The sequence below is a fragment of the Telmatherina bonti genome, assembly GCF_933228915.1.
Source record: "Telmatherina bonti genome assembly, chromosome: 20".
Lineage (NCBI taxonomy): Eukaryota > Metazoa > Chordata > Actinopteri > Atheriniformes > Telmatherinidae > Telmatherina > Telmatherina bonti.
In genome coordinates, this window is record NC_136618.1 from 15,094,280 (window position 1) to 15,238,458 (window position 144,179).

Below are 144,179 nucleotides of genomic sequence, written 5' to 3' on the forward strand. Positions count from 1 at the left end.
TCTGGATCCGCTCTGGATGAGACGCACCAAATCCTTCTACTTGAAGGGATCTTGTCCCTCTTGTCACTCGACTGACTGATCTAAAAGGACGTAAAAATGTGTGTTATGGTATTTGCATAAAATTTAAATCAATTAAAAACATTTCTGTGGTCCAAAAAAATCCGGTTTAGATCAAATTTTCAAAAGGGCTGATAACAGAGCCATAAACACATGTAAAAGACCCAAGACAAGCCCGCACAGAACTGGGAACAAGGGCCTTTGTCTACTCCGCTCCGTCTACGTGGAACTCTTTGCAGAGAGACTGGAAATTGTCCCAACTTATTTCTTTGAATAGTTTTAAGTCTAGAGTGAGAGATTTTGAGATGTCCTGCTTTAGTTGTAATTGCTTTTATTTATTTGTTCTGTTTAGGTGGTAACATGTAAATTGCCTATAACTCTTGCTGCCTCTTGGCTAGGACTCCCTTGAGAAAGAGGTTCTTAATCTCAATGGGACTTTCCTGGTGAAATAATGGTTAAATAAATAAAAATAAATAAATAAAAAATAAACTACCTGAATTACAGTTGAATATGAAATATTCCCTGATTGATGTCAAAACTACCCTGGCTGTAGCAAATTTAATTTCTTTAAAGAGTAGCATGAATATAATTTAAGGGGACAAAAAAAAAAGAGTTTAAGTATGTGTGTGTATGTATATATATATATATATATATATATATATATATATATATATATATATATAATCTTTTGCCTTTGATGTCCTTGAGACAAGCTTTATTGACTCAACTGATCCCGTCTCCTCATTCACCAAAACTTGTAAGAAGTTGGAAAATGGCATGAAGGTATGATTTTTTACCGCAAGCCCTGAACCATTAATAGTGAAATGTCAAAAACTTAAGTTTAAATTAGTTAGAAATGAAACTTTCTTACAAAAGGAGCTGACAGTCTAACGTCTCCATTTCCACTATGCTTCTTCAATACAAAAGTTCATGACCAAATTAATGCTGCTGAATATTAAAATTTTTAAGCTTTTCTTGAAGTCGATAGATTTTGGGAAAGGACTTAAAAGGACTGTGTAAAATAAGATGCACTGATGGCAAAGTCTTTATTTACTGGCCTTGCTTAGCCATCAGCATATGAGAAATCGCATATGAAATATAAAAACAGCTTATAAGAAGGTGATAGTAGAGATGTAAATAAGACCTTCTTTTAAAAAAAAGACTTATATCATTTTAGAAAGTAATAAACTGACAATTATAAATGAATGACCATTCAATGTAAATAAAAAAATATACAGCATGTGAAACCAAGTATTTTTCATCACTATTTACTTAGGAGGAACCTTTTTTTATATGACTTTAATCACTGCTGCACAAACAGATATTATTTTTATCATTGAAGTATAACTTAGACTAGACTTTATTGATCCCTTTGGGATGACTCCCTCTGGGAAATTAAAATTGAACTTTCTTTAAGCTAAAGGTTTTATCAGTGTTTTTTCAGCATTACTGACTGTTTAACTATGCACAGACATCACATCTGGTGGTTTTACATCCTCTCCATGAAATAGAAACAGTTTGGAAAAATAAATACCCAGGTAGGCAAGATGCACAAATTCTGCATTATGATGAAAACCTCAGTTGTGCTGAAACAGAATAACATATAGAGGTATGCATCTGGACATCTGAAGTTTACCCCATAAAGTCTCCTTACACTAAACACTTGTTGTAGTTTGATTGGCTATTCTTTGGGTGCCAATGGGACGGCCATTTAGATTTTGGTGATAGCCAGCCCTTGTGATGATCACATTAATAAAGAAGTTCTAATCATGCACGTTTTCTCATCCAAACTTAACACAACCAGAAAGTGACATTTTAAAAGATAAGTGGTATAAAATAATTGAGCTTTAGTTGCTGTGAATGACTCCAGTACTCTGCAGCTGAAAACTGAAAAGATGGATGAGCAAAGGTAGTATGGACTTTTTAATCCTGATTACTTTTTAACTTTTGCAAATCTGCAGCTTGTACTTTCAAGACACTATCATGGATCAAACTCAAGGGTGTAAAGGGATTAGCCTACCGCCATGCTTTCTTTAATTGGAGGATTTGCAGGGAGTGTTATAAACTCTCAGCTCAGGTCAGCTTTAGGGATCTATTGGTTTATAGCCAATAACAGTAAAAAGTATGATATTCAACCTGACCTACTACATGGTTAACATTACTGCTAGCCTTATCAGCATCCCATTACTGTTTTGAGTTTAAAAGAACTTCTAATCTCTGAAGATTTTTTTTGGTGTGTACACATGCTATGTATATCAGGAAGTACACAGTATGCAGTACATACCGTGTACTGTGTTCATTACTTGTACGGGTTAGCATGCTACCTCTGGCTGCAGCTAGCTAGCATGCTATTGCATTGCTAGCCAGTTTCTGCTACACTGAAGTAAATGATGGCCAAACTGTATTGCTGTTTGATTTACAAATGGGCATGCCTATGATACAACTGTTAGATTGGAGGAGGGTAGACGTCCACCTTAATGTGTCAAAGAAGAAGAGTATTTGAAAAACAGACTGTATATAAAAAGATGGACGGAGCCTCCGTGACGTCACCCATAGGTTTCTGAAGAGCTGAATTGAAGCTCGGTGGGCGGTTCTTACCATCGCCATCTTGACAGAGACATGTGTGTCGTCTCACCCGGAAAATACGGCAAATGGGCAAAGAGGTAGAGCTGAGAGGGGGGCTGTGAGCATCATAGTGAATGACTGACATTGAGCGAACTAGGTATAAAACTAAGTCACTTTGTTAACCATCTAAAAACCGCGGTTGTTCTATGTTCTTCTGACTTGAAGTGGGAGATTGGGTACCTGTCAATCAAAAGGACACACCCCTAAATATGCTGAACTTCGAGATTAAATTACTTTTAAAGGGGCTTAGAATAAAATTCACTCCCACCACAGTTGTCATGAAGATAAACCTGACCTATAACTGAAACTGGATTTATGAACCAGGCTGTAAACATGTTTTTTTCTGCTGTGAAGTTGGTCTTTTTAACATGGGAGTCTATGGGGAATTTGCTTTGTTTTGCAGCCAGCCCCTAGTTTTATGCACTTCCATATAGGCTTCACTATGAACCACAGGAAGCTCCGTCCATCTTTCATATACAGTCTATGTTGAAAAATAGCAAAGCAAAACAAACCAATAGGTGTGATATGTGTCATCAGATACACACTGGAAATGTCTTAGAGGTCAGTACACCACCTGGGTACTTTTTCCATGCTTTTAGCTTGCCTACTAAATACTATTTGTCACAGTTTAGCAAATCAGTAAATACTGTTACTGCAGTACAAAGTTTCAAAATCAACTTTTGTTTAGTTGCAGAAAAAATGTTGCTCAATCACTGAGTCCATCCTCTACAAAGCTTATGTCACATTAGTTAAAGTTCAATGGGATTTTTTCCATTTTGCAAAATCAGCTACAGGCCCATCGCCTGCACCCACATACTGTCCAAAGTAATATTCCAAATAGATGCAAAAGGTCGACCAAACAAAGATGTGCTGACGAATCATATTGTTTTATCTCAGAACTTATTAGACAGAAACTCCCACCTCAGCGGTTGGCTAACATGCCACATCAAAGAGAGTGGAGGAGTTGATGTGTCCATCTATGTTAGTATGCTGATCGGTGTGTGATCTGAAAACACAGATGACACAGGCGTGCATGAACACACAAGTAAACACACACACTGAGCCAAACTGCTCTTCCCTGCTGATTTTACTAACACATTCCAAGTATATCCCTGCCTGGCGATGAGGCAGGAAAAAAAAAAAAAAAAAAAAATTTCTTGGCAAATTCAAGTTCATTAAAATACATGCAAGCTGATGCTCAAATAAACACCAACAAAGCCCAGCTGTAGCTTTGTGATATTTCTACGCACATGATCCAAGCATATTCCTGGAGATTGCAGACGGAGCAATCTTGGCACATGAAGTTGGATTCTGCATAGTCAATGTGAGCAGCCCTGACTGCTTGTCATCTTCACTGGACTCCTACTTCAAGCCTGTAAGCCATTTCTCTGAAGGGGGCTCCAGTTACTCAGCAAGTACAGTTTGGCTCAAACATCAGAATTCAATTAAAATGTAAATTTACACTAAGCTGATAAATGAAAACAACAGTTTCTTTGGCACCATGCAGGAGGCGTCATTTTAACAGGGAAGCTGGTATCTTGTCTGGGACAGCAGGTGAGCATCAGGGCCCACCGGGCAAATGACAAATGCAACAACAGGATGAAGAATGACAGATTTAAGACCATTTAAAAGGATTTACAGACTGGTCCTGTTTCTGCTGTAACCTTCGCAGAATCTTTTCCAACACATATCTTCTGTGTATTCCAAGACTTTGTCTGGTCTACTGACAGCTCCCCTGAAAAACTCCAGTCAGGTCTGCGCCTGCCCCTTTCAAGTTTCTGCAAAAGCTGCACAGGTTTGCAAGTAGCTGACACATTTCCTCGACTTACTGTAGCTTCAAAACAGCAACAACAAAAAAAAAAATGTCAGCAACACACTTCATGTCAGTTTCAGTACCCCAAAGGCAATTGCAGCACTTTGGAATACTGAACACCAGCATGAATTACAACATTTTTACAAGTCGGATTCTGTTTCTGAATTCTTTTGATCAAAGTCTCATCTGATTTCCGATAGTTCTGAAAGCAGCGGGGGAAGTGATTGAATGGTTTCTCTAAAAGGTAATGCTGCTAAGCACAGAGAACGACAAATTTCTACCTTTCTTCAAATAAATCCAGTGGTTTGTAAAAGAAATCCCAAAGTAACTCACCTTAATGACTAGTTTCCATTAAGAAAAAAGCTTTCTGCTGTTAAAAAATACAGAACTTTCAGAAGAATTGGTCTACAGAAGTCAAAGAGAGAACGTCCTGAAGGGATTCATCTAACGAGTATAATCCATCCATTCAGTGTCTATACCTGCTTATTCCACTACCAGGTCCAAAGGGGGATGGAGCCCACCTGCTCCAACAGGTATAATAAAATTTTAAAATTAAACGACTACTATCTTGACAGCTACATCATTATACCAGACACATGTCTTCACCAGCTGCTCATCCTTCCTTCCTGACATTCAGACATCCTCACTTATCTTGTCATCACACAGAGACAGGAACAGGCATGTCCCTGCCCTCAAGATTATATCTATTGTGGCAGGCCAAGGAGAAATGATCAACCTGCTTATCATGTTTTCGACACTAGATGAAGATTAAAGTGGGAAGAGACAGCAGGGCTTTCGTATGGTGCAAACAAACAGTTCATTTAATGAGGACAATGTACTCACAATGTCTGTTTTTACATTATACTGGCCTTGGACAGCTGTCTTGAGATGCCCTCTTGACCCAGTGCAGGTGGTGAGAAGTTAGCATCCCTCCGAGACGATGGCTGTCACTGCCGCATGACACTGTAGAAAGCTCCTTCAGGGAGAGGCTGCTGCATGCCAAATCAGAAATATTAATAATAGATCATGTAAACAAAACATTCATTGCATTGAAAAATTAAGGAACTTTCGAACACTACATGCAGAGTAGATATGTTGCTCCTAAAACCTACTTCAAATGCTTTGGTTGAAGGTAAAAATCCAACTCTTGTATGCTGATAAATGCATAAATCACTTGACAATTATACACGCCACATAAATAGGTTTTAAAATATGTTGATCTATGTAAAATTGTCAGGAAACTGGAAATGGATGCAGCCAGTGGTTTAGTGCCCCTAAAGAAGTGGGTATATTCTCAATTTTACGCCCTTGTTTTTTTTAAAAAAAAGAAAAAGTAGCCCAGAAAAACCCTGTTTCAGAAAAGGTGACATTTAAGACTACTCTATTTAGTTTATCCCAAAAATCCATCTTTATATTTGCTCGTTGTCACATAATTTCTGCTCTTTGGTTTCAGGGCAGAAGAGTTATGAAATAACTAAACCAATAATGGCACACAGACTTATGAGAGGCAAGCTCATAGACATATATACAAATACCTTTATAATGTCTACGTTCAGGCTCAAGTTAACGTATCTGATGCCTAACTGCACCAGTGTAGCATCGGTAACCTCAGCTGAGCTGCTGGGAGACGCAGGTACATGTGTTGGGATGTTTGTAATTGTAAAAGCAGCATCACAGGAGGTTTAGAAGTGGGTATACTCGATGTTGACTGAATAAGAAGTGGGTATACTGTGTATACCCACATATACCCTGGACTACGCCACTGGGTGCGGCCATAACATGGAAATGAAGTACATAAGACAGATGCAGAGTTTGGGAAATTCATGCCACATTGCTTCAACAACGTTGAGGTCCAAGATGAGGGACCATGTTCATCACTCCGAACCTGCCGCTGATGAGTTTCAGTCCAGTTCTTGAGTCATTTGGAGTACCTCAGCCCTTACTGTCCCTTCTTGTCGATAGCCAATCTTCCATGAATTCCATTTCTGATGAGGCTTCTTTGAACATTAGATTGATCACCCAAAGCTTCTCTTATGTACTGTTTCATTACATTTCCTTGCAGATATTGATACATGTTTCTTCTTGATACTTGACTTTTAAATTATTCAACAATTTACATAATAATGCTGTTTCTGACAAGTGGGGGTAAACCCCTATTCTCCCCTATTATGTGCTTTTGCAACGGGTTGCAGGTAACAGTGCATAAAGATACTATAAAAACAAGACTGGTGCATTAGATAAGGTGTCATTTTTATGCTTGAATAGGTCGATGTTAAGTGGCTTCATAAAATAAATTAAACACATTCCTCTGAAAATGGTCAGGTATAAGCACTAGAATAAAAAAAAAAAAAAAAGACTGAAAAAGCTGCTTATGTTGCAAAGACCTTCAGGTGGCTTGGAGAGCTATTCGAGATCATTTTGAAAGATTACGAGATAAGTCTGACGCACAGAAGGAAAATAAGTAAAAAGCAAGAAAGAAGGATGGAACAAGTCCTGTATGTCCTGTAAATAAGGGTCAGTCATATTAGGTGTTGCAGAAGCCATTAAGCCAGATTTCCATAAATAACGAATGAATATTCATCAATTCTGCAAAACTGTAATTAACATATTACAAAAAGACATTGCAAGAAAAAGTAATGAAGGCGCTCAGACTGAGAAAGAAAGCAATCTGTTAACAGCTAAATGAACTGGAAAAGTCACTTACAAGCATTGTGTTGTGGATGGTGATGATACAAACTCGTTGAACAAGGACGAAATAGGAATTTAAAGCAGGAAAAATAACAGCTCAAGTTAATGAAATGAGCTTACGGGGGAAATCAAAAGCAGAAATGTTTGACATCTCATGCGTTCCAATTTATTTTCAAAAGGTGCAGTTTTTACTGTTGTCACTTCATGCTTACAACCCTCAAAAATACTTGTAATTTAAAAAAAAAAAAAAAAAAGAAAAAGGCTGCACTTGTTTGCAAAGCTCGGAAGCACAATTTATCTTTGACAGACAACAGGAGGTAATTGAGTCATCTATTCTGCTCCTCAAATGGCCTTCAGACCTCAATAATCTCAAAAAGGGTTCTGAGAATATCCTTGAGGATATCGTTTTGGGTTGTATCCATTATGCGGTTGTTTATACCAAGATGTAATGATTATTAAAGTGGTGTGCGTGATGGATTGTTGACCATTTCCAAAAAATGCTAATATTTCCCCTGAAAGCATCAATTACTCAAAGCAGAACCACGGCTTGGCTAACGCAGGCTGCTTATCTAACTATATTTACTACTGGCAGCACAGACTCTCATGAATGAATACATAAATCCAGAATAAAGTGTCCTTGATAACATTTTTGAAAAGCAAAAACTTGCATAAACTTCTTAGAAATGCAGCCATATGCACATTCCAACTCATTTCTGCTTCTTTGAATTAGATTCCTAATCTTATCTCACCTATATAGGTAACTTTTAGAATACATTGCCTAGACTAGGTGAAAAATCCCACCTTAGCTTATCTGTATGCAGAGCTGAGAGCCACCAAATAAAAAAAAAAATAAAATCCTAGAGCACATATTCCACAAGAGGGCCTGATGATTGATCTTCATTGGTTTCAATTATTTTTTTCCATCAAAAGTATGAAACTTTTGAACAAAAGTCAATTCCATTTTTTTCTCACTTTAATGTGTGATGAAGAGACATCAATCTGCACGGAGTTGACTTCAACCCATAGACTGTATATGCTTCAACCAGGCATATTGCTTATTTGGTGCTCAGCAACAAGTGCAGGCTGCTTTAAAACACGTGGCTGTAAACATCAGCTGTGCAAGACTGCCCCCTAGTGGCGCGATAGGGAATCACACGCTCAGTCTTGACTGGACATGACACATTTGTATACTTCAAGCTTTTGGTCATTTTTCCTGCTATTTTTCACAGCTTTGGAGTTGGAGGAGTTAATACACATAAAAACAAAAGATGGATATGATTTTTGTATAAAAGTGTGACATTTTGGGGTCTAAAGAATTTGAATACATCGAGTTGGGTGGTTATTCAGCGCAGACTCCACTCTAAAAAGTTGCCTGTTGTGAATGAAGCAGCTGACCACAATTGTACATCGTCTCAAAACTACAAACAGTCCAAAAGTTCATATCAGACCTAAATTATTCAGGAAACTCAGTTTTTTAGTTGTACATTACGCAAGGGGATTTTTCTCATGTGTTGGGAGGTGTTCTGTATCCTGTTCTTCTATTCAACAGCATTTGAAAGATGCAGCTTAGTGCTTAGAGTGATCAATTAACTTAACCCTTTCTCGTTTTTTTGGCTAATAATTTTGTCCAAAAGAAGAATTTTCTCCAACTTATGTTTGTTTTGCTGATGGAAAAATGAGGTTTCAGGGTATTTTAAAAACCAATCTTTATACTGAATATGCTTTTTTCAAGATGATGGGCAAGCTGAGATTCTGAAGTGTACCTGGCCCATAGAGGTAGTGTTATGCAGTTGGAGGAGGAGGAGGAGGAGGAATGATCTCTTAACATTTCTTTACTCTATCAGTGAGGGAGTCTTGGCAGTTTTTTTTCAGTGCATTATCAGAGTTTCAGGATTGTATGCACTGCAAACAGCATGATAAAGGGTCTTTTAAAATAGAAATCAGATCTCTTGGACTTTGTATTGCTCCAATGTGTATGCTGTAAAGCCTTACATAAAGAGGTGTTTGCCTTTCTAAATATAGTCCAATCAATTGAACGCAGCCTGACTCTGTAGGTGTGGAAGGAAAATGGACAGTACCTCAGTTTTATACTTAGACATGACATTTCAGTTTTTCTTTTTGAATAAAGTTGCGCTGATTTCTTGAACTGATTTTTCCTGATTGATTAGAAAACATTCTTCTGTTGTTTTAAACATTAGGCTGCAGCATATATGCTGAAAAAAGGGAGCAATTTTGAACTGTTGCACGTACGTCTAAAGATATCCTGATCATGCATGATGGTGCGGCTGTTCCTCTGCTTTCCACTACTGTATGAAAAGAGCTGAGGAAGCATTTTGTGTAAAAAGAGAAAAAGAATGTATGAATGAAACTTGAAACACTGTATATACACATATATATATATATATACACATATATATATATATATATATATATACACATATAACAACATTTTTTTTTATTTCCCCTGACTCAGAAAAAGTTAATTCCCCCCCTCAACTCACACAGCTACAAAGTGGAGAGATTTGATATGTCAAACACCACGGGAATGAACATGAAGTTGTCAAATAGGACGTACAAGACAGAAGAAGCCTGCAACACTACAGTTAAGGTAGTCATTCATCATCATGTGGCTGCCAGGTTAGTGATGTTATACATTCAGATTTGTACCTTACAGCTTCTCCGTTGCATCCATCCCATCATTATCCACACATTTTAAAAAAAAAAAAAAATCTGGTAAAAGGCATCAGTGACAGCTCATCACAATATAAAGGATAACCATTAAAAGATCACATTTGTTTCAAAATCTCATTTCATGTCATCCCTCAGTCCACTCACACACCCATTAGCTACACAGCATTCATTTTCTGTCTTTTTTATGCTAAGAAACTTTATAAAATATACCTGCAAGCGAGCAATGAGGCCAAAGCAGTGGAGTTGCAATGGAAACTTTATCTATGTGTGGTGAAAGTAAATAATAAAAAAAAAAAAAGTGTGAAAGTGGTCACTAAGCTTCAACAAGAAGACAGCGTTTTTGTCTTTTGACAACTCTCACTAAGATCGCAAACCGCAGATTTGATGACAAAGCAGCAAACGGTTCCTGAGACATGATCTCATTTCCTGATTGGCCAGTGATTATTCTATGTAACAATGAAAACTATTTCAGATAAAACGTAAGCAAAGATAACTTCTGCGAGGCTTGAGGAGAAGATAATCTGTGGAGCACTGATTAGAAAACTCTGACATACAATGATGTTTAGATCAGAGAAAAAGTTCCATAACGATGCGACGCTGAAACGTCGGTCCAACAAATAAAGGAATGAATGAATAAGTAGGAAAGCAAGAATGAACCCGAGCTTTGATCCCAGTCGTTATCTGAGAAGACTAACTAGTAGCGATGTTTTTGAGCGATACTGAAATATCTATTCCTCCTATACCAACATTTACATAACTAAACTTAGAGGATAGGCAGGAACTACTTTTTCTTCCGCCTGCCATAGGCATTATGCAAAACAAGGCACTGGGTAGCGTCGCAGCTGTGCGCCGTGTCACTCAGTCTGACGAGCAGTGCTGGCTCGATGCATTTCAGCTTCACCAACAGTGAATATTTAGTTAGATGTGTGTGAAGATGACACACCTCCTTAAACACCTGAGAAACCACCATAACACAGAAGCAGAGGTGATGAAGTAATCAAACAGAGGAGAGGAAGAGGACAGGGGCTGCTTGGACAAAGTCAGATGTTACTCAGTCCTGTTGATGTCTGACTGCTGCTATGTTTAGGTTTTTGCACTGATGTTTAAAAATAAGGCAACGTTTGTTCAATAAATATCAGAATTTGAACTGAATGAACCCAAAAAAGCATCAGAGAAGGATCTTTATGGTTAATGGCCTGCATGTGATCAATGAACATCCCCAGAGTCATCTCAAAGTGATTTACAGTTAGATGTGTGTGAATTGGACAACTTATCTTATGCCAGGTTGTGCAAGAGCTTGTAAAGAAGCTGCAATGCAAAGGTCCAGCTCACCCAGTTAAAACAGGGTGTTTTTAGCCTCATGCTACCACAAAGCTTCACCACACCGACAAAATGTAGCGTTGCTTAAAGCATTACTGGAAGTGGATTACTTGTCGTTACACTTATTTCTGCTTTCTTGTGAGAGTAAGAAAAAAAAAACCAAACACAAAAGTTGGCCGATCTGAGATGGTTTAACAGAGAAATTACAAAAAGAAGCAGCTTTTTTTTTCTTTTTGGTTAGTATTCATTTTGCAGCAATTGTCATGAAAAGAAACAGTAACAGAGTTGTCCAGCTTTTTTTTTTTTTTTTTTGCTTTTTTTTTTTTGTTGCTTTTTTGAGTTTCTTCTTTTAAGAAACCGGAACTAACATAGGTCCGACACCATGTGGTGTTTCTCTGTTAACTCTACAAGTAATTTTCCTGGATTGTTTCACACTTTTTAAAATCAGTCAGCATTAATATCAGCTGATTTTTTCTTTCAGCCGTTTTCTTTCTATGTAAGTAAATGCAGAGCAGTGACGGCCGGAACCCAGCATATATGACCGTAATCAGAGAAAAGTAGTTACCCGTTTCTACTTGTCTGAACTCAATCCCAGTCACAGAACATTGAATGACCAAATGCCCCAGTACAACCACCACAATATATCATATAGATTATGCTAATGGGGTAATCATCTAAAACATTTAGTGTATTCGTTGTCATGTAGTACTGCAGAAATTAACCACAGAGTTTGAAGTTACTATGCATATGTGCATAACCACAGTGTCCTGAAAGAAGAACAGATTGTCCGTGCTAGATGTTTAAATCACACTGTTGCTATCTTAGCAACAGTGTGCAAAAGACACTCGACATGAAGGCATGTAGCATCAGGACAAAAACTGCTCAATAACTCCCCCCCGCCTCCATTTATGCTTTCAGAACAAGCCTGTTCTTTCAGTTCTGCAAGTGGTCGTGGACATACACAGCAGGAATAGAGTGTATACGCACTTTGAAAGTCTCTGTCATAGCTCTCCTTGCTGTAAGGAAGCTTCTGTGGTCCTGAACGAGGCACACAGGCTTGCTGAGGCAGTTATTGCAAAACTTCTCAGATGACCACTTTTTCATACAAAGAGGAAAAGAAAAAAAGAATAAAAAAATACACATTTGCAGACAGGAGCTGCTCTCATGTGACGAGAGTTAGGCTGGCAAAGATCACTGAGGTTGAATGTAGAAAGGCAGTGCATGAGGGAGGGGTAAAAGGCAAACTGGCATCAGCGACTGTTTTTAAGTGAACCTGCTCCTGACACGGATTCACTGTGACCTCATCAGTCTTGCTGACTGACTGGTGTAGGGGGGATCAGTGTGTATGGGGGAGGGGCTTCGTTGATGCTAACGGAGTTCCCTCCCTCAGAAATCAGAAGCATGTCATGGGAGGCACGAGGGGCGTCGGACTCGTCGCCTTGGGCGCACTCGCTGTAGGGAGGAGGCTTCAGATCATCCTCTGAAAGGAAAGGAGAGTAGAGCAGGAGTTTGCCGTTATCAGCCGTCTGAAAATGTTTAAGAAACAAGCTGAACATTAAAGCTGTGTGACTGATAGAATCTTCACGCCACATTAATCCCACCTGCTTTACATCTGCAAGCAGATCCAGTGCACATCAATCATCTCTCAGCATCAATAATAACTGACATTGCACTTTTACACATTGTGGATTGATGTAAATACACAACTACAAATCCTATGAGAGAGATAGTTAGAGGAAAAACAATATCATCCAGTAAATCCTGGTAGTCTTCTAAAAATAAAACACTTTTCAGCTCTTTACTTTCCAGAGAACCATTTCTCTGCATTTCAAGTGGTGACTAAACTTATGCTGATCAGAACAGGATGTTAAACAAGTGGTCCCCACCATTTTTTCCCTGGCTTGGCTTTAACACCTGCCTACACAGTCTACTTTATCTACACGCTTCGATGCAATTAAAATGCTTTGCTTAGAAACCCTAAAACCCCTTCTGGTGTCTGCCAAAGGAAAAAAAAAAGAAAAAAAAGACATGATGCAGTTGCAGTTGTGCTGAGAAGTGACTACTACCACCCTCTGCAACCACATCCTGCAGTCAGGAGATTGTACAAGCGCTGTAGTTCGAATGAGATGTCATTTGTAAAAAGAGGTCGAACTAAAACTTGATTTGAAGATTAAACAACTGGAACAACCAGCTTGAGGGTTTTTAAATGAACTCAGAATCTTATTAAGAGGAAAATCTTAGGCTAGCCATGCGTTCCCCATGTTAATGTGAGGCTACTGAGAGGGCGGTTTACAGCACATTTAAATAGAATCTGAAGTGGGGAAAAGACTCGTGTGGTTACTGGGGTGGAAATTAGCTTTATTATTTAAAAAAAAAAAAAAAAAAAAAAAAAAAAGAAGAAATTTCTAATAAAGGAAATAAGTAGATAAAACTCAACAATGGAAGCCATCTTTGTTTCTCTGCTTGCAGTCAGAACAGCTGAAACATATTTCAGCGTGACTTACCCAACAGACATGAGACTACACTACAAATGCTAAAAAACAACTATTTCTATTTAGATGAAGCTGCAGACTTCACATTAAAGCAAAGCACATTCAAATTAATCCATTTGTCCACATAAGCAAATGAAATAATAATAATAATAATAATAAGAGACCATGGTGCAGTTATTGTTTGTACTGGTTTTCTGACAAATATCGAACTTGTGCGTTAGTTTTACAGCATGAACATGTAAAGAAGATGTCGTCCTTATTAATTAAGTCACATAAATATGAGTCTTTTCAGTCATCTGCAGAACATAAATCAAATCACACCAATAAAAAACTCAGTCATAAAACAAGATGGACAATGAGGCGAACAGACATGTGGATTTGATTTTTATACTTGTTTCACACATCTGTATATGGTAACCTAAGTTACAAAACCTTTTTCATTCTACAGAAAAGCTGCAGCTTACAAGAAATAATAACTGAAAAAGAAAGAGTGGAAAAAAAAAAAAGACAAGCTAACAGGAATTAATTATGTTTGCAATCTCACATCTGAATCATTCGAACACAAAAACAAAAGATAGAAATACCTCCAGAAACCGCTTCATATGGTGGTGGGGGCATGTCCAGGTGGGAGATGGATGCAGTCGGTGGCAGGGCTGGGGAGGGTTCCTCTATCGACAAGTCATCCTGGACTCCATACCAATTAGGCCAGGCGGATGTTTGCTACAAAGGAAATGCAAGTTGGTCACATGCACAAGAAAGCAGAAGCACATTAACATACAGAAGAGCACAATCATGCTCACAGACATGTACTATTAGGTTATGCCAGTGGCCTGGTTTTTCTGAGCTGGAGATTACAGTTAGGATAATCACGCTCCTCTGAGAATAACTCGCCTCGTATTGCTCTTCGCATCAGGCAAAATTGACAAGCACAAGTCCTAAAGACAAAAAAATATAACAAGGGAGACGACTTCTTCCTTTGAAGAAAGCTTCGCTCTGCTTTAACCCATCTTCACTGTGTGGACGTATCAGAGCAGGAAAATCTAATAACAAGAGTAATGACCAAGCTGATTGATGCTTTCATTACTTCGACATGACCATCCTGTTGTAGGTAGGCCTGGGCGATATGATGATATATATCATTTTGACGTTTCATATGAGGCTCTGTCGTGTACGCCGCGATAAGGTGCTTTACTGCAGTATTTTACATCAAGATGCACTTTATGGCATGCACGCTGCAATACATAAACAAACATGGAGAAAGACGGTAGCAGGCGTGTTTCAGAGCAGGATAATTCACTAAAAGGTGACCACCCAACCAAAACGGATGAGTTTGTTCATTACAAAAAAAAAAAAAAAAAAAAGGGGAAGTTTCTGTTGCATAGATGCAGTTTGGACATAAAAAGACCGACAACAGACAGTCCCCGACACAACTAACTCATTTTAGCACCTGCGCAAGAATCAGGATAAAGACGACAGAATAAAGAATAAAGTCAACACGCAAAAGCCGTAAAAGCAGCGTCAAATGGAGGCGAAAGCGCTCATCATTAACTCCAGACGTAAACGTTGCAGCAGGTTTTTACCCGTGAAACGTCATTCTGCGATGGAAGGAGATCACTGCTGCTGTTGCCAACCACATCTGACAAATAACTGATGACTGACACAAAATTACACAAACAATTTTATATTGTTATGTATACTGTTATGGGGATATAAAATGAGCTATATCGTGATATGGGATTTTGGTCATAGTTGTAGGTGTGACAGATAAAAGCTGACGAATGATCCGTCACAGACTGCCCATTACACTGCAAGTGTGGCATGGCTCGTCTAAAACTGGTATATAAACACAGTTACTTGATTTTTGACTCATCACTGTCCTTATACCCCAGTTAACAAGTTTCATTCTCCACAATGAGTCCATGACACAAGTACTTGGTAACACTTTAAAAAAAAAAAAAGTGCTTTCTGTTCTCTTAAAGAACTGAACCAGCTGAATGAGAGAGTAATCCACATCTTTTTTCAAACAGTTTTAATTGATCTTCAGTTTTTCATGTTTTTATTCTTATTATTATTATATTTTTTTTTTTATAAAAACACCAAATAAATAGGAACAATAAAACGTCCGATGCCGTTTGTCCCTCTTATACTTAAAAACAACGCAGAAAAAAATCTAACTCTCAGCTTGGACATGTGACCTGCACGCAGCTATAACTTTACAGATCATGTAGCCCGTAAATCATTTGTTAAAGGAAAGCAGAAGACTACAAAATGCAAACAAAGTAATGTTTGCATTATAGCTGGAAGTTATTTGCTCATGCTAAAAACCAAAAAGAAAAGCAAATGCCAGCGGTGTATTACACACCACAAACAGAAGACAACTTTGTGTGTGAACACAAAGGTGTCAAACCACCAGCAAACGGGCAGGTCTATAAGAGGTACGGGGCCAGTAGCGGCCAGGTGATGCTGATCAAATGTGTTTGATTCACTGATCAGCCTCTGTGTAAGCTCGTCTGTGATGGCAGGATTCAGATGTGTCAGGGAGGAAAGACATCAGCAATGGCTTTTTCACCGACCCTGCAGAACATACAGCTGATTGTTTGCCTGGTGTGTTAGAGCCCCGGGACTGTCAAAGATGTTTGGCAAGTCATACTACATTATTTATACCCAGAGTTTCTTCAGAAAATCTCTGGGTTACCAGGTTATGGATCACCAAGGTGCCTTCTTGCAGCACATTCCATTAAAATCTAAACAGGATATATTACACATCTGAGAAGTCAGAGGAAGCAAAGGGAGCAGGAGGAGTAGCAGAAAAAAAAACAGAAAGCGAAAGTACAGCAGGAGTAAAGTATAAGAGAGGAAGAGTGGACACTAAAGAAAAGCTGAAATATAAAAATAAGAATTCAACAAGGTGAGAGGGATTCAGGAGTGGAAATGTGTCCAACAGATGTCGACGGGCAAGCTGGACAGCATGTCCTCTCATATGAGACAAACAGTTCTGATAACAAAGGGTATCAGAACTGATCTGGGGAAACCTGAGGCTTAAAAGCTCAGGAGTGACGTAGTTTCATTTATTTTCTTTTTTGCAAATGGGGCATTTCCTGCAACACAAATATTCCAAACAAGGCTAAAAATACCAGTTTCTGTGCCTCCTTCATTTAACTACGCAGATGAAAAATAAGACCAAAGCTGGTGTAGAGGAAATGACTTCCTTTTTATGCTGATAGCCTCTTACATGACTCATCTGTGAGAAAGGTACATTCATGAAGCAGCTTTGGCAGTAAAATATGAGCGGATGAGAAGGCCAAGCATTACAAATTAAATAAAATAATAAATAAGATCTTTTGGGCTCTTCCTTTAACACAAAGAATAACTCCAGCAGTTTTAGAGAAGGCACATAGTTTCTTGGGGGGTGTGATGCAGAAGCCACATAAACTAATGTTGAGTGAAGACTGTTTTAGAAAGATCCTTCAAGAAACATTCGATGCAGTTGGTATTTTGAAGCCAATTTCAAAATAAGTGTAAGCACTAGCATTTTTCTGAAGCTCGTGATTACCAGTTTTAACATAAAGATAACCAGGAAGGTCAACCCATTTGCTTTAATACGCAGCTGAACAAAGTAAATAAAACACTAACTCAAGGTGATCATTAAAAAGAGTAGACTTTCCCCCCCCCCCCCTCTCTCTCTCTCTCTCTCCAGTCTCATAACTTGCACTTCACACAAATACAGGAAGGTTGATAAGAAGATTTGTGGGAGGGGACCCCAACAAAGCAGAATCAGCTTTTTCTATTAAACAAATACAGAGAAACCTCAGGAAGGGGAATGCACTGTTGGCAAACCATGGCTTGTTCGCTTCGATATTAACAATACCACACAAAAAGTTCCCAGGAGCATTACTGAAATGTTGTTCTCACACAACCATCAAAACCTCTGACCAGCATTTTTTAGTCCTTAACTTTAAAAGCAGTCTAAACAGAGACACAAACACAACCGAAGAGCTCATCAACACACAACCGCAATCTCCTTCAATAGGTCACTAAAAGCAAAACGCCGTCTATCAATGACTGATGAAAAACCACATGCATTCTCGAAAAAGAGAGCACACTCCTCTGCAAAAATGTCCCACTATGACCTTATTTGACTCCTGCTTATACTCTTCTTCCTCACTGAACCATGCTCAAGTCACACACAGACATCCTTTTATTATGAGAAAACCTTAAAATAGAAGTAGAAACATGTGCTCCAGGCTGAAAAGCATTTCAGCAACTGGCATTTCAGATATAAGACATGTGCGGCTGTACACTTACACTCTGTCTCTCACACATCTGATGAAGGTAGGCTCTTCCTCCGACGATGACTATCTGTGCATTGCGTGTGTTGCTCAGGTATGCTGCCAGCTGCCTCTGTCTTGACCGGTACCAGCACACGTAGAAGAATATCTTTATGATTATGAATATGATCACAACTCTGTAAAAAGAGACAAGGGAGAGCCAGGTTTAAAGTGCACAATTTAGAGACTAAAACTGCATTAATATTAGGGCTGTGACGACATGCTTTAGTCCCGATTCGGTTCGATTCCGATTTTTCGGGTGCCGATTCGATTTAAATTGCGAATCTCACAATTCTACAATATTGGTGATTTTTGTAGATTAAAAACAAAATAAATGTATGAAACTTTCTTTTGCACATCATATTTCTTGATTTCAATTAGGAAAAAAACAACACAGTAACCAGATCATTATTCTGCTGCCAAAATGCCCAAGAAGACAAATGAAAAGATAGATAAAAACAATAAAAATGGCAAAAATTTGATAATGGATTATTTTTTTTATATTGAAAAAAAAAATCGATTTAACAAAAAAAAAAATCGATTTTAAAATTGTGAGGCATAAAATCCCGATTTTTTTATTCGATTTTCCCACCCCTATTTAATATACTGTAAAAGTTAAGGTTATACTCACATGTACCAGTAGAGCTCCATTTTCAACGCGTTTTTTTTTGTTTTTTTTAAATCACCAGATGAGTCTCATAACTGGAAAACCACTTCCTGATTTCTCAACTTGACCTAAGTACAGCAAAGTTTTATTGGTTTTCATCAAATGAATAACATTCACTGATTTTCTTTTACATAATAAAGTTGTATTATGGGTAATAATCACACTAGCATGAACACACTGACATTTAAAAACCTTGCAATTCTTACTGTAACTTAAAACAATCCGCAACTCGAACAGCACAGCTCGGAGCAAGGTTGTAAAGGCTGTAAACTTACTTTTTTAAAACGATAAATGGGCCTCCTGAGTTAGCTGACAAGGCGTGCCATTTCCTTAAGACGACAGCGGAGCTGCTGGAGCCAGATGCAGGCTGCAGCTAGTTCAGCTAAGCAGGCCAAAACAACAGCTCTATTTACCCCCTTCAGGAGCGAAACAACGACCAAACTGAACTGCTTTATAAACAAACCCTCCTGGTGGTTAAGCGATATGATTTTCTTGTTATCCGACGAGAAACTCCTTGACTGAGCAGTAAGGTGACAACTTAATTAGCTCAGAGGAGAGAAGCTAACGCGGAACGACTGAGCACATCCCTCTGTTCACTGCTGCCTTTGGTTTTCTCAGTGGGCGTTCACTGAACTGCTGTTTTCCTGCTTCCTAGGTTAAAGCCTCTCCCCGTTAACATAAACACAAAGTGGTTTGATTTAATTACCCTTTTCCTGCAAGTTTTGTTTTCAGGTCGAAACAGTAATTCAGACAGTTTCTTGTATACATGAGGAGTTCATTTGTGAGTCAAAGCGAACGGAAACGAGAAGATATTTGAAGCGCAGCGGCGTGTATTTACTAGAGGATAATCCTTACAAAAAACACTGCTGGCATAACAACTTAAAATCTGCAGTTACACAACCTGTTAGCCAAGGATCATATCCGAACAGCAGATCATACGAAATAATTATAATTTAAAAAAATAAAATAAAATTGATACTAAAGTAGACACAAATAAAACACATCACAATTCCTATATTTATGAGGGTCTTGAACGTAGCACTACTCATTCATTTCCGAACCGCTTATTCCAATTCAGGGTCGCAGGGAAGCTGGAGCCTATCCCAGCCGGCTTTGGGCGACAGGCAGGGTACACCCTGGACAGCTCGCCAGTCCATCGCAGGGCCACACAGAGAGACGAACAACCACACTCACGCCTAGGGGCAATTTAGAGTGACCAATTAACCTATCATGCATGTCTTTGGATGGTGGGAGGAAGCCGGAGTACCCGGAGAGAACCCACGCAGACACGGGGAGAACATGCAAACTCCACACTGACCAAACCAGCAAAGGCCACTGACCAAACCAGCGACCTTCTTGCTGTGAGGCCACAGTGCTAACCACTGCGCCACCGTGCAGCCCCCGTAGCACTACTCAATCTGTCAAAAGGTTTAAAATATTCACAGATCAGAAAACAAATTAGTGGATTACGATTGGTAAATAATATTGCGAGCCTATCATTTTAATCAGAATACATAAATATATAACTATAATCAGCCCCATTTACAACTAAAGAAAATAATTACACATTGTAAAGGATGGCAAAACTACTTAAATTAACTGGATTAAAACACCAGTAAAAATGCATTAACTATTTATTTCTCTTTTTGACAATTCTAAATGGGAACCATTTTTTTAAAAAAAACATATCATATTATGTTTAAAGTTGTCGCCCTCTGGTTGCATCTTTGGCAGTGTGATATAACTTCAAAACAAGTTACATACAACAAACACTGTCCCACACACTGAAGAATACACACAGCAAACATTACACAAACACACACACACACAGGCCAAATATAGTAAATGCACTTTCTTTATGTTTAAAATACACTGCTCAAAAAAAATCAAACTGTTCACTTAGGAAGCAACACTTATTGACAACCAGTTTCACATGCTGTTGTGCAAATGGAAAAGACAACAGGTGGAAATTATAGGCAATTGGCAAGACACACCCAATAAAGGAGTGGTTCTGCAGGTGGTGACCACAGACCACTTTTCAGTTCTGATGCTTTCTGGCTGATGTTTTGGTCACTTTTGAATGCTGCGGTGCTTTCACTCTAGTGGTAGCATGAGACGGAGTCTACAACCCACGCAAGTGGCTCAGGTAGTGCAGCTCATCCAGGATCGCACATCAATGCAAGAAGGTTTGCTGTGTCTGTCAGCGTATTGTCCAGAGCATGGAGGCGCTACCAGGAGACAGGCCAGTACATCAGGAGACGTGGAGGAGGCTGTAGGAGGGCAACAACCCAGAAGCAGGACCGCTACCTCCTTCTTTGTGCAAGGAGGAACAGGAGGAGCACTGCCAGATCTGTGCTAAATGAGCTCCAGCAGGCCACAAATGTGCATGTGTCTGCTCAAACAGTCAGAAACAGACTCCATGAGGGTGGTATGAGGGCCGACGTCCACAGGTGGGGGTTGTGTTTACAGCCCAACACCATGCAGGACGTTTTGCATTTGCCAGAGAACACCAAGATTGGCAAATTTGCCACTGGCGCCCTGTGGTCTGATGAAACCAGGTTCACACTGAGCACATGTGACAGACGTGACAGAGTCTGGAGACGCCGTGGAGAATGTTCTGCTGCCTGCAACATCCTCCAGGATGACCGGTTTGGCAGTGGGTCAGTCAGTCAGAGGGCCACACAGCCCTCCATGTGCTCACCAGAGGTAGCCTGACTGCCATTAGGTACAGAGAGGAGATCCTCAGACCCTTTGTGGGACCATATGCTGGTGCGGTTGGCCCTGGGTTCCTCCTAATGCAAGACAATGCTAGACTTCATGTGGCTGGAGTGTGTCAGCAGTTCCTGCAACACGAAGGAATTGATGTTACGGACTGGCTCACCCGTTCCCCAGACCTGAATCCAACTGAGCACATCTGGGACATCATGTCTCGCTCCATCCACCAATGCCAAGTTGCACCACAGACTGTCCAGGAGTTGGCGGATGCTTTAGTCCAGGTCTGGGAGATCCCTCAGGAGAACATCCACCACCTCATCAGGAGCATGCCCAGGCGTTGTAGGGAGGTCATACAGGCACGCGGAGGCCACACACACTACTGAGCCTCATTTTGACTTGTTTAAAGGACATTACATCAAAGTTGGATCAGCCTGTAGTGTGTTTTTCCACTTTCATTTTGAGTATAACTCCAAATCCAGACCTCCATGGGTTGATAAATTTGATTTTCATTGATAATTTTTATTTAGTTGTCAGCACTTTCAACTATGGAGAGAAAGTATTTAATAAAAAATATTTCATTCATTCAGATCTACATGTTACTTTTGTGTTCCCATTATTTTTTTGAGTAGTGTATTTAGATATTTAAAGACAAGTACTGACATTTGTAGAGGTCAATTTTTTGTGCACATGTCCAATATTTAATTATAAACAAAACAAAGTTCTTTGACAAAAATCAGAAATTCAAGTTTAATTACACTGAAATATACAACTTTCACTCAATAAAAACACAGACACTTCTGAAGATCTACAAAGTTAGCTCTTGTTTCAATTCGTTGTCTCCATCTGCTGGTCACTATTTTACACAACCCAACCTGTAAAAGGCAAAAACAAAAAGTATTCTGAATGAACATTTGTACAAATATGTGGCAATAATCAACTTGGACAAGACCGCAAATCAAACTCAAAGCAGGGAGTTCAGTTAACACTGGGAATTTTGCATAACTTAGAAAAAGGAGCACATGGGCGTAAAATCTTTTCATCCAGAAACACTTTTAGACAAACATACCAAAATATTTGCCTTTTCATAAGGCTGCATGGGTGAGGAAACACCCCGGAGTGGCAGATGTTTCTCATCTGTTGTCCTCTACAATGATGGTCCGTCTTGGGTAGGTGTCTATATCCACAAATAGATAGCGAAACTCGTATTTTCCAGTTTCAGGATTCTGTTAAATGACAATCATTGAGAAAAAAACATTTAAGTGGTCTACAACACTCATCAAATGAGAAGTCAGTCATTGCTTTCAGCAAATATGTTTGACAGCAGTCATTTTACAGGCTTTTAGTACAGTGTTCTGCATACCTCAGGAGCTGCAGTGCAGATCAGACATCTACTCACCTCTTTTGACTCTGAATGAACAGTTCCTTTCAGACCTGGCTCTGAACCTTCAATGTAAAACTTAAGTCTCAGATGCTTCAGTCCATCTTTTAGATACTCTGTATGGCTGAAGTGGAAACACACACAAAGTAAATGAAAAAAAGAAAGACTCCCAGGATGCTAGGTATAACCAGCACACAACACAATGATCCTCGTGTAGATGGTGTAAGCTTCTAGCTTACAAAAATGAGGATTCTCTAATATACATGGCCATGCCAACATAAAACATTCTTTAGAAAGTATGATGAGAAATGACCAAATCAAAATACTATTTTGGAGAAAAATGCACAGGCTGACACATAAATGTTTATGATCTCTGTAAAGTCACAAGTGATAGTCTTATGAAATTTCAGATAGAAAGTGGGAACTCGTTCACCCTCTGACCTTCCCAAATCCTTCATACATTGTCATAACAGGATTATGTGATGATGCTGCTCAAAACCAGTCTGTTGCACAAATTCTCCTCAACTGTATAATGTTAGAAAACTATGCGTGAAATGATTCCCACCTGACTTGTTGCCTCCTCCCTCGACGTGTGGTCTCCCCATAACACTTTATCGGCTCACCAAATGCACCAATTACCTGCATGTTCAGATTGGGAAAATAGTTTTTAAAGCATGCTGCCATGCATTGAACTGAATAGTACCACTGGGGATCTTTTTTTTTTTTACCTCTGGGTGTGATTTAACTTTGTCAAAAGCTCTCCCGTAGACTTTATTTGGACTTGAGGAAGAGAACAGCTCCTGAAAAACCACATACAACAGCCCACCTGAAACACAAAAGCAAAGCAAAAAAAACTAAAACAGTGCCCATATTTGTTATTTGACTTGTGACTCGCTTGTAATCTTTTTATTGTTCTCACCTGTCACTCCGAGCCCAATGAGAACAACTATCAGGTAGGTGAAGTCTCTGCCAGCCTCTTTTACTGCAAAGTTAGCAACAAGCAGTTATTAAGCAGAGAATCAACAAATAACAGCATTTTTCTTTTCTTTTTTTCTCAAAATGGTGATTGTAGAAAAGAAATCGAAAAAAACACATACTTATATCACATTTATTTTTATCATCCATGAGGGTTATTAGTCAGAGCATACTGGTATCTATTACAATGATGGGTGTTTCATAAAACTTTGTTTTCATTTATATGATGCATACATTAAAATACAGACTCATTAATAGACTATTAGGTTCATTTGCATGTCCTTTTCCCTGCATACCTTTTTGTGCAGTAGAAGGTTTGGGACTCCCACTCTGATATCTGGACACTGACTTGTCTCCGTCTTCAGGCCTGCTTCTGTTTCTGGCTGTAAAGTCCAGGGAAAAGTCCCGCCGGCTCTGGACGGGAGCGAGGCAGCTCAGTCCGGATGAAGGAGCCTTTATTCTGCAGAAGGTTATCGCTGATGTTTTGGACATTGTCCTGCGCCTGTGAACAAGCACGCCGACGTGCGCGAGTTTACATGTCTGCAAGGAGAACTGGGTCGCCGTGTGTTGGAGATTTTGGTGTAGAGCTTTTAGGATTAGCGTGTAAGCCATGGTTACGTGTTGAAAACCTGCTTTGCTGCCAACCTATCGAAATATGTAACTACATAAAAAAAGGCATGAAAACTCGACTTTTAAAGAGACTTGAGCTGCTGTTGGTCCGCATGAGCCTGTTAGGCTTTTTGTTTGGTTTCCGTCACTTCCTGCTTCTTCTTCGGCGGAGTTTAATTGCAGTACATAAACCAGTTTACGGGTGAATTACTGACACCTACAGGATGGTAAGAGCACTACAGACAAAATGAAGACTACTACACTCGCTCTTTTAAAAACATTTATTCAACCAATGCCATTAGTTATCCATTGTGTCTGTTTATAAAGATTCTGTAAGAATTTTGGCTCGAAATATTATTTACCCATTTAGCCTTAGAAGCCCAAATAAAGCAGGTATTCCTGCTTCAAACTTATATTTCATGTTTAAATTGCACAAAATCTTTTCTTGCCTGAGCTAATAATAATAATAATAATAATAATAATAATAATAATAATAATAATAATAATAATAATAATAATAATGATAATAATAATATATTCAATGCAAGTTTTAGCTCAGTAAATTACCTATTACATTAAGGCCTAAACTAGCTTTAAAGTGATAACTTAAGAGGACAAGATACCAATTTAATTTAATTTAATTTAATTTAATTTAATTTAATTTAATTTAATTTAATTTAATTTAATTTAATTTAACATGATGTTCTGTTATCTTTCTTCAGTTAAACAAAAAAACTGAGGTGGTTGTCTTTGTAGCCAGAGAGATATTGAATGAAAAGTCACGGCAGAGCTTCATTTTATACAGCTAAAAATCACCAACCGGGCCAGAAATCCAGGTATATGGATGGACTCAGGACTAAATTTTGAAAAACACATCAGGGAATCACTAGATCAGCCTACTATTACCAAAAGAATATATCAAGGGTAAATGGTCTGATGTCAGAGCAGGACCTGGACAAACTAGTCCATGCTTTCATCGTTGGTTGGCTTGATTATTGTATCTTTATGGGTCTTCCTAAAAAAAAAAAAATTGATTTGACAACCTCCGGCCATGCAGAACGCTGCTGCTTGAGTCCTCACTAAGACCAAGTGGACCATATCAGTCCAGTTCTGAGGCCTCTACTCTGGCTGTCATTCTTCCAGAAGATAGATTTTATAATTCTCTAGCTGGTCTACAAAAGCTCTGAACGGTTCAGGTTCAAAACACCTCAGTGACCTTCTAACCCATATGAACCTACCAGACCTCTCAGGTCATACAGATCTTTTATCAGTTCCTAGAGTCAGAACAAGACCTGGAGAAGCTGCATTGAGCTTCTATGCGCCGCATGTCTGGAACAAACTCTCAGAATGCCTCAGATCAGCTGAAACAAGGCTCACCTGCTCTCAGCACCGTTTCTTTTCTGTCTCTCGGTTTCTTTATATGGTTTAAATGTTTTTATTTTCAAAAGTTCTTTCCTCTTTCTTTCTTCCTTATTTTTAATGTCGAATTATGCTTTTTTAAAAAAATTTTCTAATATTTTGTCTCTGTAAAGCACTTTGAATCACCCTGTAGTTTAATTGTGCCATACAAATAAACTTGCCATGTCTTGCCATAAGTAGTCTACTAACAAGTAGTCTTCTGTATCCTGCAGACAGTCAGCTGTCTCATTTTAGGGAATTAGAGAAGAGTTCTGCTAGGTAAATAGTAGCCAGTCATATGGGGACCTGGGAAGAAAATGTTTCTCTATTAAAACACAATAAAAGCCTCAAACTTCCATAGAAGTCTGAACAAAGGCAATACTGTTGTTTCCCCATTTAAACTTGATTTTACATTTCATCAAATAGTTTTTTACTTATTTGCTTGTCACTATGCTTTTTTGACCAGGCACATCTGTGTTGCATAAGCTCCAAAATCTAACTTTTATCAAGTTATGCTAGCTCTGGTCCCGGAAACGGTCTGATAAATAAATAATGCCCTGTAACAATCCATAATGTGGTCTGATTTTACAAACTGTGCGCTCTGCCTGATGCAATTGACACAGTAAATAGTCATACTGGAAGTGCCTCACACACAATTGCACCTATTAAAAAAAACACAAAAAGACAAATGATAACAAAAACTTAAATATTCCTTTAAATTTCTTTGTACTTCTAGATCAGTTCAGACCAACAAATATTGGCTTATTTAATTTATTTTCTTATTTCAAAAAAACATTCTGAGAGAAAATGTACATTTTTATTCTTTTTATTTGTCTTTTTAAAAAAAAAATTTTTTATTTTGGCATTGATTACACCCCCATGAGCAATATTATATTCTACTCTACATTTATTTGGCAGGCACTTTTATCCACAGCGACTTGCATGTGATAAGCGATCAATTGACGATAGCAATTAACCTAACATGTATGTCTTGTGGGTGAGAAGAAACCAGAGTACCCACTTCCATGCCAAATAACTACACCACCATGCCGTCCATATTTAATATTACTTATTTATCATTAATCATGTCTTAAATAAGATGTATTTTGCATCTTAACCTCATTTGGAATTTTGGAAAAAGGAACAAAATTCAGATTAACTCTGCTTCTCCCTCTGCGCTTCCCTCCAGCTCTCCCATCTATCCCGTCGTGTGCAGCAGGGAGAAAATATTTAGTCATGGCATTCCCAAGTTTATTTCCTAGCAATACTGAACAAAATAATGTACATAAAATAAGGCATCACAATTAATTCAGTAAACATTAGTTTATTGAAAACATTTGATCCAGCATTTTCTTTATGTTATCAAATAAACACCTAAATGGACCATAAAAAAAAAAAAAAAAAAGTGTGATTAAAAAAAAGACAAGGTAACAAAACTATCAGTGGAAGTGCAATAAAATAAAAATGTTAGTTGCAGTGACAGCTGAATCATGTATGTGCCCATTTAAAAAGTTTAAACTGACTTGAATTTTTCTGTCTCGCTCTGTGTAAGTCTTCTAGCTACTGTTTAGATATAAAAACAACCTGATTCCCTACCGTTAAGACACTACATAAAAAAAGTGAAATAAGCAGCTCAAATATGTCCTTTCATATTTTCATGGTTTCTTGAAAATCATACTAAAAACCTGAATCTGTTTTTTTATTATTTTTTTCTATGAACAACTTTACATTAAAGGTACTGTATTCTTCAAAAATCAGCCTTTCAGTCCTTTATCTGAAATGTTCAGTTGCTCCATGGCTCGTCAACCGCGGTGCGGTGCGGAGCAGCACAGGAAGGGGGTAATGCACCTTTTATCGTCCAAGCAAAAAAAAAAAAAAAAAAGAAAGTTTCATCACAAACTTTAAAACTAAATTAAAAGGAAAAGAAAATCTCATCACAACACTCTATTCTAGTAAAGTTACTGCAGGTAACAGTTCACTCAAGATGCACGTTGTAGAGAGACCTTCTCTCTGAATGCTGTCAAACTTGCCAAGATGCAGAGGACTGATGCATCTGTCTGATGTATCTGCAGAGAGATGAAAACAGCATTAGTTTAAGTGTGCGTTGCGCCCCGTACATTTCTCATCTGCTGCCTGAGCTGCTTGTGATTGAATTGATTCAGACTTACTTAAGAACTGGCGTTTCTGCCTCCATCTTTGCGCTGGCAGATGAGTTTGTGAGTGTGTGAGTGCATGTGTGTGTGTTTAAAGGAGAGAAAGTGGAGATGACAAAGACAGAAAACCTTGGCTGAGTAATATGTGTGTATGCATATAATGTATGTAGAAAATATATTATTCAGTGTGTGCAGTTATATGTCTGGGCTTTACTTTGTGTTTATTATTAAAATAAAGAGTTGAAACCATGAATTTGATAAAAAAAATATGTACAACACACAACACAGAAAATGGAAATGTAACAAACATACACAGTAGGTGATAAATGCAACCAACACGGTCACAGTTTGGGTAGAAGACAGAAGTGTGTGAATCGTATGTTGGAGTTGTAATAAATCTACAGTTACAAGAAGTTTGCAAAGACGTTAGAATGGCCAGGATTGTTGCAATGATTGCAGACAAAAAAATCTGGTCTGATCGCCACATTAACGGCAAAGCCTAATTGGGAAAAAAAACAAAAACAAAAAAAAAACACACACAAACAGGTGGACTTTATGAAAGACAAAAACAAATCCTCAAAGTAAGCCATTGCAGTTCAGGCTAGGAAAAAAAAGTACACCCTTTTGTTATTTGGATCAATGTGTTCTGGGTTTGAACGCTTCTTCTGCTGAAATCCCAAATTCTGCCGCAGTAAAATGTTAATTCCATGTGATTTAGGAGCTACGTAGCCGTCAATATGAAGCGACATCACACGCTGATTTAACACAATGTTACACACAGCAGCTTCCTCAACTAATCAACATAAGAAATTTTGGTTGCTAGAACAAAGCGAACATGAATAAATCCCAGTGTTCTATATTTACTTCTTACAAATAATTATCAATGTTCAAATCATTCCTCCTGGTCTGTTGATCCCTTAGTTGATGCATCAGTTTAAGACACCACAGACTCACAGAATCTAAAAACTCCTGTTTAATTTTGCTTTTAACACTTAACTATTCTTAAAAAAAAAAAAATTTTATACTCTGTTTTTAATGTTGCTTTGTTCTTTCATGTGCTTATTGTAATTTTGCCTTGCTTTTAACTTATTATTTATTGTGTAAAGTGTCTTTCGGCTATTGGAAAAGCGCTAATCAAAAACAAAATGCATTATTATTATCATTATTAGTATTCATCCTTATCATTACTGTTATTATTATTATTATTATTATTATTTTCATTATTATTATTATGACTGTAGATAAATGCATCATTAAACTCCTGCTGTTACGTGGAAAAAGGTACTACACAGTATGTTATTACCCAAAAGTTACTGAGAACATTCATTCATTCATTCATTTTCTGAACCGCTTATTCCAATTCAGGGTCGCGGGGAAGCTGGAGCCTATCCCAGCCGGCTTTGGGCGACAGGCAGGGTACACCCTGGACAGCTTGCCAGTCCATCGCAGTTACTGAGAACAATTCATTTTAAATTTAAAGCTGCAGCAAGACACTGGATAACCTCAAGATAACGTCTTAAAGGTGGAGTATGTGAGATTTTCAATATTTTCAAAATAAATTAAATAATAAAAAAAACTACAATCATAATTAGATAGTTTTTCTTTAACTTGTAGGTTCCAGTCTGTTCATATTTGAGGCTTAACAAGTTTAATTAATGACAAATGACAAAAAGCACTTTTTTTTTACTGGTAGGCAAACATTTAAGAAGGGTCTTTCTCATTAATTAAACTTGTAATTTAATAACACATCAAATATGGACAGACTGGAACCTACATGTTTAAAAAAAACGATCTAATTATGATTGTAGTTATTTTCTTAGTTAATTTATTTTGAAAATATTGAAAATCTTACATACTCCACCTTTAACGCAAAGTTATATTTGAAAGCTCTGAGCCAACTGGTATTATGTTGAGACTGGTATTACATATAATATCAGTTTTATATCAATATAAATACCAGTTGGCTTGGCCAGATTCCAATCCAACTGGTGTTATATTGAAGAAGACATTGTATAAAAACGGATAAAGTAGACTTTTGATGGTAAAAATAGTGTGGACTTCCTTTTAACCATTGTTAAAATCTGGTGAGATGACAACCGAAAGCTGATGGAGATCACAGATAAAGGAGGTTCTGCAATATTAAAGAAATTACCTACTTTTTTCAGCCTGGACTGTAAGAGATCATTAAATAAAGGCATAAAAAGACCAATTGTTGTGTGTTATTACTTGTGTTTTTTTTCTGTTTGGAACATTTGACAAGTTTTCCAAGCAGAAATGATGCTCTTTTTTTTCATCTTTGCACATTAAAAACAATTGGCCCATCTGGAGTGTTACAGAGTTCAAAGCTGCTTCTCGATATGTGGGAAAAATCTCAGTTGACAATTACTTTGTTTGTCAGACACTTTAACCCATCTGGGATTGATCTTGTCATCCCACATGGAGACACAAATCTGATTCCTTTGTGTTTTGTCTTCAAACAAAGAAGCGTAAAATACATGACTGGAAGACATGGACGGCATGTCTCAACTACTGATGAAAAGCCAATAAATCAAAGAAAAAAGGTGAAGCTTCATTGTTATTTATTTTAAAAAGCATCAGTAAAATCAGCCCTGAAAGATAAGTTGAGTAACTGTAAAAATGGTCATACTTTCAATGTTCTTTAGTACAAAAGTCTGTTTCATTACAAAGAAATTAGGCTCCTACAGTAAAAGAGAAGTCAAACAGACTTGGGGTAAATGTGTTTGCCAAAAAAAAAAAAAAAAGCTGTAAATAAGTTTGTTGACAAATTAAAATGTTGGAAATTTATTTGCGCAATGCCATGTAATGATTTAACTTAACTAAAGCATGCAATGCAATTAAAGATGCTTCCTAAACCTCATCTTACTCTCATGACTAATGTATTAGTAGACTTGTTTTCTTTTTACTTATTTTAATGTCAGTATGTCAATGCTTTTATGGATTAGATGAAGCATGCATAAGCCAAAAGAACTTGACTTTAAATTGTTATTCAAACTAAACTGCTTCTGGTTATCCAAACAGTGTTTAAATGTAATTAAGTTAGTAGTAAATTCAGACTAATTCCAAATTTCACTGAAACAAATTTGACTTAAAGCAAGAATCCATAATAGAAGAGATAAAATGTATGCCATTAGTTTGAGAACTACATGCTTAAAATGAACTTGAAGATGCTTAGTCACTTTAGCTGTGTTAGCAGTAAGGAATTTATGACAATGAAAGATATGTTTTTACATCCCAAAACATCCAGTTCAGTGACTATTTTCCATGGAGAGGTCCAGATCTTTACAGTCAGACAGAACATCTGGGTTGACTACGGGAGTACATAGAGCTGACTCTTCACAGCACTGCCGACAGAGTGTTTTCATCTAGTCCTTTGCCTTCATTTTTGCACGTGAATACACCTTCAGTATCCATTTCATCAAAGCGTTCCATCATCATCATCATCATCAGCTTCAAGCTGGTGTAAATCTCCGCTCCGCTTTTTCATATGTCAGTGATGCCCGTTCGTACTGATCCAGGATAGCACTATTCTCAAGAAGTCTACATGATGGAGACAATGCAACATAATGTAGAACATAAGCAGACACACAAACATCAGGACAGCACATTCCTCACATTATAAGACAAAGCAATGGGTAGCACTTGATGTGACAACTCCATTACGTGCAGGCATGAAGCTGCACGCAGGATCCTGTATAGATCTGAATCACATATTGCTTTAAATCAGAATTTCAACAATTGGGTGAAATAATATTTGTACGTTTCTTTTTAATGTCACATTGTGCTTTTTGCAACTTCATGAAAGCACCGTGAGGGAGCATATGCACATAAAATGTTACACACAGGCATAAATATGATGCCTAATTTTTAACCAACCATAAAAACAAACACTACAACACTAAAATCATGCAATTCTACTGTACTTTTGTGTAACAGTGTGATAAATAAAGATTAATGGCATTTTAATGTGCTCTCAGTGTGCTTTGTTTAGTGGAAATCTGGGGTTTTGCCTGCTTTTACTTTTGTGCTTTGTTCGGTCTCAGTAACGCTTCTTTACAGGAAGGATGAATAGTTTCTGTAAGACGTTAGTCCACAATAACTCAACAAACCTCCCAGTACATGTCATGGATTTTCTTGTAAAAGTTCAAATAATTTTTAATTTGACATTTTGTTTTGGACCACACACACACACACACACACACACACACACACTGTGTGTGTGTGTGTGTGTGTGTGTGTGTGTGTGTGTGTGTGTACACATCTGTACCAGTATCATGCAACAATAAAAAGCCTTTGTTGTTTATTTATTCTCAACCTTTTGACTTAAATCTCGAAACTGTATTTCTACTTTATTCTTGTCATTTCGACTTTATTCTCTAGTAAAGCAGAGGAAAAAATAATAATCCAACACTATTTTTTTTTCTCATTGTGGCCCTAATACTCCGTTGTACTAAGCAGTTTTGACACAGGAATAAAATATTACTTTACTCCCCTTTTTATTTGCATACAACATATTTAAAAAACTGTCTATTTTCTATTAATTTTACAAGTTGTTTTTCCTGCTAAGAAGCTTTAATTCTATTCATATATATATATATATATATATATATATATATATATATATATATATATATATATATATATATATATATATATATATATATATATATATATAAGGAAGAAGTCAAGGAAAAAGAATAAATAAAAAGACAAAATTAATCATTCCTAACAGTAAAACAGAATGTATATATATATATATAGATATATATATATCTATATATATATAGATAGATATATAGATATATATACACACATACATATGTAAATCTACATTCTGTTTTACTGTTAGGAATGAATATTAGCTCAGGGAGACAAAATTGAAATACCTAAATATATATATATGTATAAAAAAGAAGACAATCAAGTAGAATTTTTAAAATCCCATCAACCAAATTTAAATTTCCTCATCAGTATTTTTAAAGAACTCCATGACACCATGTGAGGGTTTGCTGAGTTGGCATGAAATGACCTGTAGTCCCACAAGGAGAAACATGACGGGGTTAAACATCATAACTGATAACATCAAATAAAGATGGTTGGAAAAGTCCATGCTAATGAATGTCCACAGAGTGATATAATGTATGTCTTCGGAGGAGGACATACAGTAAACTGGAGCATTACAAAGACTCCAAACAAACTCACTGACACGGCAAGATGGCTGCAAGCAAGAAAACCATCTTGATGAAAATGAACAATAAAAACAGAAACAAAAACATACAAAAAAAACCAAATCAATTGAATAAAATATCAGCCCGCACTAAAACCACAGAAGAGGAAAGAAAGAACTTATATAAAAGTGTTTACTGACTAGGCAAATGATGACTACACAACATATAAAGATGTGGATTGTTAGACAAGGAGGCTTACCTTGAGATTGTCTCTTAGACCCTAGTGGTGTTGTACTCTGATTCATGTTTGCTCAAAGAGCCAATGAGGCAGAACCTGAAATGTCATGGCTCTTTCATTTAATATCACACTTGTTTTGCATAGAGAGGTCAGAATGCATAAAGTGCTACATAAAAGCAATACACTTATTAGTGCTCTGATAGCCTTCAAGAGCCTCGCATGCAGACTTGTAGCATATCAATACAATCAGGAACATAGCACATAGAAAGTGCATGCAAAAATATTGCACTTTAATTATTTTCTTAAAAAAACGATACTCTGATAATGTTGTGAATATGTACTTAGCTTCTCAAGCAGACAAGGTGCAAGTACACAATAAAGTACTTCTTTGTGTTATTACACATCTTGCTCATGCCGGAAATTTCAACTACTTCAAGTAGAATATAAGAATCTCAGTGACACAGTTTGAAATAAAAATGCATATTTTACAATTTGCATTCATTTTACTAAAATTTGGTGCCTCTATGAGGCACCGGTTCAAGCCCTTGTGTGAACAGTCAAAACTGGACTATGTCAGAATTTGAAACTTCAATGAGGTCTGCATCTACGTAAGAATCTCTGACTAACCTCAAAGCATAGAGGAGCTGTCATAAAGTCAGTAAACTGTAAAAGACCGTTAATGGAAATCTAGCTGGACAGCTTGACACATTCACGGATGAGCATGCGGGAAGAGAAAAATCTATCTACTGCATGTTAATTTAGCCCTTTGTGAAAAGTTGTAATGGTAGAAAAGGGGAAAAAAAAACAACAAAGGTCAATGGAAAAACAAAGCAAAACAGAAAGGTTAAAAGTCGCAAGGAGAAAAAAGAATGAGAGGAAGAGCAAGAACAAAGCTAAAATAAGAAGAAAACATAAATAAATGTAGATATCCCTTCGCATTTCAAACATCCCCAGAGTTAACTCTACAGTTGCTGTTCTCGTCTCATCAGAAATCTATGGATACTGACCGCTGTACTGCCTTTTCGTGGCGTGAAAGTCGGTGGCTGGTGGTGGGAACTTCTTCCATGTCGTCGTCCAGGTCACATCCATTGTCCGCGGCGTCTTGTGAGTAGCTGTGCTTCATGACTAAGATGCTCCTGCGGTTTCCTGTGGACGGCAGCAGGGGCCGCACTGCCATGGGCGGCTGTGGGAGATCTGTGAGCAGAGTGGCGGCTGCTGTGTCACGGGCACTCAAGTTGCAACGGCTTCCTCGTCCGGTAAGCGACAACTGGGATACGTTTGCAGAGCCGGGGTTGGAGGAGGAGCCACAGTGGTGATCGTGGACGCAGCGTGAGGAGGCACTGCGAAGGGCGTGGTAGTTCTCAAAGTCTTCTGCCAGGTCGACTAAATCGGCCGAGGCGGCTGTGGGTGTGGTGGCACTCCGTAAAGTACACAGCTCATAGTGAGGGGGCTCGAAGACCTCCTGAAACATGGTGGGATCAAAGTCCTCGCGCCGCAAGATGTACTTTTTACGTGGCTGCTTGATTTGAACAATGACGGAGACGATGAGCAGGATGAAGACGATGCAACAGGTTACGCCAATGATGGCCCCATTTGTGGTGTTCAGGTTGTCCAGGAATTTGGTATTTGTTTTCTCTGTTCAGTGTTAGAGACAGAAAAAGAGAGGGAAAATTGTAAGAAACACATAAAAATACTACAGAAGCAGGGAGCAGCCCTCCTGTGATTATTTTAATGCTGTTGTCTCAAAACCACAAAGCTTGTTTCAGGCGATAAGTTCACTCGTTAGTATTTTAGGTAATAATGTTAGTAAAATTTCCAAGCATGGCCTCTCGTAGCTTCTACAAATTACAGCGCAGATAAGCATCTTGTAATTCTCATGATGATGACTTTCAGAGTTGAAAAGACTTTGGATTAACAACTTGTAACAGTTGTAATTGTGAAATGGCCCTTTAAGAAAACTTCGGCTGTCCACTAATAGTGATGTCATCAGACATCACCACCCAGCAGATTGGGATGTGACCTTGTGGAGGACGGATGGACAGTTTAGGAGCATGCTCCGCTCATTTTTGGTTCCCAATCTCCTGGTTACATGTAGGGTTGTGTAGCTTCTCTTTTATTCATGTGGCATGAAGCAGCAGCCGACCAACTGGGTTTTATAAGTTTTATGAGTGTAATAAATGAAGAGTACTGTGGAAACCCCGTATCAGTGTGTTTGTGAGTTACTTATCACTACATTTTGTTATGTAGCTTGTGAGTTAGCTTTTCACCCACACACAACCCGTACCTGCTACAAATTTGATTCACAGTTTATGTAGCAACATTTGGGAGACTTGTAACATCTCCAGATTACTTTAGGACTAAATGAAGATAGATTATTTACAGAATTTAAAAAAAAAAACAGTGGTTGTTTAGACAATTTGAAAAAGAAGAAAGGTTACTGGAGTTAGCATGTCCTGCTTATTAGATGAATGCAGTGGAAGTTGCAGGAAAAACTCACAAAAACAAATAAAAACATTTCTTTTGCATAAATTTTAGTTAGGCTTAAGTTAAAAACCAATTTAATGTATTTAGCAACCAAAGCAACACATTACAGTTCATGACAGAGTTGCTAAGTGTCAGTGCTGTTTTTTCTCTGAACAAAGGAAACAAATACACCTGACTGCTTTTATTTTGTGCAAGTGAAGACAAGATTTCACTACAGTACCTACAAAAAAATGCAATATAAAAGACAGTTGGAAAGTTGGTAACTTATAATAGACAGTGGAAAGTTGGTAACACTTCTCTGTTAAGAAGATGGCCATCTGTAACTTGGAAAGTTTATCTGAACTCAGCTAGCATTGCTAGCCCAGCAATCACCTCCTAGCTTGGCTTGGTACAACATTATTCTCCCATGTCCTGCATTCCCGAGGCTTTCAGACAGGATTACGTAAAGATTTTACCTTCACTTGCATCATATTAAATCAGTCTAGATCTAAGAATCATTTTGTCAGGGTCACATGATGTGCTCTATAGAATAGAGCTAACTCAGAAGTATCCAATAAACTTTCACTCATAGTGGACATTCTAACCCACATAATCACCTGTGATTTGATAGTAATGAGATTCCTTTCCTGTGAATTTCTATCTGTTGGAGGAATTTAGCCAAAAAATAGCTTTCTAAACTTCCTTTATGTAGTAAATCGGTAGAAAACTCAGGTTAATAAATGGTCACAAATCCCCTTTTCAATAAGAGAAAGACTGAAAAACTATACCTCATGAATCAGGAGAACAAATCAGCCTTATCGTGTACAAGATAACTACATGAATTCCCGTGCTCTCTAACGCTTTGATAACAAGGTCAAATGGGTCACAGCTTTAGCCAATTTATCACAAGGAGCTCTACCAAGAGTGGTCCAGACAAACAGTGAGTAGAGACCCAATCTGCAGGCAGGTTTGTGACATTTAAATGGTTCAACTCGTGGCACAGTGCACCAAGCTTCAGTGACAGTAAATGGTTACGTTCAGTCATGTAAAGGAGAAGGGAATAAAACTTGACATTCTAACACTAATGAGGACAAATGTGAGCCTTATGCATTACTAGAGTAGAAAAAAGGAGGAAGACAGTGTAACTGCTGGGAAACGTGGCATTTTTTTGCTGAGTTCCGCACAAATTTCACACTGAAACTGGAGGGTGGATATGTATTGTAGTCGGCATGAAGAATAGGTCATGCAGGATCCATTTAATTGATGCAATTTGTCAGCCTGCCTGAATTGTCAGGGTTACAACTTGCGTACAGAGTATACAACTTTTTCTGTAAAGCGTTGCTCTCTGAAAGGCAAAATACACCTATTTGGAAATACAATTGCAACTGGTACACTGGTATGGGGAGTTTAATGCAAAATGGTGCATGGACGTTACAGCAAGAGTCTTATCTTATGCATCTGAAAATGGTGAGAAAAAGGAAAAGGAAGAAAAAATTAAAACAAGTAAAAGAAAAATGTGAACTTATTCTCCAGCCTACGTACATAACAGCTAATCATTTGATCCGCATCAGGTGTTCCAATGACAAAGTCATAATTCAGAGGTGCAAATGACTGAGCCGTCAGTTGCTTTACACTTTGAAATAAAGCGATGGCCTGTGTTACAGATGGAGCGAAAAGATTGACAGTATCCTAAAATCATGAAAATCTCAGTATCTTCTTTTTAATTAACCCTTTAAAGCCCAACTTTAGAACCACTGGGCAGAAAAGTCCAAATTTTTTTAATCTGAAGTCTTTATTTTGTCCTTTAACAAAATCTGGAAAGAAAAAAAAAATTAACATTAGTTTTTGGTATTTTCACCATTTATTACCATGTGATAGGTCAAAATATTTGTAGCGTAATCTCCTGCTTTCTGGTGTCCACCAGGGGGCAGCGGACCAGTGTTATTCAGTGTACAACAGGATTTTGAGTAAACTTTCTACTATAAAGTGATGCAAAATGTCTCAGAAACTATGTATTAAATATAATACACTGGCCTTTAAAGGGTTAAGGCTTTTAATATAACAGTATAAAGAGGAAGAAAAATACACTTAAGCAAAACAGGCATCGATCTGAGCTAAAAAAGCTGGAACATTATGAAGTTGAATTAGACTGAATAGTTATGATCCTGGCCCTACTTCTAAATGAAATGAGTCATATCCTCAGTAGGGTTACAGAAAATGTCAGACAGTTTGCATCACATTTCAGGATGGTAAAACTGCAAGAAGTATGCACGTCTTTTTTAATATAATGATAAATGTAATCTGCCAAAAGCAGCACAAATCCAGCAATGTGTCAAACAAGAAGACCTGTCGTGTCGATCCTCTGCCTACCAACACAGGTGCAGAACACTGCTGGTAAAATTGTAAAAATTCCAGATTTTCTTCTTGATATACAGTTTTCTCAACATTTCCCAAAATTCAGCACCATGGAAAATATATGCGCAAAATGAGAATTCAGTCCATAACTCCAAAGGGAGTTCAAGCTTTTCATGTGTCTTAAGTGATTGTGACTCTGTAAATGGTGGTCCTAAACATATGACATTTTGGATCAGCTTCCAATGTCATAGCATGTCCAGCAGATTTGCTTGCTATTGTGAATATTTGGGCTACCTTCAGTGGACCACAAGACAATGCAAAACATAAATTACCTTAAAGGTGTTTTATTGAAAAAGACTTAGGGACACCTAAACTTCCCTCATTCAAGCAAATACCACAAAGTTCTTGCTGTGATTGGAGTCGTGTGAGAGAACTTGGTGATTCAGGAGTGATAAATACCTCATAACTTTTTCTATTTATGAGATCAGCATCAGAGAAAGTAAAGCTGAATATACTGACTGTACAATCAGAAGTACAGAAGCCAGAGAGAGTTTAAAGGAACTAAAGGTCAAAGCTGTAACTTTAGTGCTGCAAGAGTTGCAGAATTTCCTTTTTCTTGTCAGCTTTTATTAAAGAAAGTGCTTAAAAAAATTCCTGTTTTCTTTTCTTTTTTCCCTTCAACTCACTCAGAAAGGATATGTTAAAATAATGAAGCACCTTAAAGCAAAGTTAAATTCAGGCACATTAATAGTTGCCAGTGATTGGCAACCTCCTTTTCAAAAACGGTCTCATCGGAAACAGTAAACAGTTAACGTTCGGCCTATTTGGCGCTGTGCAACAGAATCTACCATATATAGCAGAAAATATGTCATGACAAGGCCTCCAAATATCTCTGTGTCCATACATTTTAGTTTATTATATTTAGTAGAGATATCCAATATTATCTGCCTACCAATGTTATCAGCCTACTGATATTATCGGCAGATATTGGCATTTAAATGGAATTCTGGCAATAATCGGTATCAATGGTCACAAAACTTTTACAATACATGCACATATTATTTATATCACGCTCTTCAGCTTCGTCTCCTCTAAGTCAAACTGACTCAAAATGAGAAAGTATAAAACATGTCATGTAAGTTTTCCAGATATCTTTGTCTGTTTTTCGCAAATTGTTGTTTGCTTTCCATACAAAAATATCGGTATCGGTTGATAATGGTATCAGAAATTTACATCAGTATTCTGGATATAAGTAAAAAAATCCAACATCTCTATTATTTAGTAAAGTAGTGTGATTTTCTTGTATGGCTAAAAGCTGATGGCCGACACGTAGCTCTCTCTGTGTCACTCTCCATGGTGCTGAAACCTTTAGGCCTGATTCTAGTCCTGCAACTTTATTTTAAAACAATGCAAATACTTAAACAAGGAGGGAAAGAAGATGTAAGGACTGGACTTTCATTTGATATCTCACCTTTACATTGGCTCTCATCCCAGGGGTAAACGCAGTTCTGCATGCCATTACACACCAGTGTGTAGTTGATGCACATGTTGCTGTGACAAAAGAAGGCATCGGCATCACATGGAGCTGGAAGACAGGAGAGCGGAGTTACGATGCTGTAAGCTTCTTAGAAAAGTGAAGAGATAAATTCCCTGTGCAATCACTTTCCTCTTGCTGAAACCTTCTGATTTCATAGACAGCTTAGTTCATTGTCATTTTTTAAAAAAAATTTCATTTAGTGAGTTTTCCATATTTAACAAAAGCATATATGAAAGAAATTTGTTTGTGCTTCAGCACAAAGTTGCATTTAAAGTACAGCTGAAAGAGAAGCTGCAGCATGACAGGTTCAAAGGGAGTACATTTCCAAGGGCATTTGTTATATCAGACCCGTTTCTCCAAAACACTTTGCTTTCAGTTCGATCTCAAGTTTCCTTTTTAACATTTGGAAAAACAAACACTTGAAGCTATAAAGGGATTTTTTGAAATGTGTCTCCATTTGATTTGTGAATTTGTAGGATGAAAAGCAAACTCAAACTGATGCCATTAGTCCACAGAGCATAACTCATTTACATAAAGCCACCAACCTGACATTGTTCCTCACAAAGACAATATGGATATTTTGTCTATACATTCCTGTGATCGCATCAGTTCCACCTGTCATTCAGACAAGGTTGCAAAATCAGTGTAGTAGTACTACTAGTTCCATTATCACATGTATTTACTGTATAAATGATGCAACTGTATTCAAAGCCAAGGTGCCCTTGCTCCCATCTACCAATCCTACTAATGCATAAGCCAGCTGCATGGTCCATTCATTATCTTTGCCTGTCAGTCCAATGGAGAAACAGTGACACACAAAGCAAAGGCTTGTTGCATTTGACATGCAAATCATCATTTATCATATTGCCTTTTAATTTTCAGGCTACTGATTTCATTTTCCATTTATTATTTAATCCATAAAATAAAAGAAAAAAAATGAGTACAGTGAATACGGTATCCTTGCATCCCCGTATTTTGTTTTGGTTGACAAGCTAAAAATAACCAACTTGCAACATAAAAGATGCATGGAAGTGTCTTGGAAGTCATTGATGAAGACTTTTCTTATCAAGTATGGGTATATTCTGCAACATTTATGTGCGTGATTTGGTCAGTTTTCAGGGCCCTCACGGACTCCTACCACAACGGAGCAAACAGAGTCGTACGAGCAGAAACAGAGGGGGCAGATAAAGAAGCTGCAGCAAAACAGACGAAGAAGCTGCAGCGTATTAAAGGCTGTGCAGACAAAGTACGTATCAGTTTCTTGCTGAAAATGTGCATTATCATGACCTTCTCCACCGTCACTATGTTCACTGTTGAGTAAAACTGACATAGAAGCTTGAAGGTGATGCTCTAAAGTAGATGTGTTTCCAAAAACAACTAATCCGATATAAGAGATGCACTAAAGTATGAGAACAGTGACGCTTAAACTGATATACTTATTTACGTACTTAAAGGTATAGTATGTAAAGTTTCAAGGCGATTCGTTCCACCACCAGGTGGCAAACACCAGGTCGTGAGTAAAACCACAAAACTGTTACCTCCACAAACCACCACAGGTTGGCAGTAATGAGCAAAACTCACCCATCGCCCCTCCTCTTTACCAGTTCCAATGAGGGCAGGAATAGCTTGTGAGCTGTAGCTCAGAGCCACTCAGCAATAAATGGGCTTATACTCCCCATACTGGTGGAAAAAGGTTTTTTTTTTTTTTTTTTTTACCAGTCAGAAAACATTCAAGGAGGGTCTTTGTCATTAATTAAACTTGTAATTTAATAACGCATCAAATACGGACAGACTGGAACCTACATGTTTAAAAACTATTGAATTATGATTGCAGTTATTTTTTTAGTTAATTTATTTTGAAAATATTGAAAATCTTACATACTCTACCTTTAAAGGGAGTATAAAGGTGCCTTTGACATGGTACATGGGATGTCTTTTTTCATGGGAGTACAGAAAACTATCATCATTTGCTTATTTAATTGTTATTTACTATCAAAGTGTATTGTCTGTATCAGCGTATGGAGTAATGCAGATCTTTGTTTCTGCAAAAACAGTATAAATAATGACATTATCAGATCAACAGTGATCGTAGCAGGATATCTTTGAGCAGAAGCAGCAATATCAGGCTGCAGAAGTATCCAATTAATTCAATTCAATTCAGAGGACACTTTACATACACATCATTTCAAGCCAATTCACACATAGCCTATAATAGAAAACAACTGATTGCATCGAATCAAGACTTCGATCCAATCCCCCATCCCCAATTGCAAGTAAAAGTCTGGCATTACTCTGGCAGAACTGGTAAAGTTTTAAAAGTTGCTCCTGATGTGTCACTATAACAGATGACTCTGTTTAGCTGCCGGCCGGCTGTTCCAGAGGAGATGTCCTTCCTCTCTTTGCTGTTGCACATCTCATTGTCTATCTTTATCTTTCACTTTGTCCCCACTCCCACACAGTACTGCCACTGCTGCTGAAGGAGCTTGGCAGTGGTATGGCAGAGCTGGGGACTCTGACAGTGTTACCACTGTGATGTATAGCCGTTTTTATTACAGCTTTCATCCCAAGTGAAAAATAACACACCGAATTAGAGTGACTTATCTCTATCTCTTTCTGTGACCTATCCCACCCGGGCCTTTGCCAGCATTTCCTGAGTACAACCGGCTCTCCTGGTGAAGTAATACCATCCCAATCATTTTCTTTTTCCAGGTACTTATCCATTTCAGTATATTATTAACTGGCATCGGTAGTGTTATTGTTCCACCAGCCACCAGAGGGAGCCCACTCCCTACGGTTGCACTGACTCTTGTTCTACAGTGAAACCAGACATTGTAGAGAGCAATTTGCTCTAATCTCCTGCAAAATTAATTTTCAGCCACTGTGCTATAAAACGGCCCTTTTTCCCACACAGAAATGCTCACAGTCACTGCTGGTAGCATAAATGAACTGCTAAATGAGTGGTGGATGAAAATAGTCTCACCTTAGCTGAGCTCTGCGAATTAAGGGGCTCATCTGATGTGAAATGTTGCAACTGATTATTGAGAATTTATGAAATCAACCCGTTAATATGCATTTCAATATGTTTTGTGTCTTATCCAGGAGTCTAGTTTCCTTTAAAAATTATGGTGTTCTTTCATCAATGTAGTCAAAGTTTCCAGAAGCACTTGGTGTTTTGTAATCTCTCAGGTCTGTCAGAACTTTTCCAGGTTTTGTTTTTAACCTGTACACATCCGTTGCTACAGTTTTTCATGCTATTATAGTTTGACTATATAAAATGCTTTTGATGAATACACTAATGCTGCTCCTAGATTACTGTGCACCTCTTGCTATTTTCTTTCTTTTTTATTTTTTAACACGAAGAACTAGAATCTAGAAAATTGTAATGAACTTGTTGGAGCGTGGGGGAACCTGTTGGAGGATTAGAAAACTAATTTAAAACCATTCAATCTTAGCGAGACTTCAGATTAAGATATTTGATCATCTGAGATTTGGAAATCTGCGATGGACTTGTGATCTGTCCAGGGTGTACCCCGCCTCTCGCCCAAAGACTGCTGAGATAGGTTCCAGCTTCCCTGTGACCCTTAACTGGAAAAAGTAGTTTGGATAATGAATGAATGGATGAATGAGATTTGGAAATTTCTCATGAAGCAGTCGAATAAACAATTTGTGTTTTGCACTCTCTATAAAGGAAATTGTCCTACTAACTACCGAAACATAAAAAATGACCTCTAATGATCATGACAGTAACTGCAATTTAACAGTCTTGTTTGCATCTTTTTAAGTAAAAGTCCATTTATGCAGATTTTACTGCAGTTAATAGGTACATTAATTGTAAACACTGTCAAATATCACTGCCAGGCATTCTTTATGTTGGCATGTTTGGCAATACACCCACTGGAAGGCAGCGAAGAGTACAGTTTACTTCCGAATTCTGCTAAAATTTCAGTGTCAGTCAAGAGGAACAATGGCAACAATAGAAGAGAGCATAATAATCCATATTTTAAGGACGAAACATAAAAAACAGCGCATTAAAGTTGTCAGGCTTTCTTCAAAAAGTTCAGCCATTTCTTTCCTCATTTTTCATCCTTTTGCTGGTTCATATTAAACTTTACTGTGAAAAACCGCCATCATGATGTCCTTCAATGCTGCCCTACTTGGGTAGAGTGTCTGCAAGCTCTTTGACAACTGAGTGACAAATATGTTTGACACATTAACATTAGGCATAAATGGGTCTTTTTTTCTTTTCTTTTTTTTAAGCACAGCTTTTTGCTTGAACTGATACTAAAATATTTACCAGTTATTTAGAAGTTACTATATTACCTCGTTCTTTCGGTCACGACCCACAGCTCATGACCATAGGTGAGGGTAGGAATGTAGATCGAATGGTAAATCAAGAGCTTCGCCTTCTGGCTCAGCTCCTTCTTTACCACAACAGACCGGTGCAGAGTCCGCACCGATCCATCTGTCGATCTCACGCTCCATCCTTCCCTCACTCGTGAACAAGACCCCGAGATATTTAAACCCCTCCACTTGAGGCAGGACCTGACTCCCGACCCGGAGAGGGCAATCCACCCTATTCCAGCTGAGGACCATGGTCTCAGATTTGGAGGTGCTGATTCTCATCCCAGCTGCTTCACACTCGGCCACAAATCGCTTAAGGGAGAGCTGGAGATCACGACCAGATGAAGCCAACAGGACTATATCATTTGCAAAAAGCAGGGACCCAATCCTGAGGCCACCAAGTCGGATCCCCTCAACACCTCATACACAGGCTATACATAGGTATACAGGCGGCTGAAATGAGTTTCCTCCACAGGGTGGCCGGGCTCTCCCTTAGAGATAGGGTGAGGAGCTCGGTCATCCGGGAGGGGCTCAGAGTAGAGCCGCTGCTCCTCCGCATCGAGAGGAACCAGTTGATGTGGCTCGGGCATCTGGTCAGGATGCCTCCTGGACGCCTCCCTGGTGAGGTGTTCCAGGCACGTCCCCCTGGGAGGAGACCCCGGGGAAGACCCAGGACACGCTGGAGGGATTATATCTCTTGGCTGGCCTGGGAACGCCTTGGGATCCCCCCCTGCAGAGTTGGCAAATGTGGCTGGGGAGAGGGAAGATGTTTTTGTCTTGTTCTTTTTTTTTAATGCAGACCAAGTAACTTGGAATTCTAGTTCCAAGCAAGTAACGTCAAAGTCAAAACACAAAGGAAGTGTTGTGTTAGTGGCATAACGTGATCACAAGGAAGGAAATCTGATCAGTTCATCTGAATTTCAGCAAAGAATCATGTCATTTTACCGACTCGCTTACTCTGAAGATGACATTGTGAAATCAGTCGAGTTGCATTTCTCCCATCTCATGTAGGGATGGCAGATAAAATGACTTCCCCCCAGTGTAAAGATGTACACTTGTGGTCCTTGAGGGCCACTATCCTGCAGTTTTTAGACGTTTCTCTGGTCCAACACACCTGGTTAAAATAAAATGGATCCAAAATCTCGCTGTCTAGTTTTGCACAATAACCCTTAATTTGTAGCCCCGCACTTTCTTATGACTTTAATTCCACATTAGCTGTGTGAGAATGGTTGCCATGGTGTTAAACTGACATATGGTCAAGTTTCCTAGTCGACTGGTACATGCTTCAAGTGGCAAGCATACTCTATGGTATTGTCTGAGTAGAACTAATGGATGAAACAGTTTTTCCATTTTTAAATTTTACCAGTTAATAAAACACACATCCTGAATGTAGTGACGCAAACTCTCCATCCACATCTTCTTGATTGCAAAGGAGTGAAAGTAACAAGTGCGTAAAGACAGCATGATCTGATTATGACTGAGGAGAGGTTTCTCCACTAATAGACTTGAGTGTCAGTCTCTGACATCGTCATGAACGCAGGAAAGAAACTCTGCAAGGAACAAGAAGCAAAGCATGTGTTGAAGCCCTAGCAAATTTCCGTCTGCAGCCCCAGGGACGTGTTACAGATGAGGCGTAACAATACTGACAGCTGCGAAGTCACAAAGTCACGTTTATCACCTTGGACATAATTGCTTCTTGGGTAAAGAGGGTTTTTACTTTCTTCTACTTTCCTTTATGCCACATTTGTAATTGTACACTACAGTCCTGCATTGTAGGGCTGAGTGAGTGTGAGTGAAGCTGGAAACAGAGCTAGATCCGGTGCGAATGCTGCACAGATGATAAAAGTGGATGTTTGTGTTTGGGGACATTGCCCTCCATGCAGAAGCAAACTCGCTGGGAGTCAGCAGCTGTGAATGGTCCTCTAACAGCTGCTGGTTCTGCTGGGAGCAAACATGAAAAAGGTTTAGGATCAACAGTGGTTGGGGAACACTTATCGTAAAAACTGCCTTGTAAGCTCCATATCCAGCTGTGCGTGTGTGTGTGTGTGTGTGTGAGTTTACGTCAGACATGCACACTTATAGTGCTTGCAGAGTGAATGTAGATGAGCCCCCACCTGTAATGAAAAAAGGGCTCGGCAGTGCTGGTAACTTTTTGTTTTAATTTTGGCTCTTTAGTCATAATAATTACACCCTTATTGACTGATTATTTCTACTGGAGCAAAAGGGAATACAGAAAAAGGTTGCATCACACACCTGGTATGGACCATTAAGGTTTACAGTCCAGACATATCTTGACAAAAGTTGATGTGTACGGAAAGCTTTAGCTTTCCAGAGGGACGTTCACAGCTGAGAGTTGGTGCAGTGCTGCTGAGTCGTGGTGGATGCTGCTCTAAAGGCTGATCGCCTGAGTGACTTAGACTAAATTGTTGCCCCAGCAACAGCACATCCTGGTTCATCTTGGTAAAAAAAAAAGGTCTTGCAAAAAGGACATTGACTTAACAAACATTGGTTCAAGATTTAGTAAAAATCACTTTAAAAAGAAAACAGAGAAATAAATGTAGGAATTTATAATTTCTTAAATTTACATTTCATGACTAAAACTAAGTTTTTCCATATTTGTTCCAAAATGCTTTTGTTTTTCTATTTTTTTTTTTGCCTTATTACATTTATCAGTAATTTTTGTCTGTTTTTTCTTTATTTTTCCATTGCCTGTTATCACCATTTATGTTTACTTTAAAACTTTTGTCATTTAATTTTTATATTCAGTCTTGCTTTTGTTATTTCTCTCTACATTGTCCTTTTACTTTAGCCTTTTTTTTGTCAATACTTTTCACTTGTTTCTTTCCTGAACTACAATGAATGTGTAAAAACGTAGGTCTGCTGAAGCAATTGCTTTTAAAGACACTTTAAAGCACATTTCCTTGAAGAGTGCTTCTTAAAATGCATGATTAAAGCGCACACGGTGTCTGTCGTTGATGAAGAAATAACAGAGTTATAACTACAAATTTATTTTTACACAGACACTTCGCTTTAAAGGGCTGCAAGATGGTTCTCTGTCCACACTAAAGTCATCTTTATCTACTGTTGATGTAAGCTCGATTACCACTGTAGTATGTTGTATCTCAAATACCACCAGCTGTGTAACCCACAGCTGATTCACAGAGCCCTCCTCCTCCTCTCTAGGCAGCCCATGATGAATAGTTTCCAGTGACTTTGAAACAGCTAACCTGGATAAATGAAAGAATATGGAAACTATGGTTGTTTCTAAATGAAGGTGAGGTGGTTGGAGGTGGTCTTAGAGAGAGTAAGCATGTGCGCATCTGTGTCTAAAGTCATTCAACTTTAAGTTGATAAATGCAACACGTAATCTGACTGCCTTATTCTATAACTTCTGGTACAAAACTGGTTTCAGAGATATTAAAAACTCAAGAAAAATCCTGTTTTGATACATTTAGTAAAACATAAAAGTGTGCAATGAATATTTATTGACTCGCAAGTTAACTTAGGGCACCAATGCATTATATCTATTCTATTCTACAGTCATTTAGCAGACGCTTTTAGCCAAAGCGACTTACATACACACCCGATAGGCTCATTGGGGGCAACATAGGGTTCAGTGTCTTGCCCAAGAACACTTCAGCACATTGTCAGGGGAAGCCTGGAATCTAACTCCCAACTCCCAAGACTGACTGACTGCTCTAATAGAAATAAAAGAAATATAGCAAAAGCTAATAAAAATGTGCAAAAGACTAAGAAATGCAAAGAAATGAAGCCAAGTTATGAAAATAAAATTATATAAATTAAATCTTGTAAGAACCCCCCCCCCCCCCCCCCCCCTCCACACACACACACACACACACACACACACACACACACACACACACACACACACACACACACACACACAAATGTCCATTTATTTATTATGGAGCTTCCCTTTTGGATTTTCACTTTTTTTTCCTCTCTAAATTATCATCATTTATTCCTCCTTGTATTTCTCCGTTCATCTTCTTGTTCTTTTACAAATGAATATTGTATATTCAAAAGATGCTTTTTGATTTCCAGAAACGTTGATGCTAATAATTCTCTGTGCGTAGTTGCCTATTTGAGGATTATTTATTTACACTGACGTGTCGCACATTCAGAATCTCCAGTCCTTTTTATCCACACCGTTGTTACAAGGTCCAACTCGCTGCTCTGTCAATAATAGAAACATTTGCACATGTGTGGGAATCTCTTTGAGGTCTTCGGTTAAAAAGATGTAAACAAACTGCATCTTATCCTGGAATTCTTCTGTCTAGTGTTTTTTGTGGCTGATGTTATAGTGTCTATCCCGGTGCCTGTGTTTGTGCAGCAGAGCTGAGCTGCAATATACTCTGTCATTTATGGTTCCCACTAAACACCATCCCTCGTTCGATTTGCTTTGTCATCACCATGCTGCAGTACATGACGTCGTTATTTGTTTTAAGGGAGTTTCTTACGCTCTTGGTAGGTGGTGAAAAGGATGCGGAAGCGACTTCTGCGGCTCAGCTCGTCTGCCCACATGCGGACGACTCCCAGCGTGGACACTAGCATGATATCATTGGCCACCGTGGAGCAGAACTTGCTCTTCAGGTCTTCCACCGAACTGAAAAAAGATAGGGGGACATAAAAATGCATATTTTATTACAGAGCGAGAGGGGCATCTGCTGTGCATGTTAATAATCCTCACAGTTGAACAGAGCAGTATAGTAGCTCACGATTGCCGTTTCCATCCAGGCCCGGGCTGTGCTCATATTGTTGTTATGGTTATTGTAGATAACGATTCAATTACAACCTTATCTCATTTCATCGAGTACTGCTATCTTTAATGAGTGCTTAATATCTCATCTCATGATGAAAAATGTGTTATTTATATGCAGTCATGTCAGTGATAAGAGAGTTGGAAGGAAACAGGAAATCTGCTTACTAAAGTTTCAAGGACATCAATATCACTCTCATATCAGAGTTTAGGATGAGAAGCTTAGGTCAGCAGTTGTTTGCTATGCAGGCAGGAAATAGAAGACTGCTTGCAGGTAAATGAATCCTCCAAATATGTTAAAATAGGAATTTGATATCTTGAGACTTGTTGATGTCTTTGTGTTTTGAATGAATATGTAAAAAAACATGAGATTTTTACATAGTAAGTAAGTAAGAATATAAATAAACAAATAAAAAAAATACTGTACATTTAGAGCACAATGGTGTAATGGTTAGCACTGCTGGATCACAGTAAAAAGGTCGCTAGTTTGAACTTCAACTGTGGGGAGATTTGAACAGTGGCCTTTCTGTGTGGAGCGACTATAGAATACACACACACATACATATATATTTAATATGTATATATATATATATGTATATATATATATATATATATATATATATATATATATATATATATATATATATATATATATATATATATATATATACATATATATATATATATATATATATATATATATATATATATATATATATATATATATATATATATATATATATATATATATATGTATATGGACACTACACAACTAACTTTTGACTGGAAATATATCCATATATCTATATATACCACTCACAAAAAATTAGGGATATACAAATTCTTTGGTAGAATACATAGAAACTGTAAATAGTTCAGAGCTACACTGTTGTTACATTGTGAATGTAGGACATTTAAGTACAATAATGCAACTGTTTCTTATTTCAGACGATGTATTCAAACAAAAACAGTCAGAAATGTCAACGTCTCAATCACTTGTTGCTTATTAAAATCAGTCTGATAATGTCTGAGGGTGAACAGGATGATGAAAAGGGATGTTTAGATACAACCGAACCAGAATAGTTAGTGGTCAGTCAGGGTTTCAGATGTTTCTTTTTTTGTTTTTCCTGTTTTGTTTTCTTGCTGTGTCACAGCATGTTGTGTAATTATAACTTAAACACTTGTACACTTCCAGTCAAACATCACAGTGAGGAGATTATCATTTGCTAGATAACATAATTACCATCTTATGTCTTGATTTATCAGTGGAAAAAAGTAAAAAATATAATAAGTTGAACTGCTATTCATGTTGTGATTTATTAAATAAATATGAAAGTGAAAACAATTTCTTTAACTTTGATCAAATAAAATGATCCCTAAATGTTTCTATTTAAGGCACCAAAACAACTAAAACATGACAATGTTTATTTAAATTTTTAAAATTAAATCTTGTTTTGATTTTTTTTTCTTTTTAAAGATTAAATCTTGTTTTGATTTATTATTATTTAACTTTCTCAGGCTGTTCTGACCTAAAACATAACATGACAAGAACAGAGCTATCAAGGTCAAACGAGAGAGATTAAAAAGTCCCACCTGCCACCATCGTACACAGCCACAAAGTTGCGCTTGCACTCATTGGAATTTGCCATCTCGTAGTCCAGAAAACGTAGGTAGATCTGTCCAATATGGGGAGGAAGAAAGGGGAACGAAAACAAGGCAAAAACAGTGATCAAGAGAGGAAAATGAAAGGACATCATGCACTTCGACATATCAGAGAAAGGAATGACTACGTAAGAAAAAAAGAGTGAGAGAAAAAGATTTCAGCTCCTTATTATACTGTTCATGTATTTTAGTCACTATCCCAGTGCCTGATATAGCAACTCTTGAATGAAACAAGACTGAAAGGCTGCAGCTAGTACAAAGCCATTACATCCGCATATCGAATGAGGACTCAAAGACGGGTCTATTAGCTTTAGACTCATTATCCATATCTGTTAAGATAAAGCATTGCACAAAACTTACAACCTTATTAAACTTTAAGGAGACCTTGGGCCCTTTGCTTCAAGTTTTGAATGTCAACAGCAAAAATGTCCCCAACCTTTTTTTTTTTTTTTTTTTTTAAAAATAAATTCAGTTTTCACCTTAGAAGTAATTACCTACCCAAAGTATTACTACACTATGTAAACACACTCACCTTAGGTTTATTCTAATGTTTAAGTATGCTGTATGGTTATGATTTCTTCATAATAATCCCTTGTTTAATCAAATATCCACCTTGCTCCCCACCTTGACTCTTCAGAGCAGCTATTGTGCGCTACCCGATTGCCCCCACATCATTGTCTGTCACTCATTCATCAGGATGAGATCGGCCAATCGCAGCCATGGTTTTGGTTGGCTGCGCACAGCGTTTGCCACCATTACGGTTAATGAGTGGACCGCTCCCTAACTGTGACAGAGAAATGTGATGCTTTAAATGCCCAAAGACGGAAGCTACAGATGGAACGGGATAATGGACCTTGCAATGTCAACCTGGATTTGACAACATGACAAGTCAAATTGATCAGAGGGTGAAAACATGCTGAGCTCTTCTTCTATGGTCTCATATAGAAGTGAATTATCTTTTATCTAAAAGATAATATATATATATATATATATATATATATATATATATATATATATATATATATATATATATATATATATATATATATATGTGTGTGTGTGTGTGTGTGTGTGTGTATAATGGTCAGCTTTAGTTGTCTATAGCTAAAAACAAGACTACATAAGATGCAATTTAATATCATAGTAGAGCCAACATATCAACATTCTTCTTCTAATTTACAACTTAAAATACAAAGAATTGAAGGATGCACATTAATTAAGACACTTGGCTAAGTTATTCAACCGAGTAGTGGGCAAATAAAGCATGGAGTTTCCATCCACAGCACAAAGAATGTGCTGAATGCAACTATCTGTAACCAGCTATGGAGTTATTTCAGCGGAAGAAAATTACTTGAGAATGCAAAACACTAAACTGAGCAGAAGGCCTTTTGCATAGACTTTATCTGGTAGCTAAGAGGTCATTAAAACATTGAGTTTGCAGTAATTAAAGAGCATCTGAACCACTACACTGCTGTCTGGAAGGAGTCATGACACTTGCAATACTTAGCAGTTTGATGTCCTGATGACGACTCAATTCACTCATCATGAAGAGTTTTTTTTTTTTTTAATGCATAGTTACAGGATATACTGTGTGGGGGAAAAGTGCATAAAGATGTTTGTTTTTACTCAGGTTTTTATGCAATTTGTTTTCCAAACATTTCCAGAAAGTTGAAATACTGAACACAAATATTTGAAAATCTCAAAAACTAATGTTTTACACATAACAATAATATAGTATAGAATACATACAAGTTAATAGCAAGATATTGAACAACTCCTGATTCCTTGTAAGGGATGCCTTTAACATATAAAAAAAAGCTACAACAACAACAACAACAAAAAAAAACAAAAACAAAAAAAAAAAAAAAAAAAAAAAAAAAAAATATATATATATATATATATATATATATATATATATATATATATATATATATATGTATAGCCTACCTACATTGTTATACCATAGATGGTATAACAGTGTTATACCAAGATGCCAGTTTAATGCTTGCTGATCTCTTTATGAAATGATATTGTGTTAGTTGGTATTTTGTGGGCTGAATTTGTTCCATATCATCCATGCACCTCCTGCTGAAGAAAGATAACTAAATCTCTTTAGATGTAATATCTTTGATCATGCTGCACACTCAAACTCATTGTCTGATAGATACTGTTGCTGTGTGTGCTGACTGGAAGGTGAACTCAAGCGCCTCATTATGTGGCAAATACACAACAGAATCCGAGACATACGGACAGTTTTCTGCTGCTCCATCTGATAAGATCTGACTGGCCGATAATGAAGAAAAACAGCAGACTGCAGACCCAAAAGAACTGCAGTGGATCAGGAATGGTAAAATCACAAATTTTAAATCTAAAAGGTGAGAAAATGGGCTTCTGCTTTATTGATCGCAGTGCCTACTAATGACGAGGATTCCATCACTGACCAGGGGATGAACATCTTCTGTCTGTGGCGTGAACGCGCCTGCATCTGTGGATGCTGCTCATTACAGTCAGAAAGACTGTCTATATTGTGACCATTATCTTTATGAAAACAAGCAGAGGTGTCAGCCAGTGCAGACAGTGGTGGTGGAAAAATAGAAAGGACAAAAATGGTCTGAAAATCTCCCTGCATATGACTAACATCTGTCAGATGGGTCTGAATGGCTGTCAGAGCAGCGGAAACAGAGACATGCATCTGAGAAGTTAAAATGAATTTCACAGTCTTGCTTCTGATTAAACATTGGACTTTGTTACTTTTGACATCAGTAAAGTTAAATTAATTTATTTATATGCAGTCGGTGTCCACTAAATCATTTTAAAGTAAAAGCTGGTGCTAAAATGACACACGCTGGAGCAAAGTAGTAAAACCAATGCATTCAAAGTGCTGCAGTGCTGTCACTTCTGGCAACAACACATGGCCATTACTGCTTACCTGCAGGTATGTCTACCCTCACCATCTCTGCCATCTGCCATCTCACCCCTAAACTCAATCCCCTATACATTTAGACCTTCGATAAAATGCATTATTAAGTATCTTCCCTTTTTCCCCTCCCTTCCCGTTCTTCCTCCTCTGTACCCCTGCTTTCTCTCTGGAGTGCTCCTGTGCAGTCTAATTAGAGCCTCCGGTATAGGATGTCATTATCTCTCTGCTGTTTCTGGCACACTGGCTACAGTGCAGTACTGTAGCAGCATAGAGGAGTGCAATCACATGCATGCACATGTACAGTAATAGGGGTGGGGGGATGTGAAGCTTCGGCTGCATTCGCTCAGCATTTCCTTCACTGCAGTAACATATGAGCATGCACGTGTGACAAAAAGGCTTAAAAGTGAGGTTTTATATGTTTTATGAGTGTTGCAGTGCAGGTGAGCGCTTCACGACTCTCAAGACTAAGTTATACACAAAGTCTTATTAGCTTCCTTGTCTATCAGTGCCAGTAACCGCCTACCTTCGACTGCTGATTTGCCCCATGAGACACCTCTGCAGGTTGAAATTCAACATTCATTTAAATCAATTTAAAGCATTTCCTTCTGAAGGCTCACATACACTAACGCTCTATGCACATAACCCCCATCATAGCCACACACACACACTTCAATGACTGTGGCTATGAATGCGATCATCTTTGGTGCCATGCCTGAAACGCGCCGCCAGAAATTTGCACTTCACAGAGTGGCTGAGTTATCGATAGTGCTTTTTGAAAAATCAGCCATTACATTTATCAGGAGCCACCGTGATGACTCAGAACGTCTGAACATGGATGGCGCAGTCTTATAGTTCATGTGGCCTTGACTTTAAAAGGAAGTGAATAATAAGGACATTTCCACGGGAAACAAGGACATTAGCAGGGAATATGTAACAGGAAGGGTTTGCCAGATAAGAACAGCTGCTGTGGTCATGAATCACAGTCCAACTAATGTTATCAGCCAGTCGTATCAGAAGCCGGTATGTATGAACCGCATACAGCTGCTACATGAAACAGTACGTTTCTTTTCATTTTAAGAAGCAAGAGAACACTCAAAATTTACTCAAAATTTATTAGTAGAATTTTAGATTTGTTGTTTTTCTTTTGAAACAACAAAAATAATAAAAGAGTATTGAAATAGTGATTAAATATTATCTCCACATTTGTGAGCAGTATCGAGGTTCAGAAGTAAGTGCGATCCCTTTTATAAATGCACGTTTTTTTCATGCTAATTAACACATTGATTATAAGTGAAAAAGTCAGAAATGATAAGAAAAAATGCAATGTGATTAATAAACAAATATATCAATAAAAAAAAGTTTATTTAATACATTTAGTGCTCACAACAACAAAGCTTCTATAAACAACCAAAAGAAGTATGTTTCCTCCAGCTGTAGCTAACTGATTTTTGCATGCTATAATACAACACAGTGTAAAATAAATAATGCCCCAGATTTGTTTAGTTGATAACTGATGAGCATGCATTGGGACATTAGTGTACCTTCCCGTAAATGCACCGCACCAAGTCAGAATAACTCTTCGATGGTCATAAAAGCGAAGAAGAACATTATGTAACATTAACATGTACTGCATCAGTGAAACAGATTGTGACACAACTGAGCTGGTCTCACAGCTTCAGTGTCTCACGCATCTGAAATAGCAAAGTTCTTTGTTTCTCTGCATACAGATCCCTCCCTATAAAGCCCAGACAACGTAGATTGGTCAGCCCCAGTGATCTGATCAAACCTCACCAAACCGTCTTCATTAGCTCTTTAATAGAGGCACATACAGTACATGGCTCCCAAAAAACAAGATGAATTAGGACTACTATTAAAGTTGTGGAAACTAAATGACATAAAATGAAATTATTGGTACAATGACGGTTGCACATCCATTTCTGGGCAGGATATTGGTAAATAAGTGACATTTAAACACTAAGGGCCAGATCTACTGAGATCCCAAATTGTGAGTAGAAATTTGCATGTGCAAGCTAAAAATTTTGCACGTAGGGAAGAATGATGCTTTGCGGCTGAATAATTTCATAATATTGCACAAGACTAAGGCCAAATGTAAAAAAATCCATTATGTACCTTAACGGTAGGTCTGACATCGTACTTAAAAAGAGCACCCCTGCTGTGAAAAGCACACACACACACATATATATATATATATATATATATATATATATATATATATATATATATATATATATATATATACACATACATATACATATATGCATATGTATGTAAATTTTTAAGGGTAACAATGAAAATATACCACCTACAGATGAAATGATGTTACTTTGCTCCTTGAGGGGGAGGATGCTTTTCATGGCAGGGGTGCTTTTTCGGCGCGACACCTGTCCTGCAGCCAGCAGTTTTCACCCGAGAGACAGACAACAGTGATGAGAACAGAGGTACTGTTGTGAAGTTTAGACAAAGTGATGGCAGGGAGAGAAACTACATCAAGGTATGTATTATTTCTTTCTGTATTTCTTTTTGTTTTTACATTTGTTTTTAATCTTGTACAATATTATAAATAGATCAGCTGATTTAGCACGATTGGTGTAAGCATAGTCGGAACTTTGATAACGTCGGAGCACTTTTGTTTTGAGAATAAAAATGCAGGGTTTTCCTGTATGCGGTAGGTTTTTGTATATAAAGCGAATTTGCATCTTTCGGCCACCGTAGATTCTGTCCTAAATCTAATTCAATTTCAGATTCACTGTAAAGGAAGTGTTTTTCATCTAAAGTCTGAATATGCTGTCACAGCAACATTAAAAGTACCTGCCCAGGCTTGTGAAGGTCATGCTTTTTCAATTAAAGTCCTGAAATAGTGACTAAATCCTTTAGCCTTTTCAATTACATACCTCAGGATACTTTTAGTCCTTGAAATAGCTTGAAATAGCTGCTCAAGCTATAAAAGGAAAAAAAACAAACAAAAAAAAACGCTCATATTCTATTAAATCAAATTCTGCAAATTCACCAAGATATGAGCCAACACTAATTGAGAAGTAGATTTACTGCAGTCATGAACTGGAATTTAAATATGCGTCTGGGTTCAAGCCCTGGACACATTTGAGAGGTTGTAACGTTCATAAAAACGGCCTTTTCCTCAACTACAGCTTTTAGCCTCAGGAGACTTTTAATCCTTTAGCATTCATGCAGCACAGCAACCGCTTGTAGATAAGGAAGCATGTCCAGTGAGTGTTGGGGGATGAAGTTAAGGTGTGTATTTGCATGTGTGCCCTTCTGTATTTGTATATGCATGCAGGGTTGCATCCTTAACACTAGTGGTGAAAACTAATGGAAGCTGCTGGGCCTTGGGGTCATTCTGCATGGCAACACCGTTTCATCAGGAGTGCCTCTCTCTGTCTGGTTTGCACAAGTCTCTTTCTGCTTTCCTCCTATCACTCTCTGCTTCTTCAACCCCCCCCCTCTGTTCCTCTTGGCAACAGTGTGCTGATTAGGAAATGGGTTTGACCCCAACTAAACCATTCTGGCTGCCGTTTGACCCTAGCGGGGGTACATGTTCCAAACCCACTGCATGCCACAAACACTCACATTGAAATACTGCTAAGAGACAAATCAACATGCAATATCAAAGCATTCTGATGCAACCCCTGATCTTGCTGCACAAGTGTAGGAATACCACATGGAAACAGATCATTATTAAGGAAACATACTCAGTAGAAACCGAAAGGAATGGATATAAAAGCGAAATATTTGTTAGCTGGGTAGCAGCCCTTCGGGTCAAGCTGTCATCAACCCATGTGACTGCAATACAGTTTAAATTTATGTGGTTTTTTTTATTATGTGACATTTCAAATTTGGCTTCAAATTGAATTTACAGTTGAATGTGGGACTGATTTATGTCACCAACCTTGGAGCGTGGCGGAGCACGGATGTACCATTTACAGTCCACAGCTTCAGCAGCACCAGCTTTCCCATCTCTGATGATCTGATGGGACTCAACGATACCTTCTGGGCCAACCATGTCATACTGACAGGCTGAAACACACACACGTCCATAAACACACGCACACACATAAAACCGTGCGCACACACGCGCACATGTGCAGTTCAAGAATGCAGACAGGATGAAAAACTTGAGACTATATGAGCTAATAAAACCGCACTGTGACATAGCTGTAGTCACATAACACAAGTGTTAGTAAAGTATTGAGAAAATGTTAATAAAGTTATACAGAAAGAGCGAGAAGGAAAAAAACAGAAGCAGGAACAGAGATAGGAGTATACCTACAGGGCAGAGGTGGGGGTACTCCCAAGTCTGCAAAGTCTGGATCTGAGGAGAGAGCAGAAGAGGGGAGAAGTGGAGACATTCATTTTTAATGCATGATTGCAAATTCAGAATCTTGACAGAGAAAAAAAATGAAGAATAAAAGTAAAGAAAGAAAATAAAAAACACAACCAGTCCCAATATTGCACTGGGAAAGTGCCAATGCTGCTAATGCATCAGTACCAGTTGAACTTATGAAACAACAATGAGGTGATTTCAAATCTTTCACTTCTATTACAATTACTGAGCAACACAAAGATACTCCAAACCAGTTAGGAGTTTAGGAAAGTAGAAAAGTAAAAGGAGTTACAGTAAATGCACCCAGTGAATGAAATATTATTACCTAAGTAAATACTACAACAGATGGGTTATTAAATGTAAAGCATTCCTATGTAAGCAGCATTTTACTGTAGAGCTTCTGCATAGCAGAAAATAAAGCTAAAAAGTTCTTTTTTTAAGTTTAGTTTCCATATTTGGACAAATTTTCAGATCTTTGCAAGTTGGTGAGAAATATATTGTTCAATGATGTAGAAGAATATGAGGAAGTAAACCGTCGCTGCTGCAGACTAAAACCACTTAGAGACATCTGAAATGAGATTTCTCCTGCATCCTGCTGGGCAGTTTAAGACTGTGTCTGTTAAGACAAGCCTAAAATGTTGGACACCACTGGTTTAATCTCTGAAAACAGAATGGTATTATTGTTTGTGCAAAAATATGTAGCTGTCAAGTCGTTGCGGTGTAGTGGAAAGTCCAAGTACAGCACTAGTACAAGTCCTTAAAACTGAGAACACTTGCAGAGATGTCGTTACTTTTCTGCCCAGAATCAAAAATTAGTATTCACAACTAATTCATTATTATAACATGAGCATGAACTTTTTATGCTGGAAAAAGGGAAGGAAATGCGGGCAGAACACAAAAGGAGGAATTTGTAAAAAAAAACCACAAGTGAATCTTCTGGACATATTGTAGCATGAACAAGACGACTGAGTCAGAAAACCGGCCGGCTTGTTCTGCATCAGGAAATAGCAGTTTCAGTTGAAATACTGAAAGTATTTTGGAACCATGACCAACACGAGAAAACAGCTGACTCAGGATTAAAAACATCTGACAGTAGTTACTACCAACACAGGTATAACTGAGAAACAACAGCACATTATGAACTCTATGGTGCAAGTCTTACTGCAGAGGATCTACGTCTGTATTCAGACTGTGTACGACATTGTGCATCCCATCTCAAAAACATTTAAAGGACATTGTCACCCCCACAGCCCAGGAGACTAAGTCAAATGGAAACCTTTAAGAAAGCAGGTGGGAAAGCTCTCAGACGTGATGTTTACTCTGTCACAGATGATTGGCGGCCATCTTGTCAAGAGCAGTGAATAATGCTATAATTCATTGCTTTTCCTTCAGGAAAAGGACTTATCTAGTCAATATAACTTCCAGTTAACTAAGTTTTCTTTGTTCATTAATGATTTCAGGATTGCTTTAAACTGGTCTGAATTGTTATCAAATAATATTGTAGGGTGCCTTGAGGTTGCAGCTGAGTGCAAACTGAGCGCCGTACTCTGCAGGTTTCTCTTAGTTTCTTTAGCTGTTTTTGAGTTCTGCTTTATTGCCTGTTTTATTTTGTAGAGTTTTTCCCCACTTGTGTATTCTGTTTCCTTCACATCCTGACCCATGTTTCTGCTTGTTAAATGTCACATCCCACCCCCCAGCTTATCCTTTATTCATTGCCAGTTCCTTGTGCGTCTGTTTAATCTAATTAAACCTTCGTACTACTGTCACCTTGTCAGGTGTTTCAGTCCTGCTTTTGGGCCCCATTTCCTTGTCTCTAGCTTCCACTTGACACTAAGCTTGGTGTCACACATTAACCAACCATGCCTTGAAACATTCAGCTGGGTCATTTGTTGACTGCCATGGTTGAAGTAAAAATCTAACCCTTCAGAGGCAGTGCTATCTCTTTAAATCCCGGGTGTCCTTGACGGCCACAATCCTGTGAAACACCTTACTCAAATGAACCCTTTAAGGTCCTAGTCTAGCATTTGTTGGAGGTAAATTTGCAGTGACTTTGATGAATTTCTTCATAAGATTTTGAAAATAAACTGGCCTGAACATCTCTTCCAACTAGCTTGGGTACATAAAAACCAAACATAGTGTTTGTTCTGACACTACTGTTTCAAATTCCAACCGTTTCACTGTTGTTGCATTATAATTAACTTCTTCCTTTTCACATCACAACCATTTGCTAAAAAACATTTATTCTGTTTATTCTTGTCCTAAGCACACAGAGAAACATTTGTCTCTGGCCTTTGTGTCAGTGTGAACGATAAAAGGTTAAGTGATTGTGCAGAACTTCAGGCTGTTGGGTCCATTTCATTAGATTCAGGTACACTGGAGCAGGGAAACATTAAAAACCTGGAGGACAGCAGTGCTTGAGGACTGACTATAGACACTCCTGCTTTAGTTGTAATTGTAGCAGTCTGAATGGGGTGACTTTGAGCGCCATGTCTGACCCAGACCATCGAGGGGAACCTCCTCAATAAAGGAAAAAGGAGCCTAAAAGTGGATCCAACAAAGAATTACTAATTTCACATCAGCAGCCATATGAGGCACCTCTTATGGTTACTCTTTACTTTGAATGCTTACATCCTCCAACCTGACTAACATGGAGCTCCACCAGGTTCACGACCCTCTACATTTTATCAAATACCAAGCGGCAACCTCCGGCGGTTAAAAGTGAAGCCTATGCGGAAGTGTATAAAACTGCAGTTCCCCCTTCATCCACTAGGTGCTGGCTGCAAAACAGAGCAAATCTCCATAGACTCCCATGTTAAAAAGACCAACTTCATGACAGAAATAAACACGTTGACAGCCTGGTTCAAAAATCCATTTTCGGTTTAATAGGTCAGGTTTACCTTCATGACAACTGTGGGGGGAGTGAATTTTTTTCTAACTCGCCCGTTTAAAAGTAATTTAATCTCGAAGTTCGGCATATTTAGGGGCATGTCCTTTTGATTGACAGGTACCAATCTCCGGCTCCAAGTCAGAAGAACGTAGAACAACCGTGGTTTTTAAGCCAGTTAACAACGTGACTTAGCTTTAGCCCGCTTACCTCCGTTAGCTGGTTAGCTCCTGTTATCTCCGAGTTAGCTCGGTAAGCTCTTAGCTACAGAAAGCTTGGAGTTCGCTCGATGTCAATCATCCATCATGACGCTCACAGCCCCCCTCTCAGCTCCACCTCTTTGCCCATATTTGTATTTTCCGGGCTAGACGACGCGCATGCCTCTACCAAGATGGCGATGGTAGGAACCCACCCACCGAGCTTCAATTCAGCTCTTCAGAAACCTATCAGTGACGTCACGGAGGCTACATCCGTCTCTATGTACAGTCTATGGTTTACACAGAAACAGTTACCACCTAAACTTGCTGAAGATGCTGACATCCAAAGTTCAAATGGGGAAAAAGTTTAAGCAGGAAATCTCAACCAAATTGTCTTATAATAATACAACAATGTGATATGGTAGACAAATAACACTCTTTTATCTTAGTTAAATTTAGACGCAGACATATTAAACAATTTGCCAGCTAAAGCAGAAAGCAAGCCAGCATCAAAGTGAAACTCATGCAGCGGATGCTCTCTGCAATTCCATTTAATGTTTTAATCTCTTGCAGTTGCAGCTGTGTCTTACATCATTTGCTATAATTGTGCTTCATATAACAACACCTGGTACATTTTTTTTCTATTACAAAATGTAGAACCCTCTAGTGTGACTTGAAACTAAAAGAGCTGTTGTTTCTGGGGGCATAAGAACGATCAAGCAGGCATGACAACAGCCATGATGAGGTCAGTATTTACTTGTAGGTCAGGAAACAGTCTGATTCATCAGATAAAGATTAAAAATTCCACTTAAAAGTTTTATCACCGTTTCATTTTGCAGAAATAAATTAGAGTTGCAGCAACATTAAATGTACCTTGAAAAAGGTTGTAATGAATTTCAGCAGATCATTACCGTGAATCTCATCTTTAAACAGAAAAAACCTTTAAACATTTAAAAAGAAGAGAAGAGCCAAAGCCAAGGAGAGGGAAAGAATTTGCCAATTTTATAAGATAAAGTTCTGTAAGTCAGCTTGATGCAAAAAGGTTTTAAGCAGTTTTTATATTTTAATGTTGCAGTCAATTACATCAACAAGCCCACTGCTGCTGAGGGGGCGTAACCTCTTCCTGTTACTTCAACATCACAGTCTCTTGTCCCCAAAGAGTCAGTGTCATTCTTCAGACGACTTCCCAGCAAACGACTGATGGCTGAAACACTCTCTCTCCCTTTTGTGTGCATGCGGTGTGGGCAAGATTGAGTTTTTTTTTCCCCCATCACAATCTTTCAGACTCATAACACAAACATGACTTTCAAATGGATGTCAATTCATAAAACTGAAATATTACTATCAGCTTTTTGCAAAAACTTCTGTTCCACTTTTCATCATGATAAAAAGAAATCTAAACGAAAACTAGAAACTGCACATAAACACACACACACACACACACACACACACACACACACACACACACACACACACACACACACACACACACACACACACACACAAACATCCTTAAGGAAGCCTTTCACATGCAACCCTGACATAATACCATAATATACAGATTTATCTTTCAACTAAAGACATCCATATCATTAATTACATTCCTGCTGATCCCATTTAATTCTAGTCAAGCAACAGGGCAGTTGTGCTTTCAAAGATATGCTGTGAGTTGATCTCTGGGCTGCTTTCATCTGAGCACAGAGCCTGCATACACATTAAAGGCAGAAAAGGCGTCACATTAAATCTGATTGTTCCTTGCTGAATGGTGACATGACTGCCACTGACTGGGCTCACAGTGGAAAATGAGTTCTGATTGCACAGCAGGAACTCCTTGCCTATATGTCAATGATTTCTTTTCTTTGTGTGTGTGTGTGTGTGTGTGTGTGTGTGTGTGTGTGTGTGTGTGTGTGGCGCATTAGACATACATATTATGTTTCTATATTACATATATATATATGTATATACATATACATATATATATATATATATATGTATATACATATACATATATATATATATATATGTATATATACATATACACATATATATATATATATATATATATATATATATATATATATATATATATATATATATATATATATATATATATATATATATATAATTTTTCCCAATTACAGCTGTGTCCGAATAAGGAGATGTTGGCAAACAGAAAAAAAGAAGGCTGCAGAAAACCCTCTGTCGTTATTGGACTCAGGACCATAGAACATTTTTGTGAACACACATCCAGTCTTAAAATCTTGAGGCTTTTACAGCACTTCTCTCCTAATTAATTGTTGCTTTCAATTAAGGCTCAAATGATTCAATCTGCAAAAAGCCAAGCAGGGACTAGTAGGCAATTGTACCACTGGGCTGGACCTGAACGGCAGAGGACTTTTTTTTTTATGGTATTGTCATTGGGAGAAAGCCGGGCTTTGCTTGAATGTAGTTCAAAGAAAAATACCTCTGTCCATCTGAAAGACAATTCTCCTCTCAAACGGGAAGCACAAGGATATAACAAGAGAAAATAACACATGCTTCTTTGCCCTCAGGCTGATTATATTGATTTTACTCTTTGCTAACTGAGTCTTTAGAAACTTGATAATAATTAAGTGATAAAGCAGAAAAACATCACTATCTCTTTAAATTAATTAAACATACTGACTACTACAGTTTCAACCCTTTGCTCATAACTGTTTTTTTATGTTTTTACGGCATACTGTAAATAAGAAAACATGTTTATTATGGAAAAAGAGTTTAAAATGGCGGTAAAATTATATAATTTTGTGTTGCGGCATCACAAGTGGGCAGCCGTATTATATTCCATAAGTTTCACTACAATCTACTATACAGAGGCAAACTTGGTGACGGACAGTTCTCATGTCTGCCATCTAGTGGTAGGAAGTGGTAATAGGTATGTTACTTGTTGCAATTTTGGCACTTAAAAGGGTTATTGGTGTTTTTGTTACAATCCTTGATTATGGAGGTGAAGGATTTGAATGCCGGACTAGAAGGTGTGAGGCAGATGGATGTGAACTCAAGATCTGATTTAAAATGAAAAGACTGAAAAAAAAAGAACAATCGAAAGCAACAGCTGGAAAACCAAGGACTTAACAAGAAAAACTAAACCATGAGTACAAGGATAATGAGTGCAAGAACATGTCTATGAGGAGTAAAAACAAAGAAGCCCATTCTGAAATGGGTGGACAGGTGAATGGATCCAGGTGAATGAGAAGCAACAAAGGTGGTAACAGAGAGCAGTCAGAGGTAACTAGGAGCAATGACAGCTAACAAGGAAAAACACACAGAATTAAACAGAACACACACACCACACAACAAAACTTAAAGACTGATTTTTTTTTTTTTTTTTTATTGCAAAGGAATGAAACCACTTGCTTATCAGCAAACGTCTTCACCCAGGAGTGTCAAACTCCAGTCCTCAAGGTCGGTATCCAGCAGGTTTTCGTTCCCTCGACCAACACACCTGATTCAAATCAAATGAATCCAGAAGTTTCTTCTCAACCTATTCATTATTTTTGGTCAGGTGTGTTTGGAGCATGGAGACAAAAAAATAAACCTGCAGGATACCGGCCCTTGAGGACTGGAGTTTAACACCTGAAACTTAGAGTATTCTTTAAATGAACTTAATGAGATTGTACAGTGGGGAGGGCAGAGAGTGTGTTTCTTAACATTTGTCTTGATGGACAAGACAACACACTATCTAATGCATGTTTAGAAAAATAAACCATGACCTGGAGCTTAACAATTTGTAGCAGAACGCTCAACGAGCTGCTGTCTGCAGCCAGCTGGATCATATAGCACAGGTAAAGTCCATGTTTCTTCATCTGGGAACAAAATGCTGTAAAACAGGGGCGTACAGCTCTGGTCCTTGAGGGCCACAATCCTGCTGGTTTTCTATGTATCCCTGCTCAGACACACCTGACTCAAATTAATGAGTCATTGTGCTAAAGTTCATAGACTGTTAGATTCACTTAATTTGAGTCCGGCATGTTGAAGCAGGAATACATAAAAAAAACCTGCAGGACAGCAGCCTATGGGAACCAGCAATGGACACCTCTGCGTAAATGGATTCACTCCACTGCTGGTTTTAGAAAGTTTTCAAAAGTGCACTGTTTCAGCATTAATTCACACCTATTACAAAAAAAACTTAACAGCATTATGAAAAGCACACAGTGAGCACGTGTTTATATCTTTCTAACAAAATTAAAGATATTATGAAGTTTACTTGGTTGAGAGCCTCTGTGTTGTTTCCTGTTGTGTGTGTCGAGCTGAAATACAAAGAATCTGCAGTCCTGCGTGTTTAAAGTTAATGTAAGTTGGACAAAGCTTGCATATATCTAGCTCTGATCAAAACGAAAGTCGGACTTCATGTAAAAACAAACTTCAAACCCTAAGTCTCCGAATGACTGTAGAAACAAGGCGGTCAGTAAAGCTCTTACTGGGACAGACTAGAACTTAAATGTGTTTATCTTGAGTTTTCTTAACAGAATGTTGTTATTGTGTCAAAGCCCTGACTGGTTTCTACCTCAGGTTGTGTTTGCAACCTGGACATGAAATTAAATTCATTTCCCAAAACTCAAGCTGACCTTTTGTTTGTTTTGCTGTACGAGTTTACAACCAATGAGACATCTAATCAACAAATACAAAAAGGTCGAGAAATTGAACAAATATTGGCATTAACCATAAATGGAAACATTATTGATATTAATCAGATGCCATTAAAGAAATCAATAGATTTGTCACTCCACATTCAGCATTTTCTTTCCCACTAAAGTAAACAAGACACCACATATCTGCTAATTTTTCATCTTGGGCCATATTTTCTCTCTTATTTGCGTATAAAATATTTCTGAGTGAGAAACACCATGAGTAATAACCACTTTACAGAACATTAATAGCATTAATAGGGCAGCAATATAGGTGCCTGTTTTACACAACTTAGTAAAGGATGCCTGAACAAACTAAACTTTCCACTTGAGTTCATGTCATTAAATGTTTGCTGTGCTTTTTAAGTAATAGCCTCTGACATTGCATTAATCTGTTTTCATGTGACAGCATTGAAGTATTTAAAAAAAAAAATGATTTAGTTTAAGAATTTCAATTTGACAAAAATCCAAACTAATATAGTAAGAAAGAAGAACCTGCCAGAGAAGCAGCACTTTCATCAGTAGATCTATCGGCTTTTGCAAAAGTAGTCTGGATGCTTTCCCACCCTTCGGAAAAGCTCAAATAGAAACCACAATTTGGATTTAGAAGCCTATCTTTAGACACTCTTGCTGTAATATTACTCCATTTGTGCAATAGGCCGGTTGGCATTTTGTCATAATAAACCTTTCATAAAGTTCTTTTATTTGACTCAACACTGTTGCCCCATGCTGGCAATGGTGTCCTAGAGTCATTGCAGGTTTCCTAGCAACGTCACTGTAGCTACCAACAAAGCAGCAGCTTGATATTTAACAGACACATAAAAGAGTCTCATTGACCTTCCCTTCTAAATCCAATCAAGAAAGTAATTTAACGTATTTCCCAAAATGTCAGACTATTTCTATAAGCATGCATATCTGTAACACTTACAAAAGCCTTCATTTTCCTTATCTGTGTTCATGTTGCCACCCTCATCTCTCATGCCAATGAGAGAAGACTAAATCAAAGTGACCTTCAGGTCATCTATGCTGGTTGTGCCAAAGATTTATTATGTTATTGGGCTTTGGCATCATTTACCCCACTACAACCACAAGGCCATGCAACCTGAGAAGAATATGTCCATGTATGTAGGTGCATGCACTCACACAAACACACTTATGCACCACTGATAAGAAAGGCTATTCTTAACATACTGACAGGAGTCCCACTATGAGACTGCTGTGGCTATAAATGTCTCCTGGCTGACCCTTGACCTTTTTAGACTGTAGTTCCTGAATTTTAATCAAGTTGGCTCCATGCCTCTTGCCATCCATCTCCCCCTCTGCTTTATCCTCCTTCTTTCCAGATTGATCGATTCAATCAATTACATGGACTGATGATATGATTTATTAACTACATGAAGAATGTGTACTCTCTCCACTGCAGGTGATATGGATGACCGTTATTTATAAGCTCCATAGGATGCCTCAGCTTAGCCACACTATTAAGACAGGAAATTTCCAGAACAGCAATGATTGTTATCTTACTAGATAAAAATATAACGCACAACACTAAACACAAAGACATGGTGAGATGCACGGTTTGCATTTGTTTCTCTAAGTCATTGCGGTTATTGCAACTTCCCTACAGTTTCTGCTTCCTGCATTGAACTAGCAACGTTGCACAAGCAAGCAGAATTCAGATCACATCCACAGCTGGCCACACCCTCCCTGCTCAAACAAGAACCTATGCTGCTTGTCTTCAGCCTTTCAAACACAAAAATACACTCTTCGAAGCCCAGTGCAAGAGCATATCGAAGAGCAAATAATCTGAAACAATCCTGACCAAATAAATCTGCGGTTGCCAAATTCTACCGATGAGAATGTCAGGCAATGGAGAATAAATGGGCTCCTCAAGAAGTGCAATGCCAAATATAATATTTTTTACATCAAAGTAGACAGCAAGGCTGGGATACGTTATGAGAGCTGGCAAAAATCTTTCCTCTTCTATAATAGGAGTGAAAACAACGACACCTGGCAAATGGTAAAACCAGTTAGCATTATTAAAACTCAGAGAGAAATTCGTAGAAATGTGCAACAGACAGCAGTATGAAGAAAAAGAAGAAACCATTTGTGATCTAAACTATTTATTCTATTGTCATTATGGCATTTGTGACCCATGAACCTAGAATACTGAATTACTCACAAAAACCACTGACTGACTCCAGATGTAAACAACGAACCGCATCGAAACTAACTGGATTAGCTTTGATCATTCGCTTAAGATGAGCATTAAACATCAGCCAAACAACTTTTCTGAATGAAGAGATGGCATACCCTCGACTAAATAAATATATGTAATCTAACTGAGCAGCATTCCACTTTATTAAAACTAAAATAAGGACTGAGTTATCCCACAAAAAGAAAGTAATGAGGTTTTCTCTTAAACTGCTCCATAGTAGCATCTTCTGCTGTCTGCAGGTCAATCCTATACAGTACCTCCCACAATGCCCTTCCTTACTTTACATAATCTTTTCCTACATTTTAATCCTAGTTATTCTAATCCAGGAGCATCTAACTTGCAACAGAAATCCAGAACATAATAGCTGGGTTTCTATTGCTGTTTTAAATTTGCATTGAAAAGATTTGAATAGAAAAGCCTGATTGTAAATGTTAAAAACTGAAAAACGCCTACTAAGCTGCAAATGTTATGAGATCATTTTATGTGGGTTTGCCTTGTTTTTTGGAGGAATATACAGTATGCTTCAGGGGAAATAGAAGCAACTTTGCAAATAGCATCTGACTTGCCAAAGATTAAATTGAAGAATTGAACCAGCTGTTTCTTGTCTGAGCCGACAAACAGTGAAATTACATGATCGACTTGATCCATTTTCTTGCTGTTTTTTCTGTGGTCGGGTCACGGGGGCAGCTGCCTATGCAGAGAAGCCTAGACTTCAGGACAAGAGTCTTTCCAGATTACATCCCTTAAGTTCCCAGAGATAAATCTTTCCTGAAGAACAGTCCGACTGATTTTCTGTTTCTATCCGTTTTCTGTTTCAGGGCAACCTATGGTCCATTTCTAAATAATAAGGTGCAGTCAAATTCTCGCATTGAGTTCAGAAGGACTGGTGTGAATGCAACCTTTAGAAAATGAAGTGAATCCGATGATTGGTAAGTACAATAATATGGCTTTTGTATTCGTCCTAGACACAGACGTTTGCCATCAAAGTAAAATGGATTTGTTCTTCATCTTACGATATGTTACACATCTTTCTTGTAAGCAACAACACCACTTGGATCACAGCTGTTTTGTAAAACTAATCCAAACAACTAACTTACCATTTTTCACTCCTTTGTGCTTTTGTGTGCCTGCATGTTGTTCATTTGACGATTTTTGCACAATGTTTCTTTTGTTTCATGCATGAAGACATGACATCTGCCAGCGTGCTCCAGAATAATGGAACATTTCTGTCTCTTTGTCAGACAGCCCAGTTGTTTCTGTTGTTGCCTTGGAAATGCACATCTATTAATTGGGTTAGTATAGCTTCTAAAGGCGCGCTGAAGGGAGAGGTGTGTTTGTTTTGATGCTGAATTTAAAAAGAAAAAAAAAAGAAATACTCCAGCTTTAAGCAAAAAGATAACATACTGTAGTCTCATTAAAAATACAGTTTGTAGAATTAAGCAGCTTTTTGTTCTCCAGCTCTAAGCTTCAGTACACTCAAGTGCTGTTCAGAGGTGTCTGTGTTTTTTAAAAAAAAAAATGATTAAAATAAACCCATTTCAGAACATCTAAATGTTTTAATGAAATATTAAACTAACTGCAAAATGTTTCTCTGACACAATTATTGGCATTTGTTAATGATGACAGCAGAAACTTTGGAAGTTTCTCAAATGGCCGTCATGTCACATACAAAGTTGTTTGCCTGTTCAGCGATACAATAACAACAATGGTGGCTGAAAGATGGCCGCCGACACGCATGTGGACTCACAGATATATATGGATCATTCTCAAAGGATGAAAAACATGCCGTGTTTACATGCCAATAGAAAGATAGTTTTCATTCAACCTTTCATTAATTTTCAATGCCGCTTAGACGAACTGAGAGTAGTCCATCGCAGGGCCATCTAAAACCTATACTATAAAAACAAAGTTGTTCATGATATATTCAATGTTTCTGTCATTGACCTTTAATTTAGTCACAGCACCTTTTTTGTTTTTCTTTTCTGACAATGACACATTCAGGCTAAAATAACTTATTAATCTCATCCATTATCTCTTTTAATATACATCTAAAGCCTCAAATATAAGATGTAGCACAGCAGCCCTGCTGCATGATAAGACCTCCACCATGCTTTACTGTAGCTAGGCTACTAGTGGCTGTTCTATGAAGGTTCTTACAAATATTACACTGTGCTTTATGTGCCTTTATACTGCAGGGATTGTGTGTTTTATTAAAGCCTGATGCTATTTAGATAGATTGTGTGGTGTGTTCTACTATGGTTTTGTATTTATGTTGATGTAATACCAATCATTCACAAACTGAGAATTTATTTTTAATGTTATTATTGTTATTTCAGGAACCAATCTAAGGTCAGGAAGGTGTGTCTGTCCTCATGTCTGAGGCTTTGTTGGTTCATAACTGCTCAAGGACTTATTCTTTAATCTTACAGAATTGGTTTACTGGAATTCTGTGCTTCAAATCCAGTGGTGCCAATTATTTTGACCAGCAATGCGTTATTTCCCACTAAATGTGCTGAGGCATGGAGCCGGCTGAGCAGCTGAACAAATAGATGCGGTCTGAAAGTAAACAGCAGCAGATTGTAAATGCCAACTGAAATGTTCTCATTACACTTCTTCAAAAACATGTTTATTCAGCCAGCGATTGTGACGAAAGCGGATTGTGATGCCAAAGCAATCATTATGGATTGGTTGTAGTAAATATCTCTGAAACAACTGATGAAAACATCCTGATTAGCCCTGTTTGCAGTATGGTGGAAAATGCTTTTCATATATGCTTTAGACACACACATACAAATGAAACAAAGTGCGGCAGATCTGTCAGAAGATGTGAATTTCTAATAACTATGCAATCCCATAAGTATTGTATTGCTCTTCATAATACAGCCACTACATGATGTTTTATTAATGAGAGACAGTAAGTCTCATTTGGAGCTGAACAGTGCGCTCCACTGCTACACATCCCTTCAGTATTAGCTGCTGCCTCCAGTGTGTGTAAGAATGCATATTAGTAAACTCATGATTAACAGCATGGAGGAATATGTCATGAACTAAACATGCAGGCTGGAGAAGCTCACAGACACTCAAAGATCCAAGCGGCCCACACACAAAACTCAACTTCCCAGTGGCCTCGTTTCCCTTCAGCTGCTCAGCGGTGACATTTAAATAAGCACCTGATTAATAATCTCTGCTTAAGTGGTTGATCAAGTTAATGAATGGCCGCTATTAATCACACCAGGCAGAGCTGTGGATGGAGTTTCACTGACGCGCTGAGAAAAGAGGCGCAGAGAGGGAACACTACGAAGGAAAGATAAAGAGCAGCTCTGCCAGAGGTGACTGCCCGGGTCATATTCTAGCAGTTCAAACAGCACCCAACTCCCAAATCAAACATATGTTTTACATATTGGACTGTTTGGTCAAGCAAGCAAAAGGCCAATGTGAAAATCTGAGCTTAGAAGATGAGCCACATACCTTTGCTGACCCAGCGGACGACACACACCAGCACAGCAGGGTAGGTGGAAAAAGAGGAGGCCAGGGAATAGGCAGGATTCAGCACACCTTAGGTGTCATGGCCAGTGAGGCGGGTCTATGCTCCAGAACAGTGATTAGCACCAATGTGTACCCCAAAGCCGTCTCACAAGCATCTCCAGCCATGCACGAGCGATCCTGCAAAGAACTGCACCGAGCCGGACTGCAGAGGAGCCGGACAGAAGCGTGCCTTGTGCTTATGATTCACAAAGTGATATGACATGCAATCTTTCCATTATTTATCTCAGCAAGCTTTACTCGCTCACTTTTACATTCATACCGACAGCTTGCCCTTGACCCCTGCATGTAAAATATGGTGTGGAACCCAGCAGGATGAGCTTGTAACAAGGAAAATTCTCCTGAGTAATCCCCGCTCTTGCCACCACCATCTATAGTTCAAGTGCCCTTGATTAAAAGCACTTAACCCCGGGATGTTCTTGTGGAGGTGTTCAATATCCAGATATATCAGTTTAAAAAAAAAAAGAGCGATCCTCTGTCAGCACTTGGAGGACGAACTGTTCCAGCATTTTCAGAGGCATATAGATTACAAGAACTGTGTGATCTCCGTCCTTGTGCGTGAACTGATGATTCACATGATACATTATTGATCTCCATATGGGAAGCAGCTATAGAAAAGTTCTTGAAGCGGACAGGGGGTAAAGCGTCTTGCTCAAGGACACCTCAGCAGGACAAAAAAAAAAAAAAATCTTTTTCTAGTCTTTAAACCACAGATTTTAAAGGAGTCATCAATAATGTGAAATAGGGCAAAGAGGACAGGAATTTAGCAGAATTTTAATGAATCTGAGTCACTTGCAGGGATGGGAAAAGCATTTGTTAGAAGATAAATATGTGTGGTTATTTTAGACAAAACGTATCGTTGCAAAGTGCAGGATGAGTTTTCAGCCTCATCGAACGGGACGTTCTCTTAGCCCTGCTTTCAGTCATCCATATATTAGCTCTCGCTGCTTATAAAATCTTTTTCTATCATTATTTTTAGCTTCCAGCTGGTTATAATGTACTTTCTAATATGAAGGCATTACAGGATGCTTGATGTATGGATACATATTATCATGATTTATCTGAGCTATCCCACGTAGCCCTTGGCAACGGGAAAAACATCTTTGAAACAAACACACTACGATGAAAGCTGTTGGGTCTATAAACCATTCTAATCAGGAATATATTCTGGAATATGGAAATGGATACTTTTTATCATATTTTGTTCATTTTACTATCTTAATTAGTTTTCCTCCGGATCATTTGGTGTTATGGCGTTGGAGGAAAAGTATTTTATTTGTTAATCAATCTGCATGTTTGCTCATTCATCCATCGCTTTTTTCCCCCACAGTATATTTTGCTCCTTTAACACAGCTGCTATGTTGTGTTCTGCACGTAAGCTAAACTCTCACTGCAAAACACATCAGATGAGCATCAAAATATTTTGCTTTGAGAGGACAGAATTTGGTCAGTGAGGTGGAGTTTCCTGCCTTCATACCCAGTGATGGATGTGAGAAATCTTTTTTGTGTCTGTTAAGCTGTAATTGTGTATGCGTGTGTGTTTCTCCGTTTCTACCATTGATCAAGATGTTAACTGCTCTCCTCCTTTTCAATGGCCCTGTGAAACAACAACGAGGACACAGAGCTGGGAAAGCTGAAGAAAGCCAGAGTACACCGGCACTTTGAGAACAATCTGTGTGTTATTACACAGTCATACACTGCAGAGCTGTGTGGGTATCAAACGTTTTCCCACCACATACTATAAACAAAGTCTACAAATTTATTCATGTGGTTTATTTTTTTAACTGAATTAAAATGTTGGCGAATAATAGATAAATGGGAAGTCATTAACAGTCAGTATTGTTTAGTTTGGTTCATTCATTTTAGCCAAACAGAAGTGCCAAATCAGCATAACACAATCAGATGAAAGATAACTGAATCATTGATTGCAGTGTTTGCTCTTCTTTGCAAAATAAACTGTCTTAAAATAACAATGGAATAGTTGAATGTTGATGTAGTTATTATGCTGCATGGCAGGATCAGCTATTTCTAAATTCTATATTCAGTTGTGAAGTGGTTTAGTTGTACTCTGACTGGCGTCGATCACTAATACGCTGCGGTACAGCGCTTACTGTGTGCTGTTTTTAGGCAGCATTACCTATTTTAGTAGTTTTCGATTCCAATCCTAAAACTCTTAGCTGAGGCCGTAAAGGCCTGCAGTGTCCTAGGGCTGACTAACTGCCCTTCCTAAGTATTTTTCCCCAGCCTGGAGTATCATGTGGCAGCTGAAGTTGTGCTTCATTAAACTGCAACACACCGAAACAACTGGATATCTACTCACAGACCATTTTGAACGATGTAGAAAAGAGAGCGAGGGAACATTAACATGGAGCCGACCTCTACTGGCTGGAAGGAGCTCAAGCAGCAGACAGGATGCAGGGGAAGTGCTCCACTTGTGTCAGAGACGAGTCAAAGCAAGCAGCACTGCTCTAAAGTAGCTTCCCAAGTTAACTGGTTAACATAAAGTGCAAGAAAGTCAGCACTTCTCCCGCACCATCCAGTACCAGTCTAGGTACTGGGTAGTGCTAGCTAGCATGTGTATGAGGTGGTGTCCTGGTGCGCGAAGGAGATGTTTGTGCTTGTGCGAGTGCCGTTTGGAGAAAGCACCGGCTCTTTAGCTGAAGTCATTGTACATCCTGAGCATGATGGTGATGCTCGTCCCCTGCTTGTCCTGCCCTGAGGGGGATCCTGTGGAACGGGGGTGCACCTGCTGCCTTTCCTATAACTAACCTACATGTTTCCTACAAGTCCTACATTCCTATAACGGCAATAGACACATTTCAAAATGAATAGTAATACCTAGTTATAAAGAGGGGCCATATATCCATAAACCCCCCATTGGCAAAGCGAATACACTCGGTAACACAGCAGCCAGACAATATTTCTGCATGCTATGATGCTGGACAATAAAAAAAAACAAAAAAAAAAAACACAAGAGACTGTAACAAAACTTACTGCACTGCTCTGTAAAGTCATTTGCTGTACATAATTTAGGTACTTTAGGCAGAAATTTAGTTGAGCCCCCTCTCAAGCAGTGGGCATCCTATCAAACACAAACACATACACACAAACATGCAGCTCTTCACCACAGTGAAGACATTTGAGTGAATGACAATATAGGCTTATCAGTATAAAGTGCATACTTTGTTATCAGCGTTGAAGATGAGTGTGTTTCTGTGTGAACAGAGTGTGTTTATGTGTGTGGGACGTGTTGATGGTTCAGGTGGGGACCCATTCCTGATAGCACAGTTAGTTGTCCACAGGCATCACAGGTGTTTCTATCTAAGTGACGCCACAATGACAGACACATTCCATCCAGGTTCCATTTGGCCAACCGTGCAATAAATCAACACAACATCACCTCTCTGCCACTCATTACATCCCACAGAGTGTGTGATAAGCAGGGAGAGGGGGTGTAAGAGGGAGATACAGAGACATAAAAGGACAGGGCAGGGATCGTTCTGCTGATCCGCAAACAATGAAACCCCAAGAAAGGTAATCAAAGAATCTGATTTTTTTTTCTTTCTTTCTTTCTTTTGCTTTTATTTTTGTTTTAGATAGTTTTATTTTCTTGTCACGGAATTCTATGAGATGGCGAAACCCTGTTTCAATTTTCAGTGCTGCTTTGCAGCCATTTCAGAGGGCCTGGGGGAGAATCAATGGCTCGCAGATTTCTCTTTGCCAGCAAGAGTCTACAGTTTGACCCATGGGGCGATAAACTGCTGGCAAACACACTTAAGCCAGTAGCAAATACAAACACAAGTGGATTAAATGAAGGTTAGGGTTAACATCCAGTTGTGTTTACACTGGTTAAGCTTAGAAATAATTCCAACAATGTGCAGGATTAGGTGTTAAATCAGCCCAAAGTCGCTGAGAAAAAGAAGAGTGAGGAACAAACAGTAATGATGGAAAAGCACATTTAGGTCTGCGACTGTTTAAAGATACCGAGCAACTACCAGGAAGAAAGATCCGGACTGAGGGGGATTAAAAAACAGACAAAATGCAAATAAGGATTCTGCTTTCCAGCTCCACAGTTTCTTTTCCTTTATCTTCACTAAAGTGACAAATTGCAGCGAGGCACCAAAGCAGCATTTACGACTGCATTACAAACATTCAAACATAACACAGCTGGCGCAGCTGAGAAACTCAACAACAGCTCAGTGGGAATCTTGTCATTAGACCAAAAGCAGAACAAGCTACGGCATAAAATCCACCGCACGGTAACACTCGCTAGAGTCGGCGTTGCTGGATTCATGCCCAACATTCATGTTTCCTATGAGAACATAATCCTTATGACACACAAGCTGCTGCATCAGCTACTTCTAACATGTGTTTCTAGAAACAAAGCTGGCAGTGTGCAAGCTGAAGCTGGCAGACTAAACATGAAGCATTCTCAATACATAAAAAGCAGTATCATTCAGCTATTTTACATTTTATTTTTTGCACAAGACCGTGCTAATTGAAATAAGTTGTAGCTTTGGAGAGATACAGCTAAACTGAACTTTGATCACTGTAAATACTGTAAAAACATTTGCACCACTGGTGAGGAGTACTCTAAATTAATTTCTGAAAGGAGAGAAATCCGTTTCAAAACACATAAAACTGATTATTCTTACAGTTATGGAGCTAAAAAAGGGTCCTCCACTGATACTACAAATGAAAGGCTTGTTTTCTCTTCATACCAACTTTGTTAAGTTTGACCAAAACTAAACTATGTGAAGGATATTTTTAAGAAAAATATATTTTTTCAAGCCATTAAACTAATAATGCTACAGCTCTGTTTCCTTAAGATAAATCAGGATTTCACACATTATATAATAAAAACAGAAGCAAATATTACCAGAGAAACATGAATGCTTTTGATTTTGAAATGGGAACAAAATCAGACATTTTTTAAATTGATTTTTTAAAAGCATACTCTCATTTTGTGTTAGAGCCTTCTGACACATTTCAAAACTGTTGCGGGGGAGCATGTTTACAATTGGGTTGCATCACTTCAGCAATGATAAAGATGCAAACATTTGGGTTTTTTGTTGTTGCTTGTTCAGGGCTTTGCTTTGTCTCATTTATTGCTTCATAATTTGCAGAGTGTTTCCTCTGGGTGACGATGAGTCAAGGCCGCAGTCAGGAAAATGTGGCACCATGATTCATAAATACAGATCCATGCTATTGTAATATAAGCAACACAACGTTTGGCATTGTTTGCTGAAATAATGGCTCAAAATATGTAATCTGACTGAATATGGTGCCTTTAAAGAAGGTCATTTCAGGGCACTAACAGTGGATGAAAGACTTTGAAATAGGCATCAAAATCATGATGTACTTCATGTCATTTGACCTCATTAATTATTACTTTAACGAACAAAGGCTTTTTTGTTTGTTTGATTTTTTTTCATTGTAGTTTAATGTGCAAATAATGTAGTTATGAAGTGGCTGAACTGAGCCAATGCTGTGATTGCCACATAGTTTGAAGTAGTTTGTTTTTCACAATGCTGGTTTTTCTACATAAAAACCCTAAAATATCAACGAAAGCAGAATTAAGTACTGACTACATCTCTGCCTTGCAACAGGGATCCCTTGTTGGGTGTCACATCCAGTCCGGCTGCTTCCAAAATTACAGCTTATCCTGGTGACAAGACACAACAGCCTCAGGACAAATGAGCATCATATGGGAAGATGACAACAAGCTGCTTCACTTTGACAAGAACAAACACAAGCCCCGTCTGCTTTGTTTTGACCTCTTTCTGCTTGGATATGCCAAGTTTTTTTACTGGTTATTCACAAAGCAGATATAGTGGGACACAAAGACAGCATCTGACAGAGTAGCTTTTGTCAAACTGGTATTGGAAACAGCAGCTCTATAAGACTGCTCTGACCCCTGTGTTAATTCCTCTTTACATTTGATCAATCTAAAATAGATCCCTTTCTCTCTTTGTAAAGCACTGTTACACAATTATTATTTCATAAATATTAAAAGGTAGGGAGGTAAGGACAGTCAGCACTGGATTCAGTTAGAGTCACTTCCTCTTAAGCTCATAAGGAAAGTAATAACCAATTATTCCCACCCAATTCAAAGCGTCATTAACTTATTTTGACATACTTTCATCTTCGCTTGTCTCACTTTATGACACAACAATTAAGCTTGATATGTTTTTTGCAATAAGCCCTTACAGTGGATTGAGGTCATAACGACCAGAAAACATTTTCACCAGTCAGCAAAATACTCTGAGAGACTGCTGGCCAGTGCCACGCGTCTAACAGCCAAATCCCATTTCACTGGATGATGGTTATAATACTAAAAAACAAAGATACAAGGAAGCAGATTGTGTCACTCTTCTAAAAATATTAAAACGAGTACAAAATGACATGAAATTACCAGATAAGTCACCACTTGGATGATGGTTGATATCCAACCTGAGTGCACTCCTTGCTGCCCAGTCATGGCTGGCCTCAGTGTCTAAATGAGCAAATCAGCAGTGGGACAGAGGGAGGTGTTGGATGGGATGGGACTGGGGTTAGACACTAATAGAAATCAAGCTTCTGTGTGCACATCGAAACATGGGATCTTACAGTTCCAGCTGTTCTAAACGTCTCCCAGCAGTACAGGCTCCGAGGTAATGGAGGGTGACTGCAGTGGTGGACTTCATTTTGTTAGTAATTTGGGAACAATGAAAGTGCTGAAGGGCCTGAATGTGAACTGAAACGGGTCTTGCTTTAGACGATCATGAAGTTATCTGAACTCATCTATCACTTGCACTGTATTAGTTTTTTAAGGGTCACAATAGGTTAAAAAAAACAGTCTGTTATGGTGGTTTACAGCGTCATTTTCTGTTCACAGGATGTAGTCTTTTTCTATTTTTTGTCATTTCCTGTTTTTTTTTTTTTTTTCTTTTTAAATCGCTTTCATCTTTAACTTTAAGTTTGTTTGTTTAGCTCTGGTCTTTCTTTAAGTGCCCAGTCTTTATTTGTTTACTTTTTATCTTCTCTCCCAATTACACCATTACACCATACACCATTTTGTCAGCTAGTTTTCCTCCACAGCAGTCTGTCCATGAACAAATCACACGTTTACCTGTTGACCTATTGGCCTGTGTTGGTCCAACAAATTTCCCCCTGCCTCTACCTTACCTGTTTATCTTTTTTGAGCTTTATTTTCTTCTTTTGTTAATAATCTTTGTTTTTCCCTGGATGTTTACTGTGTTGGCTTATCATCTGGACAGCCTGTTAAAACCAGAGGGGCTTACTGCTTTTCTTTTATTTCAAGCTAACTTTAATTTATTTTACTCATGAATTTTATTAAAGCTACTTTTGTTTATTTTACCTGCACAACTGTCTGCACTTTGGAATCTTAACTGAGCAACGCAAAAATGGTCATATGTGTAAGGTCAGGCAAAAAACTTTTGTGTTTTACCTTCTTTTGTGCAACGTGTTCCATGAAAGGCAGGCTTAGAGCAATAGCGGGTGCTTGAGTTTGCAAAATACACTTGTTTTGCATTCATGTTGGAGATGAATAGTCTGTTTGCCACTCAGAGTCTATTAATATAGCACTAAAACACATCATGGTACATGACACAATTCTTACATGTTTAGTCTGAATGTGAAAATGTAGAAGCTCTGGTTAAAACAACTTCCTCTGCTTCTCACCTAACAAGTAAAATATTTGATTATCCATCAAGGTCTAAAGGTTCAGCATTTATAAAGCTTATTTACTGCCATCTTCTTTTGGTTTAAGACTAAATATAGCCAGTAACCACCATATATCTGTTAGCTTAGTGTAGCACAAAGATAGCCTGAAAACAGATAGCAGCAGCGAGCAGGTAGTGTGTGCGGACATGCGTAAAAAATCTGTCTACATCTGCTTTGTCAAAAACTTTATGATCTGTCAAAGTTCAGCACTTCTCTACATACAGTCCTCGTTACTCTGATCATTTTGAATCCCACAGAAAGCCAGAAACTCTCTTAATTTAGCTAGCACAAAATAGAATGAAAACAGAGGGAGGTAGCTAGTAGTGACTGTGTCTATGTAGACATATGAAGATAAAGCTTACTCAATTGGTTCCCCCTGCGCCTCCCATTGGTCAAAAAACTTATATGTCAATTTGAGGTCTAAATGTTTAGCATGCAATCTGGATTATTTTGCTTTCATCTTCCTTTAATCTCACAGAAAGCCAGTAACTACCAACTATCTGTTAGCTTGGCCTTTTCCACTGTTGCAATGTGTGCCAACAAGGTGACTGGCTGCTGGTTGGAGCTTCATATTTACGGTAGCTACACAACACTGAATAAGCATATTTTCCGAGATGTCAAACTGTCCCTTTAAATCAACACTTGCACGCTAGAAAATACTATGAAGATTTACACGCTGAAACTAAAGGTGTTAAATCCCTTCACTTCATCAAACAGACGTAAACAGTTTTGCACACATAAATATACCTCTACCCTGCTCCCTGCAGTGACATTGGGATAAGACCCCATTGGCACATTGGCAACAAATACCTACATGCACAAAGAGCTACTGATTAACTATCAGCCAACAGCCAGCCAGAGTGACGAGGCCATCTTCTCTCCTCTCACCCCACTCTCATCATCAGCATGCAACAGGGGAAAGATGCACAAGAGTACATCAGACTTCATTACAGTATACACCCTCATCCCAGCACGTCACTGATCACTGTCAGCGCTGACAGGAAGAGGCTCCGATATGAGGCCGTCGTCAAGGAGCTCCAACAGGACTTCATGTTTTCCATAACATGTACATGTCTGAATGTGACGCACGCATTAACATTGGCTGCATATGAGTAGAGAAGACTTGTATCCCTTACAGATAACATCCAGATGGTCCATTTTGTTGTTCTACGTGCTGCCATCGCTGTTATGGCAGCTCTGACATGCGAGACAGCAAAGGCTACTGAGAAAAAGTCTAATGTGATTGGACAGTGAGTTTGACATCCATGCCTGTTCTGCATTAGAAATCTTTCACCGAAACACTTTCTCTGCCTTGCTCAGTTATTTAGCAGGCTCAATGTGTTGCACAGAATGTCCAGACTGGATAATGAATATAAATGAGCTACAGTGCAGTTTGGATGTTGGCAAGACTACTGGTTGAGATTTAAGCTTCTTAAGAAGGTCTGTCCTACTGCTGACCCTGTAACATGATGTTCTCTTTAGTCCACAGTAAAATATTTAAACAACTGAAATCTGGTATCAATGGTGACCAGATAATGAGCCTAAAGACCTTGCTGAAAACCTGACATTTTCCCTAACTGTCATCATGGGTTTTGCTGTTAGCTAGTGTTAGTGTGTGTTTGCTAATTATGAATCTGGGTGTGAAGAGCTGACTTGTGAGCTGCTTGTTGAAACATACTTTGAGCTTTGATCTGAATCTGAATGCAAACAGAATGAAGCTGCTAGTAGTGGAAGGATAGGAAGAGACAAGAGAAAATAAAGAAATGTATTAATAAATACTGTTTTATTATATCCTCAGTCAAAACACAATCTCAGTCTGCTCCAATGGGATCGGAGCGAAACTTTAAAATCTGTATGTGTCCTTGGTGCTTAGGGTGTCCATGGAATGTAGCGATGGCAATCCTGTACACTCAGAGGACTCTCATTCATATCCTGTTTCATTTTTCATGTACCCACTCTTCAGTGTCTATCTCCAATCTCTATTGTAAGCCACTGCACTAAGCCTCAAGGCACCCCACTGAAATATCCTAGTCTTGGATAGATAAAAGGAGAGAAACTGTTCCAGCAGACATTGATACAATAGTCTTTTCTTTTCTCTCCTCTCATATATACTTAGATTGCAGAATTTTTACTACAACCTTTTCAATGGATGCACTTCATGACAGGACAATACATACTGTAATGGCTCTTTGAGCTCCGTTTTGCTAGAGAAGCATGTTTTGGATTTCGTCACAAGCTCTATGGGCCATAAGGCACACAAACTACTCCTAGACCATTTTTAACATCACATCAGAGGCTTGGTGGAAGAAAAGAGCTGGATGTATTTTTCTTTTTTAGCTTTGATCGCTTTGTCCTCTTGTAGCTCCTGCTGTGAATTTCTGATCTAATCCTGGTTAAAAACTTTTTTATTGTCAGATGATGGTGTTGACAGCAATACCACTTTCTTTATAAAAAAAAACAAATGATGGCAAGAAGAACCATAAGCCTGTCTTTTGACAGACGTTAGATGGTGTAAAACCCACACATCGATGCATCTTTTGAATTGAAATCAGCCCCATCTTCCTTAAATGGGTACTTGTTTGTTCGAACATGTGCATGTGTGTGTGGGTGTGTGTGTATGTGTGAATAAGTGGGAGAGAGAAGCTGTCAACATGCCAACCTTTCTCTTTCCTGTCGCATCAACGTCTCTCCTTGTGCTCTCTATCCCATGGTGCAGAACAGAGAGGGGTTCGGGATGTCTCTCCTCTCTTCCCTCCTCTCTTTCATCTTCCTGCCTTTTCCAATTTTTTTTTTATTTTTTTATTTCCTTTATCAAACACAAAGATTCTGCAACATCGCACGACACACTGTGTGAGTCACCCATCAAATGTAACGTCCAGTGCAGACAATGTTTTGGTTACTGTTTAACATACAACCTCCATCGCCCTGAAGTTCATGTGTTTGACATAACCAGCTGTAGTTATAGGCTTGTGATGCCTGTTTGTGTGCTCTGCTGTCAGTGTGAAAGGTCAGAAGCCACAGGCTCATGAGAATAATGATACCCCAGAAGCTAAGAGTTAAGACTCAGACCCAGAGGTTTGCATCATTACAACATGTCACATGTGTCTCACATCACTTTGTATGGAGGATGTTGACTGTTGGTCTTGTTAGGAGCATGACATCTGAGTCAAGGCACTGAACTTAAGGGATAAGCAATATACACTTGCCACATTCACTCAGGCTGAGACAAAAGGAATAAAAGCCTTTTTTATGACCTAAATTTAAATCTTACTGTTACACATGACCCTGTGTTTTACACACATATTGAGCACTGCAATTTTAATGTGAATTTAAATGTAATGCTGCTAATTTGTATTCTATCTGTCAACCCTTACACCTGTCCTTTACTGCCTCTTAGTGTTTTATATTCTGAAGTTTTAATGCAGCTGAATAACTAATGAAGCTATTTTTTTTCTTTTTCTGACAGAAAACTGAAGAAATCCAACACTATGAATAAAATGTGGCCTCTTAATGGTACATATATTTCCTACTCTAAAACATGTCTCACCTTGATAGAACATTTTTTTAACATATTCCTTGACTCACTATTGCCCTTCATCATTGTGCGGCTTAAAAGCCAAACTTCACAACTCCAGCCCAGAGTATCACGTTTGCCTTTTGCTTTACAGCAGCGCATGACATGCTAGCAACTGGATGCCAACACACTGATCATTTTGGATTTTCACCATTTCTGATTATAAAAAGACATGAAAGGGGGCATCACTAGAGAAGGCAAGCGGAAGAAAGAGACAAAGTGACAGGGCAAGACAAGAAATAACTGTAGACAGGAGAGAGCCCAGAGAAGAGACAGGATGCAAAAATATTATTTAAAAATGTGAGGAATGGCCTAGAAGTTACGGAGGTGAGCTTGGGTCTGGGGATATTGGGTTGTGTCCCTGGGCTGGCAAATGAGGTGAACCACTGTGTAATAAAAGAATAATAATAATGACAACAAAAAAAAAAAAAAAAAAAGAAAAGAAAAAAAGGCAAGAAACATGACTAAGTAGGCTTTGTTAGGGGGCACCAAGTGCAAAAGTCTGCTAAAGTTTTGTAGTGCCCCCGTCCGCAAATTATGTGGCTATTAATCCTGCAACCACAGATTAAACAGGTCATCAGAGTTCCTTCAGCTTTCGCTACATTACATGTGAAAAGACAAAAGAAAAGGTTGGTTCATGTGTTCAGCTTGTGCTGTGCTGTTAACTGAATATACCATATCAAATGTAGGACAGTAGGACTGCTGTTGTCTCAATTTACATTTGTTTTCTTAGAAAACAATCAATAAACTGTCTAAACTTGATATACCCTCCAGGATAATGTGAACCTTGTACATATTATATATACTCTAAATTTTGTACTGCAAAGTAAGGTGTTTATAAAAAGCAACGCCAGTAATATGAGGTAAACACTAAAGTGAATAGTACGAATCATAATTTGCAAACAGAACATAAAACTTTGTAAATATGGAGCCCAGACAGCTCGCCATCAACCTGAAACTCACCATGTAATCTGAAACACTGAAAACTGCTCGATTTAACGTTAAAGGCAACTTTGTTATTTGCAATGATTTAATGAGCCGAATAACAGCACAGTTGCCCTTTTCTACACGCCACATGAAGTCCTGCTGTGTTTAGAGGACTAGAAATATGCAGCGCTTGGCACTAAACACTCAGTGTCAAGAATAAAAAGACTTCTCTCATGACTAAGAGGACAGACCCAGAGCTGTTGGCACTGCAGTCACAGCTCTTCTGCTCCTTGTTGCCGCCAAAATAAACACAAACAACGAGCAAGAGCTTTTCTGTGGATGATAGATACGGTGGGTTTGGACTTTGTTTAACACAGAAGATTTTGTTTTTTCTTTTCAAGTGAACCTGCAAAATAGTAGTAAAAAAAGTTTTAAGATCCAGGCAGGTGATGAGGTGGTCTGTCATCACGGCACGGCTCATTTCCATCAGAAGAAAGTGTCCACATTAGGGACAGACCAGATCTGAATGTGGAATAAACCAAGGAAATAGTGACTATTTACAATTCAATTCTATTTCTACTATTTTATTTAGAGATGCCAACTGAGATGAAAACACAAGTGACACATGAAGTAATCTGTAAACAGACACAGAACAATGTGATTTCAGGATGAATCCCATCCACTGACATGAACAGCTGTCATAACACAGAAAGCAGGACTATATCTAAACAAAACTAACTCTTGTTTTCTGCTGCATTAGTATTCAAAATCTACTTTATATCCACATTTGCTTCCTCCACTCCTTCATTGCTTCTGTTGGTGCAGCTCCTCCCATCATGAAGGATGGAAATCTGTGTATGTGCTCAGGCTTGTCCTCATACATGCACACAACATGTTAAACTCTACATGTTTGTACTCAAACACACATGCAAATGACATATTTTAAAGGTACAGTATATAACTAATTCAACTTTTTAATCGCAAAAAATAAAGTATTGCTTTCATAAATACATATTTTACCAAAGGCTAATCACAATCACATTTAAATAAAAATGCACAGACAACCATGGATCATTCAACTGGCCTTTTTACAGTGAAATGAGGGACCATCCATACAATTTTACCTGTGAGAGGGAGGAAAAAGAAGCCAAGAAAACAAAGAGAAATAATAACCAGGAGAAAACAAGAGGCTACATCGGTGTAGGGCAGTTGTAACAGTTTTGAGTGACTGTTTCTCTTCACACAAGTCATGCCAGCAGGCGATCGTGCGCTTCTTTCAGTCATATTTTTCCAGCGTTTTTTCTTGTGTTTCATAATTTATTTCAGCTAATTTGTCAAGGTGGGTGGAGTTTAATATCTTCCCTCTAGTCACACGATTTCACACGATTAGATATTAGACGTTAGATATTAGCAGTAGTTTCGTACCAAATACATGGAGGACTTGCTTGTATCTTATCAGCATTGATAACAAAACAGAGCAATGCATCGTTCTATACTTCATTACCATACGGGAAACCCGAAGTAGTGCAAGATGTTGGCATTTTCACATTTGTGACCCTCTGCGGCTACGGTAATAGTAATAATGTGCTTAAAAAGGCGAGGCGCCAGAGAGCACGACTTGGCCGTTTGCACCTAGTAGTGCAACACTAGATGGGAGTAATTCTTAGTCTCTGGGGCGTTAACTTAAAATCACTCGTGTGGTTTATTTTTTTAAGCAATCTTTAATATTATCAACCCCCCAGAAGTGTTGGTGTAGATTCTGAGTCATGATGATTCCGGCAGCCAGCGTAAAGGTAATCACACCTCATTTTCTCAGCTCTTGAACACTTTTAACCTCTCACACAAAACACCTTTCCAGATATAAAGAAGATGTAATGAAGAACCTTTTTTATTTTTTTTTACATTAAAAGGCTTGAAGAACCAAAACAAACACAGTTAAACTGCTTTTAAAGCCCTTTGGACCCTCAGATTGTTCCACCTGTGAGCCAACACAAACTTTGAGCATGTATGTGTGGATAACTCACTGTCAAGCTGTATTATGCCTTGCTTCCAGCCAGCAGTTTATTTGTAAGATATTTGCAGCCAAGCCTTTCAACTCAAGTCACATACTTAACGCTGCTTGATGTACGAGTATGATGACCTAAATCAAAGCTGCAGAGCCGATTACTTCGACACAAGGTTTCTAAACAACCTCTAAACCCTTTAGACTTTTTCTACAAGGCTCCTTAGTCTGTATGTCATCATATCACAGGGCAGTATATTTCTGCTGTGGCAAACTGCAACTTTATATGTTACAAAGTACACTGTTCACGCACCATAGAGCAATAAAGTTGAACAAGAAATAGATGTGTGTGAACTTTTTCCACTTCATAAAATTTTCATTGCAAGATGGCACATATTTTAAATCAGCAACTTTATATTAGCCTTTGTTTATGAGTTTGCATTATGAGCTTATGAAGACACATTTTAAAGCAGCATTGCATTTGATTAGCATGTGTGAGTTTCTCTCAATAACTGTGTGTATTACAAAAGTGCAGATGGTAAATGAGCACTATATCTGTATGCACAAAGGCACAAAAAATACTTGTAGTATAGTACATACTGTACATTTTTAGGTGTCTGTTAAATGGATCTCAAGCTCAAGTTTTCAGTCAGAGGGGAGATTAAACGCTGCGTAAAGTTTAAGTTTTATTCCCGGAGTTTGTTGTCGACACTCAGGGGAACAACATATGAGCATCCACTGGAGACAAACAGGGACAACAACTTCTAACCTTCTTTCAAGACAGAGGCGCATATGTTGGTATGACTAACTGTAACTCTGCATATACAGCATCTTCTGTCTTTGGAGACGGATGCAGCTGCAGCGACAGCGTCTACTCTGTGTGGAAAACTGCAGGTCTGTATACACACACACACACACACAGACGCACACACACACACATATATATTTATATATATATATATATATATATATATATATATATATATATATATATATATATATATATATATATATATATATATATATATTTCTGTTCTTTTACAGGGAGACACACAGGTGCTTGCTAACCGATTAAAATTGCAGGTTAAGTGGAATTGGAGTGTTTTGTCCATTTTTGCTCCAAACATCAGTGGATTTTCAAATATCTCAGCAGCTGCAACTAAAACCAGTGTTGTTTACTTTCTTGTTTCCACTTTTTTAAAAAAATGTGTCACAGTTTGCAGAAGCGGGTGCACACACACCTTTACTAACACTTAAAAAAAAGTACTTAAGGTTTTAAGGAGTTAACAAAATTTCTGCAGCCTAATGTAAAAACAGCACCTTTGTTTTATTGGTTTTTTTTCATGCACGCCCCTCCCCACCACCACCATAATATTAATAAATGCAGCTTTATGGAAATCTAAGACCTCCTTGGCAGTGGGACTTTCGCCTGCCACCAGCACTATGTGAAGGCAACAGGAAGCTAGCCAAGCTCTTGCAGCACTTGCTGCAAGGGTCTAAGCGGCAGGGAGGCTGCATTGCAGCATAGCTTTTGCTACATGTCTGCCAGATTCAAGCATGAATAAATAAACGCAGCAAGATCTGTCCAATTTTCCCTCAACCCCGAGGCTTTAAACCAGAAGACTTCTGACACCTGCTATGATCATTCATTATCCTTTCCTCGCATGCATTATTTCACATCGGCCGAGTTAAAAATAGTTAGATGTGTAATAGATTCCAGCGAGTGAGAGAAGCAAAGTGTGCTTGTGCTTGAAACAGCGCTGAGTGCCAGATGAGGAGATTATTGCTGGTTAAGCTGTTCCAAATGTGGTTCCCACAACAAATTACTCAACAGGCCACAGTTCACTTGTGAGGAAACAAGGAGGCATCCTGGGACAAGAAAGCTGCCTGAAACACCACCTACTGGTCAAACACCACCTACTGGTCAAGCACTGTTTAAGTTTGGCAAGTTTGGCAAACAATTTTCATTAAGTCATTAAAAAAATAAATAAAAAATACAAACACACCATATTGAGGTGATTTTTTCTCTGTGTGAACTGCTTTCTTGTAATTTGAGGACAGTGGTAAAACTAGCAAGTTTAATGTGTTAATGTAAGTGAAGGCTGACAGTTAATCTAAACCAACATTCAGAACTAATAATCGAAAAAATCTTGACCATGCCATTGTTTATAAATTTAAATTTCACTTAAATAAATAGAAAAATTTTGAATTAAAGTCCATTTATATTTAAACTGTGTGTTTAATTTCCCTTATTTCACAGTAGCTGCTCTTCTATTATGAAAATATTAGCAACAAAAAAATTCACTTAGCTATAAGGCTTAAAAAGAAAATTAAATAACAGCTAATTAATTACAATTAAGGTAACCTGTTCAACTAATTGTAATATAGATTTTTCATCACAACACCCAACCCTATCAAAATTACTTATGAAACTTTTCTCTTCTGCGCACTTCACCAAAAGGAGAATAAAAAGTTTAATGTTTTCTCTCATCAGCAACTCAGACACAGTCCTGTTTCTAGCCTGTTTCAAGCAAAAAGCACAGAATCCATATATTTGTCATGAATCAGGGGGCTAGAGGAGCTGAACAGAACTCCAAGATGTCAAAATGACAGCCGTGCTCAGTAGCACTTTGCTGAAGTAGCTGAAAGCTACCCTGAACGTGCTTGTCAAAAACATACCAAGTTATGAGCCACTCACAACCTGGTGGGATATCTTTCAGAGGAACTACTCAGACATATGGTGCAGAATCTGTAGAACTAGCAGAGGCAACTTTAGATAGTGGGATGTAAGGACTACAGAGATGCTGCATGGCACGAGGAAAGTTGCATCAGAAGACAGAGACAGACAGATAGAAAATCATAATAAAAGTCTGTATGAGGGTCTTTATAAAGGCTAGAATTCTAGCAAATCTTATATATTGTATGTGCACATCTAATTTTGATTACCTCTATGGAGTGAGGACTTCCTGCATCCTCTGATCTGCTGTTTTTCACAGAAATGTATTGGCTGAGTGTTTTACAAAATGACAGAAAATAACTATTAAACAAGTGCACGTGAAAACTTGCAAAAATGGAGAACCAACCCATGATGAAATGTAAAGATAAGTCCATTTTTTTTTAACATAAAGAGTTAATTTGTCCCTTTAATGAAATGTAAATTTTAAAAAGTACCACATTTTTTATGGATATTTACAATTTATTACCATGTCAATTTTTTTTTATAGTGTCGTCATCTGCTTCAGATTATGTTAGACAGAATTTAGAACAAAGTTTGCACCATAAAGTAGGGTGGCCAGATATCGCGCTTTGTGCAGGATAGTCCCGCATTTCTATTACTTTTCACACGTCCCACAAAACAGGGCGCTGTCCCGCATTATTACAACCAGGCTTTACTTTTGTGAAGGAAAAAAAACCAAACAAACAAAACAAAACAGGCTTTTACTAATTGTCTGTGGCAAAATATTTGAAAGCTGTCACATCACACCGCCTGCTGATTTGACTGACTCGCATGTCAATCAAACTAGGAGGTGGGACTTAATGCACATCTAGGATGCAGCGGTGCACTCACTAATGAAAATAAATAAATAGAAAAACAACTGATTGATCATGGAGAACTGGGAGACGACCGCTGTGAAGAAGAAAAGAAAGTTTTGTTACAACAAAGAATGGGAAAGCATACATTTCTGGGTTAAACCTGTTTCGAGGAGACTGTGAGGGTATTTTGTGATGTTTATCAGAATAATTTTTCCATGTCACACGGCGGAGAATATGACGTGAAACGGCACCAAAAATCCGAGAGTCACATAAAAGACGCGCTACTCAGAGGGAGGCTTCCCAGTCAATGGACATGTTCCTGATAAAGCCTCGACTGCTAGTTCTGTTTGATTCTTGATAACGTGAAAGGAACAAGGAAATAGCATGCAAGCTTTTACTGTTTTCCTTTGTCAGAGAACTTGAATTTCAATAAATAAATTTAAAAAAAAGTATAGTAACAGATTGGTTATGCTTGGATAGTAATTTTATTACCAAAGAGCAGAATATGAAGGATTTTTTTTTTTTTTGTTTGTGTTTTTTTTTAAAAACTTTGTCATGAAAGAGTGGAATCACACATTGTCCCACATTTTCATCGTCTTTGTCCCACATTTGGTGAGAGAAGATCTGGTCACCCTACCATAAAGTGATTCTAAATGTTTCAGAAACTGTATGTAACATATATATCTTGCTGGATTCTTATGGGTTAAAGAACATGGAGCAAGTGTGGGGTTTTGCATGAATAAACAGCCAGTGCAATGATGCCTCTGATGTAAAAACTGGTGTACAGATTTGGTCAATTGTCTCATGTCCAGATGAAACACTTCTGGCATTGTGTCTTTGTGCAATAATCTGTACATCAACTTACTAAGTATCTTAAAAATGCTTATGACGAAAGTTAATTTTGTTTCATCAATGTTGTTTTCCACTTATTAAATCTTTAGAGGTAGATTGTTGTATTTCCTGCCTCCTGGAAGCTGTACTTCAATTGATATGATATAGGAGCTATGATGATGCGCTCATTCACTTGCCAGCTGACCATGTACCTATTGGACACAGCCTTGAGCACCATTAACAAAAAATCAGGAATATCACACTTGAAATCTTATGTGTGGTCTTTGGTATCAGACTCAAAGTTGCCGTTACCCATTTCAAAAAGTGAACAAGGTGCTACTAAAGGTTGGAAACCAGAGTTCTACAGAAAACTGCCATTTGGCTACGAAGTGTCAGTAAACTAGTAAACCAGAGACAATCCCTACAGCATCTCAGGAAATCATCTAGTCAACCAGGCGCCCTACATGGTGCTAAGAGACAGGCAGAGTGAAACCTGTCCACTGCAAAATGACACAAATAACAGTCTGACGCACACACAGACTGACACAGGTGAGGAAAATCTGGCCTGGCTGTCGTGAGAATGAAAGAGGCAGAGACGGGTTTTGAAGCCGAAAGATCAGAAGTAAAGAGCAGATTTAGGGAAAACAACAAATGCTGCAGAGGAGAGAAATAAGAATGCAGCGTACTAAATCGAAGCAAAAAATTGGAAAACCTAGTGGGGAAAAGAGCAGCTAAAACAAAGCAGGGAGAGATGGAGAAGAAAGACTAATGTGAAAGACTGCACGCCTTCCACATTCTGGAGGACAGCAGGTGATTAGTAGTGATGTGATGACTTGAGGTAGAGTGTGTTTGTGTGCATGTGTGTGTGTGTGTGTGTGTGTGTCTTCTGATGAAAGATAGCTTTCTAGCAAGAAACCAGCCACCAGCCAAGTGGTCTAGTACCATCCTGGGAGAAACAGCATCTGTCTCAGCAAAACAGAGAGGAGCAATCAATAACTATACAGTTAAGGTGTGAGTGCACACCAGCGTGCAGGTTTGTGTGTGTTGCTCCTGCACTGCCCAATGCGGCGGTGCTCACGCTGCATATACAGTACTTAGCTGCATTTTGATGGAAATATTTGAATGTAATGTGAAATTGCAGATGAGGAAGTTGGCTTGTGACTTTTCAGCCCTGATAGTGGCAGCGCTGGTTTGCCAGTCACTCAGGATTTCTTTATGATGGCAGCATGGTCGCTGGGCTGTTTGCAGCATTTGCTCACACAATGATTCCTACCTCAAACAGAGGGGGGGGGGGGGGGGGGGGGGGGGTTCATCTTCCTACCAGAACTTTGTATGATCTGAATGTCAGTATCTGGTTATAAGTTTTTGATCGCATCGATAGGGACTCTGCTTGTCTTAAATCCAGTTTTGAATATCTGTGCTGCAATTTCTAGCTATACTTACTGGTGCATGTATATGCCAGGATAAACATTTACAGATTGCTTGATCCCTTTCTGTTTCTATTACATTCTAGGATCCAAGATGACATAAAGAAACATTTGAGCGACTTTGAATGAGATCTTATTTCTGAGCATGGCAAATATTGGCAACAGAACGAACCAAGGTAGTCTACATAGCTCCTCGTAGACTGAATTTTCTTAGATAAAAAAAAAAAAAAGTAATTAATTTGAGCTAGAGGTCAGAAATTTGTATTTTTACAAAAAAAAAAAAAAAAAAAAAGGATTCTGAAAACGATGACTTACCTCTGACTGAGATGGTTCTACTGTAATTTAACAACTCATCCTACTACGAAACACACAGCTAATTTATGCATAACCTTTAGTAAGACTAAGTTAAAGGGGGCAGACACACACATACAGTTCATAGAAAAATAAAATCACAATGAACAAATGAACTCTTTTACCTCAATCAAACTCAACTGACCTTTATTTAGAACGGAAATAAAAACAAAAAAAAAAAAACTCAATGAATTGACAACAGATTGATGGTCCAGCTGTAATAGCCTGGTGGAAAAGGTGACAAAAAAGGGATAGGATGTTCAGACCAAATATTCAGCATCACTACCAAAGAATTGATAATAACTTTCACTTTCCCAGTTGGGATTAGGACCATGGGTTTCACCTCTGTCAGCACACCTGGAGCTCAAACCATATAGACCCTAGAAGAGCTTATCATAGCTGCCGTTGGCCATGAAGAGCAGTACAGCTCACAGGGCTTTATATATGACCAAAAAAATACAATATAAAATTACACTTCAATTATCTCTGAGCACCAACATCTGCAAACAGTGTGCAAAAAATATCCTCCAGAACTCTTTCTGAGGCCTTACATGCTGTTTGACTGCTAAAAGTAGGAGCATATCTGTTCCATCAAATGATGGGATGAAGAGCGTTGCTGAAACATCCTCGGCATGGACACGCTGTGAATACGTGAAATCGTTAGCACCTTCTGGAAATCCTTTTAACTGATTAAGACTGATTTCATTGCTCCTGCTGAACATAATCACAAACCACAGCACATGGTTAGTGGTCCCTATCACATCTTTAGCCTCTCCGTTAATCCCCCCGAGCAGCAGAATAATAATAAAATTGATTTGCTGGCCAATCCTAACCTAAAAAAAAATCTATTTATTAGAGGCAAAATTGTCCATATATCCATTTCTGACACTTGGAGAACACAAAGTGTAATCCACATGATAGATTTTCTTGCCTGACATGCTTTTGTGTGAATAGTTTGTGGTTTTTCATGGTGCTTTGTGAGTTAATGCCAAGAAAGAATGCAAACATTATTCTGCAGAATGTTTCAAATGGACAGATACACTCAGGCACACACACACACACACACACACACACACACAGATTCATGACAAATTAAAGTGTGGTCACAGCATGAAGAGGATGAATTATATATACTGTATATGCAAGGAATTTATTCCCGTATGCAAGCTTTGAAGTCTAGGAAAAATGGGAAGAAACACTCTGATCTCCCAGAGAGAATAACCCTGTTGGTCAGATTCACTGTAATCAAAAGGACCGTCTGTTTCTTAATGCGTGTCAAGGGGAATTAAGACCCCTGAATGAGAAATCAAATCAACACAGCATTTCCTTTCATCTTCTTTTGAATCAACAGCATGTATAAAGTATGTTGGAGCAGACCTCGCTGTGTCCTGGCCTTTTCCACAAATCAAGTCGGCCGATTCCAGATTCTTTTGCTTCAAACAGAAACGAACTTCCTGCAACACCTGCGAATAACTCTCTTAAATGTCAAAACAATACACACATTTCCGTCAACCAATTTAGTCAATTTAGGTCCATACCCTGCCTGGGTGTTTGATGGATGCCCAGAGTAGTTGGCAGTGGATTGGAGACTAGGCTTTGATGTTCAGGGCCCAGACTGTTGGGGTATTCAGGTTGACTTTGATAAAAACCCATTAGTGTGTCGTTATCTCTCTTTCTCACCCACTCTCTCTTTCTTGCAAACACTTACAGACTATGAGCCCAAGAGGAATGACTTTGAGGGGCAAAAATACAAGGATGCTCTTATTCTAGATAGGATTTTGGGAAAGTCACAAGTGGATAATGGAGTGGATAAATCTGATTTCAAAGGGGAACTGCAAAGTTACTGGCAAACAAATGTAAAAAGATTTACAAATGCTTTTTTAATACTGAGAGACGACGAGGATGTTTGTGAATCCACAGACGAGCCGCAGTGGTCACATCTGATCAGTCATTAAAGAATGGCTGATCTTAAGTCAGGAACATCACATGCACACCAATGCAACGCCCCATTCACCACTCGCCACTATCTAAATTGAAAAGAGTATTTATACCAACTTATGGATCAGAGGTTAATGGAAGCTGTCATGCATCAATTCAACCACATAAAGACGTCCGTCGGAAAAGGATGAGATAACTGCATCCTTATAGAAAATTTTTTTTTTTTTCTCAAATTAGTCTTTTTGTGTTTGTTAGGGGTGTGTGAGTGAGTGTGTGTGTGTGTGTGTGTGTGGGTGGCTGGGTGGAGGTTGAAAGCAGATTGCTTTGAGACTTTTAGCCAGACATCAGAAGGGGTATTAACAGGGAAATGTGCTAAAAGAGTGGGATCAAATAGAGATCTCACTCCAGCGTACTGAAACACTGCTCTGTGCTACTTGGTGTGGCCGCTAATTATGCCAGACACGTTGCGGCACAGATCGCTTCCAGAAAAAAAAAAGAAAAGAAAAGTTGGGACGGTCATGAAGTGGTTATAAACTCACTCACCATGTGCTTTAAGGAACCTCGTAGTTTACATGTCCTGCCCCTTATGTAAACTCCTGTGTGAGTCAGGGCTTTTTTAAATAATACCATCTGTTCCTTCCGGGGAGGAAAAACTATCATTTCTGTGGTTTCACACGCATAAACCCCAGAGCAAACTGTTGCCTTCAGCTAATGAAATCCCTCTCCCTGAAAATTAAAAGCCCACCCCCGATCATGGTTGCACTGAGAACATCCAAATGAGATTTTAAGAGCACAACACAAGCTGTGCCAAAAGAAACTATACTGTACTGTGGACTGTTAATGAAAACTACGATTTTACTGCTGTGTTTTGTGGCTGATAAGAGTTAGCATTTAATCCTAATATCTGCAGTGTTGCATCATTAATATACCATTGGCTTAATGTAGTTTTCATGGGGAGGAGTAGCACAAATGCACAACTGGAAAGTCCTTACAAAACATGGGCAGTTGTTTGGAGGGAATAAAGCTTTGGATGCTCAGTAATTGCTAGCAGATAATTCTTTTCCCTAGCACAGACAATATCAAATAATAATCTACTATTTTAGCTCATATGGCCAACTCAGCATCCAGCTTCTTTGCTGTAAGTCATAAGATAGTTGCATTAACTTTTCCTGCTTGAAGGAGCCAATTATGAGCTGAAAGTTATAGATAAAAGCTCAACTAAAGCTTTATGGGTTGGTTTATGGGAGGCGTAGAAAAAAAAATCTTGTTATACGACCATAGACATAACAGCACTGTTGGGACATCATATCAATGTGCATCTTGAGGGGTTCAATCTGAAGTGGAGAGATGGACGTGTTTGACTGATATCTACAAGACAATACACTTTAAAAAACCAAAAATAAAAATGTAGGGTCCAGTCTTCAAAATCTACTGATGCCAAGTGCGTATAGCAAAGTGGAGTAATGAAATCAACTCCTTACTTGCAATTTGCTCTACAGCCCTGCACAAAACAACTGGTTAGGAACCACAGGTAATTACCTCATGCATGACTACTAAATACTTGTCTTCACTTGGATGACACATCAGATGAGTAGGGTATCCTACCATCTGTGGGAGCAATGTTTCCTGTGTGGAAGACCCAGAATGTCTGGAATTGATGCTTAGGGGGAATCCGCTGTGTTCAAAGTGATGGAGCCATTTCCAATATAAAAAGGACAAATATTGCCCCTTAATACATGTCATAAAGCCAAAAAATGCCTGCTTACATCTGACCTTTAAATCCTAAATAAATAGCTTTAATCAGCATTCAGTCCATAGTATTTATAGTTTTCTGTGTTACCATACTGATGAGTGAACAGAGCTCACTTCTTTTAGCAGAAACCCAAATTTAAATTTTGTCATACGCCTGTGGAAGTGACAGCAACAGCCCTACGACAAAAAGCTAAGGGATTGATCAGTTTTTTTTTCTCTGTATTTAAGACAGCAGGCAGCTCACTCTCTGTCCTGCTGTGTGGGCTGACGTCCATAGCTCTGTTAAAAATAATAAATGATCTTAAAAAAATGATCAGAAACTGCAGTCCAACACAGAATCCAAAACAGTGAAATGCTATCTTTTATGTTTTCATAGTGACCAGTTGTATCCCGTCAAAGCTGAACGCAGAGTAAACATGCTTCCACTGGTAATGAGAAGGGATTTAATTGGTTTGTTTAACAGGTTTAGCAGCAAAATCTGTAAGATGAAGAAAGCTAGCGATGCGTGCAGCCCTTATATCTGATTACTTCCTCACCAGACAGAGAGCGGCCGCAAGGATAATGAAGCATATGAACTCTGGAAATGTTCAAACAGCAGAGGAAGCGCCGTTGCGTTGGGATTGTATGCAGCATGCAAAGCAGCAAGCGAATCAATATCCTGCTGAATGGCTGTTGCGAGCTTCACAGTTCACCTCAAGGTTAGATTAGTGAACAAAACAAAATTTTTTATCATCTGTACTTCAGTCAAATGTGTAACAGATGTTTGACAAACAGAGTGTTAAGCAACTCACAGCTGTTCACGAGGAAGCTCAACATTTTGTGCCACCATCACACGAGCAAGTCACGCCAAAGAACTCCTCTCCGCATCGCTCAATTTAGGCATTTTCACTGAGCTCTTTCCACAACAACGTACGTTTCCACAAAGCCTCGTTCTTCAGAGGCAGAGCACGATAAAATCAATGACTCAGACTTTCCTTCTGATCACAGTAAATCTCTTTTATAAACTAGAAACACACAATGGAGTTTATAGGAGAGTTAAAATCTAATCTCTTCTCCCGGCCTCCACTTCTTCCCTATTTCTCTATCTGACTGTTGATCCTGTGACGCTGCTTCAAGCTCTTTTACCTCATTCTGTGCAGAGGTGATTTGAATGCATGTGGGTGTGCAGACCCCTGTTGTGCGATAAGAAAGACAGGAAATTATGCTTTTGTGTGTGGCAATAATTTCTAATCTTAATTTTAAAATGGAAAAAAAAAAAAAAAAAGACCTCAACAACCAGAACGCCCATATGACAGAAGGATGGGGTTTTGTGCATGTTCAGTTATTACTAATTTATTAAGAAACCCAAATGGCCGTCTATATTATTGATAATATAATCAATACAGTAAAACTTCTCCCCATTTTATTACAAAGACAGCGAGTTTGAGATCACAGGGAAAAGTTGGTGAGAGTTTTGAAATATTAAGAAAAATGTATTGCCCTGAGGGTATCGAAATTTTAAGCCAAGCTCCAGAAATTCACTCTCATCTTTTTCTCATTTAAGAGAAAGAAAACGATGTCCTTGTGGCGCACAGTTATCTGGGGAGAAGACGCTGATTTCAATCTCACTTGAATTCTACATTTTACCAGAGGAGCCCAGAAAGGATTATGCCTGAGCATTAAAGATAGTACAATGGTACATGGCGAGGCTGGTTAGGAGCAAGTATTTTTAGAGATTTTGACAAAGTCACGTGATGTGTTTGTCACTGTATGTGTGTTCCACGGGAAGATAAAGCTTTGCCACTCAGCCAGTTCATATTATCACTTTCCTCCTCTTTGCAAAAGCGCCATTTCTTCTGTTTTTTCCTCGTCTTTTTACCACCAGCAAACAACTCAGAATCAACATCGCCCCTCCGTACAAACTGGAGAACAAAATAAAAAGGGTTTTTTTTTTTTATCAAAGGGTTGAGATGTAGCCGCTCAGAGGCGGTCCGGCGTGTGTGTCTGTGTTTGTGTGTGGGGATTAGGAGCAGCATACAGATTTGAGTAGTTTCCCCCAGCTAAACTCCAGCTGGACTCAACTCTTGGATAATAAATGTCCTCGCCGCACATGGGGCAAAGAAATACATGTGTCCAAAGGCTTCCTGTTAAAAAGACAACTCAATGCTTGTATAGCTTCTACAGAAAGAGGCTTCTGGGTGAGAGCTGGGACCGCAGACTTTTCAGAGAAAAGATTCAGGGTCACTTCTGGCAGCCAAGATTTCCTCCTTCCTGTGAAATATTGATGTTTTCTTGACAGTTGTTTTACTGTTAAACTGACTACCCAGGATCATATCCGAGCAGTATTATATAAATGTGCTGAATGGATGAATAATCTGCTTTTTGACAAACTGAAAGATTTCCTAAAACAATCTTTTCCCCCTGCAGCAGATGACATATTTTCATTACACAGAATCAACAAACAATCATAGTGCACGCATGAAAGGAGATAAAGTCAGCGAGTCTCCATTTCAGTCCCGGAGACATGCAGCCAAACAGCTGTCACGATAAAAAAAAAGTACAATCCAGCGATGCGTTTGCCATGCACAGCACATCCACACATAAACACAGAGTGTATATATATAAATAAATATATATATATATATATATATATATATATATATATATATATATATATATATATATATATATATATATATATATATATATATATATATATATATATATGTATAGTTTTTTTGGGTTTTTTTTAGCATTCTGATCTGTTTCTAAGCTGCTCAAAAGAAAGTGTAGCAGCAACTGTGAGTATGTGTGTGTGTTTTGATGAATCATTTGTATGCAGCTTAGACATTGGGACTTATTAGAAGCCACTAGGTTAAAGCCAATTGGCATCCTTTTAGAGACGGTGGCGAGAAAAGCCAATCTCAGCTCAATGAATATTCAGACAGAAGCGGAGCCTTAAGGGGACGTCGAGAAGCCCCAATCTTTTATCAGTCTTCCTTCCTCTGAGGCCACAACCTACTCCTTCCAATTCAAATCTTTCTGCGCACCACTAAATCCTTCCTCCTATGTCTCCCCGTCCTGTTTTGTCTGTTGCTTTTATCCCTCATTCATTCAGTATTTGCTGTAGCAGAGCCTTCTCTTTGCTCTCTCCCTGCCTCAGTTCCCCTCGTGCTGTACATTTTACTGCGTAGGGGAATAATGAGAGCCAGCGGCGGTGGGTGGCCATGTGCGCCGCATTGTATAGGAGTGCTGTGATTAATCGAGCTTGCCAAATGGAAAATGAAATGCCAGCAAGGCCGTGTTGTTCAGCAGACTGTTGGTGTTTGTTTGAGACCGAAGCGGAGATGAACGCACATGATCGACTTTCTGACTTTTCCAGGTCCTTGCTCTTGGCAGTCTGCCAAAAATGCTTCGATCTATCACAGAAGAAGATTGACTTAATTGACTTGATGGACTCAATTGGTGTACAGCGAGGGGTCTAAGGAGGGTTTAAAATTCCTTGCAACCCATCCTTTGTCTACTTAATCAAAGATAGGTAAGCAATTGTAGCTTCAGTGACGGTAAAAGAAGATATGCTAGATATGCTAGAAAAGATGCTGAAAAACAGCATGTAGCTAACCGTGTTTTAGAACTTGATAGTCCAATCAGCTTTTCTGACTTAAGGAATCCAGAAATACTCAACAACTTCAGTGTAAATTCTTTTTCAGTGCTAATTCTAAGACACCAGATATAAAAATATAGCTAACAAAAAAAAGCGCTAAGAACTAAGCTAGCAATTTGTCTCTTGTGTCTTTTCAGAGTGGAATGCAAAGCTACATATCACATCTTTTCAACCAGGTTTTTATGATTTAACATGCTGAACTGGAATCAAGTTGAGTTTTCAAGATCTTTTGGAGTTTATTCAACATAGCTTTATGCTTCCTGCTTCTCTCATAGCAAATTTCTTGCTAACCATATTGCTAACCCTTCCATGCAAGTGGGGAAAAAAATGTGTGGCAATAAGAAAATTCTATGTTACTACTTTGTTTTTCACTTGTTTGTTTTTGTTTTTATCAATCCCATCATTCACTTCCCAGTACTGAATACTGTAAAATATGTTGGACTGAGGGTTGGCATGTATTTACACTGAACTATAAGCCATAAACCAGTTGTCATGGCTTTACTACAAGCCGGTCAAATAGTAATGATATGCATTAAACCTCCAACATGATTCCCACAGTGAATGGAACGAGTTGGCTGGTATATGACCCATGCTGCACTATTATTTTATGAACTGTACCGTCAACTCATTTTATTGTCATTTCCTATAAGGGATATATTACACTGCTTTGGCCATCTGCTCAAATCCAGTCTTATCATTCTTAAGTGTTGTTAGGATTACTGGCGTTCCATATTTCATAATCCCATCATGGCCTTGCCTTACTTTTTTGTTTAATGTTCCCTTCATGCTCCTGGCAGCAATACAAATCATTGCCATTATTTATTAGATTACCCTGATTCCAAATGTAATTCAGATCCCGTTGTAATCAGACTTTGCTCTTAGATAATAAACAGGCAATGTAGAGCACATGTCACTGCCAACCAGGTTGTTGGAAAATGAGTAAAAAAAAGTGCAGACAGTGAAAACTGAACATTTAACACTCAAGCTCCTTTTTCTTTTTCTTCATGTTAAAACAGAAGCTATCAAACCGATGAGAGACAGAAACAAAAGGAAAGCCAGTCAAGCACCAAAAGCAATCTGCTCGAAAATCAGTGGTACAAATCAGTCATCGAACCACCTCCAAGTCAAACCTTTTCTGTCAGCTTTTAAAAGAACAAAAGTAGCATGTTTTTGATGGATTGATGCCTTAATGTGCATTGAGATAAAACACATTGCTCAATCTCAGTGGAAATAACAGACAAAGCTGGACTCTTGGCATGACAGCCAAAGATCTACCACAGAGATATTCTATTGATATAAAGAGCCTTTGGCAAAGTATTGTGCTTACAGAAAAAGGAAGCAGTAACAAAACAGACTGAGTTAATTTTCAGTGCAGGTCTGAGAGTAGAGACCATTTGCATCATGTAACTAATTCTGCATAACGCACAATAAATCACTTTATTGTAGTTGTAGCACAGGAAGGGGCTAAAACAGCAAAATAGTCAACACTGTTCCAGATTGAGGGGGGTGCATGGTGCATAGACATGCAAAAATTTGTTCATTCCAAAAAATAGTCATAATACACTGAAAACACACACCTTTCAACTTACACACCCCGTTTTATGTTACAGCAAACTTCCAGGTAACAGAGCTGTGCCCTGACCACACAGCATCTGCAGCCAAACAGCAGGCTGGGCTAACAAACTGCCACAGAGGACCAAAGTAGGAGGCAGGCCGAGTCATAGACTGATCTTCAGTGTAATTGAATGGGAGCGGTGGAAACTACCAAAGGGTACAAATATCAGCAATCCTGCTTGATGGTGAGTTAAGTTGCATCTGAGCAATAAACTCTGATTGGCTGTCCCCTGAATGAACACTCAAAGTCTGATAAACTGGTGAGCACTGCGTTGGACTGTGTGATATTCAAGCATGCACAACGAGCAGAGTGGAGCAGAAGGACAGAATGAAACGGTTTTATGACGTGATCTCAATTTTCAGGCAATGCTGGAGACTTCATAACGAACTTGCAAGTGTTGGTCTGTCGTAAAGATTATAAAACACCTTTTAAACAAGAACAACACTGAATCTTTACTTAAAATATTTTTTACAACCATTGAAAAAAGTGTGAAATAAACATTCAGTTAAATGTAATTTGAAATGTTTACTCTGGCCAGGAAAATATAGAGGAATTGGATCTGGGAGGTTATCAAAACACCGACTTTTTATACAGCGGATCTCTTTCTGAAGTTCCATGGATTTGGTACTTATGGATATGTATGCAAAATAAAGGGAAATCTGAGTAGAGCAAGACTATAAATCTTTGATATTTGTTGCATTTATAGGCAGACTTGTTTAAATTCTCTCTGGAAGGTCCAGTTTCTTCCTTCTTGTCTATCTCTCCACTTCTAAATCACATGTTTTTTTTTGTTTTTTTTTACCAACTTTTTAGCAAAACAAAACCATTCATTCATTCATTCATTCATGATCCAAACAGCTTAGTCTGATTAAGGGTTGCGGGCAAACCAAACCAGAACTAACTAAATAATAACAGTGGTGTATCCAACAGCAGGAGAAATTTCCTCGTCACATGGTGTACTGCATCAAACCTAGCTAACATGTTGCGCTATTTTAAACTGGTAACTGGTAATTCCCTTATTTTCTTGTTTTTTGGCTGCAAATATTAACTCAACAAGAACAACAGCATGAAGAAGGACAACAGAAGAAAAACCCTGGAATTGCATTATAAAGCCTGCTTGTGTTCTATTTCCGCATCATGTTCCACGGCAAAACTTTCTTAATTGTTTTTTCACTTTAAGTTTCTCAAAAAAGACGCTCCTACAACGCAGGTTTTGTCATTTATTTTGGTCTCAAGGTCAAAATGACAATTTTTAAATTCCGACATCCTTCTTTGGAGTCACACCAAGTGCAGCATTACTAAACAGGTGTGGGGAAGAAGAGCCAAGTTTAAAAGACTTTGTAAACAAAAATATCAGCCAAAAATGCCTTTAACCTATAATCTGGCAAGCCGAATTAATATACTGTTGCTATTTTTGTCTTCACAAAAATAGCAACAGTAATGTAATATACATATATATATATATATATATATATATATATATATATATATATATATATATATATATATATATATATATATATATATATATATATATATATATATATATTTGTACATACACATATATAATACATATGTTTAGGCCTCAAGGATAATGATAGACTATTGCAACAATTGCAACAACATGACTCCCCAGACTCACTTATTTTTTTTAGCAATTAATTTTCCAAGAAATAGATGTTAGGATAAAGAAAAACAACTCTTCCTTTATGTTAATCTGGGGGAGTGACGTAGGAATCATAAAGCGGCATGGTGGTGACAGATGAAAAGATGCAGTGTTAGCTGTAAAGAAAAAACACAGACACAAGTGAGGAGACTGTGAGTGTGACAGACCTCTTCCACAGCTGCAAGAGGTGTGCCTGCAATGCTAACTCACTGCATCCATCTCTCCTTGCTAAAACAGCCAACATGGGGGTTGGGCTCAAAAGGTACCAACTGTCATTCGTTCTCACCATACATATATATAAGTTTCCTCATATAAAAGTTTGGTGTCGGCAGGTAAAACTCAAAAATCTTCTTGAAGAAGGACCCTCAGAAATAACACTTACATGTCTTCTCTTTGAAAACTGTACATGTAATTTCATTTTCCCAAAACTCAATATCGATAGCACAAATTTGTTGAGAGATACATGAGGAGCAACTAATGTACATCCATAGTAGCTGGTTCGTAACAATCAGAGACACAGTAGGCAGCCCTGAACTATCTCAGAGAAATCTCTAAGAAAATGTCATTTTCATTGCTGGGAGTACTAATTGTGAGAAGCACTGTAGCAAAGCACTGTCAATAAGACACCCCCACCACCCTCCCCCTTTTTTTTCTTTTTGTTTTGCAATTTATTGAGAACGACAACATGCAAGCAGCTTCATTCAGACAAGCATGCTACAGAAAATGCGCCACAGGAGACTTCTCTCTCAATTTCTACTCATGGATTCCATCTAACTCTGCTCCTCTGTGAAACTAAAACACCAGCAGAGCTGGGCCAGGGAAAATTAAATCCCACTCCCACTGCTACAGCTACAATAATAGTGCGAGACAACATTTTGACAATGCTCTTGCTGGATTTATCTCGGGAGGTATGAAAAACAGAAAAGCTCGACCACGTTTCAGGAATTCATGTTAACTCGCCAGTTTAAATCTACACGAAATGCAAACATTCAACATCTGGATGCCATGTTTCACATATCTTTCCTCATAAATAAAAAGTAAGGTGCAGTAGGAAGATGACAAGTCCTGTTTAGGGATAATTTTGCATATATTATCACAAACCCCTGTTTGCCAGTTTGTTGAATGTCACTGTCTATTAGGAGCTGCATTCGGGCAGTGTAGGAAATCCAATTAAACAAATGGCAATTCAAACATGTAAATGTCGGGTATTGTGACCAGTAAATGCCTTTGGAGGCAGATATGAAAGAGAGAATTCTGTCCAGCCAAGGCAATGGCACCGCGGCACTCAGGTCCTTCCAAGATCGACGAGTCCATCTCTATGGTTCAATTTCCAATTTTCCAGTTTGAGCCCATCTAAGTTCAATCTCATGACCCTACCTCCTTGATGATAGGCCCATATATCCTATTCCAGCTATAATCCTAAATGCCACTTGACTCATTTCATTCCTGAAATGACTCTCAGTCCAGTTAGAGCTCTGATGGGTTTTAAGGCACTTTGATCAATCACCATCATCTTGATTATTAGCCATGGTCTGAATTCTAAGTAGTCAAAATCATTACAATGATATGCTACTAGATGTAAACCGAAGCTTGGTGACCAGTTTAAATAAAACTCCACAGTGATTGATAATAGTATAGTCCCACATTTGCATCATATTTATAAAGCAATTTGTCCTGACAAAGATTATCTGAGTCTCCCCACAGTCTGCCTCGGCTCGGCGAGTGCAAGGAGCAAAAGGGAGGGGAGAAGTTGCAGCTTTTATTTGCTCTGACTTTGGCTAAAGGTGCCGAAACACCACTTAATCTACCAGTCCTCTGGGGTCTGAGGTCACAGCACCCTAGGATGACCTGAATAACAGAATGCTACTCAATTCCCCCAACAACGACACAGACTGGGTATTGTACTTGCATGCTGGTTCCTCCATTTAGTAATTTTCGCTGCTGCACACCTTCGACTCAACTCTTCCATGAGCAATTTTATGTTATATGACATAAACACAAAGCCGCCTCCAACACTGCGACGGATGTGCTGTGTGACCTCCAGAGATGAAGTGAATCCAGGAGGCGTAGCTTTCCATGTGTCATGAAAAAATGACAAGGTTGTTTTCATGCAGGGTTTTATAGCCAACATGAATTTTACTTGTCATACCTCAGGTCAACTGGAGGCTGGTGATTAAAGATTTTTGGGGGGAACATAGTTTTTGTGTTGGGTGTGTTGGAGCTCAAAGTTCTTGGGCGACAAGCAGCAAAAACAAAAATCAACACTTCAACATAAATTCAGCCCTCATTTTCTTTTGGAAAGCTAATTTCTCTTTGTTGCAGATTACAGTCGGTCAGAGAAATCCGGAGGTATTGCTAACATCACATCCAGCAAGCTAACTATACTCTTCAAAACATGAGGATGAAAAAACTAAATATTATCAGCAATACACTAAATACACTGTCCCTATGAAATAATTGTGATTTTATTTATATTTGTTGAATTTATGTATTCACATGTTTATTTAACAGGAACAAATGCATAAAACTTTGCTTCATAACATCATAAAAGTAAATGCCATGGATACAGATTTTTAGCAAAGGCTAATTTGCAAGTCATCTCTGGTTTGATTTGAATAATGAAAAAACAGAAAATTTAAATCTATTGTGAGTTGAAAAATATTTTCAACAATTTAAAAAGCAAACAATAGGATCATTGTTTACAGTAATATTTTAACTGTTAACTCATTGGCTGCCAAAGATGTTTTTTTTAATGTATTTTCAGACCCAAATGTTCACAGCTAAACATGTCAAAAGACGTCTTTTGCAGTTTAGCATCTGCTGATTTGGCCGAGTGGGTGAGTCAAAACGCTCCCAAGATGCACTCAGCCTGTTGTGTGTAGTCCCAGAAATCACTATTCTTTGGGTCCTGAAAGATGAGCCAAAATGCTCCAAAATGTTGGCAAACAAGATTCCAGATTCTTTCATTCATCCCACAGCGGGGAAATTTACAGAGCAACAGCAGGAAAAAGACACAGAGGGACAATCTGTCAGAAATGCAAAGCATAGAATTAATAAAGAAATAACAATTTTGTTATTTATTTTTAAATAAATGTAGAATATAAAAATATATAAAGAATTGAATTAATATAGATACGGGATTCTTTGCTATAATACTGACTGGCAGCCAATGACAGCAAGAAGGAACACTAGTTTAAAATACGGAGCAGAAAATAAAACAAAACATGGAAATAAAATTAGTTTGAGACCCTTTGAAACCAGGGGTGTGTAAGCTTGTCTGCTTATGTGCAGGCCTATGTGTACATGCAAGTTTGAGTGTGATCTGGGATAATTGTAGTTAATGTTCACAAACTTGTTTCAGTTTCAACAGTTTCTTCATATGTGTGTCAACAACTTCTAATTGTGCCAACTTCTTCGGTTTATATGGAAATTTATTCCATATTTTCTGACCTACTGATAATTGGTGGACAAAATGATGATTGATGTTTTGCTATCAGACAGTTTCCACTTTACTGCAGCTCTAGTTCAAACTCCAAGACTTTATTTACTTTAGCATTTCAGATAGCATTGCCGAGTATTTTCAGATTGTTCACATAGGGTAATGAAGGAGATTCTTCAATCTTTTGATTAGACAAAGATTTTTTTCTTCAGTATTGTAATACTAATAACAACATAACCTGAATGCTCTTGATTACTGTTGTTACTGATTCTGATCTTTTTTGTGTATCCTTTGATATTTTTATGACTTGAATTTCAGATTTCTTTTTCAGATTTTTGACACTGTTCTACACCTAGCACTCACATTTTGTTGTGTCATTACAATAATTTGTAAAGGCTATCCTCTTTCTGATTCTTAAGCCCCAGGAAAAACCCCATCCTGAATAACTTGAATGCTGCTGGATTTTTTTTTTTTTTTTTTTTTTTTTAATGGAGTTGCTGCGGGCCGAGTATTTTTATTCTCATTTTTCCAGTCAAGGCTTTTTGTAAAGAAATGACAGAATTTTCTTTAATTACCTGTGAAGCTGTCATTTCTCCTCAGGTTTGTCCACTTGCATTGATTTGTTCACCGTCCATTCAGCACTGGGACATTCCGGCTTGCGCAATTGGAAACCAGGGGTGTAATTTTGATTGACAGATTTAGAATAAATCCTAATGGATAAAATAAATGACTTAAAAACAATGCTGATTTGCCAGAGAGGCAGAAAGTTGCATTCTAAACAGGATCTTATCAAAGCCAATGAGAAAGCAGCATCAGGTCACCTGTTTGCCAGAAGGTCTACACTAGGGCTGTACAGCTCCGGTCTTCAAGTGCCACAATCCTGCAGGTTTTCCATGTATCCTTGCTGCAACACACCTGACTCAAATTAACCAGTCATTGTGTAGAACTTTATAGGTTGTCGGGTCCATTTAATGTGAGCCAGGTGTGTTGGATCAGGGATACATCAAAGCCTGCAGGACAGCGGCCCTTGAAGGCCGACTTTGGACCAGTGATGTGAAAAAGCATTTGCCCCCTTTGTGATTTCTTGCTGGAATAACTGCAACCAAGTGTTTGTGATAACTGGCAATGTGACTTTCACATTGCTGTGGAGGAACTGTGGACCACTCTTCTCCACAGAATGGTTATAACACAGCCACAGTAGAGGTCGTTTAAGGTCACATCACAGCATTTCAATGGGATTCATGTCTAGACTTTGACATAGTAGATTTGAATTTTTTTTTTTTAATTACCATTTAAAAGTTGCACTTTGTTTCAGGTTATGTTTGTCTGATTTAAAAATGTGTGTGATGATGTGAAACTTTTATGTGTGACAAAGTTGCAAAGAAGTAAGAAATCAAGGAAGGGACAAATGCTTTTTGCAGCACTGTAATACACACCAATATGGAGCACCCCTGTCCATAAAACACATGCATTGTTACAGGAAGTAATTAACCCTTTTAGGTCCTGGTCTACCACTTGGTAAAGGTAAATTTGCTGTGACTTTGTTGAAATTCTTTATTCCATTGCGAAAATAAACCTGAGCATCTCTATCAACTGGTTTAGGTATATAAACCCCAAACTAGTGTTTATGACATCAGTGTTTCAAATTTCAACAATTTCACTGTTGTTATATATATTATTATTATTATTATTATTATTATTATTATTATTATTATTGTGTTCTTTTAAACATCTCAACCATTTGCTAAAAACATTTATTCTTGTCCAGATCAAACAGAAAAACACAGATAAACATTTTCCCCTGGCCTTTTTCTTTGTGCAAAAGTTAAAGGGTTAACCAAATGTAACCAATTCTCAATAAATGCTGACTGCGTGAGTGATCTGTATTTGTTTAATCATTTCTATATACTTATTGTTTCAATAAGTATATAGGAAAAAATGAAAAAGAAGGAAATTAAATAGAAAAATCAAGTATTTTTTATAACATTAGTAATAATACTAGTAATTATTATCATTTAATATTTTCAAATACAAGCAGTGTTGTTGCTTACAATTTCCAGCCTTTTAGCTGAATGTATTTTTGTGTGGGTATTATGCTGCTTATTCCACTGTCTCCTGCTCCACTCTCTTGGCTGAATAACCTTTTATAAATAGATTTGAATGCTGTGCATGAGAATGTGGTGACTTTTGGAATGCACTTACAGGACTGTATTTTGGTATTTGTGAAACTCTTAAACTTAGAGGAACCGTCTGACACTTTGACAAATATACTCATACCTTTCTGCAAGAAGTTAGATGAGAAGTTCAGTGCCTTTTTTTTTTTAATCATAATTATTTTTGCATATGAATCTACCACCTATAGCCTGTTAGTTCAGTGCAGAGTTTGGAAACTTCTGGCTTCTAAAAGTCACGCTGTGTTTTTGCTCATTTAGTTGGATAAAACTGGTTCCAGTTCAACACTTAACATGATACAATGTCAGCTAAGAAAGTTTAAAATGGACTAGTGGTAGTTAATGTTCAAAGTCCAGATAAATCTTCAACAATGACCACAGGTCCAAAAAATAAGAATTTTTTTTAGTAAAACCACATCCCATCCATGTGGCTGAAGTTGATGAACCAAAGATACACATCTGAACTGGCGGTGTAGAAAATCACGAACCCTCACTAGCATTTCTGTAAGGTGCAACAAGCAAGGCGGAGCACACTGCTTACACCAATAATTCTGTTGTCCAGCATACACACTTGCTATGGTAAGTACGCACTAATATGCCATATCGGGATTATATGGTCCCCTAAATGCCACATTCCACTCACTGTGCTTATTTCTCAACCACAGTGACCTAACGCACAGACTGAAAAGAGAATTATAAGGATATGGAGAAGGCTTATTTTATCTCTCTGCTTCTAAAATGTCTCAGAAAAGAGAGTAAAAGGAACTGATTCATGTCACCTTTGTTCGTTGTTTTTTCCCTGCTATTCATCAGAGGAGCGTCGTGTGAATTAGCATGCTAGCAAAGCAGCTGCAGATGTGAGGCACTATTCATATTGCCAGATTTCAGAGTATCAAGGCGAGTGAATTCAAGACTTTTATCTTCTTTAATTATGTAAATCATATGCCACAGATATTTCCTATCAAGTCGAGAGGCAAAAATCTTTTTTTTTTCTTCTCAGCAAGTTTAGCTGAGACTCCCAAGAGAAGCAGGAGGAAGAAACAATCCTTGAATTGCACATTACAGGAAAAGTGGCCCAGATTATATATCTTTGGTTATGCTTAAAATAAATAAACACATAAAATAAAGAAAAAGAAAAAAAAATTATCCTTCTTCTCTGGTTGTTTTTCCTTCATTAATGTAACAACTGCATCATAAGAGCAGTAATAATTATATTTATCATGAGACTTCAATTCATCAGAAATTACATTTCTCAGGGTCGAATCTACGAAAAGATGTTCATAGTTTAAATTTATTTATCATATACATTATAACTTACAGTATAATGTAAATGTGGTTTAAATTAAACTTGTACCCTCAATAGGGGCTGGACCTTCTTCCACTCTGGAGTTTCTCATGGTGAGATGCGCCGAGCAGGTGTGGGCATTCTCATTAGCCCCCGGCTTGGTGCCTGTACGTTGGTGTTTACCCCGGAAACTACCCTATTCCTCAGTTGAAATAGGGTAGTTTCCCTCTGCCTTCTGGTAGGAGGACGGGTCCTGACTGTTGTCTGTGCTTATGCACCGAACAGCAGTTCAGAGTACCCACCCTTTCTAGGGTCCTTGGAGGGAGTGTTGGAGGGTACTCCCTCTAGGGACTCCCTTGTTCTGCTGGGGGACTTCAATGCCACGTAGGCAATTATAGTGATACCTGGAGGGGAGTTATTGGGAGGCATGCCCCCCCCCCCCCTCTCAACCCAAATGGTGTTTTGTTATTGGACTTCTGTGCTCATCATGGATTGTCCATAACAAACACCATGTTCGAACATAAGAGTGTCCATATGTACACCTGGCATCAGGATTCCCTGGGCCGCAGTTCAATGATCGACTTTGTAGTCGTATCGTCGGACCTGCGGCCACATGCCTTGGACACTCGGGTGAAGAGGGGGTGGTGCTGTCAACTGATCACCACCTGGTGGTGAGTTGGGTCAGATGGTGGGGGAGGAAGCCGGTCTGATCTGACAGGTCCAAACATGTTGTGAAGGTCTGCTGGGAACGTCTGGCAGTTGACCAGCTCTATACCCTCTTTGTGGACCTGGAGAAGGCATTCAACCGCCGGGGACTCCTGGAGGGGTACTCCCGGATTATGGAGTACTGGAGTCCCTTGTATGTGCTGTCCGGTCCTGTACGACAGGTGTCAAAACTTGGTCAGCATTACTGGCAGTCAGTCGGATTCGTTTCCATTGAGGGTTGAACTCCGCAAAGGCTGCCCTTTATCACCGATTCTGTTCATAACTTATATGGAGAGAATTTCTAGGCGCAGCCGAGGTGTTGAGGGGATCCGGCTTGGTGTCCTAAGGATTGAGTCTATGCTTTTGGCGGATGACCTGGTCCTGTTTGGTTTATCTGTCCGTAATCTCCAGCTCTCGCTTGAGCAATTCACAGCCGAGTGTGACGCAGCTAGAATGAGAATCAGCACCTCCAAATCTGAGGTCATGGTCCTCAGTCGGAATAGGGTGGATTTCTTCCTCTGGGTCGGTAATGATGTCCTGCCTCAAGTGGAGGAGTTTAACTATCTCAGGGTCTTGTTCATGAGTGAGGGAAGGATGGCGCATGAGATTGACAGGAGGATCGGTGCAGTAATGTGGACTCTGCGCCAGCCTGTCATGGTGATGAAGGAGCTGAGCCAGAAGGTAAAGCTCTCAATTTACCAAACGATCTATGTTCACCTACGGTCATGAACTGTGGGTTGTGACCGAAAGAACAAAATTTTGTATACAGGTGGCTGAAATGATTTTTTTCCGCTGGGTGGCCAGGCTCTCCCTTAGAGAAAGGGTGAGGAGTTTGGTCATCAGGGAGTGGTTCAGAGTAGAGCCAAAGGTCCTCCGCATCAAGGAGCCAGTTGAAGTGGCTCAGGCATCTGGTCAGGATGCCTCCTGGATGCCTCCCTGGTGAGGTGTTCCAGGCACGTCCCTCTGGGAGGAGACCCAGGACATGCTGGAGGCATTATATCTCTCGGCTGGCTTGCGAACGACTTGGAATCCGGTGAAGAGGTCAAAATACATGTAAGTGCTAAATAAAAGATAAAATTTCAGACTGAACTGAAGTATGAACTTTATTTATGTCTTTCTTTTGCATTTGCAGAATAACTGTATAGTCTGCTGTGAACTGACTTCTGATCCAAAAAAATTTAAAGTTGTAAAAATGTTTCCACACAACTTTTATACCAAATACAAACAGTAGCTTGAGCGTCCATTATTCACATTTTATATATACAAAAGTTATACATGCGAGTTATATCCATGTGTCAAGTTTATCCATATCTGCCAGAGTTTTAAAATAAAGCATCATAGCTTGTGATTTCATACGAGTTTGCTTGATTAGCAGAGACCCAGCTTAAGCATGAAAATGTGCTTTTTTGGATAGTTGCTGAGAGCATATTCTACTAAAAATACACACGCACAGACTAAATCAATTCCCTGACCGGGACTAGAAACTAAATTAACTTTCATTTAAAACATTTAATGGCTGCGTAAAAAGTAAATAAAAACAGAAGGAGACTATTTGCAAATCTCATAAAAAAGCATATCAGACGTAACTACGACGTTATGCTATTTCATGGAAAACATACGATCATTTTCACTTTGATGCCAGATAAGCATTTTTAAAAACTTGAATCGGTGTGATGTTTATCATTGTATATCATTGTTTATCATTGTATAGTATTCCTTCTCCCAGTCTGTTAAATTTGGGAAGTGAGGAGACCATCAGCTGGAGTTTAAGGAGAGGAAAGCAGTCTCATTCCTGACTGACGCTGCTGGATATTTTGTGCCATGATGCTACAAAGTCCTACACTGCTGGCTTGCCAGTTCAGCTCCTGTATTCTGAAGGAGTACAGGCAGTACGTGGTTTAGCAATGTCTTGCTGAAAGATGCAAAGCCCTCTGTGAAAGAAACATTGCAGATGTTGCTGTATAACACCTTCATACTTTTCAGCATTGACAGATCCTTCACATATACATAAGCTGCTACTGCCATAGACACAAATAAAGTCCCACAACATCAGCAATGCAGGATCTGGAGCTACCTGGAACGAGCCATCGCCTCTTTTATCTGAAGGACAAAGCCTCAATGGAATTCTGATCTTTCTAACATCTTGGTTAATTTGAGCACAGTTTTCAGCACAAATGTGCACACAGACAGGGATTTCTGGAAGTGTTCCTGAGCCCATGCAGAGATATTTGGTAGGATCATGTGTGTTTTTAATGTAGTGACACCTGAAGGTCTTAAAAAGCATGAGCATCCAGTTTTGACCTTTGGCCTTGTCGCTTGTGTTCTGTGATGTCTCATTGTTCTCCGAATCTTTAGACATATACTTGATAATTGATTCTACGATTTTAGACACAATTTACTGGAGATCGGTGGACGTCGGCCCATCTCTTCATCTGAGAGGTTCTGCCTTTCTAAAATGCTCTTTTTGTGTCCAGTTACGCTACTGACCTGTTAGCGCTTAAGCTAATTAGCGCTAATTAGTCAAGTGCTCCGTAAGTTGTTTATATGTGACAGTTATTTTCCAGCCTTTTGTTGCCCTTGTTTGAAACTTAAAATGAGATCATGTTTTTCATGAAATCTTAATGTGACTCACTTTCCGCATCTGATTTGTTGTTTCTGATGTATTGTGAATAAAATATGAGTTTGTGAGATGTACAAATCATTGCATTGTTTTCATTTAAATTGGGGTTGTGTAAAGACATGTGTGATAGAAATTTATGCAACTTCCTCTCAACATCAAAGCAGCTCATTTATCAGCTTCTTTCAGACAACGGGTAAACTATGAAGGGACATAAAAAGCCAGAAAAACATAAAGATCTTTTATGAATCCAAAACAGTCACCGTTATTTTACTTAAATCCTGAAAAGAAAATTTGAAGTTAGCATTTTAGGTTTACTTAAATCAAATTATTAATTTATCATACATTAAAATGCAACTCAGGCGCTTTACATTAAAAACACATTATGAACCATTTGTAGCTCTCGACATGGTTATTGGAGATTTTCTAACCTTTTGCTCCTTAACTAAACTGCTACTAGTTAATTTTATATGTAGAAACAAACAAGCACCCCACTTATTGTTTAATAGCTTGTTGAAGCACTTTTAGTGGCAATGACTGATTTAGTGTTAGCATCAAGTCTCTTAATCTTCAGCTTTATCCAATTCAGGGTTGCTGGAGCTTATTCCAGCCATTGTGTACCATTGGGCCGATATCATGAAGTCAGGGGTCCCCAAGTTCCATCCTCGAGCTCCACCAATCTGACACTTTTAGATGCAACCTTTGTCCAACACACCTGAACCAAAAACAGCTGAATTCCCTCTTCTGCATGTCATCCAGCTCTGCAGAGGCCAGGCAACGAGCCACTCAGGTGTGTTGGACAGGGGTTGAATCGAAAAGTTTCAGAATGGTAGATCTTGAGGACCGAACTTGGGCACTCCTGCTTTAAGTTATCCAGCTTAACTACTTCAAATAATAAAGATCTCATTAAGCACTAGAACAACGCTAATAATCAACTATCTCAGCGAACCCAGGTTTTCTGACTGGATGTGTGCTCGCTCATATAAAAGCAGGTGGATTTTCATGCAAATGACCAGTAACAATCATCCTGCAGATTGGAAAGAAACATTGCTGCAGCAGCAAAATATGCCAAAGTAACAACTTGTAAACATTGAAACCCAAAAGATGAAAAGTATCACCGCTACATTGTTAAAGCACATGTTGATCTAACAATTTACAGCTGTTTATTTTCTGTGGTATTATTCTTGAGGTACATTATGAAAACTAGCAATAATTCTATTGGATGTAATAACGGCTGTTTGGGACGAAAAGGCGGAATAGAAGTCAGCTGATTAACCGTTGATGTCTATGTTCATTTTCTCTCATCCAAACTGAATTTGTTCAGTGATTTAAATGAGTTTAGAAAACACTTTATGCGATAAATGTTGGCATTATTAGACATGTGCAGACATAATTTGATGGATTTTGATCGACACACACACACTCACTGAAGAAGATACGAAAGGAATTTCTTTTATAACTTTGTGAACATTTTAAAGAATAAAAATAGCTCAAGTTAGTTCATATTACTTGAAACTGCACAGGAGGTTGTTTTACTGGAAACTTTAGGCTACATAAGCACTGGAGCAGCAGGCCACGTTCTGGCCAAAGTTGCCATGGTGATACAAACTGAGTGAGGAGCAAACTAACCGCATGAAACCAGAAATCCAGAGTTGAACTTTTAATTAATTTCAACAAGCCAATAATCCTGTATGATGGTAGATGTCCCTAAACAGAATACCAGGCCATCCTGAAGGTGCCAAACAGCCAGGGTCCTCCTCTCACTCCTCCTCCTCCATCTTCCCTTTTGGCTTTGTCTGTTTCTCAAGGTGTCACCACAGCGGTACGGAAGCGTTTTTGCATGTTTTTGTTGGCAAATGCTTTATGCATCGTAGGGGAGCAGAACTCAAACCTCCAACCTTCAGGCCAGTGGGCAACCAGATGTCCCCCCTGAGCCACTACCACCCACCAAACACCCACACACATTGACTTCAAAAGCAACTTTAGAGTAACATGTTACTCTAACTCGGATAGCCAAAGGAATTCCACGTATGAAGCTGGCAAACATGCAAACTTTGGAATTTTGGTCATTTTGATCTCGTCTGTTCGGGGGACAGAAGTCATGCACTTTATTTAGATGCATCTTTGCTATTTTGCTGCAACCACTCCCGACAGGACATACTGGTTTAGCTGTGCTCGGGGCTAACAGAGGCCTGTAGAGTCTGAGATTTACCTCAGAAGGTTTGTTTTTTCTGTGACATCGAGTGAACTTTCTAAGACATCTGATCCTGGGATGATCGGTAGCCGTCTCATTTATTTATTCTTTTTCTAGCGTTGAATCATCTTTCGTCCTGTGGAATGATGGACTCCATGTTGCCTGGAAAATTTTCTTCCCCTTGTGACAATAATTTAACCTTAGGTAGAAAGTCAGTCATCTTTTATTTCATAAACTTGTAGGTATTTTTTTCAAGCTTCCCTCTGACTCATGGCAACTATAACAACAGCTGACGATGTAACGGCGTGATTTTCACTGTGATTCCTTCAATGGATCAAGCTTGATTTATCTCAGCCTACCAGACACTCCTTGCTACCAGCAGCACTTCTTCCCAGTCATTTTACCCCAAAAAGCTCAGTCGTTCTGATTTCTCAATAACAATACAGCCATTAGAGACAAATCTGTAGTCCTCTGTTCACCTCAGTTGCTTTCTTGTCAACAGCCTGTGGCTGGTAGCATGTGTATCGGATGAAAGGTCTTTGTACTCCATGCGTGTTCGTCACATAAACAATGACACGCGCAAACATCCAATGGCGAAATGCTCCTGAAGGTGCAGTGCATGTAGAGACAAATTGGCACACGCTTCATGTTTCTCTGGCAGTGGGCCTTTCAATGCTCAAACACACTAAAAACGTTGATAGTCTTATTAAACCCAGTCAAGTGTGGGTGAAGGAATATTAAATCATGGTTATGACCCGATTCTTCGTCGTCAATCCCCACACACTGCCTCAGTAATGGGATTTCAAACGAAAGATGAGGCGAATTAAGAAAATCAAGGTTACACATGCAACCAATAATGGAGAAGGTTGTGCTGGACAGGACTGATTAGTTTTTTCTGCTTCTTATATGCAGCAAAGTGGCATCAATGACACAGTTCCACTTCAGTCCACATACAGATGAAGGGAAGAAAACATTCAAAGCCGTCCGAAGGCACTCAGTGGCAGTACGTTGCAAATGGTAATACTGTCTGTGTGCTGACAAACGATCAATTCAACTAAAGGAAGCTCTCGAAAGGTCAAGATGAAAGGGTTGTCTTTGGTACTCATTTAGGAGTCTCGTGGTTTGATCTTCTCACAAAGTAAGTACAACCATACCTGCAGTGAAGTTGTAGGTTGCAGAAAATCCCACCCCCTCCAGTTCTCCATCAGTTACGAATTTTATCCACAGATATCGGCCGCTACTTCTGATATCTGGTGGGCTGTGCTGACCGCAGTACCGGCCGAGCATCGGGGAGAATCCAAACGGTCCATCTCGAACCTCAATGTTGTCAAATTTACATTCCCAAGAGGACTCAACAGAATAATTCTCCTCAAAGTGTAGATCGATACACTGCCTTGGGGGAGCTGCAAAGACACAATGAGAATAATTATCTCAAAAGCACAGAGCAAGAAAATGTTGGTCATGCCTTCATTGATGAATTTCTTTCATCATCTGCAGGTCTCCGCATCTGAGACGCACCTCTAATCCTGCCTCTTAGCTCATTTGTAAAACACCAGAACTGTCAGTTCCACGCTCTCTTTCAGAGCAGTCTAATCAGATTACGTGGAATCAGATAAGATCTTTCAACATGGGAAAAAAAAAGAAGCTTTAATAAGCACAACATTTAATCGCTAGGTGGATTTTCCTATCAGGAAAACTACAGGAACGGTCCAGCTGGATTTGTTCTTTTAAATCCTGTGCATGAACGCAATATTCACCTTCAAGGATGTAAACACACTCTGTGTTCGGTGGGTATTTGTTTGGATAATTGGGAGAAGTAAAGAGTCCTCCTTCTGCTTCTTTCACCCATGCTCCGCACTGACCTGCAGGCTTCACTCCAGAATTGTTTTTCACTAAACCAAGGCAAAAAAAAAAAAAAAGAAAAGAAAAGAAAAGTCACAGATTAAAGCTTTGAAGAGAGGATGTTGATGAGAAACTAAAAACAACAGAAAAGAAGCACTGGCAGCAGAGATTACCTGTAGCTGAATCCTTTTTTGTTGCCCCAGACAACCCAAGTATGAGCAGACTTGCAACAACTGCAACATCAGAGAGATAAATACATATTTTATTGAGGTCTGAAGTTTGACTCAGCAAAGCTACCATTCTGATCACACTAAATCTGTCCTGACTGCAACCTTACGAAACGATGAAGAAGCACACCAAGCCTAAAATGAAGGGTTTGGGTTTCTTTGATTGCACAACAAATATGGCAAATGTAAAAACACAAGCATCACTCCTGTGGATTTCTCTTTCTTTGCATAATTATCAGCAGTTACTGCAAAGCAAAAACACCAATATCACAAATAAGTTTTCTTTACATAAGAAAGCAATTAGTTTGGACGTTTGTTTCCACTGAGAAGTCTCTATTTGGTGCCTACTTTCACTTTAATCTGTTGCTTTGATATTAACAGTCCACCCTGAACTGATTAAAGGATTATTGGACTCCTTTTGCGCGAGCGTGCTTCAGCTGGTGGCTGATGTCTTACCGTGATGGAAGCTGTGCCCATGTACCATGTCTGTTCCTTTCACAAACGGCTTCAGACTCAACTAATTCCATTTAGATTAAAGAATACTTGGAGAGAAAAATAATAATAATCAAGACAGGTGAGGGTTTTTTTCTCCTTCTTTGCAAATTCAGACGTTCATGCCATACATTCTCTCGGCGGAAGAAGAAGAAAAAAGAAGAAAAAATACTCCTAGTTGAGACCTCAAGTGGTTTTTAAAAAAAACCCAACAAAAACAAAAACCAAAACGTGCCACAACTAATCACCAGTTTCATATAAAACCAAAAACAGTTCCAAACACTCTCCCGATTTCCATCCAAAAGCTTCTAATACCCTTTGGTGCTTTTGGTGCACTGAAAGGATGAATGCTCCCTTCATCAGCCCTTCTCTAGTCGCTCCACCTTTGCGATCTTCTTCTGGAAAATGTCACGGACAGCCTTGTTTTGTCCCTTTATCAGGAGCGGGGATCCATGAGAAGCACGCAAGACCACGAAACAGTCATCTCTGCGGCGTTTGCTTCACTCTTCCGTGGTGCGTAAAGATCACCCACCCCCCCCCCCACCCCCACCCCCCCTACCCCCCAAAAGGACGACCGTCTTCTTTTTTTTTTTCTTTCTTCTTTTCTCTGAAAGAAAAAAAAAAAGCTGCTATGTGGAGGTTTGTGTGGGTTTCATCTGTCGCCTCGGTGTTTCTCAAGAGGCTGCCAGTGGTGGTGCGCGCGTGCCCTCTCTGTCTTGGCTTCTGTCAAATGAAGAGTCCCCGCATCCAGCAGGAGTTAACGTGCGAGCTGCCTCCTCCACGCACGTCCTGACTACAGCCGACCAATGCGCCACCGCGCTCACGCACTTTTGACGCACGCGTGGAAAAAGTTCTCTGGGATCCACACACGCCTGCATCACGCATGGGCTCTATCTGTGTTTGTTGATGTGTGTGTGAGCAAGCGCGCGTGTCATTCAACAATAAAGCAAGAGCAGCGGATGTGTCTTCTTAGCTCGTAGATGCTTTTTTTTTTTTTTTTGTCTGTCCTACAAGTCATGCTTTCTGGCACTGGCCAGGCCAACACATGAGAATTTGTTCTTAATGTTTTGCCTTTAGTAAAATAACGGTATATTAAAAAAAAAAACACAGAGGGGAGAAAAGGCACTGAGAAATAAAAGCAGAAAAATCAGGCGCACATCAAACAAAAGCGAAAAAAATAAAGGAGATTTGAGAAATGCAGAGTCCACAAAAAAGGAGAGGATTAAGTCATATATTTCATTTGTTTAAACGATCTACTTGTTGTCTTTTTACTCATTCAGTGAAGTGTGAAACACAAGCTGGTTCAACTTAAATGTTTTATTCAAAGGTGTAAATGATGTCTCCATGTTTTCAGTCTACATTGAAGAGAGATGACAGATCAAACTTCATTTATCTGCTTTTTTTCTTTTTTTTTTTTTAATACATATATATATATATATATATATATATATATATATATATATATATATATATATATATATATATATATATATATATATATACATAGTGTGCATGTCAGTATGCATCTGTCCACACTCATTCTCACACCTGATGACAAAGCTGATCAGAGGGTGTCCAGGGACAACTCAGGGGCTCAGGCTCCCAAAATAGTGTTGGCACCCAGGAGACAATATCCATCTTCTGATACTCCTGCTGCAGATGCATTGTTGGACGCAGTCCCTCAGTACGCATGTTTAAAGCTACTGGTTGGCATTTGCTCCCAAATGTGGATCATGTGGAATTAGACAATTAAAGATGCTTATCCAGCAACTTTGTCTGCTCATTTTGGTGCATAAACCCTCCTGAGATTCCCTGAAAAAGTACTTACCATCATCTCTAAACTTCTTTAAATCACCTCCTCTCTCAACGATTGGCCTGTTTTAAGAAGTGTTTGCTTTTATAAGATGTAATGCAGACTTTTCAAGTGCAATAGTCTCTGCAAATACACGTGGGAGTGGGAAATCACAGAACTCCTTTCAGCTGTTAGCCTTCTGTTAATCTGTCATACACAGCAATTTAATGGACTTGGGATTTAGACACCCCCTCTACACACAGACACACAGACACACACACGTACAACAGAATGGAAGCTTAGCCACTCTCTTGCTACAGCAAAGTAAACTCCCATGAAGCCCCAAACCTGCAGTGTAGTGAAGCCTGCTTTGCTTTCTCCAAAAATTTGACAACAAAAACTGCGAGTCTCAAAGATTTTAAAATGTCAATTTCTCTGCAGAGGCAAAGCCTATTATAGATCTTACAGTCTGAGGGGGTGTCGGCAATATCTGAGCCAAGATACAATGCAAAGCCAAAAGCTTGTTATTGATTAAAAAAAAGGGATGCAGTGTCATTTGACAACTTTATAAACACAGCACCATACAATTCTGATGGGTAAACTCTGAGATAAAACAGTGGTGCTGGTTGGGAATTATTTAAATAAAGCTTATCTGCCCCATTGTAGGCAACAGAAGCCTCTATTTGCTTGTGTAAACAGTCTTTTCAACTCAACAGCACTACAAATCACTGACATAATTCATTCAACCGTAGACTCAGAGTCTCTTTTTCTTAATTAAGGAAGTCTATTATTTGCCCAGAGATGATTATTGTGCCATTATTGGATATGTAAATTTGTAACTGTAATTGTTCTGAAGTGGGACATCTTCAGCAGGCACAGGACCATGTGTTTTATTTTAAACACATTTTTTAAACAAAACACACACACTAAAACAGAGTATATACATAGATTTACCAGTGTCTTCAGTAGGTATAACTGTTCCTTTGCTTTGTAACTCAAATATCTAATCAGCCAATCACAAGGCAGCAACTAAATACATTTAGTCAAAGGGACATTTAGTGAATGTAAGCATGAGTAGTTGTTTGTCTCTCTGTGTTGGCCCTGTGATGGACTGGCAACCTGTCCAGGGATAGGCTCCAGCTTCTCTGTGACCCTTAACTGGACTAAGCAGTAAAAAAAAAAGGGATGGATGGAGAAGGGAAACAGCTGGTTACAACTGAGGTATGCAGATACCATGTATGAGTGCACAGCACTTTGAACCTTAGATGGATGGCAGTAGCAGACCAGACCACGTAAAAACAGGAAAATTTGGCCAAAATTCACAAACTTATTAAACAGAAGTTTAAAGAATATGGATCCATGTTGAAATGTGTCAACATCATGGACTGTATATAAAAAGATGGACGGAGCCTCTGTGACGTCACCCATAAGTTTCTGAAGAGCTGAATTGAAGCTCGGTGGGTGGTTCCTACCATTGCCATCTTGGCAAGGGCATGCACGTCGTCTCGCCTGGAAAATACTTATATGGGCAAGGAAGTGGAGCTGAGAGGGGGGCTGTGAGCGTCATGGTGGATGATTGACATCGAGCTAACGGAGGTATTTGGGCTAAAGCTAAGTCATGTTGAACGAAGAACAACCGCGGTTTTTCGCCGCGGCTGTTCTTCGTTCTTCTTACTAGAAGCGGGAGATCGGGTACCTGTCAATCAAAAGGACACGCCCCTAAATATGCCGAACTTCAAGATTGAATTACTTTTAAACGGGTGAGTTAGAAAAAAAAATTCACTCCCCCCACAGTTTTCATGAAGTTAAACCTGACCTATTAAACTGAAAATGGATTTTTGAACCAGGCTGTAAACATGTTTATTTCTGCTGTGAAGTTGGTCTTTTTAACATAGGAGTCTATGGGGATTTGCTCTCATTTGCAGCCAGCCCCTAGTGAATGAAGGGGGAACTGCAGTTTCCAGCACCTTGCTGAATCTATGCCACAAGGATTTAAGGAAATTCAAGAGGAAGAGGCAAAGGAAAGTCAAACCCATTACCCGCAAGATGTGTCTGACAGCTTGCAGCGAATGCATTTTCTGCTCTTTTTGCCGATACATCTTAAGCTAAATTTCACAATTTCATATAGCCTAGTTGCTCCCTTAAACACCAATGCTGATAGGATTCACATAGAACAATCCGTCACAACAGGAATTACCCTTTTAGATTTTTTTAAGTTCTAAGTTAGTTATGATTGCATTCTCTCCATTCTGCTGAAAGCTGATGAATAAATGGAGCATTCACCTTTAATGTTATTATAATGACCACAAGTACTTTGTGCTTCTGTCAGTCTAACAAGGGACAGCGTGAAAGCAGGTAAACTCTTAGGCTAATGCCTCCCGCACAGTGGGACTCAAATTAACCCTGTTAGTGATGCACTGAGCCGTGTCAACCTGAACATAAATAAATAAATGTATTTGTCATCCCAGGTGCAATACAGTTCATTAGGCAGGATCCAGCGACAAGAGGGGAGTCCTCTGTCCATGGGCACGTTCTGTCTCACTCTTTATGCTACATTAGCTGTCTGGGTCTGTGGTGATAGACTGCCTTTATCCGGGCGCAGCACCTGGAGCCAGCAGGAAAATAATTCCATCAGATGATAGCCCATAAACGACCTGTGGCTTCGTTTTTGCTGAGGGGCTTCTGCTGCTTTGCAATACAGCATGCTATTTTAGGCCCAGTGCTTTCTCTCGATCGCACTTGTTGTCTTAAAGAAGTCTTGCCGTTTTTGTTTGTAAGAAATGAGAAAACATGTTAAATATTTGATAAACCATAGTTAAAGGAACACATAATAAACACACACACACGTGGTAAGCAGAAAATAAAGCATTTTACTTGTCTGTGTCTTGTAAAGAACAAACATCAAACATTTTTTTCCTTTAAATCGATTCAGATTTTAGCCATTCAAATGAGGAAAACGAGACTAAATGCTGTTAATCTTTTGAAAAGGCTGAGTTTTTTTTTTTTTTAAAAGCTGCCCAAAACCAAAACACTTAATAGAGTATCAGTGGAAACAAAAAATAGTAATACAATACAACACGTATATCAACTGAGTAACAAAACAATTAATGAGAGCATTGAGATATGTACAGAAGACACAGGTTTGTCTCTCAACTTTAGACATTGTTGTTCATTTTACTTACTTTTGTTTGAATTTTCTATAGTTTAAGGAACATCTCTCCCATTCACACTCTCTCTTGAAGTCTTTTTGGCTTTATTACCTTTGCAAATGAGGTTATGTTTTTGCTGGTGTTTATCTTGTTTTTTTTTATTAGAAACTTTATCCAAAAACTACTGGATGGAATTTTATAATTTTTTTGTTTGTTTTTTTCTGAGACTGGATCACTTGGGTTCCATAAAATTTCTTCAACCAATCTGGATCACCACCTGGATCCAAGAATCTTTTTTAAATGATTCTTTATCTCTTTTTTTTTTAGGATATCTGCAAATAACTCCAAAATAAATGGCCAGGGTGCTTGGCCAAAATAGTGCAGAAGTTTCCAACAAGTTTCACAAGATATCAAAGTTAGATCTTGTGGCAAAATTTTGGATATTATCCAGAATCGGGAAAAAAATAAGGGATGTTTGGAATTTTCATTACTGCAAGAGAACAAATTAAGATCTAAAAGTTTAACAAACACCATAATACAGCAAATACAATATGGCTTCATTATGAGTGAATCTAAAAATCTTATAGTGTAAATAGAACATGAACATAGGACTAAAACATAGGAGTGAAATCACAATATGGGTGGATATGAGCTGCTTGGGGGATATCTGTGCTCTCCAAGTGCTTTTCTAGTGAATACTCATCTGCTTTTATTCAGCACAATTCACTCAGTTCAAGAAAGAAATAGACAAATACTTTAACACTTATATCTCTTTTTGTATTTTCAGATTTTTAATAGTGTTCTTTCATTTTAGTTCCTGCTCAGAACTTGGATAATTTGATCTAATATTGGTCATTAAATGCAACACCATAGTACAGTATAGTGAACTTGTCAGATATGAAACATGATGGTGCTGTGTGTTTACAACATGGCTGTGCACAAAGAACTAGTGCCACAATTCAGACCAGGGAAATTTGGAAAAAAAAAAAAAAAAAAAAAAAGAAAAAAAACTCTGTCAAGTATTTTCTGTGAGTTTAGAGAGTTTCAATCTGAGGTGAGTTTGCTGAATGTGCGGAAACTTTTACAGAAAACTCTCTCATTCTGAAATATCGAGCCTGAAAGGTTAGTGAATGCTACAGCTCTCAGTTAGAAACTTCTCTTTGGTAAAAGAGAGAGTCATTCCATGGCCTGAAATGGACCTCTCTGAATTACAGTGTAAAGTCATGGTTAAAAAAGGAGCTTATCACAAACTTTACATTCAGACCTCATTAAACTGTATTTGCCCGTGACGTAACACTGCAAAATATCCTTCCTTTGTACATTTTCCAGAGCACATTGAGTTAACATAAACCATTGCAGTGTGTATTTATTCAATTTTTCATCTTTGCTTTTTAACATGCTTGGTTAATAAAGAGTTCATAATCTTACGGTTCCTGCAGGAATACGTTTGTTGATGCAGTTGCAGGAGTTTGCTGATATCTGGTGCCTGCGGTGTGCAATGAAATATAAAAACAGGTTTTATGCAACATTTTTCAAAACTTAGATGATGACATATTATGAGCTATGATGGTGCATAACTGCAACCATTCTTTATTTCGTGTGGCCTTGGTTTTAGTCATGTTGGTGAGTGCTGAAATTGAAATATACTACATAATATTTGTATCATATAATTACATTTTCTTTTGACTGAAAAAGATTCATTAAAACATTCGTTTAATCTGAAGGTTTTGTTTAAATATAGTGGGGAACATGTTAGGAAGATATTCAAATTGGTCAATTTAAGGTCCAGTGAATAAATTAGTTTATTACCATCCTTTGAATGGTGACTTAAATTGTGTGAATCTTGTTGCTTTATCCATGTACCTCATGCACACTTTGACTAGTGGGAGTAAAAGTTTCAGATCTAGTTTTAGTATAAGTTTGTGAGTCTTTTTTTTTTTCCTTTTTAATTTTGGAGTCATGCATTTTAGCTTTTTATGGTGGACAATTGCAGCAGAGGTCTTTTCAGCCAACCATTAGATAAAACAATTAACCTGAAATGAGAAGTCTGCTTTAGTTTACTTTGCTATAAATTAAAAAATATATTTATTTTGATTCCCCCTTTCTTACTCCCAACGTAAAAACTGTTTCATCCTGAGTTCACGGAGCTCCACTGTAAGCTGGCATGAAAAAAAACCTCATTTCTGCTCAAATGCCAGCTGGGTTCTTTGTAGGACCTTTCATATTTGCCCCAGCGTTTGAAGACAGAGCATGGCTGCAGAGATCCCCTCGCCCTTAAACATACCTGCTCCATTTCAACCATGTGAGTTTTCCCACACTGTTTGAGCATGGTACATTTCACTCAGTTACACGGCACTCAGTGATGTTGCTGCTGAAAATATCACAGTGAACTATAAGGAAAATTTTGTTTGGGATAGTAGGTCAGGTTGAAATAGACAACTGTGGCTTTGAAGAGCAAACGTCAGGTAAAATGGAAAAAAAAAAAAAACAAAAACAAAAAAAAAACCAATAATTCAACTACAGAAACTTCAGGATCAAGAGAAAAAAAAAATCTTTTAGTATTATTATCTAATCTTCTGCTGCTTTCCAATGACCTAAAAATGAATATTGTATCACTGAAAATAAGTTCAAGTCAAAGAGAATATGAAAAAAATAAATGCATGTTTCATAAAAACAGACAAGACAGGAATAGCTCAGACTCTGACTGAACACACTGTGTGAGGGAAGGTGTGGAGAATTTTATGAGTGCAGTTCCTTCGTCCAGCCACGTGTCCTTTTCCTCTGAACAATCAGCTCCAGCAGTTCCAGATCTGCCCCCCCAAAAGTGGCAAACAACGTAATATTCCACGTGTGACATGTCCAAGTTGAAAAGCACTGCAGGACCTCCTCTTTTTTTTTTTAGCTTTCTGCAAACTGTCTCAGTCTGCTCAAACAGTCTTACATCAGTGTGAAGACTAGAGATTGTGGGATACGCTTCTTTGAAACACAAAACTCTGTATTCCTGTTTTCCGTTCTTCATGTAAATGTGTGCCATTCTGTTTTTGTTGTCATGACTCACTGAAAATAAGAAAATGATATATTTTTTCGTAGACTATAGAAATACAATGAATTGAAGAAATTGTAAGACAATTTAAGAAATGGGAAGCAAAACCATGACAACGGCGTTTGGCTGAGGAATGGCATTGCATTTGTTCTCTTTGTTCCATTAATCAAAGGATCAGGTGGCTTATGGAACTATGAGTTAATCAGACCAGTCCAAATGTTGCAATATGGAAGGTCAATAATTCATCTCAGGGGGCGTCTCTTGCCATTTTGCCCAAATCACAAGTCTTTAGTGCTTCATGAGTTGACTGTGATGACTACATATAAAGATTTAGATTCTTTTCCTGTTTTCATCACTGCTGCCAGTTTGTTTGTTGGTAGTTTGTAAATTGGTTATCATATCCATTAATGTTTTTAAAAAAATAGAAAGAAACATGTTGTTTTTTAGTTTGTTATCAATTAAACTGAGCATAGAAGGGTCTGGAAGCTGATGGCTTGATGTACACTGGTCAACATCTCAGACTGCAGTCTCATTTAAACTGGCGTAGTAAAGCTCAAATGTTCTTAGCGTAGATGTTTTATAGCACGTTTGTGTTAACAGTGAGCCACAACAGTGCAGCAAATTATCTGGGTAATTTGTATGTGGTAGATTCTTTGTCAACTTTATTGCATTCACGCTACAGGCCTATTGGTCTTATCGCATCACTGCAGCTCTTACACAAACGCTGGAGCACTCGGCAGCAGAGGGGCTGAGATAGCGCGGAGCTGGAAAATAAAGGAGAGGATGTGGGGGGAAGGGAGGAGAGGAGAGTCCAAGCGAGAGGAGGAAAGCGAAGGAGAGGAGAGAGATGATTAATGTTGACTGTAGAGAAGATGGCCAAGGTGGTTTGTGAAATTAACAGAGCCTTGGCCAGCAGCATACCAGAGGGACTAGAAGGTGCTTAGGCTATTACCAACAAAGACTCAACTTATGCGTGTGTGTGTGTGTGTGTGTGTAAGACCTGTGATTGTACAGTCATAAGCACTCCCGTAGTTGGATGCAGAGAAAACATATAAAATCAATGTCACATAACCAACCTGACATGGTTGTATATAACATAAATATCACCAGGAAATGAATATTTACAGCAGTGATGCTTAGAAATTTGCAAGAGAAAAGCTATAAAACTCTGACACACTCAAAGAAGTTCACTTGGGTGAACATGGATATGTAAAAGCTCTTTCAGTGACTAATAATAAAGGTTGATTGTAGGTTTATTTATTGTTTTGTTGTTTCAGAAGAAACTATGTATTTGATATGAAACATTTCCATATATACCAAAAACAATAATGCAGCGATTTAAAAGCCCTACTAATCCCTTCAAGTGCTTTTACATGTCCATGTTCACCCAAGTAAACCTCTTTGTGTCTTGCATTAAATAAACATGAAAAAAGTAACAGGTAAATAAGTGATATATTTGTATCTAAACAAGCAAATTTGTCAATAAGTTGATAAATTAACAGTAAACTAATGTTCATCAATTGATAATTAGGGGTCAGGTAATCACATGAATCTGGGTGCTCAGCACCCCTAAACCTCTGATCCTAGAATCGCCCTTGCTCCTATCTGAGAACAACTTTTCACAATCCCAGGAGGATTCAGCAGCAGTCGGCAGACCTCCTGGTGAAGAAAAGGGGTCCAGCATGGCTCACCTACTGAGAGCTACTGCTGCTGCAAGTGAAGGTGAAATCAAAGCTTCTCCATGTGAGGTCAAACCAACCTTTCGATCACAACAAAGCAAGCACACCCTAAAAAAACTCAAAAGATTTATACGTCAGTTCAAAATAAAACATAAATAAAATCTTCAGGTAGTGCATCTAGTAGCAAAAAGATTGTTTGAAAGGAATTTTGATTCTGTCTTCTTTACAGCAATGCTTCGCTTGACTGAGATTTTGCTTATTGCACAGATTTCTTATGATGCTTGAGCTCACTGTTCTTTTGCGTGACCCAGTTTTAGCCAAGCTGTAGTTGTCAAACAAATGCCCTCATTTTTAACTCTTGAATAATTTTTTGCATGCAAAAGATTTCATGGTTGACTCAACAGCTGTAAGGTTCCCGGGTTTCGTGGCCAAAAAAGTAAACCCAAATCACCAGCCCTCCACCGCCATGTTTGACAGTTAGTGTGAGGTGTTTGTTCTGATATGCTGTGTGCTCTCTTTGCTCTTTTAACTTTTCTAAACGAACATTATTTCTTTATTTTAAAACTGTGTTGTGGATTTTATTATTTAACACGCGAATAGAGACCTGCAGAGTCTGAATAAAAGCTCTGAGGTTTTCACAGTTTCTTAGATCTTCACATGGTGGGACTTGTCAGTAGTGAAGATGCTTTCTTATATGTTCTCCACATGTGAATAATCTTTATCTTTATTGAAAGATGGATTCCAAAAGAAAAGGTTTAGAAATGGCCACATAACCCTTCCCAAAAAAGTCAGCGGTCCAGCTGGACAACAGCATAAAATGGAAATGCCACATCAAGAAGGAAGCCAAGTTGCTCCATTTCTTTTACAAATCTGTTATAAAAAGCATGAACTGCTCTGCAGTCACCTGTTGAAGCAGCGTGGACAAGCTGATGGAGAAGGCTGGGTTTGTGCCGAAGAAAACTGGAGCCCTCAGACCTGATTGTCCAGAGAAGAATGCTCCACAGGTTACGGAACATAATAGGTCTGTACACAGTGACAAAAGAACAGAGTGCGTTTAATGAGAAGCTTTTTCAAATCTGCTGCAACACCAAAAGGTGCTGGAGGACTTTTCTGCCAGCAGCCATCACCCTCGACAAAACGTACTTAAAAGCATGTACTTGAGTCTTTCCTGCTTGGCAAGCTGCAGACCAGCAAGCTGAAAAGAACATCTGCATTTGTAGAGGCGCTCTCAATCCCTATGGAAACAGTAAGAGTGGATGCATGAAGGAAGAGTGAGCATTCTATATTCTGTCAGATTATGAAGCAGATGTAAAATCAGGATTTAACAATGTATAGTACAGCTTGGCAATGGCTTGATAGGGACAGCTGGTGGTCCAAGTTTAACGTTTTTTGAACAAAAACAAGAGAAGTCAGATGGCGTACTTCTCTCAGCACTGAAAATAAATTTTGGATCCAGTTCAGGCTCAATCTAATAAGTTAATTACCTCCTTATTTGGCCATGCCCCAACTGGGACAAAGCAGTCATACAAATCTACCCATTACTTTCTGAGTAAAGGAAGGAACAAAACCCCCACAAAAGCTGCTTAAAATATGTGTAATACTTCCTTAAGAATTTGACAGTGTTATTTGTGAGGGTATAGAATAGTAGAGCATACAGATGTAAAGTAATGTCTCCGGCTAAAGGTTGGAAGGAAGGTCATGATTATGCTGCTATGCTAGCTCATTTAGCGATGACACCAGCTAACAGGCCTTATCTACTTTCAGTTAAAAACAATTAACATCTAACTGGTTTTTTAAAAGTGCTTTTGTTAAAAAAAAAAGATATGTTCATAACTGTATAAACTTAATTACAGGCATAAACGCAACAAGAAAAACGTATTTCCTGCCTCAAATAACTAGCTAACAAAAAAAAAAACCAAAAAAACAAAGTTCAAAATTAAGACATCCACACCATCTTTTTAAAGCACATTATTACCAGCAGCTTTTCCTGCAATAATATGAGTCTAACGTTAGAATGAGACTCACACTGAGGTGTCATCACACTACAGGAATCCCCTCTTGCTGCCCTCCGGATAAATCAATGGTTCTAACTGTGCTGCAAGGCATGTAACGCTGGAGTTTTAATCAATCTTTTCAGCATTCAGCGAAAGCTCATCATGGAAACAGCTGAATCCCCTCAGACTGGAAGAGGAAAGTGATGTGCTAGTAACAGATATTTGCTCACAAACAGGAGACATTACTTACACAGCACCAAGACAAAAAAAAAATGTTGCAACATCCACATATTTGTTAACTCATGAAGACACGATAAGCTCTAAATATTTTTTTTCTCTTTGAGTCACTGAAAATGCACAACATCTACATCCTGAAGCATTAGGGATCAAACTGTTTTCGCATGTCACTGAAAGATGCTTCACACATATGTTCATAAATGTGTGAATGTGAAAGGTTATTTGTTCACTGTTGGTGTCACTCTTTCACCATCTGTTGTATTGACAAATTAGAACCCATGAGACAATGGTTGTGTCTGTGGTTCCCAAAAGCTGTTTGCTGGTGTCATTAACAAACAGTATGTTCACAGAAGTTGCATACAGATGAATAAATGAGGCCACAGGTCGGTACATGTCATGTGTCACTATGTGCTTTTGGATGTATGATGTTCAATGTTTGATTTTTCTGTTAATTTCTTTACTTTAGTGGTTTCTGAGACCTGTTGCATCTGTAGATTTGCAGCAAGGAATTATTTCTTTTGTGATGCATTAGCAAAAAGTGATGTCTGTAAAGACACTAAAACGACACAGTGAGGCAGGGTAACAATGCGATGTATCAAATGAGGAATTTGGATGTTACTTTGGAGATGAACATCTTTAAATACATTTCAAACAGGTTGTCAGGTAAACAACCCTCATAAAGACACTAGTTGCCACCTTATCAGCTTTACTTAAAGCTAACGAAACAGAAAAGGAACGTAATATTGCTTTAAATCAGTTTCTAACATGAACTGCTTTTCATTATTTATTATACTGACTACTTTTCTGTAACAATTACGATATTTACATGGGAGTTTAAATTTCTATTCGGAATTAAACCTAATTCCGATGCAAGTGGCTGGTTTTATTCGCATTTTAATTCCGATCTATTTAATACCTCTGTCATGTAAAACTTAATTCGGCTCTAAGTTCATTCCGGTCGTTCTGCGCATGATCGTTACCTTGTCCTATCCCGATGACGTGCGTTAGTTTGCCTCTCGTGCCTGTTGGTCTGTCTTTCATCTTCTTCTCAGTTGCTGCAAAAAGTGAAGTAGTATGCTCGTGTTAAGCTGATACTTGAAATTTATAATAAAAATTGCAGGGAAGCTGGTTATTATTATGTAGTTTTTACAAGTTACGACTGAAAAGACAAGAAACAGGGAGCCAACTTTGTTTATTTCCAGTATACGTCTTACATCCTGTGCACCCTCTGTCCAATCAGAACTTTTTCCAACCCTTTGCTGCAAAGAGGAATTAAGTGAGTACCTGTTTCATGAAAACCTCCATTCGGAATTATTATTTTCATGTAAACTCGTAGGAGAATGCGTTAATTCAGAATTATTATTCTGAATTAAAAAACATCATGTAACCGTACACATTGTATGATGGCAATCACACTCGCTCAACCGACTGATTAGCATGATTTTCAGTAGCAGTCGCATAACTAAACAGGTATGTTTAGTATGATCATACTAAGACAAATGTGACAAACATCCCTGTTAACTTATTTACAGCGCTGTTCCAACCTTCCTCCTTCATGCTTTTACCTACAGTAATTAGATGCTGCACTTATAGCTTTTTTCCACAACTTCTAAGCTATCAGAATGATAGAAAACTGCTTCAAAGCTTTCACACTGGCTGCTATGTCTAGTATATTTGACCACATTTCAATAATTTCAACTCTTTACTGACTGTTCAATAGACAAATGATAATTTCTGCTGTCTTCACTGCAGTCTGCTTATATTAGGGGTGTCCAAAGTCAGTCCTTGAGCCCTGGTGTCCTGCAAGTTTTTCATATACTATCTTCAACACAATGACTCATTAATTTGAGTCAGGTGTATTTTTGCAGTGATACAGCAGGGAAAACCTGCAGGATTGGGGCCCTTGAGGACCAAAGCTGGACACTTCTGGCTCATATGATGTCAGAAAATGGGATTCCATGAGGACTTTAGTGGTATACCACACTTTGTTTACTGCCAATTTTCCCACAAGCAAATATCTCACACTCTAGGAGTGACATTCACTGGCATGTGGGAAACATGTTAATGCAAAAGTGATCAATGTCCAAATGACTAAATTCCAGTGCTTTATTAAGTTAATGCGGTGGCTCCAAAACGTTTTCTGCAGGGCCCCCATTCAATCAATAAAAATCATGTCAAGCCCCCCACCCCCCCACCCGGTTCACATGAACCAAAGAAACATACTAAGAAATGCATACTGTCTCTTTAACCGAATGCAGGTTGATAAAACAACTAAAATATTAATTAAGTGATAAAAATTCTGACTTGGTGCTGATGTGAGGAAATGATACCTAGGGATCTATCCACACCAAGAGCAAGTCCCCCGCATGCTCATAGGGGCCGCTGCCACAGCAACCGCACAACTTCCAGGCAGCAATGGGCCCACCCCGCAGCTGTGAAGCTGCAGTGCTGGACCCTGCGCCACCCAAACAGCAGCGGTCGCCATGACAACAGCCCCCAGACCAAACAGGCAGGGCCCCCAGCGTGCTGGATCCCCATAAGGAAAACACTGGATTTAAAACCAGAAGTTAAATAACCTTAAGAAAAAGTAAGAAGAAGTAAGAGCAACAATAAAAGAAAATATACATATATACATAAAAGGACTTCACAATAATGTACTAAAAATAAGAAATCTAATAAAACAATTTAAAAATAAATAAAATAATAAATGAAGTAAATTAAGATACATAAATAAAGTAAAATAAAATTCAGTTAAATGCTAAGCTAAAAAGGTGTGTCTTGAGCCTCTTCTTAAAAACATCAACAGTCTCCACGGCCCTGAGGCTCTCTGGCAGGCTGTTCCACAGTCGAGGACCAAGACAATGGAAAGAGGTCTCACTGTATGTCTTAGTTCTAACTTTAGGAAACACTAAAAGGCCAGTACCAGAGGACCTCAGGGTCCGCAAAGGCTCATGATTAAAAAGAAGGTTAGACAAATAAGAAGGCCCAAGACAATTAAGACATTTATAAACAAGTGAAAGAATTTTAAAATCAATCCTGAAGCGCACAGGAAGCCAGTGCAGCGATTTTAAAACTGGTGTAACGTGTTCCCGCCCTCTGGTCCTCGTCAGAACTTATGCCGCTGAATTCTGTAGTAATTGTAGGCTGGAAAGAGACTTTTTAGGAAGACCAGAGAGCAGAGCGTTACAGTAATCTAATCCACTGGAAATAAAAGCATGCATCAGCATCTCTGTGCTGGCAAGAGAGACAAATGGGCGGCAATGTTCTTAGATGATAAAAACCTGTTTTTATTACATTTTTTTATGTGTCAAATAAAATCCAGCTCAGAGTCAAGAAGGACACCCAAATTTCTCACACACTGGGAGGGATTAAAATGTTGTAATTCTGATAAAAGGATCTCTCTCTTGCCTTCAGGACCGATAATTAAAACTTCAGTTTTGTCCTGGTTGAGCTGTAAAAAGTTTGCTGCCATCCATGACTTTATATCTGAAATACAGTTTAAACATTAAGTGGCTCTAAGTCATCAGGGGACACGGTGATGTAAAGCTGCGTATCATCAGCATAGCTGTGAACATCAATGCCGTGTCTCCTGATGACGTCCCCAAGTGGTAACATATACAGGTTAAAAAGTAACGGGCCTAAAATTGATCCTTGGGGAACCCCACATTTTATTCCATAGGTTCGTGAGGAGCATGTATCCATACTTACAAAAAATTGTCGATCCGAGAGGTAGGAATAAAACCACTTAAGAGCAATCCCTGAGAGGCCCACCAGACTTCTGAGTCTGTTTAATAAAATCTGATGATTTACTGTATCGAATGCTGCACTAAGATCCAGTAGAACAAGAAGAGAAAGTTTCTGTGAGTCCAGGCTAGATCTAAGGTTACTAACAATCTTTAAGAAGGCCGTCTCCGTACTGTGGTTAGTCCTAAAACCAGATTGATATTTTTCTGAAATGGTGTGTTTATTCAAAAACTCGTGTAATTGAGTAAAAACAACTTTTTCTATTATTTTACTTAAAAACAGTAAGTTGGATACAGGTCGGTAATTATCAACCATGTTTGGATCTAAGCCACTCTTCTTCAGAAGGGGCCTTACCACCGCCGTTTTAAAAGCAGAAGGGAAGACACCCATCTGAAGAGAGTAGTTTACTATGTCTAAAAGCTCACACTCAAAGAAACCATAAAAAGTTTTTAAAAGCGATGTGGGAATCAGGTCTATTTAGCTGGGAGAAAACTCGACCAAGCATCTTTGCATTAACCAGAACAAAACTCTCCAGTGTTTCCTCAGATAAAAACAATGCTTCATATCGATTTAGATCAACATTATCCTGACAATATGCTTTTGTCCCGATTTGATTTGATTCAATTTTTTAACTGCCAATTCGATTTAAATTGCGATTCTCACAATTCTTTAGTATTGCTGATTTTTGTAGTCTTAAAAACAAACAAAAAATGTACAAAACTTTATTTGCTCGTCATTTTTCTTCATTTCACTTAGGAAAATAAACAGTAGCCAGACCATCATTCTGCTGCTATAACAGCCAAGAAAACAAGTAGAAAGATCAATAAAAACAATACAAATGACAAAAATTTTATAATGGAATATTCATAATTATTTGAAAAAATTTGATTTTTTGAACAAAAAAAAAAAGACTTTTTAAATTGTGAAGCATAAAATCCCGATATTCAATTTTTCCCACCACTAAAATTAGCCATTTTTTAAATCAGTTTGATAAGAAATACCAAATAGATAAGATTACACAAGATTACAATGATTTTTTTTAAATTCTATTTTTCTTTTACAAAGGCAAGACAGATGTTTGGTAATTATCCCAATTATTTTTAAAGAACCTGCATCTGTTTTCTAACTCTGCTTGTAAAAAACAAGAGTTGTTGTGTGTTCTGAGATTGGTTTACTGTGACAAAGGTAGGTTTATCTCAAAATGTCACACCAATATAATGCAATGCCAGATCCTCTTTCTTACTAACATCAGTTTGACTCTGCGATAACCTCTGCTGCAGACAGGCTGCAGACAGGTTCTAGCAAAGAGTACTGCAGACAGCAGTCTTTGCTAGAACAGGCTAATAAAAAGTAGGCTTTACTTTGCTTGGTAAGTTGAATGTCAGGAGCTTCTGTAAAAAGCAAAAAAGACATTTCTTTTAAACAGGAATGACATGATTACACATTTTTCAAAATATGTGAAAATGAAGAGACCAAAAAACGTACATGCCAGAACATCCCTAGTTTTCTTCCACAAGGAGATGAAACTACAGAGCAAACAAGACAAGACCACGCAGAAGGAGCCGGGGTCCATTTCCGGCTTGAATATGTTTATTCACTTCTGGGGAGTCTTTGGCTGTAATCAGCTTGCATAAATCTCTTTGATGATAGCCACAAGAACATCTGCTGGAGCAATAAAAAAAAAAAAAAAAAAAAAAGAGGGAGGCAATAAAATGTCTGGCTGAACATATGTTAATGGAAATGTGAGTTGTTCTGAGAAGTTTGTCCCAAAGTAGCTGCTGCAAAGTGACTATGCTACTTTTAAATCCCTGTTAAGGATCACTGAAGGCAGCATGGCTGATTGTGTTACTGCTGTTGGTGCAGTATGATCACCCCAAAGATGATGAGCTGGGTGAGGCTGTCGGGGTTTTGGACTGCTGAGGCAGCTTTGTCCTTCACTAGTAGTTTTCTTTCTCAACCTGTCTTTACCTCTCCTCCGGTAGCTCTTTGTATTACCTCCACACAGGGACAAACACACATACACACACACACACACACATTTGTGATTGCATCCACGATGGATGACTGCATGCTGTTTACCTTTGCCTGCAAAAGCAGGGTTGAAAGACACAGTGATTTATCATAGGTGTGTGTCTGCAAGAGTTACCTGTCAATGTTTGGCAAATATAGCTAATTAATTACACTTTATTTAATACATAAAACATGTAAATAATAAGACCCCTTTCACTATTTAACAAGAAATGTAGGGCACATTGATTTAGCTTTGCTACTTGGTCCAGTTTCTCTAAACCACTCTGAATCCATACACCCACACACTGCATTCATCTGTATTTAATACTTTGGAGAAGAAAATGAGATTTAGGTGGTTTAATAACCAGTCAATCTACATTTTGCAGGCATTTTCCGACAATGGTAAACAAAACCTTTAAGTCACATAAATCCTGTTGGCATAATTAGGCTGCTAGCTGTAATGGTGTGCTTGTGGCAGCTTAAAAACAAGCAAATCATCTGTGGAAGAGCTGATGTTTTGTATGACATGAAACAGCAGGGAACCATCTCAACTGTGGTGTGTTTTGTCCCGCCCTCCTGCTCATGCATTCTGATTTTTTTTTTTTTTTTTATTAAACAGCCTTTCATTTCAACAAAGTCAGCTTTATTGCACAAATGAAACCTTCATAAAGCTACATGTTGTCGCAGGTGGGATTTAATTTCTTAACATGAAGGACATTCTGAAAACAATGACAAAGGAAGCAGAGGGAGATGAGGATGCTGCTCACTCTGAGAAACCACACAGCAGCCATATAGTAGCTGTCAAACATCTGCCAAATCCAGAAGTAAAACAAAGTGTCAGAGATAAACTAGTCGGTTACAGCTGTTCTTTAGCCCACTGGGGGCTGGATACGGGAATTAGTGTGTGATAGAAATGTGCATGCGTTTCTTTGCTTCAGATTTTATATTAAAGCATATCAGTAGTTCTCATTTATTAATTTCCATGTAAACATACTGCATTGTTGTAGGTTTAAACCAGATTTTCACACCAAACCTGAGTCATGGGTCAGAAGCCTCACCGAGTGTAATACAGACAGAAAAAGTCAGTAAGAGGAAGTGAAGACACGCTAGTTTTATTTTATTCTATTTTGTCATTTCTTTTTTTGCTGGTTACAATTCTGGAATCATAAACGCAACTGAAGGTAGTGAACAGTGTTTATCAATCCATCCGTCCATCAATCCATTCGTCCGTCTTTCCTTCTGTCAGTCTGTCTGACCATCCATCCATTCATCCATCCATCCGTCCATCCATCCAACCAACCAACCATCTGTCCATCCGTCCGTCCGTCTTTCCTTCTGTCAGTCTGTCTGACCATCCATCCATTCATCCATCCATCCGTCCATCCATCCATCCATCCATCCATCCATCCATCCATCCATCCATCCATTTACTGCTCCTTCCGTCCAGCCACAATCTATTCACTCATTGCTTCCATGCATCCAAGATCCATTCATACACTACTATCAAAAGTGTGGACAGACGTTCCCATTAAAACCAGTGGGTGAGCGTGTCCAAACTTTTGACTGGTATTGTACATACATTGCTTTGTCCTTTCGTACTTCCATTCATCCACCCATCCATCCATCCATCCATCCATCCATCCATACTTCCTTCCTTCCATACTTCCATCCATCCATCCATACTTCCTTCCTTCCATCCATCCAATCAAACCCTCCTTGAGCATAGATAGATATATAGATATATAGATATATAGATATATAGATAGAGAGATAGAGAGATAAATAGATAGAGATAGATAGAGATAGATAGATAAATAGATAGAGATAGATAGAGATAGATAGATAAATAGATAGAGATAGATAGAGATAGATAGATAGAGACAGAGACAGAGACAGATAGATAGATAGATAGATAGATAGATAGATAGATAGATAGATAGATAGATAGATAGATAGATAGATAGATGATTTTAATTTTACAACTCTGTTTAGGCAGTGGGGTATGAAATATCTCCCTGCCTGCATGTCTTCTTCATCTCAGCACAGAACAAAACAGCAATTAAAGCAACATCATGTCTTATGTCAGCCACATGAGAGGAACCACAGGAGGCTTTCACATTCGGGGCATATCGCTTTGTTACAAATATGACTTGCCAAGCGGGTTAGTGCCAGAGATTGTACAAACAACTGTGTATCCCCGTCTTGAAGCTAATTAAGTCCAAAGTGTTTGGACTTCCTACGTTTGCCAGTTAAAGGAGCGCTACATCTACTGCATAGGCAGCTGCAGATGGGCTCTGTTGTGACTGAGGGAGAGGTGGAGGAAAACAGAAAAGAAAGAGAACACATTGTTATTTCTGGAGAGGGTTGAAAGCATATGCACTTAGATCGATTTTGTGACTGAGGAAACTGTTCCCAGATCATCCCGTCATCTTGCCATGTATCTGGCTGAGTTAATTGTGTGAGAGTGATGTGGATGGGTGTCTGTGACTGGATAATTGATCCATTTTCTGGGTGTGAAAACCACCCGCAGAGCAGGGCGCAGATAGCAGAAAGCACACACAATGCTGTAATCTCCCCTTGTGCTAGCCACTGAGCTGTGGAATTTTAGGAGCAGAAGTCCCGCTGTGGACTGAGGAACCATTTGGAGGCTGTGCTTTCGTTTTTAGCCCTTTCTGACTCAGTATGCAGCTGCCAGTTTATCTTTGGACCAGACTCCCAAAAACATGACATAATAATGCTAAAAAGCTTACAGATTTTTTACATCATCACAACTCTTGGCTGTGCACTGTGGCAGTGTAATGTCGTGTGCAGATTATTAATCTGGATTTTACAAACACAATGAAATAACCGGGCCAGCTTCTAAATTTGTAAGGTTGCTTTTGTCTTTTGTATTTATGTGCTGAAATGTATTGTCTACATTTTCAGCTAGGTGCTGATGAAAGAGACCGTTTTAGTGTTGTGTTTGTCTGCTTTGGCTGTAAAGACGACTGTCCTCTTCCAAGAGCTTAAAATCCCCGCCACTGCACACTCCCACGGCAGCTCTGGAGAGCGTGCGCCTACTTTGTGTGTGCACACTGGTGAGGAACATTAACAGCAGCAACAAAAGTATTTAAAAAAGCAAGTAGCTGTCGTGCTTGGGTTTGTATTTGAAAGGTAACATCTTAGAGAGAACGGGTGGATGGTGCAGATTAATGATTGGGTGCGTACAGGAAGCGTGAAATGCCCATGTGAGCTGCGGCAGTGTTTTCACGGAGAGCCGCAGACAGCAGTGTAATGGATGGTTGATTAAGGAGGCAGGAGGGAAGACTTGGGATTACTCACTGACACTGGATGACAGTGTGCAAGCTACCATGCCTGGTGTGTTTCCTGCTGCCAGCTTTGGAAGAGTAACAGCTTGAGAGGCTCACAGTCCAAAACCAAAAACCACCCCTTCAATCCAGTGGTTGATGCTACAATTTCCTCGGAGCAAGTCCGTCTCTTTGTTTTAAGTATTCTTTAGCTTAGTGTGCCAGTAGTTGGTGTTCTGCTACAAATGAAGCGCAAATTACGCGTAACTCACTAACTCAAATCTCCACTATGTTGCTGGTTTGCCTGAAAGATTCCTCCAGATGATTCCAGCGTCAACTTGTTGTGTTTCTGTGACTTGTGAATGTTTAAAAAAAAAGCAAATGTGTGCGTATGTATGCATACGTGAGCCCAGTCTCAAGGCCACATCATTAGAGTAAAAGAGCTGTAACAAGTGAGTCCATGCATATTAAACAGCACCTCACATCTCCAGCCCTGACAGCCTTGAATAACAACGCTCTGCTGTCACTTGGAGCCAATTAGCCACGTTTAACGTCCACAAGGTTGCACATGTTACTGTGGAGAGCTAAACTAACCCAATCAGTAATCAGGATCTTTTCTTTCTTTTTTTTTTTTTGTCCATCACTTTTAATGTATGATGTGGAATATGTAATTATATTAAGATTAAAAGCAAAGGATGGAAGCTATGTGATAGCTCCACAAAGCAGCATTAAAGAACAGCAGATATGTCGGCTGTAACAGCAATCAGAGGGTGCCTTCAGGGTGTCATGCTATGCCAAAGGTACACCCATCTGTGCTGTTTTTTTTTTCTGTCTGGCTGCTGATGACAGAATGCAGAGGAAATGATGAACCTCCACTCCTGATACCTTTTTTTAAAAAAAAACATCACTTGATGTCAAAATTGGTTGGCTGTGAGATACAACAAATTTAAAACAAACAAACCAAAAACAATCTGTATATTTTAGATATGGTCGTGTAGCAGTCAGATTAAAGTTGAAAGTAGGCTGTTGAGTGTTTGCTCTTTAATCCATTTGCATTTCTGTGACAATATTTATCACCTCTGCAGACCTTTCTTTTACCTTTGACTGCGAAAGCCACGCAATCAAACACAAACTATTGGGGTGAAAGGAGTGAAGGTGCTTGCTATTTAAATTTATTTAAACACACACACAGAAACAAACAAACACATGCATGTGCAGCTGTAATTATTATGGCATCACGTAGACTTACAGATTGTGAACAACCATACCCAAAGCCAAAGCTCCCAACGCTAACCAAGAATGCAGCCATGACATTTTCTCTGATTAGCACTGAGCAATAATCCCTGGAAGGACTGCTGGCTCTGATAATGTCAGTATTTATGCCAGATAAGCTCTAAACAAGGTAACAAGATTGATACACACACACACATTTCCCTACTTTTGCACATTATGTCACATTAAAGAGACAGATAACACCAAATCATATTTGTGGAAAGAAATAATTTGGCAATTTAATTTAATATCCAGCCTTAGGTCATGACAAAAGTAACTTTTATCACTTTGTCTTTGTTTACCTGCTGTTGTGGAATTAAGACCCCCAAACATATTTTCGTTTTTGTGTATACAATAATAGAGCCTGTTTTCTCTTTGGAACAAAGAGAAATATATGTATATATATATATATATATGTATATATATATATATATATATATATATATATATATATATATATATATATATTTCTGTGACTCTTCCAGTCTCTCGATATCTCTGTTGCAACCTGCTGATGACACTCTGTGACACTCCAAGCTCAGTGGCCATTTCTGTCTGAGAACGTCCTGTTTGAAGCATCGCAATGGCAAGGGACTGTTGTTCCATTGTTAGGTGTCGTCTTGGTCTCATGATGTCAAAATGTGAACAGCATGATGAGGACAACTGTTTAAACACCAGCTCTAATTGAACCAGGACATTTATTGGTCAATTGGTCAACTTTTAGACCCTATTCCCACATCACTGTTCAAGAAATTTTATGGCTTCTTTGAGTCTGAGTTTTTACTTATCATAAATTCCTCTCTTCAGACGGGTGTCTTCCCCACTGCCTTTAAAACAGCGGTGGTGAAGCCCCTTCTGAAGAAGAGTAATCTGGATCCCAACATTCTTGATAACTACAGACCTGTATCCAACTTGCCGTTTCTTAGTAAAAATGATAGAAAAAGTTGTTTTTATTCAGCTAAATGAGTTTTTAAACAGGAATAATATCTTAGAAAAATGTCAGTCTGGTTTTAGGACAAAGCACAGTACTGAGACGGCCCTTTTAAAGATTGTGAACGATCTAAGAGGCAATCTGGATGCACAAAAACTTTCTGTCCTGGTGCTGCTGGATCTCAGTGCCGCTTTCGATACAGTAGACCACCAGATTTTATTAAACAGACTCAGATGTCTGGTGGGCCTCTCAGGTACTGTTTTAAAATGGTTTTACTCCTATCTCACAGATCGACAGTTTTTTATAAGTATGGATACATGCTCCTCAAAGACCCATAAAATAAAATGTGGGGTTCCCCAAGGATCAATTTTAGGCCCATTACTTTTTAACCTGTATATGTTGCCACTTGGGGACATCATCAGGAGACACGGCATTGATTTCCACAGCTATGCTGATGATACACAGCTTTACATCGCCGTGTCTCCTGATGACCTGGAGCCAGTTAACACCCTTTTAAACTGCATTTTAGATATAAAGTCATGGATGGCAGAGAACTTCTTACAGCTCAACCAGGACAAGGCTGAAGTTTTAATCATCGGTCCTGAAGACAAGAGAGAGATCATTTCATGCAAACTGCAGAGTTTTAAATCCTCCCAGTGTGTACGAAATCTGGGTGTTATTTTTGACTCTGAGCTGAATTTTATTCAACATATCAGAAATGTTACAAAGACAGGATTTTATCATCTCAAAAACATCGCCAGAGTCCGCCCATTTCTCTCTCTTGCCAGCACGGAGGTACTAATGCATGCTTTTATTTCTAGTAGACTAGACTACTGTAATGCCCTGCTCTCTGGTCTTCCCAAAAAGAGTATTTCTAGTTTACAACTACTGCAGAACTCGGCGGCACGAGTTCTGACAAGGACCAGGGGGCGGGAACACATTACACCAGTTTTAAAGTCGCTGCATTGGCTCCCCGTGCAATTCAGGATTGATTTTAAGGTTCTTTTAGTGGTTTATAAATGTCTTAATGGTCTTGGGCCTTCTTATTTATCTGATCTGTTTTTAAGGTATGAACCCTCGCGGACCCTGAGGTCCTCAGGTACCGGCCTTTTAGTTCTTCCTAAAGTTCGTACCAAAACATATGGCGAGGCCACATTTCAGTATTACGGGCCTCGCCTATGGAACAGCCTGCCTGAGGGCCTCAGGGCTGCAGAGACTGTTGATGTTTTTAAAAAAAAGCTCAAGACCTACCTTTTTAGTTTAGCTTATAACTAAGTTTTAACATTCTTATATTAACCCATATTTATCTTTCTTTTTAGTTAATTTTATTTATTTATTTATATATTTTATATATTGATTTACATAGTATAGATTTTATTATTTTATTTTAATGGATTTTATTTTTGTTTAGTTATCACTCCAGCTCTCTCCTCATCGGGGTCCTCTTCGCCGAGGGCTGCCCCTGCTCTGACTGCATGGGTGTTGCTGTGGGGGCTGTCCCTGTCTGGTGGGTCGGGATCCAGCGCTGCAGCTTTACGGTTGTGGCGTGGGTCCTGTCTGCCCGGACCCGGGTGGCCCCCATGGTGATGGCCTGGGTGGTCTTGGTTGGGGGTAGCCCTTTGTGTAGAGGCTCCCTGAGAATACCGTTTCCTTATCTGGTGCACATCTGGTGCAAATGCACCTGGCCATTCATTCATCTTCTTTTAACTGTTACAGGGCAAATAGGGCATGGGTGAGGGTGGTTGTGGGTGGGTGAAAGGGGATGTGTATGTGTGTTAGTGTTTTATCTATTTTGATGTAAATTGTTTTATAATGTAAAGCACTTTGTATTGTTTTTAAGCACGAAAAGTGCTATACAAATAAAGTTTGATTTGATTTGATTTGAATTCAAGGATCACACACCTGCCGTGATTTTTGCCGTTAAGCTCCTTGTTAGAGAACAGCAACTTGTGCAAAATTTATTGAAACATTTAACAGTTGGACATGTGCATTTAAAAGCTTAGAGAAGATCACATTAAGGTCACCTGGTTTGAATGCATTTTAGGCTTGTTGTGAAATTTCACCCAAAAGCTGAATATCCCTAACTTTTTGTGAATAGTGTATACATATATATATATATATATATATATGTATATATATATATATATATATATATATATATATATATATATATATATATATATATATACACAAATATACAAATATATAAATACAAAGTACTTTATAACATACCGGTATGTCACATAATGTCATTTCACTCTAGGGCTGCAAGAAAGCAAAGTAACATGAAAAATAACATCTCATGTCATTGTCACTGTGACATGGGTCATAATTGGATCACTTGTGATGTCTTGTCAGGCATGATTCAAGCAAAAAGCTGAAATACTTCTTATTTTCCATGTTTGATCTTTAAGAGAAGCTTGTGTTTCGATAGAAAATTATATGTATACTCGTCTTTTTTAATTCATAAACCTGGACTGGGACCTGGGATTAGAGTTACATGGACGAGCACAGTTGTGTAATCATAAATCTAAATGTTTAGGCAGAATTTATGTCAGTTCCCTTTTTCCTTCTCATTATATCATATTAATGTCCTTAATGGCAAAACAGTTGTTTGTATCAAGATTCAACTTGTAAAATCTACAAAGAAATAAAACCAAACTGATTTCTGATTTGAAATATAGTACATGATGGTAAGTATCCCGATTTGTGAAAGGTCTTCTGCACAGGACTGACCGGAGTTGGCCCTCACCGAGCAGATAGTCGGTACACACCCTGCCTTTTACATACAATACACCCTCTGGGGCAGGCCCACCACAGGCTGATCAGACAAGGGTGTCTCAACATTTTGGGGCCCACCTGGGGTCCTCGCTTCTTATCCATATCCACAGGCTGCAGCACTCAGCTGTGTCTGATGCTTCTCTGATGGTGCAGGGCTTGGCCATGGATCGCCAGCTTGAGAGGGGATTTTGCCACCAAGCCTCGGCAGCCCACCTTCACAGGTGGACTGTTGTTTTCCATCCTCGCTGTTCGGCCTCTGTCTTCAGGTCTGAGTAGCGCATCAACTTCCTCTCGTAGGCCTTGTCCGTGACGTCTTCCCATGGTAATATGAGGTACTGAACTGAAAGACTATTTATTGCTGTTAAATGAGGTATTTTTGTATTTCAGTGACTGTGACAGCAAGACTTGCATAGTGACATATCTCCTTTTCATTAACATGAAGAGTATTAGGGAATAAAATTCCACAGATGGTTTGAATTTCAGATATGAGGTGACAGCTGTGTGACATCTATGTCATTATAGTTTTATTTCAATGGGCAATTTGGGCCAACAGCCTCGGACAAATGACTGCGGGCGCCATTCGTAACTAGGCTACAAACACAAACACCTCTGTGCTGCAGAGCTTTGAAGGTCAGTGGTCATTATGACAGCTGACTCATAACTGTCTGCTAACGACAAGACACAATGTCTCTGGCTAATATATTTTTGAGGTTACCTTTCCATCTCCTTCCTGTCATCCTGCTTCTACCACTTAATACCTCTTCAATGCACACACTCACACAAACACACACATGCACTCAAAAACAAAGAGAGCTGGCAGTTTAAAAACTGCAAATGCAAAGATTAATTTTGGCAATTAACCTTTTTACTTTTGACTCATTACAAAGTAAAGATATAAAACATTTTGAAACCGAAAACAGATAAAAAAAAAAACAAACAAAAAAAAAGGGAAAAAGACCATAATTTAATGACTAATGTGAAATCAATAGGATAAATGGGTTTCAGTGAAACTGAAGAGCTACAAACGGGAGGTGGAGGAGAGA

At 38.6% G+C, this 144,179-nt stretch overlaps 3 protein-coding genes across 4 annotated transcripts; all 3 read right to left on the reverse strand.

The window, feature by feature from the left end:
* Positions 1-10,714: 10,714 nt before the first annotated feature.
* LOC306770563 (uncharacterized protein) lies at positions 10,715-19,267 on the reverse strand. Its single transcript, XM_079259435.1, has 5 exons — positions 18,957-19,267; positions 18,646-18,749; positions 17,992-18,151; positions 14,271-14,406; positions 10,715-12,674 (listed from the first exon to the last, which is right to left on the reverse strand). The coding sequence occupies exons 2-5, from the start codon at positions 18,663-18,665 to the stop codon at positions 12,499-12,501; spliced, it is 492 nt and encodes a 163-aa protein (XP_079115561.1). The 5' UTR covers positions 18,666-18,749; positions 18,957-19,267; the 3' UTR covers positions 10,715-12,498.
* A 2,912-nt stretch (positions 19,268-22,179) lies between these two features.
* Positions 22,180-24,501, reverse strand: timm21 (translocase of inner mitochondrial membrane 21). Of its 2 annotated transcripts, XR_013771755.1 has the most exons (7): positions 24,046-24,501; positions 23,694-23,756; positions 23,503-23,600; positions 23,340-23,413; positions 22,793-22,898; positions 22,463-22,619; positions 22,180-22,268 (listed from the first exon to the last, which is right to left on the reverse strand). XR_013771755.1 is itself a non-coding variant. In XM_079260126.1 (6 exons), the coding sequence occupies exons 1-6, from the start codon at positions 24,359-24,361 to the stop codon at positions 22,527-22,529; spliced, it is 750 nt and encodes a 249-aa protein (XP_079116252.1). In that variant the 5' UTR covers positions 24,362-24,501; the 3' UTR covers positions 22,326-22,526. The 2 variants fall into 2 exon arrangements, 1 of the variants encoding a protein (XP_079116252.1); XM_079260126.1 differs by lacking the exon at positions 22,180-22,268 and having other exon boundaries at positions 22,326-22,619.
* Positions 24,502-27,682: 3,181 nt separating this feature from the next.
* On the reverse strand, positions 27,683-117,209 carry neto1l (neuropilin (NRP) and tolloid (TLL)-like 1, like; the record flags this gene model as incomplete). Its single annotated transcript, XM_079259364.1, has 12 exons — positions 27,683-27,822; positions 33,355-33,429; positions 34,341-34,968; positions 39,623-39,736; positions 48,511-48,656; positions 50,403-50,485; positions 57,317-57,444; positions 57,698-57,739; positions 115,811-116,059; positions 116,414-116,548; positions 116,672-116,731; positions 117,182-117,209. The coding sequence occupies 11 exons, from the start codon at positions 117,207-117,209 to the stop codon at positions 33,369-33,371; spliced, it is 1,674 nt and encodes a 557-aa protein (XP_079115490.1). The 3' UTR covers positions 27,683-27,822; positions 33,355-33,368.
* Positions 117,210-144,179: the final 26,970 nt, after the last annotated feature.

What these genes read in the sequence shown, in the direction of transcription:
- LOC306770563 (XM_079259435.1), bottom strand. Translation starts at nt 18,665, where the DNA reads ATGGAGCTCTACTGGTACAT. An exon ending in AGATGTGTGAGAGACAGAGT is followed by an intron (nt 14,407 to 17,991) that starts GTAAGTGTACAG and finishes TTTCCTTTGTAG; the next exon opens with CAAACATCCGCCTGGCCTAA. An exon ending in ATATGAAGCGGTTTCTGGAG is followed by an intron (nt 12,675 to 14,270) that starts GTATTTCTATCT and finishes CTTTCCTTTCAG; the next exon opens with AGGATGATCTGAAGCCTCCT.
- timm21 (XM_079260126.1), bottom strand. Translation starts at nt 24,361, where the DNA reads ATGGCTTACACGCTAATCCTAAAAGCTCTACACCAAAATCTCCAACAC. An exon ending in ACCTTCTACTGCACAAAAAG is followed by an intron (nt 23,757 to 24,045) that starts GTATGCAGGGAA and finishes CTAACTTTGCAG; the next exon opens with TAAAAGAGGCTGGCAGAGAC. An exon ending in TTCATTCAGAGTCAAAAGAG is followed by an intron (nt 22,620 to 22,792) that starts GTGAGTAGATGT and finishes GTCATTTAACAG; the next exon opens with AATCCTGAAACTGGAAAATA.